Genomic DNA, 144,179 nt, shown 5'->3' on the forward strand with positions numbered 1-144,179 from the left:
GAGGTATTGGATAGCAGTAAGCCTGGTGGGAGTGAGGTGCAATACACCAGCAGACAGGCAATGTCCAAGGAAAATAACAGTGGGCTTAGGGCGGATTTACACGAACGTGCTATACGTCCGTGCAACCCGCATGGTTTTCACGCGGGTCACACAGACCTATGCTAGTCTATGGGGCAGTGCAGCGTGTGTCCGCTGCGTAAAACTCATGAAATGTTCTATATTTCGGCGTTTTTCGCGCATCACGCACCCATTCAAGTCAATGGGTGCGTGAAAATCACGCGCACCCCACGGAAGCACTTCCGTGGGACGCGCATTATTTGCGCAACCGCAGTAAAATAATGGATGTAAACAGAAAAGCACCACGTGCTTTTCTGTTTCCAAACATCCAAACGGAGTGTCATAATGATGGCGGCTGCGTGAAAAGCACGCAGCCGCGCATCCATATGAACATGACACACAGAGCTGTCAAGTGCATTTTGCGCACGCAAAACGCAGCGGATTTTGCGTGCGCAAAACGCACAGGCTCATGTAAATCCGCCCTTACAAAGTTGTAATTTGTTCCTGGACACTTTGCAACCTGTATGGGACAGATACAACAATAATGAGACTGTTTCCTGAGCACATATGTCAGAGACACAACACAAAAGCAACTCATGAACATATTGCAATAGACAAGAGGTGGATTGTTTGGGGGACCACTTATCCAGCAGCTCTTTCATTGTACGGGTGACAATATTAGGGGAATTTGCTGCACCCTGGGGAAGCACCATCCAGGCATTCTGTGTGTGAAGGCAAAATATTGGTAACAATTATCAGTTTCCTTTCTAATAAATTAGCAGTCATTCATGCAGACCGTGCTTGTAATATTTCACTTGAGGGACAGAGAAAGAGGCAGCAATATACTTCCTTCTAACATTCTCACACACTGCAAACAGCTGCTGCCCCCTCCCGCGCCTTTTACAACTTTATTTTTTTGTAGAACTATATGCCCCAGCAAGCCAAAATGCTGAAAAGCAACGAAGTCTCTGCTATATTTGTAACAGCTAACTTTAATTATTTAAACCTTATATATAAGGTAAATTAAAACGTCAGTCTATTTACACTACCTTGTACTTAAGTTCAATGTTCTAGGACTTTTTTTAGACAATATTTTCAAATATAATAACAATAATTTAAAGTTCAATAAATTCAGTTCTCAATCTGGATTGAGAAAAACATCTCACATTAAACTGTGCACATTTTCATTTGCTCCAGTCGCTCCTAACACTAGTCCGCGACACACACACTGTATACATGGACACACACACTGTATACACGGACACACACACTGTATACATGTCTATATCATACTTCTCGTCATAATCCACATTACTAACTGCAATGTACCTAGCTGTATTAATCGTTACATCACTAGTACAGTCACTCTAATAAAAAGCCATGCTTTTATACAAATACTCATATCAACATCATTGACACACACTTCTATAGTTCTGATTTTCTGATCAGTTAGTCTTACATATTGAACTATGTAAACAACCTACTTTATCTAACATACCATTACTTCCTACCTTCATTTGTTTAAACACTCTTTTACAGCTTCTGACTGCTTCTTCACCTTTCAACTGTTTAATTATATCAACTGCTGACACCCATGGTTCCACAGACCCACTTTCGGGTTCACGGTCTCTGAACCCCATGTCGAGAGTTTATAAGGAGGTTCCCAGGTCAGCTGTATCAGACCTCGAAGGACTACTCTCCTTTGTCTGACTGTGTCAAACCTTTCTATATCCAAACAATCAGGATATAGTGATATACCGTTCCCAGGCCTAGAGCACTCGAAAGGAATTGGTATATCGTCACCCTCTGTTGAAATCTGACTATATTAGATTCAATTATATCCTTACAATTAGGACACCGTGTAGTTTCCAAAGTGTGGTCACTTTTGGGGGGTTTCCACTGTTTTGGTACCACAAGACCTCTTCAAACCTGACATGGTACCTAAAATATATTCTAAAAAAAGGAGGCCCCAAAATCCTCTAGGTGCTTCTTTGCTTTTGAGGCCTGTGTTTCAGTCCATTAGGACACCAGGGCATAGTTACATAGTTACATATAGTTACATACATAGTTACATAGTTACATAGTTAGTACGGCTGAAAAAAGACACATGTCCATCAAGTTCAACCAAGGGACGGGAAAAGGGAAGGAAAAATTTCTACACATAGGAGCTAATATTTTTTTTGTTCTAGGAAATTATCTAACCCTTTTTTAAAGCCATCTACTGTCCCTGCTGTGACCAGCTCCTGCGGTAGGCTATTCCATAGATTCACAGTTCTCACGGTAAAGAAGGCTTGTCGCCTCTGCAGCTTGAACCTTTTTTTCTCCAGACGGAGGGAGTGCCCCCTTGTTTTTTGAGGGGGTTTTACAAGGAACAGGATTTCACCATATTTTTTGTATGTGCCATTAATATATTTATATAAGTTAATCATCTCCCCCCATAGTCGTCTTTTTTCAAGGCTAAATAGGTTTAAATCTTTCAATCTTTCCTCATAACTTAAATTCTCCATGCCCCTAATTAGCTTCGTTGCTCTTCTTTGTATTTTTTCCAACTCCAGGGCATCCTTTCTATGAACTGGAGCCCAGAACTGAACTGCATATTCTAGATGAGGCCTCACTAATGCTTTGTAAAGTGGCAATATTACATCCCTGTCCCGTGAGTCCATGCCTCTTTTAATACACGACAATATCCTGCTGGCCATTGAAGCAGCTGATTGACACTGCATGCTGTTATTGATTTTATGATTTACAAGTACACCCAGATCCTTCTCAACAAGTGAATCCGCCAGTGTAGCTCCACCTAGGACATATGATGCATGCAGGTTGTTGGTACCCAGATGCATAACTTTACATTTATCTACATTAAACTTCATCTGCCAAGTGGACGCCCAAACACTTAGTTTGTTTAAATCTGCCTGCAATTCATGAACATCTTCCATAGACTGAACTATATTACATAGCTTGGTGTCATCTGCAAAAATAGAAATAGTGCTATTAATCCCATCTTCTATATCATTAATAAATAAGTTGAATAATAGTGGTCCCAGCACTGAACCCTGGGGTACACCACTTATGACCGGGGACCATTCAGAGTAGGAATCATTGACCACAACTCTCTGGATACGGTCCTTGAGCCAATTCTCAATCCAATTACAAACTATATTTTCTAAACCTATAGTCCTTAATTTACCCATTAGGCGTCTATGGGGGACAGTGTCAAATGCCTTTGCAAAGTCCAAAAACACTAAATCCACAGCGGCCCCTCTGTCTAGACTTCTGCTCACCTCTTCATAAAAACAGATTAGGTTAGTTTGACAACTTCTGTCCTTAGTAAAACCGTGCTGGCTGTCACTTATAATGCTATTTATTGTCACATAATCCTGTATATAGTCCCTCAATAGCCCCTCAAACATTTTCCCCACGATGGATGTTAAGCTTACTGGTCTATAATTACCCGGGGAAGACCTATAGCCCTTTTTGAAAATAAGCACCACATTTGCGCTGCGCCAGTCCCTTGGCACTATACCAGTCGCTAGAGATTCTCTGAATATTATGAAAAGGGGGACAGAAATAACTGAACTAAGCTCTTTAAGAATTCTAGGGTGTAACCCATCTGGTCCCGGGGCCTTGTGCACATTTATTTAATTTAATTTATCTTGGACCATATCTACATTCATCCAATTCAGTATATCAACTGATATATTAACAGCACTGGCACCGGCTACATCAGCTGCTCTTTCTTCTGTTGTATATACAGAGCTAAAGAACCCATTTAGTAACTCTGCCTTCTCTTGATCCCCTGTGATCAACTCCCCATTACCATTATCATTATCATTAGGGCAACATGTGAGATATTTCTAAAAACGGCAGAATCTGGGCAATAAATATTGAGTTGCGTTTTTCTGGTAAAACCTTCTGTGTTACAGATTTTTTTTTATTGCAAATGAATTTCGGAAAAAAAATGTAATTTGTAAACTTCATCTCCACTTTGCTTTATTTCTTGTGAAATTCCTAAAGGGTTAAGAAACTTTGTGAATGCTGTTTTGAATACTTTGAGGGGTGCAGTTTTTAAAATGGGGTGATTTATGGGGACTTTCTAATATAGAAGGCCCTTAAAGCCACTTCAGAACTGAACCGATCCCTGAAAAATAGCTGTGATGGCGTGGTATGGAGACAGACAGGTGAGCCCTAATCTACCCGCAACCCAGTCCCTGCCTACTTGCACAGCCCGTCCTAGGCGACGGCGTACAACTGGGCGATGGTCCCTACACTCAATATGTGCATGACAGACAACACAGGGCAAGGGTACACTGAAGCAGGGTAGTGGGGCAGTTGCCCACGGCAACACCGTGAGCAACAGGAGAGTGAACGAGCCGAGTCAAACCAGGAGAGTGCGTGGTAACAAAAGCAGAGCAGAAGAATAGTAGTCAGTCAAGCCAGGGTCGATATGAAGCAGAGGTCAATAATATATAGCAGGAACAGCAGAGCCAGGAAACAGGAGAAGCACAGGCAAAGGACAAGCAGCAAATGAAGGTATACATAGACCAAGGGTGGGAGCTAGAACCGTCTGGCAAGGCTGTAATAGGTTCTCCCACTTCTCAACCTACCAGACTGAGTGGTAGCAGATCGAGTCACTCCAGCAGACCTAGGCACAGATGCAGACTGATCAACCACGGACGTCGACACAGAAGCTGTGTCTGGCAAATCCTTTACAATAGCCTTTTGACATTTTCTTGAAAATGTGAAGTACAGTAAAAAATAGTGTAGTATCGTGTTAGCCAGAGACAATATGAAATGTCACCCCTATAGCCTCAGTTTTATTGCGCCGGCTTATCTTAATGATATATCACCTCATGTATTAATTGTCTTTGTGTAACATATAAATGTTGTGCTTTTTTCTAAGTCATTCATTAGTTAACTTGCCTGAAGAAGGAGCCTGTGTCCTCTGAAAGCTTGCATATAGAACTTTTATGGTTAGCCAATAAAGGTATCATACCTATTATACTTTTGTCTTTTTTGACACAAAAGTATTTGACACTTGAAAATGTGAGAAATTGTTGCTAAAGTTAGAAGCCTTGTAACGTCCTAGAAAAATAATAGGATGTTTCAAAAACTATGCCAATCTAGACATATCGGGGATGTTAATTAGCAACTATTTTGTGTGGTATAAGCCTTGTTCACACAGCGTGTATTCAACGTGTTTTTCTTCTGGCATTGCGATTTTTTTCTGCGTAAATGCTGCGATTACGCCGCAAAAGTCACAACTAGAGATGAGCGAACTTATGAAAAGTTTGGTTCGGCTAGTTCGCCGAATTTCACAAAAAAGTTCGATTCGGACCGAACTAGTTCTGACCGAACCTGTAATTTCCGTGCGCCGAGCATTACCATGCTCGGCGCGCGGAAAATGCAATTTTAATGTAATAAAAAAATAAGATAAAAAAATGTCATACTTACTTTCCTCCTGTCCGGCCTCCAGCGATGACGTTTCATCCATGTCGCCGCTGCAGCCAATCACAGGCTGTAGTGGCGGTCACGCACGTCAGGATGACGTCAGAAGGCCGGCCTTCAGGGATGACGCTTCATCCCACGTGACCGCCTCTGCAGCCAATCACAGGCTGAAGCGGCCTCTGCAGCCAATCACAGGCTGCAGCGGCCTCTGCAGCTAATCACACGCTCCTCTCCTGAAATACTCTGTGCTGCCTTAAACTCTGTGGACAGGTCAGGATCCTGTTTCTTTTAAATGCTGCTGGGGAACCCGCTAGATCCACTATATAAGGCTGCGCTACAGTGCAGCATTTAAAAGAAACAGGATCCTGACCTGTCCACAGAGTTTAAGGCAGCACAGAGTATTTCAGGAGATGAGCGTGCTGATCTTGTGCGGGTGGTGACTTGCCAATCATGTGAAGGTGTTATTGAGGACAGGAGTGGAGGAGAGGTAACAGACTGAGCTACGTAATGGTAAGAGCAAAGTTTACAGCAGCACAGAATATTTCAGGAGAGGAGCGTGCAGATTCTGTGCTGCTGTGAACTCTGCTTTTACCATTACGTAGCTCAGTCTGTTACCTCTCCTCCACTCCTGCCCTCAATAACACCTTCACATGATTGGCAAGTCACCACCCCGCACAAGATCCGCACGCTCATCTCCTGAAATACTCTGTGCTGCTGTGAACTCTGCTCTTACCATTTCGTGGTGACTTGCCAATCATGTGAAGGTGTTATTGAGGACAGGAGTGGAGGAGAGGTAACAGACTGAGAGCTACGTAATGGTACGATTGCAACGATACCAAATTTGTATAGATTTTGTATGTTTTACTACTTTTACACAGTAAAAACGCTTTTTTTTCAAAATGATTTGTTTTTGTGTCTCCATATTTGAAGAGCGATAACTTTTTTATTTTTTCGCCAATCCAGTTGTATGAGGGCTTTTTTTTGCAGGACGACTTGTAGTTTCTATTGGTACCATTTTGGAGTAGATGCGACTTTTTGATCACTTTTTATCACATTTCTTTTAAGGCAGGACTCACAGGAAAAAGCTATTTTTCCATTGTTTGTTACATTATTTTTTACGGCGTAAACCGTGCGGGTTAAAAATTGTAATAGCTTTATAGTCGGGGTCATTACGGACCCGGCTGAAATAAAATATGTGTAACTTTTTTACTTCATTTTGGTTTTTTTAATAGTAAAGCATTTTGTAAGGGGAAAAAGTGGGTTTTTCATTTTTTTTTAATTAACTTTATTAAACTTTTTTTTTAACTTTTTTACTAGTCCCACTAGGGGACTTTTATATGCGATTCTCCAATCGCTTTTATAATACACTGCAATACTTTTGTATTGCAGTGTATTACTGCCTGTCCGTTTAAAACGGACAGGCATCTGCTAGGCCATGCCTCTGGCATGACCTAGCAGGCATTCACTACTGGCAGACCTGGGGGCCTTTACTTGGAGACACAGACACGCGGCGATCTTATCGCCTGGTGTCAGTGGGATGAGAGGGAGAGACTCCCTCTCTCCTGAACAACTCAGATGCGGCGCTCGCTATTGAACGCCGCATCTGAGGGGTTAAACGGGTGAGATCGATACTTATATACATCTCACCTGTTCGAGCAGGGATGCCCCCAGCCAAATCTGGCAGCTGAGAGCAGGGAGATTTAACGGCTCCCTGCTCTGTTTATTTATTCTGATTCAGTGCAGTGAAAAAGGCATATGCATCAGAATAAAGCCAATTAGTGGCCGCTGTGAAAAGGTGTATTGGCGGTCACTAACGGGTTAAAGGGGTATACCAGTCCCTAAAAATTGATGGTCTATCCTCAGGATAGGCCATCAATAACTAATCGCTCGGAGTCCAACTGCCAGGAGCCTCGCCGATCAGCTGTTTTGAAGGGGCCGCAGGGCTCGTACGAGCGCTGCTTTGCCTTCATCCCGGTCACTGCTCGTACTGTGAATCGACAACAAAGCAATAGCAGCGGTTTACAGTATTACAATTTTCTCTTATTCACTTCAATAGGAGAAGGTTGAAATACTGTGAATCGCCGCTACTGCTGTGTCGGCGATTCACAATACAAGCAGTGACCGTATAAAACAGCTGATTGGCGTGGGGAGTCGGACCCAGAGCGATTAGCTACTGATGACCTTTCCTTAATATAGGCCATCAATTTTTAGGGACTGGAAAACACCTTTAACCCCTTAAGGACACGGCCAATTTTGGCCTTGAGGACAGCGCAATTTTTTTACATTTCCCTCTTTGCATCCCGACGCTCATAACTCTTTTATTTTTTGTACAACGTAGTTGTCTGAGACTTTGTTTTTTTGCGTGACGAGTTGTACTTTATGTAGGTACCATTTTTTGGTACAAATACATTATCGTTTAATTTCTATAAATTGTTATTTTGGCGAAAATGCAGAAAAAAAGCAGTTCCGCTGCAGTTTTAATATTTTTTTTTTTACACCATACACCGATCATTATAAATAATGTTATACATTTGTTGTACAGGTTGTTACGGTCGTGGCGATACCAAATAGGTCTATTTATTTCATGTTTTGGGACTTATATTTTAAAAAGTTTATTTATTGTAAAAAATGTGTGTTTCTGTGTATTTTTTTTACTTTTTATTTATTTATTTATTATAAAAAAAAATTTACATTCATTTAACTTTTTTTTTTAATCCCATAAAGGGATTTATCATTTTGATTTTTATTTTGTAACTGTAATGTACTGGCATAGATCTGTATGCCAGTACATTAGCCTGTTACTGATTGTACACAGGAAATATGTTCAGACAGCCCTGGGGTCCTTCAATGGACCCTGGGCTGTCTGCCCATATGAGTTGTGGGCTTTGATTGTGTCACAGTTATTCTCTGTGACGCGATCAATGTGCAGTCCCCGCTTCATCGTGGCGTTCAAAGGGTAAACAGCGGAGAGAAGATGTTTATCTTCTCTCCGCTGTCAGAGCGGGGCCGTGGCTGTGTATTACAGCCGTTGCCCCTCTCTCGATCGCGCGCATAGACGGCTGTCACACAGGACGAGTATGCTCGTCCTAACGCGTGAAGTGCTCGCCGCTCAGGACGAGCATACTCGTCCTGTGTCGGAAACCAGTTAAGGCAACATTCACACGACAGTGAAAAATGGGCATTACAAACTGTTTGTAACAGCCGTGGTCACGAACCACTGCCGTTCCTTACCTGCAGTGCTCATATAGTCCCAGAGTGCCCATGTAGATAGTACCACACAGTGCCCATGTAGATAGCACCATATTGTCCCCTGTAGATAGTGCCACACCCCCATATAGTGCCACATCCCCTTATAGTGCCACACACCCCCTAGATAGGGCACAATCCAACCCCTGTAGATAGCAACACCCCTCCTGTAGATAGTACCACCCGCCTGTAGATAGCACCACCTCCCCTGTAGACAGCAGCCCACCTGTAGATAGCACCACCCCCTGTAGATAGCACCCCCCCTGTAGATAGTACCACCCCCCTGTATATAGCATCACTGTAGCTCCCTCTAGGAGCAAAATCGCCGGCTATAGTGTTGCCGAATCTCTGGCCGGGGATTACACTCCTAGAGGGAGCCCCTGACGTCTCTGTCCATATATAGACAGTGACGTCAGGGGCTCCCTCTAGGAGCAGAGTCCATGGCCAGAGCATTGCCGACGCTCTGGCCGGGGTTACCGCTCCTGGAGGAAAATCTAATGTCACTGTCCATATATAGACAGTGAAGTCTGGGGCTCCCTCTAAGAGCAGAATCCCCGGCCAGAGCTTTGGCAACCTCTAGCCATATATGGATAGTGATGCCGGGGGCTTCTCCAGTAGCGGAATCCATGACCAGAGCGCCAGCAACACTCTAACCGGGGATTCCGCTCCAGGATGAGCCCCTGACGTCACTGTCCATATATGGACAGTGACGTCAAGGGCTTTCCCAAGACAGGAGTCCCATGACAGAGATCTTGCGATGCTCTGGCCGGGGACTCCACTTCTAGAAAGAGCCTTTGAAGCCGAGAGCCATTGATTCACGCACCAGTTCCTTGAAATACAGAGATAAAAATAAAGAAATGTGCACCAACGCTGACATCAACAACTGATGCCGCATGGAAGAAACACTGATGGCACACGGAACTGCAATGCATGAAAAATGTGCCAGTTTTTTGCGGACGCAAAACGGAAATGCTCGTGTGAATCTAGCTGTTGAGTGTATTAAGACGTTGAGGTTGAGATGCAATTAAAACTGCATAAAAATAAAAAAACTGCATGCAGTATTACTGCAACCGTATGAAAAACGTTTTTTTAGTGATTCTTTTTTTATGTGGATTGAATGCACCTCAACATTTGAATACACCCGAAGGGTATGTTCAGACGCAGTGTTTCCAGGCGTATTTTGTGGCGTAAAAGGGTCGAAATACGCCTTGAAAAACGCTACTGATATGACGACATACACCTTCCCATTGAAATCAATGGATAAAACTGCTTTTAGTTCGGACATGGCGTTTTTTTTACGCCGCTGTTTTAAAAAACGGCAGATAAAAAACCGCTGCGTAAAAAGAAAAAGCATGTCACTTCTTCAGCCGTTTTTGAAGCTGTTTTTCATAGAGTCAATTGAAAAACAGCTCCAAGAACGGCAAAAAAAAAAAAAAAGCCTCAAAAAACTTTTTCTGATTCAAAAATGGCTGATATTCAGCCATTTTTTAATCAGAAAACATTTTTTGAGGCTTTTTTCCCACTATGTATTGCTGGACGTGAGGCAGTCTGTCTGCACTGTCATTGCGCCTGTCTTTGCTGTGCCGCACAGACCAGAGGAGCAGACGGATCTCATTTACTAGTGATTGGCACGGGGTTAGGTGAGTATGTATATTATTAATTTTATCAAGCACTATTGGGGGCAGCTGTGGGGGCATTATACAGCAGGAGGCAGCTATGGGAGACATATTGTAAAGGATCTGCCAGGCACAGCTTCGGGGTTAACGCCCCTAGATAATCAGTCTGCACCTGCTTCTATGTCTGTGAGACTGACTCCATCTTCCACCACTCAGGGTGGCAGGCTTAGGAGTGGGAGAACCTATCACAACTTGGCCAGACGGAGCTAGCTCCCGCCCTCTGTCTATTTATACCTGCCTTTCCTGTTCCTCCTTTGCTTTTGATTCTTCTCGTTTGGTTTCCTGGCCCTGCTGCAGCTTCTTGTACCATTGTCCTTGCTTCATATTGACCCCGGCTTGCTGACTACTCTTCTGCTCTGCGTTTGGTACCTCGTACACTCCTGGTTTGACTCGGCTTGTTTACTACTCTTCTGCTCTGCGCTTGGCACCTCGTACTCTCCTGGTTTGACTCGGCTTGTTCACTTCTCTTGTTGCTCACGGTGTTGCCGTGGGCAACTGCCCCTTTCTCCCCCTAGCTCTGTGTACCCTTGTCTGTTTGTCTGTCGTGCACTTATTGAGTGTAGGGACCGTCGCCCAGTTGTACCCCGTCGCCTAGGGCGGGTCGTTGCAAGTAGGCAGGGACTGAGTGGTGGGTAGATTAGGGCTCACTTGTCTGTCTCTCCACCCCCGTCATTACACATATATGGGGCAGTTATGGGGCATTATACTGTGTGAGGGCAGCTATAGGGGCATTATACTGTGTGGAAGTCAGTTCTAGGGGTATTATACTATGTAGAGGCAGCTATTGGGGCATTTTACTGTGTGGAGGGCAGTTATGGGGGCATTATACTCTGTGGGGGCAGCTATGGGTTCATTATACTCTGTGGATGGCAGATATAGGGGCATTATACTGTGTGAAGGCAGTTATAGGGGCATTATAATGTGTTGGGGCAGCTATGGGGCATTATACTGTGTAGGAAACACTATGGGGGCAACATACTGTGTGGGGGCAGTGTCAAGGGGTATATTATATACAGTAGTATACAGCAGGCTCAGGAGATAAATATGAATTTGATGGCGTAGCATGCAAATAGGGGGAGTAGCATGCAAAAAGGGGTGTGCCCTAAATAATCGTAATCGAGGTTACATGTTCAATTATTCGTGGACTGGCCGCAGCGGAATTCCAGAGCAATTCCGCCATGTCTGGCCATGCTCTAAATGGAGGTACAGGGAGCCAATGGCTTTTCAAGAGCGGGTGGCACCCCGGAGCCATGGGCCCCTCCAGAGCCCTGGGACCCGGGCGGTCACCTTATCCGCCCTTCTGGTAATCCGCCACTGGTTTCACACCGTGGATCTTTGTTGTGTTTTTAGCATGTGATTTTTAAAAAATTTTGGTATATAAAATCCTATGTCTCTCAATGAAAATTCATCAACCAAAACAAAAAACAACATGCTAAAACCTCAAAAAAAAAAAAAAAAACACGCCTTGCAAAATGCATTTCAAGCATTTTTTTTATAATAGCTTGTTTGTCATGTTGTTTTGGTAACTTTTTTTGTTTTGTACATGTGTTTTTTCCAGGCCTCCTATAGAAAAGCGCATAGGAAAAAAAAATGGCCAATAATACCCAATGTTGTATTTAAAAAAATTTAAAAAACTTGCCCTAAAAACAACACAAATCAAATGCTGTGCATATAGGCATTCTCATATTTGACTATAAACTTCCGGGTGTATATTACACGCAGGTTTTGTTCAGGTTCTTATGCAGTTTTTTAATAGAAACCCAGGAGTGATTTAAAATATGAGAAGTAGTGTCTGTTCTTTAGGATTCATTCACACGTCCTAGTCAAAATTCGTTATTTTTTTGTACCGTAAGCACAGCAATTTGCCGCAATTTAGCTAAAAAATTGGGTTTTCGTAGCACAACACCAGTTTTGCTGCGGTGGCGGAAAATAACAAATTTTTACTGCGATGCGTTAACCCAGTCTTAAAGTTTCTCTCCCTTTATGATCCACACCTGGTTTTGATTTCAAAAACTGCACAAAAACAGCTGAATTAAACCCGATCAAAATCTACCCGTGTTATTACACCCTACCTGACCACAGATTTTTTGGAAGAAAAAAAAAAACCTCAAAAGAAACCAGAGAAAAATTATTTCGAAAGCGTACAATAGCCTGCGTTTACAGGGGTAGGCGAGAAAACCAATGAGAAGATGACAATTCTCGCAGCTCTGTTGGTTATCATTGGAATTGTTCTAACATATTAGGGAGTTGTTGTCTACAGTTTCCTAATGTTTTGATCTATTTTCTTGAATAATACTTCTGACATCATATCCAGGAAACATGCATTTTAGTCACTGTTCAGATATGTAGTATTTCTCGTCTTCCGCAACTTCAACTGAAAGTTCAAAATTGCTCAATTGATGATCAAGCCTGGCAATCCGGTCTGTGCTGCAAAGTTCTCATAATCCATGTTGTAATGCTCAATTTCTCCACTGGGTGTCATTATTGTAAAAGAGGGATGTCGGCCAATGCATTGATGAGAAGTAAAATAAGGAGAGAAGAATACAAGAAACAGCAAACAAAGTAAAAGAAGGAAGAGAAGGACGAAGGTGAACGGGGAATGATGACAGAAGACACCAGAAGTGGCCCCTATACCTCTGGGCCTATGTGGGGCAGCCTGTCTGCAGGTACATGTATAGCTTTCCTGTGCACGTGCAGTGAACATTTGCTCCTCCAGATCCAGGGCAAACTGAGAAATGAATGGAGTTACCAGACCCCATGATGCTGCTGGAGCTCTGGGACTACCACATACTGTATGGCAGGTACAGCCCAAGTCTCATTGATGGTCACAACCAGGGGATAGAAATGTAAGAATACAAGTGGCTTTACTGACCTGGGGTCACGGCTAGGATTTACTGACCTGGAGTGACGGCTAGGATTTGCTGACCTGGAGTGACGGCTAGGATTTGCTGACCTGGAGTGACGGCTAGGATTTACTGACCTGGAGTGACGGCTAGGATTTACTGACCTGGAGTGACGGCTAGGATTTACTGACCTGGAGTGACTGCTAGGACTTGCGGACCTGCAGTGACTGCTAGGACTTGCTGACCTGGAGTGACTGCTAGGATTTACTGACCTGGAGTGACTGCTAGGACTTGCTGACCTGGAGTGACGGCTAGGATTTACTGACCTGGAGTGACGGCTAGGATTTACTGACCTGGAGTGACGGCTAGGATTTACTGACCTGGAGTGACGGCTAGGATTTACTGACCTGGAGTGACGGCTAGTATTTACTGACCTGGAGTGACGGCTAGGATTTACTGACCTGGAGTGACTGCTAGGACTTGCTGACCTGGGGTCACGGCTAGGATTTGCTGACCTGGGGTCACGGCTAGGATTTGCTGACCTGGAGTGACGGCTAGGATTTGCTGACCTGGGGTCACGGCTAAGATTTGCTGACCTGGGGTCACGGCTAAGATTTGCTGACCTGGGGTCACGGCTAGGATTTGCTGACCTGGGGTCACGGCTAGGATTTGCTGACCTGGGGTCACGGCTAGGATTTGCTGACCTGGGGTCACGGCTAGGATTTGCTGACCTGGGGTCACGGCTAGGATTTGCTGACCTGGGATCACGGCTAGGATTTACTGACGTTTTATGCAAAAAGTGCGTCCAGATTTTGCAACTGTATTACCTGTGGTTTATTTATAATATTATATACATTTTCCTGCTGTCAACCACTTTTACGCAGGGCAATGTTAGTGGAGATTTATGATTTTTCATTTACATATTGCATCAGTGACTACTGCAGTTTTCAGGTGCGTCTACAGCATTAAATGGCTGGTTGCTATGTTTAGTGTTTTTTTATTGCATTTTTTCCCCCTCAAATACTGACTTAAATATCTTCAAATCATGAAAATATCTCACCTGCAATTTTTTTGTGTTTTAATGTAACCTGTTCATGCCACTGATCATGTAGGCAGCAGAAGTGGGCAAGCATTGGTTCCAGCAGTTCTGTGGTTTTATAGCATACTAGGAGGAACATGCCCCTCGCTTCTCATTAGAAGCGCCACATATGTAAAGTATTTCTTTCGGAGGCATATGCTGAATGAGCCCCTGGAGTAATATAAAATCTGCTGTGAAAGTACTGGCATTTTACTTCTCCAGTTTTTTCAGTGTATCGCTGCCTAGGTCGCAAAGCCTTGCCAGTCAAAGCAGAACCAAAAAAGAGGGTAAAATGCAGGCAATGAGAGGTTTGGTTCACTGTCAAAGACACAGCTTGTCATAAATATCAGTAGATTTAACGCACATAACATCCATATTTATTGTTCGAGCCTAATCCGACACCAGCACCTCTGCGTTTTTGTTTTTCATTTGAATTTTTTTCTATTAACAAAATTGTTGTTCCAAGTAGCATAACATCCAAAGGGTTTGTTTTAACATGCTTGTTACAAGGGGTTACTGGATGTAGTTCCCCTTTAAGAAAAGACAATTGCAGACCAAGTGAAGTTTGAATAACTTCACTTAACCCTTGTGGACGGTGTTGATTTTTTTCAAATCCGACATGTTACTTTATGTGGAAATAACTTTGGAATGCTTTTACCTATCCAAGCGTTTTCTCGTGACATATTTTACTTTATGTTAGTGGAAAATTTTGGTCGATTAACTTCAGTATTTATTTGTGAAAAACACCAAAATGAAGAGAAAATGTGAAAAACATAGAATTTTTCTCAATTTTAGGCCTCATTTACACGAGCGTGTGCGTTTTGCGCACAAAAAAATGCGGCGTTTTGCGTGCGCAAAAGGCACATAACAGCTCCGTGTGTCATCAGCGTATGATGCGCGGCTGCGTGATTTTCGCCATCATTATGGCACTCCGTTTAGATGTTTGTAAACAGAAAAGCACATGGTGCTTTTCTGTTTACATTCAGAGTTTGACAGCTGTTGCGTGAATCACGTGCATCCCACGGAAGTGCTTCCGTGCGGCATGCGTGGTTTTCACGCACCCATTGACTTCAATGGGTGCGTGATGCGCGAACAGCGCACAAAGATAGGAAATGTCGTGAGTTTTTTTCAGCGCACTCACGCTGAGCAAAACTCACGGACTGTCTGCATGCCCCCATAGACTAATATAGGTGCGTACGACACGCGTGAAAAGCACACGCGTCGCACGCACGTATTTCACGCTCATGTAAATGAGGCCTAAATGTATCTGCTTGTAATGCCACGCAAAATAGTTACTAGTTAACGCCTACTTTATGTTGGCTCCGTTTTTTAACATCCTTTTATTTTTCCAGGACGATACAAGGCTAAGAACTTTAGCAGCAATTTCTCACATATTCAAGAACATCTCCAAAACCTATTCTTTTGGGGGCCAAAACAGTGGAAACACCCCCAAAAGAGACCACTTTACAAACTACACCCCTCAAAGAATTTATCGATGGGTATAGTGGGCATTTTGACCCCACCGTTTTTTTTTTTTTGCTGAATTTAGTGAAATTAGACCATGAAAGTGAAAATCTAATTTTTTTCCCAATAAAACCTAGAAATTATACATTTTTACAAGGCATAAAGGAGAAAAAGGACCCCAACATTTGAAAACCAATTTCTCCTGATTCTGGAAATACCCAATATGTGGTCATAAACTGCTGTTCGGACACACGGCAGGGCTCAGAAGGGAAAGAGCACCATTTGGCTTTTGGAGCTCAAGTTTTCCTGGAATTGTTTTCAGGTGTCATGCCTCATTTGCAAAGCCCCTAAGGACCAAAACTGTGAAAACCCCACCCAAAAGTGATCCCATTTTGAAAACTACAGCCCTCAAGGAATGTTTTGAGGGATATAGTGAGCATTTTGATCCCACAGCTTTTTTGCTGAATTTAGTGGAATTCGGCAGTAAAAATGAAAATGAAAATTTTTTTTCCACTAAAATTTGTTTTGTTTTTTTCATTTTTACAAAGGATAAGGGAGAAAGGAGAAAAAGCCGTCCAACATTTGTAAAGCAATTTCTCCAGAATATGGCAATACCCCACATGTCGTCATAAATGTTTTTTCATTAGAAATTAGGAACACGACAGGGGCAGGAGCGCTATTTTACATGCAGATTTTGCTGGATTGGTTTTTGGGTGCCATGTCGCATTTGCAAAACTCCTGAGGTACCAATGTACAGTGGATCCCCCATGAATTCACCCCATTTTAGAAACTACAAACCTGAAGGCATTTATCATTTGCCTGGACATATGACAGGGCTCAGAAGTGAAGAGCATGAGGTGGCATAAAGGAGAGAAAAAAAATATCTAGCATCCCTAGCAAGTTGTGCCAAATTTATCATTCGACAATTTGATAAACTGGGCGCAATTTGCTCCATGTTTACCATCTTCTAAATGTATGCATCCTACAACAGTACTGATAAATCCCTCTTTTGTTTTTAAGGTGTTTTTTTTATTATGCCGCACTATAACGGGCCCATGTGTAAATGCCTTTAGGTAAAATAATTTCCCGGGGGAGGATCCATATACTATATTGCTGACAGGACTAAAAAGAATTCAAGTCAAAATCACATTTTCCTACAGAGTTTCATTAGTTAAAAAATAAATATTAAGGCTTTTCAACCTTGCAAAAATAATTGTAGGTACATGCCCATTCCTGTTTCTGCCTAGAGGTGCTTGTGAAGTTCCTCATTCCTAGTATTTCAATTGTTAAAACATATAGAATATGACACAAGCGCAAATGTTACTGTAACTAAAGGGAAACTGTCATCAGGACAGACTTAAAGAGAACCTTTCACCTGCCCATACATGTGCAGCTGAGTGCAGCATGTAATGGGCAGGGCTGCACAAACCCTGTCTCACTTTAAAATAATTTCCTATCTTTCTCCGTTATTTAGATATTGGTGCCGTTATATTTGGCTCCCGATATTTAAATAACCCCCTGAACTGTCATTTGGGTGTGTAATTGGCAAGGGGGCGTGCAACATCGCTGTGACATTGTCCAATCAGCTACGGACAGTGTCACAGCAAGAGCTGGAGAGAGGAGAGCGAGACCGTGTGTGAGCGCGCAGCTCCGCCGCCACTACGGAACAGAAGAGGAGAATAAGAATGTGAATTCTCCCTTCTTCTTCTGTTCCATGGCGGTGGGAGTATCTTCAGCAGCGGCATCGGAGTTGTGGGCGCTTGTCACCCTTGTCTGCCGAGAGCTGAAGAGTGAGAGCGTGCGCATGCATGCTCACACACTCATTCCAGCTTTTTCTGTGACACTGTCCATAGATGATTGGACAGTGTCACAGCGACGTTACACGCCCCCTTGCCGATTACACCACGACACAACTGTACTTCCTGGTGGCCAGCCTCTTAGTGCAGTTAGGGTGCAGTTAGGGTATGTTCACACGGCCTATTTTCGGACGTTTTTCGGGCTGTAAACGCCCGAAAACGGCCGAAAAATCGGAAGCAGAACGCCTCTAAACATCTGCCCATAGATTTCAATGGGAAAACGGCATTCTGTTCAGACGGAGCGTTTTTCGCTGCGTTTTTTCCCGCGTAAAAAAACGGCAACGAAAAAGAAGTGCAGGACACTTCTTGGGACGTTTTTGGAGCCGTTTTCCATAGACTCTATTGAAAAAACCTCCAAAAACGGCCGTAAAAACGGCGCAAAAAATGCAGCGAAGATCGCGAGTGGCACAAAAAAACGTCTGAAAATCAGGAGCTGTTTTCTCTTGAAAACAGTTCTGTATTTTGAGACGTTTTCGACTCTGTGTGTCTGGTGCCTGGTGCGCGGTTCCCGGTGCACACTGTTTGTGACAGTGTGCACCGGGAACTGGGAGGTCAGCTGTCCCCGACAGCTGACACTCCACTGTTGCCGATCAGTTGCTCATTGCCGCTCATCAATCCCTTAAATGCGATAATCGATTGCAATCGCCGTATTTTACGGGTTTCTAGCACACCGGCAGATCCCACAATGAAATCGCGAGGTTTGCCTATGGCTGGCATGGCACTCAGAGGGCAAACAATGGCCTCCCTGACTGCCATGTACGGAAGCCTATCAGGACCAGCCTCGTGATAGGCTTCCTGTCAGAGTGACAGGAAGTCACTGTGTCGTTCCCAATGCACAATGTCAGTGACTGTGTGCATCGGGAACCGGTAGGTCAGCTGTACCCAACAGCTCACACTCCACTGTTGACAATCAGCGGCTCATCGCCGCTGATTTTGGCAATTAACCCCTTAAATGCGGCGATCGATTGCGATGGCCGCATTTTGGGGGTTTGTAGCAAATCGGCAGCCGCCATTCAATTGTGGGGGTTGCTGATGGTTGTCATGGCATCCGGAGGCCAGACCGCAGCCTCCGGGTCAGCCTCTGGCTGGTCCTCATAGGCTTACTGTCAGAGTGACTGCGACGTCACACTGACAGTTGGAAAACATTACACTACTAGGTAGTGTAAAGTATTCTAGCAGCGAAGAGCGCTGCAAGTAAAAAAAAAAAAAGTGTAAAAAGAAGTTAATAAAAATGTTTTATAAAAGTGTAAAAATAAAACTTCTTTTTTTTCCTATAATAAGTCTTTTACTATAGGAAAAAAAATTAAAACATTAAAAAAAGTACACATATTTGGTATCAACGCGTTTGTAACGACCCAAACTATAAAACTATAATGTTATTTTTGCCGCACGGTAAACACCGCAAAAAAAATAAATGAAGAACAATGCCAGAATCACTATTTTTTGGTCACCACCCCTCCCAAAATATAAAATAAAATGTGATCAAAAGGTGGCATTTACCCTAAAATAGTACCAATAAAAACTACAACCCGTCCCGCAAAAGAAAAGGCCTTACACAGATTTTTTGACTGAAAAATAAAAAAGTTATGGCTCTCAGAATATGGTGACACAAAAAATAAATGTATTTTATAAAAAAGTGATTTTATTGCGCAAACGCTGCAAAACATAAAAAAACTATATACATATGGTATCGCCGTAATCGTACCGACCCAAAAATTTTTAATTTATAGTGCACGGTGAACGCCGTAAGAATTAAAGAATTTAAAACACCAAAATCACAGTTTTTTGGTCACCTTAGCTCTAAATACATTGTAATAAAAAGTGATCGAAAAGTTGCATGTACCAAAAAATGGTAGCAATAAAAGCTACAGCTCGTCCTGCTAAAAATAAGCCCTCACACCCTCAATCAAACTAAAAAAATAAAAAAGTCATGGCTCTCAGAATGTGGTGATACCAAACAATTTTTTTTTTTAACAAATTAGTTTTTTCTTTGTAAAATATAAAAAAAACACGAGATACGTTTGGTATCACCGTAATCGTATTGAGGCGCAAAATAAAGTTAAGTTGTCTTTTTTACCGCACGGTGAAAGCAGTAAAAAGGAAACCCAAAAAAGAATGGAGGAATCAGTTTTTTCCAATTTCATCCCACAAAGAATTTTATTTTCAGTTTCCCAGTACATTATATAGTACGTTAAATTGTGTCAATAGAAACTACAACTCCTCCCGCAAAAAAATAAGCCCTCACATCACTCTATTGATGGAAAACTAAAAAAGTTATGGCCTTTGGAAGCCGGGGAGTGAAAAACTAAAAAGGAAAAAGAAATGAAGTTTCAGTTCTGAAAAGGTTAATTCATTTCTAATAAAAAAAACAAAAACATTTATGACCACATGTGGGGTGTTGCCGTATTCAAAGAGATTGTTTTACTAATGGTGGGTGGCTTTTTCTCCTTTATCCCTTTTGAAAATGAAAAAATTCAACATATTAGTGGACAAAAATGTTGATAGTAATTTTCACAGCCTAATTCCACTAAATTCTGCAAAAAAACCTGTGGGGTCAAAAAGGTAACTATACCCCTAGAACAATTCCTTGAGGGGTGTAGTTTCCAAAATGGGGTTGCTTTTTTACTGTTTTGCCCCCCCCCCCAGTGCATTGCAAACGCGACATGGCACCGAAAACCATTCCAGCAAAATCTGCGCTCCAAAATCCAAATAGCGCTCCTTCCCTTTTGAGCCCTGCCATGGGTCCAAACAACAATTTATTATTACATATGGGGTATTTCCGTAATCTGGAGAAGATGCTTTACAAATGTTGTGGTGCATTTTCTACCTTATTCCTTGTAAATATTAAAAATTTCGATTGTTTTTTCAGAAAAAAAGTAGATTTTCATTTTCACAGACTAACTCAAATAAATATAGCAAAATACCTGTGGGGTCAAAATGATAACTATACCCGTAGATAAATTCCTTGAGGGGTCAAGTTTCCAAAATGGGGTCACTTTTGGGGGGTTTCCTCTGTTTTGGCACCACACGACCTCTTCAAACCTGATATGGCACCTGAAATATAATCTAAAAAAAAGGAGGCCCCAAAATCCTCTAGGTGCTCCTTTGCTTCTGAGGCCTGTATTTCAGTCCATTGGCACTCTAGGGCCACATCTAGCATATTTCTAAAAACTGCAGAATCTGGGCAATAAATATTGAGCTGCGTTTCTCTGGTAAAACCGTCTGTGTTACAGAAAAAAATGTATTACAAATGAATTTCGGCAAAAAAAACGAAATTTTTAAATTTCCTCTCTACTTTGCTTTTATTTCCTGTGAAACACCTAAAGGGTTAGAAACTTTCTGAATGCTGTTTTGAATACTTGGAGGGGTGCAGTTTTTAAAATTGGGTGATTTATTGGGGCTTTCTAATATATAAGGCCCTCAAAACCACTTCAGAACTAAACTGGTACCTGTAAAAATAGCCTTTTGACATTTTCTTGGAAATGTGAGAAATTGCTGCTAAAGTTCTAAACCTTGTAACATCTTAGAAAAACAAAAGGATGTTCAAAAAGTGATGCAAACATAAAGTAGACATATGGGAGATGTTAACTAGTAACTATTTTGTGTGGTATTACAATCTGTTTTACAAACTTATCCATTTAAATTGAGAAAAATGCACATTTTTGCTACATTTTGGTGGTTTTCACTAATAAATATTGAATTTATCGACCACATTTTTCCACTAACATAAAATACAGTATGTCATGAGAAAACAATCTCAGAATCGCTTGGATAGGTAAAAGCATTCACAAGTTATTACCACATAAAGTAACACATCAGATTGAAAAAAATCAACTGTGCCACAAGGCCAAAACATGCTGCGTCCTGAAGGGGATAAAAAAACTAAATTAGTCACAGTACTTGCACCCACTAAATAATACCTTGGACATCCAGTTGTGGGGTATAATAATAATGCCCTAATGTAAAGCCAGGATTCACCTGTTCTACACGTAGTAGCCACTTTATTAGGTAATGCATTCAGGCACTGGATAGGGTCATGCTCATGAAACCAGCTTTAGATGGCATATCATTCATTACATCCTGCTTGAAGTCACCATCATAGGGTTTGTTCACACACGGCAGATTTGTTGCAGAAATGTCGGTGACTGTTCCATACTGTACATCTAAATGGGCTTTGTAAAAGTAACACACATCATGTTGCAGAAACAATCCAGCCCAGATGTATGGAAAAGAGAGAATTCATGTCAAAATCACATTTTCTTACAGAGTTGCATTAGTTGAAATACAATTGATCAGCAATAATGCTCAGGGAGGATGCAGCGTTTTTATATCACTTTTCTGTTATTAACTACTGCCTGCTAAATTATGTCATCGGCAGGAGGTAATTCCCTGATGATGCTGTACGTGTACATCATCGAGGTCACATGGGCACAACTGATGTGCCCACGCAATCAACAGCCGGAGCGTGTCTGAGATTGACAATCGCACTCCCACACTAAGAGCTGGCCGAATAAACCCCTAATGCAGCTGGATCTGTACTGATGGTGGTGCAGACAGAGGGAAATTGGCTCCCTTTATCCCATGCCCATCGACCATGGCATCGCAATCACTGGGACTGACAGTTAAAAGTCCTGTGCCTAATAGAAGTCTCCAGGGCTGTCCAGTATTAGTACCTGTTAGGAGCTTACTCCGATATTGGCTGTTACCTTGGCTGTCATACCCACGGGTGGCTCAGTGATGCCTACTGTGCATTTTGATGTACATTTGCGTCCAATTGTCCCACATGGTTAAACATGGCACTGCCATAGGATCCTACCTTTGCCTCACGTCAGTTAGTGAAATGTATGATCTGATCTGGCCAACTGTAAGGGTATGTTCACAGAGAGTTTTTTTTTGCAGGCAGAGAAATTTTGAGGCAGATCTTGACCTGCCTGCAGTTTCTGGTGGCGTTTTCGGCCGTGGGCGAAAAATGCTTTCTCTGCCTCCTATTGATATCAATGGGAGGTTCAGAGACAGAAACACGAGAAGAAAGACCATGATGCGTTTTTTCCCGACGAGCATTTTTACTGCTCGTGGGAAAAATCTGCCTCCCATTGAAATAAATGGGAGGCGATTTCGGACGTTTTTGGCGTGGATTCCAGGTCAAACCGCGCCAAAAAACACTATGCAAACTAGCCCTAAGTGCTATTATTGTGAAGTGGAATCGTCTAGGCATAACAGCCACACTCAAAATCACGTAGCGGTGCTGCAGAGTGCGGAAACCTGTGGCGCATAAGAAATTGCCTATAACCTGTTGCATCACTCACTACAGAGTTCTAAATTGCCTCTGGAAGTGACAAAAGCATAATAACTGTGCATCTGGAGCTTTATAAACTTGGTTTTCGTGGCTCCAGACAAGCCTAAGATCACCATGCGCAATGCCAAGCGTTAGCTGCAGTGGTGTAAAGCATGCCGCCACTGGACTCTGGAGCAGTGTAAACATGTTCTCTGGAATAATGATTTACGTTTTCATTATCTGGCAGTCTGTCTCTATAAAGATTACTATGGTTTTGGAATAGGATGTCCAACAATCTCACATAGGTGTAATGGTCCGCAATGTTCCCTCTATGTCTTGGCAGCTCCTGAGTGGAGCAGTTAGGGAGCAGGTTAAGTCTCCATCAATGGTGGGCGATCTGATGACCAAAAGTAATAACCCCAGTAAACGCTAATATAGCGACTAAATAAGATAATAAGAAATCTTATTTTAAATTAGTTTTAAAGTACTTTTTTAAATACTATAATATTCAAGTACACCAATAAAATAGACAGTTATAAACTCCAATTATAGGCATCAATGAAAGAATCCCTCATTACACTACTGTCCCTGTAGATAGCGCCACACAGTCCCTGTAGATAGCGTCACACACATCCCCCTGTAGATAGCATCACCCCCCCTGTAGAAAGCCACACACGCAGCCCCCCTGTAGATAGCATCACACACATCCCCCTGTAGATAGCGTCACCCCCTGTAAATAGCAACGCACACACACACACGCACACATCCTGTAGATAGTGCCACAGACCCCCTGTAGAGCACTCCACACAGCCCCTGTAGATAGCGCCACATACATCCCCCTGTAGACAGCTTCACTCCCCCCTGTAGATAGCGACACACATAGCCGCTCCCTGTAGATAGCGTAACACACATCCCCCTGTAGATAGCGTCACCCCCCTGTAGATAGCGTCACACGCAGCCCCTGTAGATAGCGACGCACACACACACCCTGTAGATAGTGCTACAGACCCCCTGTAGGGCCTGCCACACAGCCCCCGTATATAGTGCCACACAGACCCCCCTGTAGATAATGCCACACAGACCCCCCCGTAGATAGTGCCACACAGACCCCCTGTAGATAGCGACACACATAGCCGCTCCCTGTAGATAGCGTAACACACATCCCCCTGTAGATAGCGTCACCCCCCCTGTAGATAGCGTCACACGCAGCCCCTTGCAGATAGCGTCACACGCAGCCCCTGTAGATAGCGACGCGCACACACACCCTGTAGATAGTGCTACAGACCCCCTGTAGGGAACGCCACACAGCCCCCGTATATAGTGTCACACAGCCCCCGTATATAGTGGCACACAGACCCCCCTATAGATAGTGCCACACAGACCCCCCTGTAGATAATGCCACACAGACCCCCCCGTAGATAGTTCCACACAGATCCCCCATAGATTGTGCCACACAGACCCCCCTGTAGATAGTGCCACACAGACCCCCTGTATATAGTGCTACACAGCAATTCCCCCTCTATATAGTGCTACACAGTTCCCCTTTTCCCCTTGTGTATATAGTGCTACACAGCTTCCCTTGTATATAGTGCTACACAGCCCCACTCTTCCCCTTGTGTATATAGTGCTACACAGCTCCCTTCCCCTTTTATATAGTGCTTCCCAGCAATTCCCGCCTGTATATAGTGCTACACAGCCTCACTCTTTATATAGTTCTGCATAGCAATACCCCGCCCTGTATATAGCGCTACACAGCCCCCTCTCCCATTGTATATAGCGCTACACAGCCCCCTCTCCCCTTGTATATAGCACTATACAGCGCCCCTCCTTCCCTTGTATATAGCGCTACACAGCCCCCCTCCCCTGTATATAGCTCTAGACAGCCCTGCCGGTGTGGCAGTCCACATGTTTTTTCCAATTTAATAAGCTTGTAGCCACTGTAGACTCAGTTTTCTGCTTATAGCTGAACTTGGTGTTGTGTTCTACAAATGTAGACCATCCTTTTAAATTTTATCAAACATACAGGCAATCCGCTCAGAAATGTTTGTTGAATAATGTGACAGATTTATTTTTTTCCTTGATTGAAAGAACCAGAAACCAAATGCGACAACTTCCATTCACACCTTTCTCTCAGAAGACACACTGTTTGTGTCACGATCTGTGGGTTTGTGGACCCACTATGCCGCACCGCCATAAGGGAGTAGCAGCTGGCCAAACAACAGTATACAAAGTCTAGGCAAAGTCCTAGCACTAGAATACCTGTAAGAGTCCAGGCAGTAGCAGAGGCTTAAGCACAGATGGAACTTGACAGTAGATAACACCAAACGTGGCGGATGATATCAGGTGTGGCAGATGACACCAGACGTGGTGTATGACAGCAGGAGTGGCAGATGACACAACATGACTCCAACACTAGAAAGGGCACAGGAACAAATATAGCACGAGATACAGGACACGGGTCGCAGGGCATGGGAACACTGGGACTTCTAAGACTAACATGGGAATACACAACAACACTCAGGCAAGTAGTGAAAGGGCAGAGCCCTTTTTAAAGTCCAGGGTGATCAGGGGCTAATTTGTAATAAACTTCATGTGTCCCTTTAATGCTGGGAACGAGCACGCAATCACCCTAGAGGACACTGCAGAGCGCAGCGGAAATGTGTGCTGGCATCTCCTTGGAGGGAGGTGCCGCAGCCGTGGAAATTACAGTCTGCTTGAACCAGTCGCACCCTTCTCTTTTGACCTCATTACAAATTCATTTTTGCCCATAAAACTTGTGCTCAATGTATGTCTTTTGTACGATACACTATTCTAGGCAAATTCTAGAGTTTGTGTTTAAAAATCTCAGGGTCAAAAATCAAAGTTTTGGCCCATTCTGCTGTTTGGACAAAATGGTAATTAAAGCTCTGACCAATCTCTGCTTGCTTTTATGTATTGAGTTGCTGCCACGTGATTTGTTGATTAGATATTTGAATTGACAAGCTACGTGGCTACTGAGCAGGAGTATTCAGAAAATATGGAGATCAGATAGTGGAAACTGAAATTTTGGAGTTTAGAGATGATCAAGTTTCTGGTCCGGTGCGGTCAAATCTGCAGTTCAATTCGGTCCGAATAAATTCACCGTGAATCGAAAGTACACTGACTTCCTTGAAAACCGGTGTCTGACTTTCTGATGTTTTCAAAGACTGTATCCATATTAATTCCTAACCCTTTCAAGCTATTTAACGCCAAGCCAGCATGTAATGTCAAAGTGACCGCAACCGGGAAGAATAACTGCAGTGCATTTTGGGAAGGTTGCCTGCAAGGCATTCTAAAGCGAAGCTTGCCTGAGGTCATGTGATTCTTTTTCTAATCTGTAAAATAGCAGCTTATTTAGATTAAAAAATCGTGTTCATTATAGCTTCAATGAGATCTGTTGCTTTTGTTTTTTTTGTCACTGAATCAGAAAAGCATTTGAAAAAAAGATGAAATAAAAAAATATAAAAACATAACAAAATGAACAATGTGGGAATGTTTCTCTTATTCAGTCTTCTGGAATACATTCCTGGATGCGGAGTTCTACAGAACTCTTCTATAGCTCAATTTTAACCCCTTAAGGACGCAGCCTAGTTTTGGCCTTAAGGCTCAGAGCCCATTTTTCAAATCTGACATATTTCACTTTATGTGGTAATAACGTCGGAATGCTTAAACCTATCCAAGCGATTCTGAGATTGTTTTCTCGTGAGATATTGGGCTTTATGTTAGTGGTAAAATTTGGTCGATATATTCAGTGTTTATTTGTGAAAACTTGCAAAATTTAGAGAAAAATGTGAAAAAATAGCATTTTTCCGAATTTAAATGCATGTGCTTGTAAAACAAATGGTTATACCAGCCAAAATAGTTACTAGTTCACATTTCCCATATGTCTACTTTAGATCTGCATAGTTTTTAGAGCATTATTTTATTTTTATTGGACGTTACAAGGCTTAGAACATAAACAGCAATTTCTCATATTTTTAAGAAAATTTCAAAAGCCTTTTTTTAAGGTACCTGTTCAGTTCTGAAGAGGCTTTGAGGGGCCTATGTATTAGAAACCCCCATAAAACACCCCATTTTAAAAACTAGACCCCTCAAAGTATTCAAAACAGCATTTAGAAAGTTTGTTAACCCTTCAGGCATTTCACAGGAATTAAAGCAAAGTGGAGGTGAAATTTGCAAATTTCATTTTTCTTGCTGAATTTCAATTTTATTCAATTTTTTTTCTGTAGCAAAGAAGGTTTTACCAGAGAAACACTACTAAATATGTATTGTCCAGATTCTGCAGTTTTTAGAAATGTCCCACATGTGGCTCTAGTGCGCTCGTGGACTAAAACACAAGCCCCAGAATCAAAGAAGCACCTAGTGCATTTTGGTGCTTCTTTTTTATTAGCATATATTTTAGGCAGCATGCCAGGTTTGAAGAGGTGTTGAGGTACCAAAACAGTAGGAATTCCACAAAACTGACCCCATTTTGGAAACTGCACCCCTCAAGGAATTCATTTATGGTTATTGTTACCATTTTGACCCCGTAGTTTTTTCACAGCGCGTATTTGAATTGGGCTGTGAAATTAAAAGAATGACAATTTTTCCAATAAGATGTCATTTTTGATCAGAATTTCTTATTTTCACAGGGAACAAAATGCCCCATTTTGTTGCCCAATTTTTCCTGAGTGCGGCAATACCCTATTTGTGGCGATAAACTGCCGTTTGGGCCCATGGGAGGGCTCAGAAGGAAAGGAGCGCTATGTGTTCTTTGGAGCCCAGATTTTGCTGGATTGGTTTTCGGGTGCCATGTTGCATTTGCAGAGCCCCAGAGGTATCAAAGCAATGGAAACCCACCAGAAGTCACCCCAGTTTGGAAACTACACCCCTCAAAGAATTTATTTATGGGTGTTGTGACCATTTAGACCCCACCGTTTTTTCACAGAATTTATTTGAATTGGGCTGTGAATTAAAAAATTTTTTATTTTTTCCAATAAGAGGTAGTTTTGGCTCAAAATTTCTTATTTTCACAAGGAATAAAATACCGCATTTTGTTGCCCAATTTGTCCTGAGTGTGGCAATACCCTATTTGTGGTGATAAACTGCCGTTTGGGCCCATGGGAGGGCTCAGAAGGAAAGGACCACCATGTGGCCTACTGGGAATTTTCTGGTGCTAAGTCATGTGTGCAGAAGCCCCTGAGGTATCAGTACAGTTGAAACCGCCGAGAAGTGACCCCGTTTTAAAAACGACACCCCTTAAGGAATTCATCTAGAGGTGTAGTGAGCATTTTGACCCCACAGGTATTGTGTAAAAGATAAATCGCAGCAGATGGTGCAGAGTGAGATTTGCAATTTTCTATATATATGCCATGTCAGTGTCCGATATATTGTGCCCAGCATGTGCCACCGGAGACATACACCCCATAAACTGTAATGTGGGCTCTCCCGGGTACGGCAATACCCTACATGTGGCTGTTATTAGCTGCCTGGGCACACGGCAGGGCTCAGAAGGAAAGGACCACCATTTGGCCTACTGGAGCTTTTCTGGTGCTAAGTCTTGTACGCAGAAGCCCCTAAGGTACCAGTACAGTTGAAACCCCCGAGAAGTGACCCTGTTTTAAAATCTACACCCCTTAAGGCATTCATCTAGAGGTGTAGTGAGCATTTTGACCCCACAGGTATTGTGTAAAAGATAATGTGCAGCAGTTGGTGCAGAGTGAAATTTGCAATTTTCTATACATATATGCCAATTCAGTGTCCGAAATATTGTGCCCAGCATGCGCCACCGGAGATATACACCTCATAAACTGTAATGTTGGTTCTCCTGGGTACGGCAATACCCTACATGTGGCTGTTATCAGCTGCCTGGGCACGCAGCAGGGCTCAGAGGGGAAAGATGAGGAGGGGTAAGCTGTGCGAAGTGGATCAGAGCGAATAAAACTGGGGTAAATTAAAAATAAAGGGATGGATGATAAATTTTAAAACACTCTTTCATACAGAGCTCTGGTTTTTCGGGACACGCGTCACATTGATATATTGTGTCCTTCCTTATCCCCCTCTTATAGCAGACTCTGCACCTCTTTTGACTTTTTCCCTTCTTGCCAGTTTGGGGAACTTCTCCTGGAAAGTGTTGCCCTGGTACGATGCCTGTGGCCCCGCTTCCAGAAGTACTGTAAGGCTTCAGGACTTGATCTGACAAGTCCACCCGTCCCATGTACCTATTGTAGTCCAGGATGCAGTCTGGTTTGGGGGTCTCTGTACTGGTACCTCGTACAGGTACATGGGTACTGGTGGGACATCTCTCTTGACCTTGTACTTGACACACAATATGTTGCTGCTAGATTGTGCCCTGCGCTCACCCCTTCTGAGCTTTGCCCTGCAGAGTCTTAGGGAGGCCTCTCAGATTACTTCTAGCAGTGCCGCATGCCGCAGGACTTCTGGAAGCGAGGCAGTTGAAGAGTGGGACGCTGGTATAAAAATTATCCAGGTTGAGGTGGTAACCCTGGACCAGCAGTGGGTGCACTAAATCCCACACAATTTTTATATTAACTCCCAGTAAGGGGGGGCATTCTGGGGGCTGAATACTGGTGTCCTTCCCTTTATATATCCTAAATTTGTAGGTATACCCTGATGCACTCTCGCACAGCTTATACATCTTCACGCCATACCTTGCCCTCCTACCCGGCAGGTACTGGCGGAATTGAAGTCTCCCTTTAAAATGTACCAGGGATTCATCTATAGAAATACACTTCTCGGGGGTGAATGCTGGGAAAACCGGGCACTGAAACGGTCTAATAGGGGTCTCCGTTTATACAAACGGTCAAAACTGGGGTCATCTCGGGGTGGGCGCGGCTTATTATGAGTATAATGTAAGAAGCGAAGTATTGCCTCATTTATATTTTATTTTTGAATTTCCAGCTCAGTTCTGAAGTTGCTTTGAGGGGCCCATATATTAGACACCCTTATCAAACACCCCATTTTAGAAACGAGACCCCTCAAAGTATTCACAACAGCATTTAGAAAGTTTATTAACCCTTTAGGTGTTTCACAGGAATTTAGAGCAAAGTAGAGGTGACATTTAATTAATTTAATTTAATTTATTAGTCACCATGTCCGGTTTGAAGAGGTCTTGTGGTGCTAAAACAGTGGAAACCCCCCAAAAGTGACCCCTTTTTGGAAACTAGAGACCTTGAGGAATCCATTGTAGTTTTCTTGGGGTGCATGCAGCTTTTTGATCAGTTTTTATTCTAATTTTAGGTGGCGTGGTGACTAAAAAAACAGCAATTTTACTATTGTTTTTTTATTCTATTTTTTTTACTGCGTGCACCGTGCGCTATAAATGACATATTCACTTTATTCTGCGGGGCGATACGATTACGGCGATACCAGATGTTTATAGTTTTATTTTATGTCTTATGGCGTTTGCACAATAAAATACGTTTTGTAAACAATCATTAACTTTTTGTGTTACCTTATTCTAAGAGCCAGAACTGTTTTATTTTTCCATCAATAAAGCCGTGCAAGGACTTATTTTTTGCGTAACGAACTGTAGTTTCGATCAGTACCATTTTTAGGTACATGCGACTTTTTGGTCTATTTTTATTCCATTTTTTGGGAGGTGAAGTGACCAAACAATTGTGATTGTGGTACGGTTTATTATTATCTTCTTTTACGGCGTTCACTGCGCGGGATAAATAACGACATCGTTTTGTAGTTCAGGCCGTTACGGACGCGGCGATACCAATTCTGTATAGTTTATTTGTTAATTTTTATATATTTTTATTAATAATAAAGGACTGATAAGGGAAAAAGGGGGATTTTGACTTTTATTACTTTTAAAACTTTTATTTTCTTATTTTTACACAACTTTTTTTTACTTTTTCACACTTTTTTTACTTTGTCCCACTAGGGGACATGAGGGCAGGAGGCTCTGATCGCTATTCTAATACACTGCACTACATACCGTACGTAGTGCAGTGTATTAGAGCTGTCAGCTGACAGCAAGCATAGTGGGTCCTGACTTTGTCGGGACCCACTAGGCTTCCGTCGATGGCGTAGCCAGAGTCCATTGTTAGGATTCTGGTTGCCATAGTAGCCATCGCGGCCCGCTATCGTGTAGCAGGCCGGCGATGGCAGCTTAACCCCTAAGAAGCCGCGATCGCTATTGAACGCGGCTTCTAAGGGGTTAATCGGCGGGGACCACCGCGATCGGTCCCTGCACACTAAGCTGTGATAGCCTGCTGTCGGAAATAGCAGGTATCACAGCTCAGACACGCGCCGGGGAAAGATGGCGCCGTGTTTACTCAGGTCAGTACTATTACTGACCTGAGCGCGAACAATGTACTTAGCGCGACGTAATAGTACTGACCTGAGCGCGAAGGGGTTAAAGTATGCCACTCCTGACTAAACTAGAAAAAATTATTGCAGCAGTACAGTCAGAATGTGAATGTGAATGACTAGATATTTCTCCAATTGGTGTTCTGGAAGTTAAGCAGCAAAAAAAACAAACCCTATTACTAAAATAACTCGTAATTACGAGCACGGCCGGCCACGGGCAGCCGGACGCTTTTCCGAGCCGTGCTCCCATTATAAAGTATAGCAGCACGGCCTGTAAAATAAAGAAATAGAACATGTTCTATTTTTTTAACGGCATGGGCACCTTCCCTTGAGAAAACGGGAAGGTACCCGTGGCTAACAGAAGTCTATGGGCCCGTTATTGCGGGTCGTAATTACGACCCACAATAACGGGTGTTTTTACGGTCGTGTGCATGAGGCCGAGGGTTGTGAGATGTGGTGAATTACCTGCTTTTTTTTCATGAACTATTTTATGGGTTTACCACATTTATATCCTTAATTCTTTTTGAAAATCTGTTTAACTTTATTTCTGTTTAGAAATGTCTTCAAGTCATTATGACGCACAAAAGTATTGAGCCGCCTTCTACTCTACCATTAAAACATGCATTCCTGTTCCAGTCAGCTTTAGGCTATTCTGTGAATCTTTTGTAGGTGACCTTCTCTTTAAAACAAGAATGATGGACTTTATGAAGTAAAAAAAATAAGCTGCAGTGGGTCTTCCTTATCTTCATTGTGTCACACACAGGAGAGGGTCTTCCGCAGACTATTGTCACATTTTAGCTTGTGTCCCTCCCAGTCTGGTTTAACCTGTTCTGTACTTTTTTATTTTTTGATCTGCACCAGCAGAAAACTTGTCAGAGGTGCTAGCAATGATCTCGTGTTGAGTGTGATACTGCCTGTAACTTTAGTACTGTTCAATTTTTTTATTTTTTTTTATCATACTAAACCATTAACCTTTTATTTTTTCCTCTGACAGCTACAATGTCTCAGCACAGTTGCTGCTCATCGTGCACTCTTTGCTTAACGTGCTTTTATAGTTGCTCAAGTAAAAGAGTCAAGAGGGAAATTCCAAGTACGGTAAGTCCATACAATCGAATGTTCTGATTTATAAAAATGCATTTTAATTTCTGGAACCTTTTTAATTGTCATTAATAAGACTTTATAATAGGCACATGGACATTTATGTGTTAATTATGTGTTTTACTTCATTTGATACTTATGTAGATGGTTTTTTATTTTTAGATGATATTCTCAACTGCTTTTTGCATGAGGGTCTATTCACATGGTCCTAGCGTATATGTTGAACGGGTCCCTAGACCTCTCTGGAACAAAGGGATGGTATATGGGGCGAAATACCTTTTTGTTTTGTTATATAAGAAAGGGCAAAAAAAGGTATATTGTGTGGTAAACTTTTTTTGTAACAATGGTGGTCTGCATGCAAGTGTACGGCATGCAGTTGCATATGTCAGAGGGGTGTACATCCAACAGATGCCCTAAATGCAGCGTGAATGGACACTGACTGGTAATGAACGTTTTATTATACAAATGCATTCTGTACCTTGTTTTAAAAACCTAACAAACTATTAACTTGAACAAAGGCAACAAAAAGTTTGTTACAAATGTATCAGAGCTGACTATCTGCAGTCCTAAATCCACAGATACACAACCATACTAGGGTTTTTGTATTTGTGGACAACCTAGCCAAAAAACGGTCAGACAATATTTTTATGAAGAAATTGTGAAGCCAAGAATGAATAGTATTTAGAAGTGATATATTGATCTCTCTTTCTCTGTCTTTCACTTTTTCTCTCTCAAGGAAGGGTAGGGGATATAAGTTGTACAAATGCATATCTACTGGTAAGAAGAAGAATATTATAAAGCCACAGGTCCATCCTTTGCATTAATTTGTCAAGCCCTAGTCGTACACTGTATTAATACTAGTCCCGCACCAAATCTGTATTTAAAATAGTTATACAATAATAAATAACAAGTGTAGACAATCGGTCAGGGAGTCGTAAAGGCGTTACCTTGGACAGGGACTACATTGACCGTCTTTACTAAATGATGAAATAGACCAAAGATGCCGTTGTTTGTGAAAGCAAGAGAGATTGCTAAATCTAAAGGCCAGAGCCTTTTACATTTGATATGCAAAATCCATTAGGGAACTTAGTTCCGCAATGGGTAGTGGGTTCCTTGTCTTTCAGGAGTCTGGCCGCCAACAGAAGGTAGCCCAAAATTGTTCTGCCAGAACATGGGAGTTGGTCCATACCCATAAAACATAGCGTTTGCCGGATTCCAGGATAATTTGTACACCATTAATAATTTCAAATGTATTAAATGTTGCAGTACAGAACGGCTTGACGAAGGGACGTTCACGCCAAGTATCAATATATGTACCCCAGTGCTCAGTCACAACCTCTCCAACATAAATCTGAAGGAGTAGGACTCATTTTTGCAATACGTACACAGGTTAGGTACCAGCGAAGAGCAATTTTCTTAGACATATCCCAGTGTGTAGTACTTTTAGACATTCTCTGTACCCAGTGTAAAGCTTTATACCACTGGTGGAGAGTAAATATTTTGACCAAGATAACCTCTCATCTAATTATGTAGGAAGGCTTATTGAGGAGGATTGCTGATGTAAAAGAAATGATAGAACATAGCAATCCCTTTATGTTGTGTAGTTCCGTTGGTGAAGAATTTTACAATTTGTCGAGGGATATAGAGCTCTGCGGTAGTAACAGAAACTAGGGAATCCTGAATACAGAGATATTTATGAAAGTCCCTACCCATATTCTGTGGATGGTTCCTGAAAGGTGTGCATCTTCCCATCCTGATAGAGCTCTGCAATGGTAGAGATACCTGCTCCAGACCAGTTTCAATATTACTATTCTCCGCGATAGAATAGGCAGTGCCGTTAGGGGCATGGAATTCTAGGCCACAGAATGTCTAAGAAAGTGCTTCCGTGCATAGAGAGAAGATTTCATATTAAGGAGGGAAGGTACTGGAGAATAATAAGCAGGGGAAATTAAGGGGCAACCCATGTAATAGCATTCAATATCTACCCATCACTTGTCACCTATCAGGAACCACCAGTACTTACGTTGTTCTAAAACTGATGATACAAAATATTTGAACATATCAGTTACTCCCATGCCACCCGCTGTCCAGGGCCTTACCATAGTGGAGAAGTGAACCCGAATGATGATTCTATGCCAAAAAAAAGAGGATTTTTTTTCGCAATTTGGGGAAGAAAGAAGGGGGGAGAGGTATTAAGAATGTGTGAAAGACATAATGTTATGTAATTGCAAGTTGAGTAATTCCCCTAAGGCTGCTGGAGACTGCCGGGAGAGAGCGTGCAAATAAATCCGCAAACCTCAAATCCATCACAACTCTGATCGACAGAATCTAAGGCTACTCTAAGGTTTTCACCAGAACCGACTGCAAGGTGGGATGGTCTTTGCTGCATAGAACCCAGGTTGTCTTAGCAGAGTTCAGTGTTGGATAAGAGGTACAATGCAGTCAACACCTGAACAGGATTACCAGACTGCCAGAAGGTAAACAAAGGCCAAAACAGTTCAAGTGGATATCAGGTAAAGCAGAGGTCAGAACCAGCCGGGAGCAGATAATCAAAATCGGTAAACAAAGGGTTATCCAAATACACGCCGAGGTCAATGTCCAAGAAGTCCAGAAGTCAAAAGGTGAAGGGTATAGATAAGTAGCTCGATCAAAATGCCTGCAGACAGGAAATTCACAAGCAAAGACCAGGTGGAGGAAGCTAGGTATAAATACAACCCTACACCTGATAGGCAGAAGGAAAGAGAAAAGAGACGACCTCAAAGAAAAACAGAAACGCCCAGAAGCCAGAACCGTAGTCATGGTGATCTTAAGGGAACAGGCACTTTCCTAACACATAAATTACATCTGGCAAAACCATCATGTTCACAATGGCTATTCGGCCAGCATAGGAAAATTTGGGGGTTTGAAGGACGCTAGCATTTGAGAAGCTTTAGATAGTAGGGTCTCATAATTATGGGTGTGTCGCATCTAAAATTTGTATGCGTTTTTCTATGAAAGACTACAGTTTGACACAAAATTGCATGAAGGTGCTTGTATGTATAAAGTGCTGAGTGTCATTTTGACAATGTGCCAGGTGTCTATTTTTGGAAAATATATGGGTATGGGGGTTTAGTGTAATGTATTTATTTTTGTACATGTCAAAAGTCTAAAAATGGTCCTGGTTACCGGAGGTACCCCTGGCAGCAAATGTGTTAAAGAGCATTTAACACTAACAATTACAAATAAAGAAGATTCAAAGTTGACTTTCTCATTTAAGTCACCCTAACCTATCTCGTGAGACCATAATTCTTAGGTTTAATACTACTTTTCTCACAAATTTTCAGACCCCTCTCCTATTCTTTTGCTAAAGACCCAGGGAAAACTGAAATAACTTCAGATCAAATTTATCAAAATATCAGTGTCATGCCGTAGCTCCATATTACAGAGAACTTCAGAAAATATCATCAAAGTGAGTAAAAACGCCATTAACCAGTGACAACCATTTCAAGAACTAGGGAAGCCAAATGTACATTCATGGGAAGCTTCTTCAGAGACATCTGCACATTCTAATTGAGCAATGTAGCCCCAGGAAGAAGGTGTCATTTCTACTTTAGAAACTTAACTACTGTTTGGAACCTAAAACCATTTTGCAATATACTGTAATTATTACTCTGGTACTGGAAAAAAAGTCAAATTTTCTAAGAAGAATCCATCAGCAAGTACAATGGTAGAGAGAGTGTTAAAGAAGGAAAGATAAGAGAATTTCCCATCTGCATGCTCGTAATGCTATATAACCATAACTCATAAAGGTCTAGAAGAAATGTACTTTAAACAGACTTTACATGAAATGTAGTGGATAGTTATATTCAGCCATGACATTTTATTTCTTCGCTAGCACAATTGCAACAGTAGTCATGGCAATGGGTTGTCACCATGTCTTTAGACTGACGCTTACCTGCATGAGACATACTAGTCCCTGCATGTGACTTGTTAGTCGAAACCGCCTCCGTCCTCAGGACACTGCTTGTGCCTAATCCTAGACATTAGCACAGTCTTCTCTATTGAGTTTAAGGGCGAGGGCTGGTGACATCATTTACCAGCATCTGCTTGCTATCTCCAGTTTGAAGCTGTAGGAAGGAAGATGAGTGCCAGGTGAGACTTACGGAACTATGTTTTTTTTAATTTCGGTGAATGATTTTATTTTATATAGTGTATATATTTTATATAGTGACAGAAAAACTGGGCAGTAGTTTTAACGGGATTGTCCGGTTTCAGCAAAGGAATATTATTTTGTTTGTATGTTTACAGTGTATGAGTGTGAGTACAGATAGCTGTCAATCAGTGATTAGCACCTCCCACTGGACTCCTATTCCCAGAATGAGATGTAAATGAATAAATTATACTAAATCTTTTTGCACACAATTATATATCAATCTGCTCAGCTCCTTCTGCTCTGTAACATGCTCCCTGCAGCAATTTTTACGCAGCAAATACAGTAGCAGCAAAGTGGATGGGATAAAACAAATCTCATCCACACGCTGTGTAAATACGGAGCTGGAAAAATGCTCAGAAATTGACTTGCGGTGCAGAATTTTATTCTGCAGCATGTCAATTCTATTTGTGTAAACTCTGCTTATTTGTTGCAGGTTTTCCCCATTGAATTCAATAGAGAGGTAAAACCCACAACAAATAGCAGTTGCTGCTTTTTTTGTGGAGGGTTCGCATCGATTCTGGCGCAAATAACGCAGCTCATAAAAAAATAATTATCTTATACTTACCCAGGAGTCTGTGTTTCTTCATCCAGGCCGGCTTCCTGGGATGACGTTTCATCCCATGTCACCGCTGCAGCCAATTACAGGCTGTAGCGAGGTTTACATGGGATGAAACATCATACCAGGAGGCCGGTCTGGAGGTCGTCAGAGGGCTGACCTCCTGGGATGACGCTTCCTCCCATTTGACCGCCGCTGCAGCCAATCACAGGCTGCAGTGGTCTCCTGGGAGGAAACGTCATTTCAGAAGGCTGTCCTGCTAACAGGCCAGCTAATTTCTGCAGTTTTCCGCAGCGGACATTCCGGGCTAAAAACTGCACCACAGTTTGGTGCGGTTTTTCACCCAGAATTCCCTGCAGTGCACAGTGCAGATACGCCTAGTGTGAACTCAGTCTTAACCCCTCCCTGCACCTTGACGTAACTGCACATCCAGGCGAGCAGTTAGTTTGTGCATCTCGACGCACAATTGCGATCTGCAATTTAACAGTTAACTGTCGCGCGACGCTACACCGCAGCGGTGGTTAACTGTGCAGGGTGTCTGTCCTGGTCTCCCCTGTTGCCGGTCAGTGGTCATTTGCTGCTGATTTCGGAAAAATAAAAGTTATGTTACAAAAACAAAACAGCTTTTTTCCTGTAATAAATCTATTATCATAAGAAAAAAAATGAAAACGTTAACATAAAAAGTACTCATATTTGGTGTATAATGTTGTTTTTCCGCAAGGTGAACACCGCAAAAAAATAAAAATAAACCACCCCTCCCAAAATATAGATCAAAAAGTCGCATGTACCCCAAAATAGTACCAAATAAAAACTACAGCTTGTCCCGCAAAAAAAAAAGCCCTTACACAGCTTTTTTGACTGAAAAATTAAAGTTATGGCTCTCAGAATATGGTGATACAAAAAATTATTTATTTTATAAAAAAGTGATTTTATTGTGCAAACGCTGCAAAACATAAAAAACGATATACATATAGTATTGCTGTAATCATATCGACCCGCAGAATATAGTAAAATTGTCATTTATAGCCCAGGGTGAACGCCGTAAAAAATAAAAAGCATTGTCACAATTTATGGTTTTTGGTCACCTTGGATGCCAAAAAAAAAGAATAAACTGTGCCAAAAAAAAAAAAAACGCACGTACCCCAAAATGGTACCAATGAAAACGACAGATTGTACCGCAACAAATAAGCCCTCACACAGCTCTGTTGGAGAAAAAATATAGTTCTGGCTCTCAGAATATGGCGATGCAACATGTGCAGGGTGTACTAAAAGTGGATAAGATTGGGCACCGTTTATCAGTGCGACTCTGGCCACACATATGAATTATTATTTATTTAACACATTATTATACCCTCTTATTATGCCCTGATGTACTCTGCATAGATTACATACAACCCCACATTATAAACTGAAATACCAGTAAAACCCCAAACAGAACTATTTCCAAGCTAAATCTACACTCCAAAAGTCAAATGGCGCTCCCTCCCTTCTGAGCCCTACAAACAGCAGTTTACATCCACATATATGGATGTATATACAGTTTATACAGCTTAACAGTTTATAATATAGTTCTCTTTAGTGGCACAAACTTGCAACAACATTTGCACTATATATATATATATATATATATATATATATATATATATATATATATATATATATATATATATATTTTGCACTAAAATGGCATATCAGTGGGAAATTCCAATTTTCACTTCGCACCTTCCACTGTGCATTAACCCCCTCACGCAACATGACATAATAGCAAAAAATAATTTACGGTAAAAAAAAAACCCAAAACTTTTTCCCATTTTTCCTCTAAAGTAATCTAAAAAATAAACACAATTAATATCGTTGCGTCCGTAAAAGTCCGAACTAGTACAATATACTATTATTTAACTCGCACAGTAAAGGCCATAAAAAATAAAAAATTTAAAATGCCAAAAATCGTTTTTTTTTTATGGTCACCTTAGCTCTTAGTTGTATTTACCAAAAAATGTTACCAACAAAAATGATAACTTGGCCCGCAAAAAATAAGCCCTCAAACCGCTCAATCTTCCAAAAAAAAAAAGTTATGGCTCTTGGAATGTGGTGAAACAAAACAATTTTTTTCTTTGTAAAAGTAGTAAAATATAAAAAAAACTATATATATATTTGCTATCACCATAATCATATTGATCTGCAAAATACATTTAGTTGTCATTTTTACCACACGGTGAAAGCAGTAAAAACCAAACCCAAACAAAAATGGAGGAATCGCAGTTATTTCCAATTTCTGCCAGCAAATATTTTTTTTTCAGTTTACCAGTACATTATATGGTACTTTAAATGGTGTCAATCGAATCTGCAACTCCTGCAAAAAATAAGCTCTCACACCGCTCTATTGACAGAAAAATAAAAAAAGTTATTGCTCTTGGAAGGCAGGGAGTGAATAACTATAATGGAAAAGCCAAAATTGATCAGTCCTGAAATGGTTAATTCATTTCTAATGAAAAAAAATTTTTGGGGTATTTCCGTACTCTGGAGAAAATGCTTTTGGGTGGCTTTTTCTCCTTTATCCTTTGTAAAAATGAAAAAAATGAAAAATTTTATTGGAAAAAATGTTGATATTCATTTTCTTGGCCTAATTCCACTAAATTCAGCAAAAAAAACTATAAGGTCAAAATGCTCACTATACCCCTAGAAAATTTATAGAGGGGTGTAGTTTCCAAAATTGGGTTACTTTTGGGGTGTTTCCACTGTTTTGGTCCCTCCAGGGCGTTGCAAACGTGACATGGCACCGAAAACCATTCCAGCAAAATCTGCGCTCCAAAATCCAAATGGCGCTCCTTCCCTTCTGAGCCCTGCCGTGGGTCTAAACGGCAGTTTTTTTTACCACATATGGGGTAATGCCGTAATCGGGAGAAATTGCTTTACAAATAATGTGGGACTTTATCTCCATTATTCCTTGTAAAAATTAAAGATGTTTTGCCAGAAAAAAAGTGGAATTTCATTTTCACAGATTTATTCCAATAAATTTAGCTAAAAACCTGTGGGGTTAAGATGCTAACTATGCCCCTAGATAAATTCCTTTGGGTATAGTTTCCAAAATGGCGTCACTTTTGGGGGGTTTCCACTGTTTTGTCACCACAAGACCTCTTCAAACCTGACATGGTGCCTAAAATATACAAGTCCTTCTCAATGAATTAGAATATCATTAAAAAGTTAATTTATTTCAGTAATTCAATTCAAAAAGTGTAACTCCTATATTATATAGATTCATGATCTATTTCCAGCATTTTTATTTTTCTGTTTGGCTAACACCTAATGAAAACCCAAAATTTTGTGTCTCAGAAATTTAGAATATTATATAAGCCCAATGTCAAAAATGATTTTTAATACCGAAATGTTGGCCTACTAAAAAGTATATACAGTATATGTGTCGTGCCCATGGCCTCGGGCCGCCAGGTTTGCATACCTCCTGACAGCCGCAGCCATGGCTCAGCGAGCGCTGGTCCCTGTCTCCTCCATGCTCGTGCCCGCTTTTAAAGGGCCAGCGTGCGTATCTGAATTAAAGACCAAATTAGCCCATGAGCACCCTGGACTATAAGAAGGGCTCTGCCCCTTCCTGCATTGCCTGAGCGTTGTTGTCGTTACCCTAGTTTGTCTCTGCAAATTTTCTCCTAAGTGTCTTCCAGTTCCCAGTGTTCCCGTTCCTGCTACCTGTAACCTGTATCCAGAGTTATCCTGGTTCAAGTGCCGTATTGAGTTTGAGTGGTGCTGTGCTGAGTACTACGCCTGTCCTGCTACACCACGCCTGGTGTCTGCCTGCTGCCTAAGTCCCATCCGAGCCTGTCTTGCTACTGTCTGAAACTACCACAGATATGAACTATAGACTTTGACATGTGTCCTGTTGGCCAGCTGCCATACCGTTAAGGCGGTATGGCCTAGTGGGCCCACGCACCCAACGTGACAATATGCACTCAATACTTGGTCGGGGCTCCGACTCTGCATGAATTACTGCATCAATGTGGCGTGGCATGGAGGCGATCAGCCTGTGGCACTGCTGAGGTGTTATGGAAGCCCAGGTTGCATTGATAGCGGCCTTCAGCTCGTCTGCATTGTTGGGTCTGGTGTCTCTCATCTTCCTCTTGACAATACCCCATAGATTCTCTATGGGGTGTGGGTCAGGCGGGTTTGCTGTTCATTTTAAGCGCAGGGTTACTGTGGTTATTAAACCAGGCCTTGGTACTTTTGACAGTGTGGGCAGGTGCCAAGTCCTGCTGGAAAATGAAATCAGCATCTCCATAAAGCTTGTCAGTAGAGGGAAGCATGAAGTGCTCTAAAATTTCCTGCTAGACGGCTGTTTTGACTCTGGACTTTCCAAATACTGTTTTGAATACTTTGAGGGGTGCAGTTTTTTAAAATGGTGTGATTTATGGGGACTCTCTAAAATCTAAGGCCCTCAAAGCCACTTCAGAACTGAACTGGTCCATTAAAAAATAGCCTTTGAAATTTTCTTGAATATGTGAGAAACTGCTGCTAAAGTTCTAAGCCTTGTAACGTCCTGGAAAAATAAAAGGACTTTAAAAAAACGATGCAAACATAAAGTAGACATATGGGAAATGTCAACTAGTAACTATTTTGTGTGGTATTACTATCTGTTTTACAAGCAGATACATTTAAATTTCGAAAAATGCAAATTTTTGCAAATTTTCTGTAAATGTAGGTGTTTGTTTTTTTTTCAAATAAATACTGAATTCATTTTTCCTCTAACATAAAGTACAATATGTCCCGAGAAAACAATCTCCGAATCACTTGGATAGGCAAAAACATTCCCAGGTTATTACCACATAAAGTAACACGTCAGATTTGAACAAATCGGCTTCGTCCTCAAGGCCAGAACAGGCTGTGTCCTGAAGGGGTTAAAGTGTATGCTTCGCTGTTGTTTCTGAGTGCGCATTTAGTGTGGTCAATGCACGTCTAGTGTGGTTTGGTCTGTATATTTCAGTTTTTTCTTCAATATGATGCTGGTTGGGAAGCTCATCTTAGTGCATATGAATGATCAGTTCACAATTGGTAAGGGTTTCGTCTCGGATTGTGTTTACATACTTGCCTTTTATGCAGTACAGTCCCACTTCATGCACCTATGCACTTTATTACTGCTATTCATATACTTGCCTACCTTTTCATATATTATGTAGTTCATCTGTACAGTATTTAGATGTACAAAAATAAAAAAATGATCGTATAGTGTACCTATTGCAGCTCGGACAGTAGCAAGGCAGGTTCGGCTGGGACTAGACAGCAGGTAGACATCAGGCGTGGAAAAGTAGGACAGGCGGGGAATACAGCACAGCTTGACTACAGCACAGCACTTGGCCAGGATAGCACGGGATAAAGGATACAGGTACGGGGAACACTGGGAACTGGAAAACACTAGGAGACCATTTGCATAGACATACGACAAACAACGCTCAGGCATGGAAGAAAGGGGTTGGGCCCTTCTTATAGTAAAGGGTACTCATGGGCGAATTATACATTAAAGTCCGGTGCACGCGCTGCAACTTTAAGAGCGGGCACAAGCGTGCGCGCGCACTCTACGGGATCCGGCCGAGGTGAGCGGAAGTGACGCTGGCGTTTCCTGAGGTGGAGACAGGCCAGCGATCGCAGACCCATGGCTGCGGCAATCAGGAGGTTAGTGAGCCTGACGTCCCACGGCCATGGACATGACAGTATCCCCCCCTCTTACGCCCCCTCTTCTTGGGGCCAGAGCGAGAGAGAAATGTCTTCAGAAGGGTAGGAGCATTGAGGTTCTCTTCTCCTTGTGTCCGCTTTCCGTTTTATGCGGTCGACCACCAGCAGGATGGAGGATCGCGTCTGCTGCCAGATCTGAAGAAAGTCCCCAAAAGCAGTATCAGCAGCTGGTACCTCGGACATATCAGGCATCGGGAGAGGAATTCGTGGGTGTTGGCCATAGACAATAAAGAACGGTGTATTCCTTGTGGACTTGCTGGTGTGATTATTGTATGAGAATTCAGTCCACTGCACCCAGTCATCCTGCTGCTTGGAGATGAAATGGTGTAGGTAGTTCTCCAAGATCTGATTGATCCTCTCGACCTGACCATTGGATTGAGGATGGTAGGCCGAGGAAAAGTCCAACTTTACACTTAGGAGTCCGCAGAGGGCTCTCCAGAACTTCGAGGTGAACTGAACGCCCCGATCAGACACAATATCCTGCGGCAAGCCGTGCAGGCAGAAGATGTGTTGGATGAAAAGCTTGGCCAGTTGAGGAGCAGAAGGGAGACCGGTCAGAGGAACGAAGTGGGCCATTTTCGAAAATCGATCCACCACCACCCAGACAGTTCTGCATCCAACAGAGAGAGGCAGGTCAGTGATAAAGTCCATAGCTATATGCTGTCAGGGAGCATCGGGCACTGGCTGGAGCAGGCCAGCAGGTCTGGAGTGAGCGACCTTGTTAGCTGCACACACTGAGCAGGAAGAAACAAAGTCCATAATGTCTTTAGGCAGCGTGGGCCACCAGAAATGATGGGCAATCAGATCTCGGGTCTTACGGGACCCCGCATGACCTGCCAGTCTAGAGGAGTGTCCCCAGCGGAGGGTTCTCCCTCTGTCAGCCACGCGCACAAATCTCCTCCCTGGAGGAATGTCTCCAACTCGCAGGGGGTTGACAGAGACAATGCAAGACGGATCAATAATGTTCTGTGGAATTTCCATGGTGTCTTCTGTCTCGAAAGACCTGGACAAGGCATCGGCCCTCACATTCTTGTCGGTCAGGCGATAATGGAGCTCAAACTGGAACCTGGTAAAGAACAGCAACCACCTGGCCTGACGAGGGTTCAGCCATTGGGCCGTCTGAAGATAGGTGAGATTCTTGTGGTCCGTAAAAATCAGGATGGGATAAGCTGCGCCCTCTAGTAGATGTCTCCACTCTTCCAGGGCCAATTTGATTGCCAATAACTCCCGATCCTCAATCGAGTAGTTGCGTTCTGCGGAAGAGAAGAGCTTAGAGAAATATCCACATACCATTGACTTGCCCTTGGAACCTCTCTGGAACAGGAGTTCACCAGCACCAACAGAGGATGCATCCACCTCCAAACGAGAACTGTAGGGAAACATCTGGATGATGGAGGATAGAGGCTGACGTGAAGGCACTCTTCAGGCTATTGAATGCGGAATCTGCCTCAGGAGTCCACACCTTGGCATTCATGCCCTTCTTAGTGAGGTTAGAGATAGGAGATGTCAGTGAGGAGAGGTTTGGAATGAACTGTCTGTAAAAATTGGCAAATCCCAGAAAGCGCTGTATGGCCCTCAAGCCTTGAGGACGTGGCTATTCCAGGACAGACTTTACCTTCTCAGGATCCATCTTGAGACCTCTATTCAAGACAATGTAGCCCAGGAAAGGTAGAGCATCTTTTTCAAACACGCACTTCTCCAACTTGGCGTACAGACGAGTCTCCCTTAACCGCAGCAAAACTTGACGGACATGTCTCTGATGCGTCATAGGATCTGGAGAAAAAAATCAAGATGTCATCAAGATAGACAACAACACAAACATAGAGGAGGTCACGGAAAATGTCATTAACGAACTCCTGGAAGACTGCGGGAGTATTACACAGGCCGAAGGGCATTACTAGTGTCCATCACGGGTGTTAAATGCAGTCTTCCATTTGTCAACACGGCAAATCCGGATAAGGTTGTAATCCCCACGCAGGTCTAGTTTGGAAAAACTCTTGGCATCATGTATACGATCAAACAGTTCTGAGATCAGTGGCAATGGATACTTATTTTTCACCATGATCTGGTTGAGACCCCGGTAGTCAATACAAGGACGCAGGGAGCCATCCTTCTTCTTGAGGAAGAAGAACCCGGCTCTTGCCGGGGAGGAATACTTCCGTATGAAGCCCCTCTACAAGTTCTCTTTAACATAGGCGGACATGGACAGAGTCGCTGGCAAGGAGAGATGATATACCCTACCACGGGGAAGGGATGCACCAGGAATCCGCTCGATAGGACAGTCATACGCCCGGTGTGGGGGCAGTGTCTCCGCCTCCCTTTTGCTGAAGACGTCCAAAAATGCAGCATAATGACCAGGCAATCCTGCCAATGACCGAGGCAGAGGAGGCTGAACCAAACTAATCTGCACCAGGCAATGGCTGTGGCACTCGGGCCCCACTGGAGAACCTCTCCAGAGTCCCAGTCCAGGACTGGGGCATGGAGTCGGAGCCAAGGCAGGCCCAGCAGCACGGGGTTAACGGCCTTGCATAAGACATAGAACGATAGAAGCTCGGAGTGGAGAGCCCCTACTTGGAGCCTCAGCGGCTTGGTCACAGCTATAACTGGGTCTGGCAGAGGTAGTCCATTTACCAATGCAACCATGTCTCTACAGGGGGGTAGTGGGTAATTGAAGAAAGTCCACCAGGTCTCTACAAATGAAATTAGCAGCGGATCCAGAGTGCAGATACACAGAGACCTGATGCGTTTTCTCTCCGGACACTATGGTCATGGGTATGGACAATTTAGACGGGAGTCCCTCTTTGCCCAAGGTTGTCTCTCCTAGCAACCCTAGGCTTTGGGGCTTCTGGGGACACAGACGCACAAGATGGCCTCCGAGGCCGCAATATAGACAGAGTCCCGAAGTGCGTCTGCGAGTCTCGTCCAGGCTCCACAAGAACCGTGTGAAATGTCCGGAGGAGCCCCTGGAAGTCACTGGTCTCTCCCAGATAGCGTTCGCCCATACAAGGGCCTTGCCAGTGAAAAGAAAGAGGATGAAAGCGACCCTTGCGCCATCAGACGAAAATGCCCTTGAATACAGGCTGAAGTGGATCTGGCACTGGTTCAAAAATCCATGACAGGTACCTGCGTCTCCATCATACCATCATAGCGGTCAGGAAGTGGCAAAGAAAAACGAGGATCAATACTGCTAGGAGGTGTAGTCTGAGGATCAGTACTGCCAGGAGGTGTAGTAGGAGGAACGGCTGCTTGTGCCTCCTGCCGACGTGCGAGAATGTTCAAAGCCTTTGAGGAGTTGGTCCTGTCGAGACCAGAGGTCTAGCATATCCGTCCGCATCTTTTGCGATGTTATCTTGGTCTTGGATCGACCAGCGGGGTCCATGGCCAGGATACAGGTACGGGGAACTGGAAAACACTAGGAGACCATTTGCATAGACAAACTAGGATACGACAAACAACGCTCAGGCATGGAAGAAAGGGGCTGGGCCCTTCTTATAGTCCAGGGTACTCATGGGCTAATTATACAGGGTGGGCCATTTATATGGATACACCTAAATAAAATGGGAATGGTTGGTGATATTAACTTCATGTTTGTGGCACATTAGTATATGAAAGGGGGGAAACTTTTCAAGCTGGGTGTTGACCATGGCGGCCATTTTGAAGTCGGCCATTTTGTATCCAACTTTCGTTTTTTCAATGGGAAGAGGGTAATGTGACACATCAAACTTATCGAGAATTTCACAAGAAAAACAATGGTGTGCTTGGTTTTAACGTTACTTTATTCTTTCATGAGTTATTTACAAGCTTCTCTTTGTTTACAGCCATTGACATATCGCAGAGGTTAACACGTGAGGAGCAGATAGAAATTGTGTTGATGTCTGGTGAACGCAGTACCCGGGTCATTGCAGCAGATTTCAATGCAAGACACCCTACGAGACCACCTATCTCCCATGCTACAGTTTGCAAACTGCTTGCAAAGTTTCGTGAAACTGGTTCAGTGTTGGATTTGCCCAAATGTGGACGCATGAAAACTGTCACTAATGAAGAAACATCAGTGGCTGTCCTAGCTTCATTCAGCAAGAGCCCACAGCGTAGCACTCGCCGCATGTCACTGGAGAGTGGCATCAGTCGAACATCCCTTCGGCGGATATTAGCTACTCACAAATGGCACCCTTACAAACTCCAGCTGCTGCAGCATCTCAACGAGGATGACCCAGATTGGCACACTGAATTTGCAGAATGGGCAAAACAAAAACTGGAACAGGACCCTCAGTCTACACAGAAAATTTTGTTCAGTGATGAGGCAAACTTTTATGTGAATGGTGAAGTTAACAAACAAAACCACCGCTATTGGTCTGACTCTAACCCACATTGGATAGATCTCTCCAAGACTGCTGGAACACAAAAATGTGGTGTGGTATATGGGGTACAAAGATAGTGGGGCCATTCTTCATCAAGATGTGCAGCAACTGAAACTACGGATACTGGAAGCCTGTGCTGGCATTTCTTCTGCGGTGTTGCTATCAGTGTGTGAAGAGTGGGAGAAGAGGGTTGCATTGACAATCCAACACAATGGGCAGCACTTTGAACACATCTTATAAGTGGTCAGAAACTTGTAAATAACTAATGAAAGAATAAAGTAACGTTAAAACCAAGCACACCATTGTTTTTCTTGTGAAATTCTCGATAAGATTGATGTGTCACATGACCCTCTTCCCATTGAAAAAACTAAAGTTGGATACAAAATGGCCGACTTAAAAATGGCCGCCATGGTCAACACCCAGCTTGAAAAGTTTCCCCCCTCCCATATACTAATGTGCCACAAACAGGAAGTTAATATCACCAACCATTCCCATTTTATTTAGGTGTATCCATATAAATGGCCCACACTGTACATTAAAGTCTGGTGCGCGCGCTGCCCCTTTAAGAGCGGGCACGAGCGTGTGCGCGCACCCTGAGGGACCCAGCCGAGGTGAGCGGAAGTGAGCGCTGGCGTCTCCTGAGGAGGAGACTGGGGCCAGCGCTCGCAGATCCATGGCTACGGCCGTCAGGAGGTGAGTGAGCCTAACGGCCCGTGGCCATGGACATAACAATGCAATATTGTCATATCAAGCGGTAGAACCCAAAACTCTTCAGTATAAATGTATTGCTAGATTCAAGTATTTTAATCACTTTAAACCAACAAAAATCTAAGTTTAAACAGTATTAAAATGTCATTTCAAATTGGCACATTTAAATGCACATTATTGAATGAAAGATAACCACATAAACTTTGCGCTCATTATGCTTGTGTGCACCTGTCTGTCCTATAAATCTTTATGGGAAAGTCTTGTTTCCTTAAGAAAACCTATTTCCGTTGTAAACTTCAAACTTGGTAATTAAAAGCATACTCTAGTTAGGACTCCGCCAGTGAAGAACAAGACTGGAAAGTTCAATACGGAGTGTACTTTCCAGATATTGTAGTTAGAAATCTCATTAATCCAAAAGCAGTGAATTATTATGTGTGCATATATAACAATAATATAAATTGCTGATATTATGAGATCCAACATAGAATATTTTTTATCTTGATTAAATAAGTGTGCCAGTGACTGATCTATCAGTAGATATTGTCAGTACAAAACCGCTTTAGGCTGGATTCACACGAGCGTGGCATTTTTGCGCACGCAAAATCGCAGCGTTTTGCGTGCGCAAAAGCCACTTAACAGCTCCGTGTGGCAGCAGCATATGATGCGTGGCTGCGTGCTTTTCGCGCAGCCGCCATCATTATGACACTCCATTTGGATGTTTGTAAACATAAAAGCACGTGGTGCTTTTCTGTTTACATTCAGAGTTTGACAGCTGTTGCGCGAATCACGCTGTTCGCACGGAAATGCTTCCGTGCGACATGCGTGGTTTTCACGCACCCATTGACTTCAATGTGTGCGTGATTCGCGCAAAACGGCCAAAGAACAGACATGTCGTGACTTTTTTTCAGCGGACTCACGCACATGTCTGCACGGCCCCATAGACTAATATAGGTCCGTGCAACGCGCGTGAAAAACACGCGCGTTGCACGGACGTAATTCCCGTTCGTCTGAATAAAGACTTACATATACACAAAATCAATCTGTGTATACTAGCTTTATGCTCATGTATTTCCTCAAATTAACATTTAGGCTACATGCACACGTTGCGTATTTTGCTGCGGAAAATACGCAGTAAAACCGCAAGAAATTGGCAGGAGAAAACAAACTTGAAGGTGCGTTTTTTATGTCTTTTTTTCAGTGCAGTTTTTACAATTTGCTGCGTAAATCGCAGCGATTTCATGCTATAGGTTTTGCTGAGTATTTCTGTAGAACTACAAGGATAGAATTCGCAAGCAGATTCCCGGGATAAATTGACATGCTGCGGTTTCGAAAATATGCACTGCGGGTCAATTTACCTGAAATATACTACAGCGTGAGCATGAGATTCCCTGGAATCTCATTGTCTATGATGGTACTGTATTACGCAAATACGCGTGGCAAAACCGCACATAATACGCATCTTGTGCATTGACCCATAGGATTCGTTCACATCTGCGTCGGGACTCCGTTCATGGGTTCCGTCAGAGCTTCCCGTCAGGGGAACCCATGAACGGAATCCAAACTTAAACGGAAATCATAGGTTTCCATTTGCATCACCATTGATTTCAATGGTGATGGATTTGGTGCAAATGTTTTTTCTTTGCCACAGTTGTGTATGGGTTCCATAGTTTTGACGGACTGAATAGCGCAGTAGACTATGGTATTGATTTTGTCAAAACGGCGAAACCCTTACACAACGGTGACAAACTGAACCCATTTGCACCGGATCCGTCACCATTGAAATCAATGGTGATGCAAAGGAACACCTATGGTTTCCGGATTCCGTTCATGGGTTCCCCTGACGGAAAGTCTAATGGAACCCATGAACGGAGTCCCGGGGCACATGTGAACGAAGCCTTAGATTAATATTTAAATCTTACACATTAAAGGGGTTTTCTAACTTGTGAACATTTTTTTTAACAAACAGCTACAAATGTGACCAAACAAAAATAGAATCAATACTCACCTTTCTCTTTTTGCCTGGTGATCCAGCACTGACCCACCAGCGGTTCTCCTAGTCTGTTTACAAGCGCCCAGCATGTTACCGCTACAGCCAATCAGAGGGCTCAGCATCACGTGCCACATTTCTGGCATCGTGGTTCCCATTGCTTAGCGGTAGTAAACTGATAAATACAAAACACACCACCTGGTCAGGTTTGATAGGATTTACATAAATTCAATTCCCCTTAGAGTATGTAGATAGATCATTTTCTTCCCTCCCCTATGCATGAAACCTACATAAAATGAAACATATCAACATGCAAAAATTCCCTTAAAGGGAACCTGTCACCAACATTTCACCTCTTAAACCAGCAATACCAGGTGGTGGTGAGTGAAAAATCATTTCTATATAACCTATAATTGTCTTCTTAGTCGGCTCTGTAGCTTTAGTATTCAGTTTTTTCGTGTTCCTACACCGTATGCTAATGAGCAGAAAAGAGGCATATCTTTGTTTGAAAAGAGTCAAATCTTCTTTTGAAAAGAGTCAGATCTTTATTCCTCAAGTCTTTCCGAGTTTACCCCGACTCCTTACTTTTGATTGACAGCTCCTCGCCTTCCCTCAGCACACAAAATCCAGCGCTTGTCCATTGATGTCTTATTCTGGTGTGTGCGTACAAAGGGACACCGGATTATTACGATAAAAGGCGCAAAATGTTTGCAGACCGTTATTTACAGTCGGAGGAGGAGTTTAGGAGAGGGGATAACGGCAATGAACTTTTGATAGCAGCGGCCAGTGAGGGATAAGTAAAGTTCAATAGGTGAAATGCTGGTGACAGGTTCCCTTTAATAATTGGTCCCTATAATAGGTTTTAAGGGGTTACATAGAGGAAAAAGGGGAAGTGAAGTAAAGTTGACCAAAGTCCTCTTTTATCAAAAAACGTTTGGCTTTATACACACTTGCTGCGATATAAGTCCTTTATCAGCATAGTCTCCGTTGAAAGAGGTAGTAATATATGGAATTCTAACTAATTGCAAATGTTCATTTTATACTCATCTGTTCATAGATTCTGGTTTTCAGAGTGCACACGCCATGGCTATAAGCGCTTTTGGTTATTCCTATGTCTGATCCTATTTTTCAACGTTAAGGAGCAGGGAAAGAGTTCTCACGAAATAAAGGATAACCATTCTGGTCTTGACCTGGCCCGGTCTAAGCCATCACATCCTCGCTCACATATAAGGGGTTTTATCGCAAGGATTCACGTGTTCCTCAGTCCAGTCTCCGCGGTTATTCTCATCTGCATCTGGATTTCATTTCAAGATATATAAGATGATTACCATAGGGAAAAAACTACCCTTCATAGTATACAGAAGTCCACGCAATATATGGCCAGGGAAGAAAGTTCAAAGAACGTATTGTGCTATTCCTCATATGGCATTAGGCATCAACTGAGTTTACACGGCAGGATGGACGTCACTACCTGTTGTTAGCACCTTAATGACTTCATCTGACGCGTTTCATCCCTGTCAGGGATTTCCTCATAGATATTCAATCAGTGCAAGTCAATGCGGCATCTTTATAGGAACATGACCCAAAATTGAAACTCTACAGCAAACCTAAGATAAGTCATTACAAATGTTTTTTCACATTGAAAATAATTCCATTTTCCAAATAGGAACATATATATTTCTCTTTCTAAACAACAGATACAACTAATGGTGTCATGTAATTCCAAAGTAAAGGAAGTATATTTATATAAACAAAAATATATACACATAATAGACTGCAGAGTATCGTCTTCTCTGTAATTTATAGACAATCCGCAGTGTCCCTTTCTGAAAAACACAACAAAAATAAATATTTAAATTGATATAAAAAAAATAATAATAATAAAAAAAAAATATAATAATAAAACATAATAAATAGCCCACCATAAGAGCCTGCTTCAGGGAGGTAAAAAGATGCTGTTTGAGGCATAAGGACTGTGTCCCCACCACCTGAAGCAGGTGGAAGTCTGCTTCAGGGTGGTAGGGAGTTAGTCCAATATCATTTAAGGCATAATGACCAGGTCCCCACCAGCCCAAAGCAGAGTCCACAGTTCAGCTCAGAGAAAACCAAAGACAATATAATGTCCAATGCATCAAGTAAATATGGTTATCCCAATTAAATGGGTAGTATATAGCATCAATAAAGAGGGTGGCAAGGGATGCTGGCCCAGCAAGTATCCACGCATCCATTGTCAAAAAACTTCCAAGGCAGAAGAAACATGTTAAACTTTATTTCAGTATTGAAACCCTCTGGACTTAGAGTTGCTAATGTGTAAATCCACATAGTTTCTATCTGGAAAAGCATGTCAATTTATGCTGTGGAATCGCTGCTTTTTTGTTGTGGATTTTCCCCACTGAATTCAATGAGGAGGTAGAATTTATTTGTTGCGTGGAGAGAGAGAGAGGGAGACAGAGAAAGAGAGAGTAAAGACTAGATCTCTCAGAGGACCAACAGGTCTCATAATACAAACACATAGACAAGAACCAAGTCACTAACAAGAATCTAATAAGAGTTTAGCACTTACCAGAAACAGTATAACCAGCACCAGAGTGATCCAGGCCTGAAGTATATATGAGCCCAAGAAAGTACTCCACCATAACTAACCAGGCAAAGCTAAATGATGACCAAATCCAAACTCAGACAAAAGACATTGCCTAGCAACGCTCAAACACAGAGATAACAGAAGTAATTGATTAGCAGCAGTCCAGCTGCTAATCGTAACATTTCTGAAAATTTACACATGCCCCATTTTTTATCAGGGTATGTTCACACGGCAACGCCAAGTACGTCTGAAATTACGGAGCTGTTTTCAGGCAAAAACAGCTCCTGAATTTCAGATGTTTTGACAAGTACTCGCGTTTTTCGCGGCGTCCATTACGAACGTAATTGGAGCTGTTTTTCAATGGAGTCAATGAAAAACGGCTCCAATTACGTCCCAAGAAGTGACATGCACTTCTTTGAGGCAAGCGTCTTTTTACGCTCCATCTTTTGACAGCGGCGCGTAAAAATACACCTTGTCTGCACAGAACACCGTAAGACCCATTGAATTCAAAGGGCAGATGTTTGCAGACGGTTTGGAGCCGTTTTTTCAGGCGTAATTCGAGGCGTAAAACGCCTGAATTACGTCCGTAAATAGGGAGTGTGAACATACCCTCATAAGTAATAGAGGAGCCCAATACAAGGGAGAATATAAATATTTCCTTAGGGAATGTTTCCCTTCTCTCTTGTGCTGGGGTCCGTGCCTAGTTGCCTCAAAAAAAGTACAGCGGAGCAGATATTTGGCATGCAGTGTGTTGAGTGGGGGTGGGAGGCATATTTGTATGTCCACCCTGTTAGCTACATTCTCTTGAAATGGCCCTGCTTTGTATAGTTACTGATAAATAATATAAATAATTTTTTCAGATTAACTCTACATATGTATTTTAACCCGTTAGTGACCGCCCCAGTGTGTTTTTACGGCGGCCACTAACGGGCTTTATTCTGATGCAATAGCCTTTTTACGGCACTGCATCGGAATAAATAAACAGAGCAGGGAGCCGTTAAATCTCCCTGCTCTCAGCTGCCAGAGGTAGCTGAGGGTTAGGGGCATCCCTGCTCGAACGGGTGAGATCGATATTAGTATCGATCTCACCCGTTTAACCCCTCAGATGCGGCGCTCAATAGCGAGCGCCGCATCTGAGTAGTTTTTGAGAGAGGGAGGGAGCTCCCTCTCATCCCACTGACACCCGGCGATAAGATCGCCGAGTGTCTGTGTCTCCGATGGCAGCCGGGAGCCTAATAAAGGATCCCAGGTCTGCCTGTAGTATATGCCTGCTAGGTCATGCCTCTGGCATGACTTAGCAGATGCCTGTCCGTTTTACATGGACAGGCATAATACACTGCAATACAGAAGTATTGCAGTGTATTATAAATGCGATCGGATAATAGCATAGTGAAGTCCCCTAGTGGGACTAGTAAAAAAAAACAGTTTAACAAAATGTAAAAAAAATAAAGGAAAACCCACTTTTCCCCCTTACAAACTTCTTTATTATTAACAAACAAAATAAAGTAATATTACGCATATTTGGTATCGCCGCATCCGAAACGACCCCAACTATAAACTTATTACATCATTTAACCCGCACGGTGAACGTCGTAAAGAAAAGAAATTAAAAAAAATTAAAAAATTGCTGTTTTCTTTGAATCCAGCCTTAAAAAAAAATGTGATAAAAAGTGATCAAAAAGTCTTCCCACAAAAAAAAAAGCCCTCATACAACTGCATCAGCGAAATAATAAAAGAGTTATGTCTCTTCAAATATGGAGACACAAAAACAAATAATTTTGAAAAAGTGTTTTCACTGTGTAAAAGTAGTAAAACATACAAAAACGATACAAATTTGGTATCGTTGCAATCGCAACATCCCACTGAATAAAGTTAGTGTTATTTATACCACACGGTAAATGGCGTAAATTTAGGACGCAAAAAAGTGTGGCAAAATTGCAGGTTTTTTTCTATTCCCCCCCCCCCAAAAAGTTAATAAAAGTAAATCAATAAATTCTATGTACCCCAAAATGGTGCTATTAAAAATTACAACTTGTCCCGTAAAAAAACATTAAGGTCTAAAATAGGCTGGTCATTAAGGGGTTAATAAAGTCACACAAAAAAACACAACTTTCATGCAAAGAAGACAATAATGCACCAGGCATTTTTTGCCTTTAGGCTTCTGAGGTGCAAGACTAGTATTATGAATGAGGATGTTTTTTGCTGAATGTAAACGAAGCATCTTCACGTTAGTTGTTTTTTTCTGTTTGTTTTTTTGTTTGTTGTTTTATAATGAAAGATTGCCTGGTAAAGTGAAGCACCACTTAGGACAACCGAGCAGAATTCTGTGGAGCATGAAAAATTAAACCAAAGTCCTGTGCATGTTTAATACTAAGCCGAGTTTTTCTTGGAAGAATGCCATACTACCCAATTAATACAGCTTTATACAAATCAGTCTTGCAAAGATGCACAAAAGTGGAGCATCACTTTTACTGAGTTTTAGGGGCATTCAAGTATTTAAAGACAACCTTTCACCTCCCCAAACATGTGCAGCTGAGTGCAGCATGTTATAGGAAAGGCTTCACAAACAGGGTCCCACGTAAAATTATTTTTCTAACTCCCTCCGTTATTTACATATCGGTGCCGTTATATTTGGCGCCCGATATGTAAATAAGCCCCTGAACTGTCAATGGGGCGTTTCTATCTAACTAAAAGGCAAGGGGGCATGATGTCTTCGCTCTGACACGGTCCAATCAGCTGCGGACAGAGTCAGGGCGACTTGCGCTGTGTTCCCTCCCGCGAGTACACACACAGACTTGGTAGTTGTGCTGTAGATAGCGTACGCACGCCCGCATGCGCGCATGGCAGTTCGCTCTCACATCGACATCACCACTCCCGCCGCCACAGAACGAGAAGAGACGAGGAGGAGAAGCACAGATGAGGAGAAGTAGATCTACTTACATACATTGATGTGCGCTTGAACGGCCGTGCGAGCGCGCGCCCACGCTATCTGCAGCCCAACCACAAAGTCTGTGTGTGTTCTCGCGGGAGAGAACACAGCGCACGCCACCCTGACACTGACCGCAGCTGATTGATCAGAGTCAGAGCGAAGAGATCACGACCCCTTGCCTTTTAGTTTGTTAGAAAAGCCCTATTGACTGTTCAGGGGCTTATTTACATATCGGGCGCCAAATATAACAGCACCGATATGTAAATAACGGAGGGAGTTAGAAAAATAATTTTACGTGAGACCGTGTTTGTGAAGCCTTTCCTATAACATGCTGCACTCAGCAGGGGAAAGGTTCTCTTTAAGTCCTGTTTCACTGTGATAGTGGACTTTATACAAGGGTTCCCCAAAACTAATCTGAATGTACCCCCAGAGATCACCTGTAATCTGTGGGGGAACCTGGCAGCAAGCATTCATTTCACCTGCAGCACCACAACAGCGAAAAATAAACCTCTAATATCAATTTGTTGTCAATGTATTGTGCCGGGTCCTCCACAGAGGCAGAGAGACTCTTTGTATCGGCTCCTCTCCACTGCGGCTAATTAATCAAAGTCTTAAATGGGTTCTCCCCACTATTTACTCATTGTTCTAATAGGGTGTTTAAAAAGCCCTTTTAAGTTTGTTTTTTCAATGTGGCAGAGAATAATTTTCAACCTATATTATGTGGGCATCTTTCCAGGTGCACTTATTTATGTATTTATTTATACATTACCAATAAAATGTAAAACTTTCAAGTATTTAAAAATGTCATACATACATAGTCTACATGCATATATTAGTTTAAAGGCCTTATGAAACTGGTAAGTTCTATATAGCCAATTACAAAATCATAGATGCTCGGTCCCAAAACCTACAAAATGTAAAATAAAGTTCTTGACCTGCACTGCTTTTCCAAACAAAAGGATGACAGCTTTTTCATTAAAGGGTTGTATGGATTTAAAAACCTTGCCTGCTTTCTTCTAAAAACAGTGCCACACCTGTCCCACAGGTTGTGTGTGGTATTGCTACTCAGCCCCATATGCTTCAAGAGAGAAGAGCAGCAATACTAGTCACAACTGACGGACCAATGTGGTGCTATTTTTGGAAGACTGCAGACTTATTTTTCTAATCCTGTATGAACCCTTTAATAACTTGAAATTAAGGGAATTTGTTTTGTTGAATATTCCCTTTTAATCATCAGAAATGAAAATCAAAGCCAGAACAAAAAGATGCAGATCATCCGGGCAAAAAACTAAATTCTCATCCTGTCTCCATAACTTTGTGTATCTAGAGTGGATTCAGATGCACCAGAAAGAATTAATAATCAAGTGGATCCAAACATCACTGATCGTTGTGGGTTGTAGCGTGCAAAGAAGTAGTACACGTCAAATGAGGACCACTGGTTCACTACAAACAGATTAGAACTTGTATGATTTAAAGAGGCTCTGTCACCAGATTTTCAAACCCCTATCTCCTATTGCAGCAGATCGGCGCTGCAATGTAGATAACAGTAACGTTTTGTTTTTTTCAAAAACGAGCATTTTTGGCCAAGTTATGACCATTTTTATATTTATCCAAATGAGCCTTTCTTATGTACAACTGGGCGTGTTTAAAGTTATGTCCAACTGGGCGTGTATTGTGTGTGTACATCTGGGCGTTTTTACTTGTTTTACTAGCTGGGCGTTGTGAATGGAAGTGTATGATGCTGACGAATCAGCATCATCCACTTCTCTTCGTTACCACCCAGCTTCTGGCAGTGTACAGACACACAGCGTGTCCTCGCGAGATCACGCTGTGACGTCACTCACTTCCTCCCACAGGAACTTCATTGCGTCGGATGAGCGAGGACACGGTGTGTGTCTGTGAACTGCCAGAAGCTGGGTGGTAACGAAGAGAAGTGGATGATGCTGATTCGTCAGCATCATACACTTCTATTCACAACGCCCAGCTAGTAAAACAAGTAAAAACGCCCAGATGTAACGAACACAATACACGCCCAGTTGGACATAACTTTAAACACGCCCAGTTGTACATAAGAAAGGCTCATTTGCATAAATATAAAAATGGTCATAACTTGGCCAAAAATGCTCGTTTTTGAAAAAAAACAAAAAACTTTACTGTTATCTACATTGCAGCGCCGATCTGCTGCAATAGGAGATAGGGGTTTGAAAATCTGGTGACCGAGCCTCTTTAAAGAGGCTCTGTCACCAGATTTTGCAACCCCTATCTGCTATTGCAGCAGATAGGCGCTGCAATGTAGATTACAGTAACGTTTTTATTTTTAAAAAACGAGCATTTTTGGCCAAGTTATGACCATTTTCGTATTTATGCAAATGAGGCTTGCAAAAGTACAACTGGGCGTGTTGAAAAGTAAAAGTACATCGGGGCGTGTATTATGTGCGTACATCGGGGCGTGTTTACTACTTTTACTAGCTGGGCGTTGTGTATAGAAGTATCATCCACTTCTCTTCACAACGCCCAGCTTCTGGCAGTGCAGACACAGCCGTGTTCTCCAGAGATCACGCTGTGACGTCACTCACAGGTCCTGCATCGTGTCGGCACCAGAGGCTACAGATGATTCTGCAGCAGCATCGTCGTTTGCAGGTAAGTCGATGTAGCTACTTACCTGCTGATGCTGCTGCAGAATCAACTGTAGCCTCTGGTGCCGACACGATGCAGGACCTGTGAGTGACGTCACAGATCTGCACTGCCAGAAGCTGGGCGTTCTGAAGAGAAGTGGATGATACTTCTTGTCAGAACGCCCAGCTAGTAAAAGTAGTAAACACGCCCCGATGTACACACATAATACACGCCCAGTTGTACTTTTACTTTTCAACACGCCCAGTTGTACTTTTGCAAGCCTCATTTGCATAAATACAAAAATGGCCATAACTTGGCCAAAAATGCTCGTTTTTTAAAAATAAAAACGTTACTGTAATCTACATTGCAGCGCCGATCTGCTGCAATAGCAGATAGGGGCTGCAAAATCTGGTGACAGAGCCTCTTTAAGTTTTAAGAAGGCTTGAAGATGCTGAGATAATACTGACTGTTACTAAAGTCTTGATCATTGTTTTCCAGTGTGGTTGTGTCTGGGTTCTCCTGCTTTTCAGTGTGTTCCTTTTTACCTTGATATGGTTGTATGTCACCTTGATCCTGAAAAATGATATACACAACTTTAATGAGTAAGTAGCGTTCTAGTTTCTTTATTTCATAGAATAAATTATTGTCATTTCTGATGTCCACAACTCTTTCTGATTTTTTAAAATTTATTTTCAATAGGGAAATCTTCCGGCTCATAGGTTTTTGGCAAGACTGGTCTGTTGTCCTGATAACAGTGGCTGCTGTGCTGGCCTCATACTGCCTTGTCCTTCTCGTATGTGTGGTTTGTTAATTCTAACAGATGAGTATTGACAGTTTTTTTAGTTGCAAATCGGGAGGCACACAAATTAAAAGCATTTTTCCACCACAATGTTTTATCCTATGTAAGGGCCTAACCGCTTTAAGTACTGTTTTGTAGGGTAGAGCAGACTATGCATAGGACCTAAAGAAACAAGTAAAAGCATTCGGCTATTTTCTAACTCACATTCATTTCAAGGGAGAGAGACTACGCGTAGCCTGTTCTTGGAAGACTACTAGACAGTTTTCATAAATATCCTGCAATTTAAATGTTAGAAATGTGTTTCCTTCACATTATAGTATTTTTCTTAAGAGGGAGGAGTATTGCAGTCATCTATAATTCTTCGATACCTCCCAACCATCCCGTTTTTTTTACCGAATTGTCCTTTGAACGGGTCACAAAATGGGTGAAAATAACATAAAAGTGAGCGTTCCCAGGCGGTTTTGTGGGCGTTCCCGAGGCGGATCAGGGTGGGGCTTACAATTGTCCTGCAAATGTTAGGTGGTATGTTCTTCTTTCTCCAAGCACAGAGTGTGGAATGCTAAAACGAGGTACATTGTAAAACTTTTAAAGGCTTTGTGCACTTTCGCAACCAATTTATATTTTTTTTTATTATTGCTCCAGGGCATCTAAAATGAAAAATAAAGCAACTTACAAAATAGCGTTTATCAATATTTCCTGCCATTATGAGTCTATATCTACTAAGCAAACCCTATATAGTCTGATCCTGCAGTCCCATCCATCTGCCACCTTCTTCCTAACATAAATTGAGTTGATTAGCAAGAAGTTGGAGGAAATGGAAAGAATTATGACTGCAGAAGCAGGCTATACAGAGTTTAATGTCTGATACCATGGAGAACCATAGATCTGCATATCGGCTGCACACAAAATGGTAGGACATTTTTAATGAAGACTTTATTTCTTCATCATTTTTTATCCTATTTTAGATGTATTGGAGAAGTGACAAAAAATGGTTGCAAAGGTGGACATAGGATAGCTCCTGACTACCAAACTTGCTGCAAAGTGTTGAGCAGAAAATAATATTGAACTTTTTTTTTCACACAAAGAACATTCATTCCTCTGATGTTGGGATAACTGTTCATCTGCTGTTAGTTAAGTTAGAATACAGAAAAATGAACTTGCCATGGTGTTCTCCTTTTACCTGTCCCTATTCTGGCCAATCTCGCAGTACAATGTCCGGCATAACTAAAATACTCTACTACATGAGGTGGTGGCTGAGATAATTTACATCAAGGTCTAGTGCTAGGAGCAGTGGTAGAGACTATCCACGCATCACCAGTTCCTTTATGCGAGCCTTTACAATTGAAATTGTGCTGACGGTGGTCTAAAAGTAACCGCTGTTGTAATAAATTCAGTACAATCTACAAATGCTGTCAAAGTGCAGTAGAGGTTCTATTTAGAGAGGCATCATACATTTACTAGTGCTAAACGAAGACCAAATCTAGTGCTCCTGTTTTACAATATATACATTGTGATTTTAAATCCACCTGCCTAATATTTTGTAGATCCCCCTAGTACCGCAAAAACTACTGTGACTACCTGTCAAGGCATGTACTCCACAAGGCCTCTAAAGGTCTGCAAAAAAAACAAGCCCCCATAAAGCTATGTCAATGGAAAAAAGGGTTCTAGCCATTCTCAAAATGCGGCAATACAAAAAAAATAAAAAATCATTGCTGGGTCCTGAAGGCTTAAAATAGGCCTAGGCCATGTTCTTAAAGAGGCTCTGTCACCAGATTTTGCAACCCCTATCTGCTATTGCAGCAGATAGGCGCTGCAATGTAGATTACAGTAACGTTTTTATTTTTAAAAAACGAGCATTTTTGGCCAAGTTATGACCATTTTTGTAATTATGCAAATGAGGCTTGCAAAAGTCCAAGTGGGTGTGTTTAAAAGTAAAAGTCCAAGTGGGCGTGTATTATGTGCGTACATCGGGGCGTTTTTAATACTTTTACTAGCTGGGCGCTGTGAAGAGAAGTAACATCCTCTTCTCTTCAGAACGCCCAGCTTCTGACAGTGCAGATCTGTGACGTCACTCACAGGTCCTGCATCGTGACGGCCACATCGGCAGCAGAGGCTACAGTTGATTCTGCAGCAGCATCAGCGTTTGCAGGTAAGATCGACTTACCTGCAAACGCTGATGCTGCTGCAGAATCAACTGTAGCCTCTGGTGCCGATGTGGCCGTCACGATGCAGGACCTGTGATTGACGTCACAGATCTGCACTGTCACAAGCTGGGCGTTCTGAAGAGAAGAGGATGCTACTTCTCATCAGAGCGCCCAGCTAGTGAAAGTATTAAAAACGCCCCGATGTACGCACATAATACACGCCCACTTGGACTTTTACTTTTAAACACACCCACTTGGACTTTTGCAAGCCTCATTTGCATAACTACAAAAATGGTCATAACTTGGCCAAAAATGCTCGTTTTTTTAAAATAAAAACGTTACTGTAATCTACATTGCAGCGCCGATCTGCTGCAATAGCAGATAGGGGTTGCAAAATCTGGTGACAGAGCCTCTTTAAAGGGGTTATCCCACTATCAAAATAAAAAAATGTAAAAACTGTTCTCTAGAAATTAAACTTTAGAATTTTTTTTTAAATTATACCTACATTAATTGGTGCCCCCTGGTGTCGAAATCCTTACTGAATGAGCATGACCCCCTCGCATGCTTAGTTTTTTGTTTTCTTTTACCAGCCGGATCCTCATTATGTATACTGGCAAATCGATCCCGGTAATGCAAGTGTGCTCCGGTGACCAACTAAAACTGTAGTGCAGGCATACTGACACGGTAGGGGAAGGAGGCAGACTGCATCGCTGTAATGCAGTCTGTGTGGTGGGGGGTGGATTACAGGAGAAGCACATGGGATTTGTAGCAAACCGCACCTACAGTGAAATCACATGTGTCTGTTCTGCAGCCCACCCATAATAGTGCGCATGCTCCACGGAGATAAGGAGAAAGACAAAACCTCAGGAAAAAGTAAAGAAAATTCTTGTACAGCAATTTTATTATGATTTGTAACTCATTTTGAGAAAAGGAGTTGAGAGGCAACCTCTTTTAATGGGTTAAATACCTGATATATTGCAAAACAAGAATAGTATAGCTGAAATTTGCTTACCGAAATGTTCATTTCCTGGAGTCCGGAGGCAGCACACAAATGAGATTTGTAAAGCAATGTTTATAGGGTGAGAGATCCAGTCGCTTTATTTAACACCATTTTGCCAAAGGCTGAACCCTCAGAAGCAGAAACGTCCAACCTATAGTGACGGATGAAGGTTGAAGGTGATGCCCAAGTTGCTGCTTTGCAGATCTGCTCCAAGGGCATACGACCAAATTCTGCCCATGGGGTTGCAGTAGAACGAGTGGAGTGAGCTTTTACATGGATCAGAGCAGTCTGCCCGCACAGAGAATAACATAGACTGATGGTGTCTTTTATCTATCTAGCCAGGGTAGCTTTACTGTTTTTTGGCCTTTGGCATTGCCATGAAATTGTAATAAGGATTCTGAATGGTTGAATTGTCTGAAGGTATGAGAGCACTGCTCTTTTTACATCCAGAGTATGTAGAGAGGTTTGATGGATGATGCAGTCATGTAATATGCGAAGATATGGCTCTTTGCATGACAGGGCCTGCAGTTCTCCTACTCTCTTTGCCGAAGTGATTGCCACTAAGAATAGAGTTTTGTAGGATGTGTTTCAGGCTAGCTTGAAGAATAGGTTCAAACGGAGGACCTGTTAATGTTTGGAGGCCCAAGGACAAATCCCACGAAGGAACAGGATTATGAACCTCAGGTTTTAGATTTCTTATAGCTTTGAAGAATCTACGTATCAGAGCCGAATTAGAAAATTTTTATTCTAATTGAGCATTTATGGCTGTGAAGTGCACTTTCAGCGTGTTGTATTTAAGGCCTTTGTTGAAACCTTCTTGGGGAAATTAAAGAAGGGATGCGAGAACGTCCATAGAGACTGAGTTTGAGAAAGCCAGTTTTTATAGATATTCCAGACTCTATTGTACACAGAAATGGTGGCTGGTTTTCTAGCCGCAAGTAGTGTTTTAATGACCACTTCTGACAGGCCTGATTGAGCGAGAGTCCCTAAAACAGTCTCCAAACCGTCAGATGTAAGTTGCGGACCTGTTGGTGAAAGTAACCTTTCTGGATGAGGAGGTCTTGATGGGCTGGCAGTTTCCAGAATCTGCCTCTTGTAAGATATAATGCAAGAGAAACCAAGCCCGGCGTGGCCAGAAGGGTATCACTGCGATGGCTTCTGCTTTCTCGTCTAAGATTTTCCTGAGGACTTTCTGAATTAGAGGAAGAGGCGGGAAGACATAGATCAACTTGTTGGACCAACTGATCGACAGTCCGTCTATGGCTACTGTGTGACCTATTGGGGACAGAGAAGAAACTTTTTTTTTTTTTCGTGTTGTCCCATGATGCCATCACGTCTAGATCTGGTACTCCCATCCTCATGGTGATCTGTCTGAATATCTCTGGATTCTGGCTCAATTCTCCTGAATGTAAGGTGTTCCGACTTAGCCAGACTGCTCGGTGGTTGAGAGAAACCCGGATATGAACTGCCGAATATTCAGAAGATTGGATTCGGACCATGTCATTATAGCTCTGCACTCTTTGGAAAGTTGATGACTCCTCGTGCCGCCCTATTTGTTTATATAGTAGACTGATGCCAGGTTGTCTGTCTGGACCAGGACATTGCGATTGTGAAGGACAGAGTGAAAATGATGAAGTGCTAGCTTGACCGCTTTCAATTCTCTTAGGTTGGATGAAAGAGACTTCTCCTAAGGTGACCATAACTGCTGGCTCCAATGATTTTCTACATGAGCACCCCAGCCCAAAGAGGATGCATCTGTTGTGAGAGTCACCTAAAGATGATGAGTCAGAGTTCTGCCTGAGGAAAGTCTGAGGGGATTTAGCCACCATTGTAGATATCTTATGGTGTGAGTGGAGAGAGAGATGACTGTCTAGACTTGTCAGGTTCTTGTTCCATAGGGCCAGTATGTTTGATTGTAAACTTCTTATGTGGGCTCTGGCCCAGGAAACTCCGTCTATGGATGATGTTAATAGCCCCAGTACCCTCATGGATGAGCAGACAGAGACTCTGAGGTCTGAGATTAAGTCAGTCACTTCTGTCACAATTGTCCTTCTCCTTTCTACAGATAATCTTAGGGACATAAATTGGGAGTTGATCAGGAACCCTAAGAACTTTATCTCCTGGACCGGAGTGAGTTGAGATTTCTCCTGATTTATCAGGAACCCATGATCTTTCAGAGCTGTCAGTCACTTGAAGATGGAGAATTAGATATTCTTTGGAGGGGGAGACAATCAGCCAGTCGTCTAGATATGGAATCACTGTTACCCCTTGGAGACGAAGAGCTGCAGTGAGAACTACCACAATTTTGGTGAACACCTGAGGTGCTGAGGTGATGCCGAATGGGCGACACTTGAATTGGTAGTGAAGAGTTTGTGACTTGTTCTGGATGGCTATCCTGAGATATTTCCAGTGGCTTTGTAAGATGGGAACATGTAGATATGCATCTGTCAGATCTATGGATGCCATAAACTGTCTTTTTGAAGAATGGCAAGGACAGATCGAATAGTTTCCATCTTGAATTTTTTTTTGTTGTCAAGAACTTGTTTAGATATGTAATGTGTATCTATAATTAGGCGCCATTTTTATTCTGGTTTTGGGACTAGAAAACTCTTGAACAAGAATTTGTCCGGTGGGAAGCGTTTGAATTCTAGTGTGTACCCCCTTTGAATTGTGGTAGGACACCTACTCATCTGAGGAGGTGTTTGACCAAATGGACAAAAAAAGGTGTAGTATTCCTCCCACCTGCGCTTTTACAGCTCTGGCGTCATAAATCATTGGGTTTTGGGTTCTGCTTCTTTTTGAAGTTACCCAGGTTTGTTTTGGCGAGGTCTGGACCGCCACTGCTTATTCTGGAATCTGGAATTCTTTCTGAATTTTGGGGACCTCTTTCTTTGAAAACGAAAATGACCTAAAACTGGGATTAGGTCTTTTCGTTTGAGGAAAGGAGTGACCATTCCCATCCGCAAGAGCTTTCAGCTGTGGACCAAACAGATTACCTGACTGAAAAGGCAAATTACAACAATTTGTCTTGGCACGAATATCCCCATTCCAGAGTTTTAGCAATATGGTTCTTCTGGCTGAATTAGCGGCAGACATAGCTTTAGATAAATTTTTAATAATATCAAGTGGAGCATCACAAAGAAATTCAGACACATTTTTAATGAGAGATAGTGACTCCAAAATGTCATCTCTAGGCACCCCATCTTCTAAATCTTGGGTTAACTGGCTTAACCACACATGTACGGCTCTAGCCACTGGAACTGCAGAGAAAGCCACTTTACATGAAGCAGCTGCAGATAAATAGGATTTTTTTTTATTTATTTTTTAATAACCCATCAGCCTTCCTTTCCATAGGGTCTGGAAGCAGGCTAGAATCTGCTGATGGGAATATGGATTCTTTAGAGCGCTTGGCATCTATTTTTGGTACAGAGTCCCACTGATCCACATAATGAGAAGCCATTTTATAGGTGGATTTAAACCTTGCACTTTGTTCAAATCTTTTTCCTGGCTTAGTCCACTCTCTCTGCAAACACTCCTTTATCTTTAATGATAGGAAAGTAAAGGAGCGGGTCTTTATTACACTTATCCTTTGTTTTTTTTTTACACTTATCCTTTGGGTCTTTTACACTCCATAGTGGCTTTTACCGCTTTAATGAGAGGGGGAAAATTCTCTTTCTTGAGAAGAAAAAGATCCTCAGGATCATCAGAGTCATCAATATAAATGTATTCCCCTTCAGATGATGGGGATACACTAGAGGATGATGGGGAAGTTGCTCTGGCTGGGTTATGCTTACTCTTTTTATGAGAAGATTTAATCACTTTAAATGTGGAGGAAAGTTTCTCTTTAAACCAAGACAAGAATGATTGTGCTTCAGCCCTCTGAGGATCCTGTTCCTCTGTGTCACAGCATATAGAACATATATTTAATGCTGCATCTTCAAACAGGGACTGGCTGCATTTTTCACACATTCTATGTCTAGATTTTCTCTTTTTCCACTGACATGTCTGGAGGAGGACATCTAGCAGAAAACAGAGAGAGAGCCATTAGGACACCTGCTATGAACATGCAACATAGAAGTGGAAATAGAGGCCAGAAAACCAAACTCAGTAAGTATAAACTGAGGGTATGTGCACACAACCTATTTTCAGACATAATGGAGGCGTTTTACGCCTTGAATTACGCCTGAAAAACGCCCCTAATACGCCTACAAACATCTGCCCATTACTTTCAATGAGAATTATGATGTTCTGTTCCCACGAGCCTTTATTTTACGCTTCGCTGTCAAAAAACGGAGCGTAAAAAGACGCTCCGTAAAAAGAAGTAGCATGTCACTTCTTGAGGCATTTTTTGGAGCTGATTTTCCATTGAACACTATGAAAAACGCCTCAAAAAACGCATCAAAAAACGTCTGAAAAGAAGCCTCAAAAGAAGCTCCAAATTTCATTCTCCGCTTCAAAAACACCTGAAAATCAGAGGCTGTTTTCTCTGAAATCAGCTCCGTATTTTTCAGACGTTTTTTGTTAAGCGTGTGAACATACCCTAAGGCTGGATTCACACGACCATGTTACGTCCGTAATGGACGGAACGTATTTCGGCTGGAAGACCCGGACCGAACACACTGCAGGGAGCCAGGCTCCTAGCATCATAGTTGTGTACGACGCTAAGGCTATGTTCACACGGAGTATTTTGGGGGAGGAATATCTGCCTCAAAGCTCCAAACGGAATTTTGAGGCAGATATTCCTCCCCCAAAATACTCCGTGTGAATAGCAATTATCGCGCCGTTTTTCGCCCGCGGCCATTGAGCGCCGCGGGCAGAAAACACGCTTTCTCCTGCCTCCCATTGAAGTCAATGGGAGGTCGGAGGCGGAAGCGCCCGAAGATAGGGCATGTCGCTTCTTTTTCCCGCGAGGCAGTTTTACTGCTCGCGGGAAAAAGACGCCGACGCCTCCCATTGAAATCAATGGGAGGCTTTCTGGGGCCGTTTCTGCCGAGTTTTGCGACGCGGTTTCCGCGTCAAAAAACTCGGCAAAAGACCCCGTGTGAACATAGCCTAAGAGTCCCTGCCTCGCTGCCGGACAACTGTCCCGTACTGAAAACATGATTACAGTACGGGACAGTTGTCCGGCAGCGAGGCAGGGACTCCTAGCATCGCACATAACTATGATGCTAGGAGCCCGGCTTCTTGCAGTGTGTTCGGTCCGGGACTTCCGGCCGAAATATGTTCCGTCCATTACGGATGTAACATGGTCGTGTGAATCCAGCCTAAGAGTTTTGGTAACAAAAGAGCAACAGCCGCTGTTTATAATGTATAGTACCCACAGTCATGGCCGGCCTTAGCTATGTGCGACACGTGCGGTTGCACAGGGCGCCGGCCGCCATGCTGTAAGGGGGGCGCCAGTGGGTACGAGCCGAAGAGAGGAGAAATGTTCCTTCCTCTCCACAGCTGTGTGAAGTGAGCGCTGATTGGAGGAGCAGCAGGTGCTTCTGTCTGCTCCACCAATCGGCACAGCCTGTACTGCAGTGTCACAGACACTCAGCACCTCACGCAGCTCCTTCCTGCTGTGCTGCTGCCACAGTGAAGACTCCTCCACGGAGCTCCGGAGTCAGGTAAGGCAGCAGCTTTAGCTTAATCTATGTTTATTTATGTGCAGTGTGAGGGAGGGGGAGAGAGGGGGCTTTATGTGATGTGTAACAGGATGTTTTTTTTTGTTTGTTTTTTTGCAAAGATCGATTTTGTGGGGGAGGGGAGACTAGGTTATAGGTGATTTGTGTGTGTATTTTTTACAGATCGATTTTGAAGGTGAGGGGACACTGCCCTAAATGCTATAGGAGTGTGGGGGGGGGGGTTCTTTATACATGTATTTTGTGGGAGGGGGACTTCTGTATAGTTTATTTTGTGGTGTAGGAGCTTATTATGAATCATGGGGGAGGGGAACTTAGCGTTATGTATGGGGGAGAAAGGATTCTTTAGGTTAAGGCCACACGGAGCGGCCCTCACACTGTCGCAACGCGGCCAACAACCGCGCTGGCACTATGTAGGAGCGGCTGTCAAATACCTCGTTGAGGGGTATTCCGGTTACATTCGCACGCGCACTGCCGCTCCATTCATTCTCTATGGGAGCGCCGGAGATAGCTGAGTGCAGTGTTCTGCTTCTTCCGGCGCTCCCATAGAGAATGGATAGGGGGTAAGTTGTTGCAATTTGCAAAATCGTGCGGCCATAAAGGGTGTATTAATTCATGGCCGCACGTTAACGCGGGTAAACCGTCCCTTTATCTGCAAAATCGTGCGGCCATGAATTAATACACCCTTTATGGCCGCACGATTTTCAAATTACAACAACTTACCCCCTATTTATTCTCTATGGGAGCGCCGGAAAAAGCCGAACACTGCACTCGGCTATCTCCGGCGCTCCCATAGAGAATGAATGGAGCGGCAGTGCGCATGCGAATGTAACTGGAATACATGCGGCCACTAACAGGCTGTTTGACAGCCGCACTGAACATGGTGCCGGCGTGGTTGTTAGCTGCGTTATGACTGTGTCAGGGCCGCTCTGTGTGGCCTTACCCTTCGGCTGGATTCACACGAGCGCGTGCCTTTTGCGCACGCAATAAACGCGGCATTTTGCCTGCGCAAAATGCACTTGACAGCTCCGTGTGTTATCACCATATGATGCGCGGCTGCCTGCTTTTTGCGCAGCCGCCATCATTATGACACTCCATTTGGATGTTTGTAAACAGAAAAGCACGTGGTGCATTTCTGTTTTCATTCATACTTTTCACTGCTGTAGCGCGAATCACGCTGTTTGCACGGAAGTGCTTCCGTGCAGAATGCGTGGTTTTCACGCACCCATTGACTTCAACGGGTGAGTGATGCGCGGAAAACGCTCAAAGAACTGACATGTTGTGATTTTTACGCAGCGGACTAACGCTGCGTAAAAATCACGCACATGTCTGCACGGCCCCATAGACTAATATAGGTCCGTGTGACGCGAGTGAAAATCACGCGCGTTGCACGGGCGTATATCCCATTCGTCTGAATAAGCCCTTAGAGATAATATTTGTGGGGAGAGCAACTTGTTTATAAGGGTAGGAACACACAGGGCGGATACGTAAAACGACACAGTGTAAACGTCCTGAGAACCGCAGGGAATTTCACCAGAAAAACAGCACCAAATTTTGGTGCAGTTTTTTTGGTGGAAAGACTGCAGAAATAAATTTAAAGAGGCTCTGTCACCAGATTCTCAAATCCCTATCTCCTATTGCATGTGATCGGCGCTGCAATGTAGATAACAGTAACTTTTTTTTTTTTTTTTTTTTTAAACGTTCATTTTTGGCCAAGTTATGAGCAATTTTATGTATATGCAAATGAGGTTTTAAATGGACAACTGTGCGTGTTTTTTTTTCGTATGTCCAACTGGGCGTGTATTGTGTTTTTAACTGGGCGTGTTCACTTGTTTTACTTTCTGGGCGTTGTGAATAGAAGTGTATTATGCTGACGAATCAGTGACCAATCAGCATCATGCACTCCTCTCCATTCATTTACACAGCAGCACAGCGTTCTTACTAGAACACGATGTGCAGCCACATACACAGACATTAACGTTAATCAAGTGTCCTGATAATGAATACACATGACCTCCAGCCTGGACGTCATGTGTACTCAGAATCCTGACACTTCTGAATCTTTTCTGTGAGATTTCCAGCAAGCCACGCGTAATCTCGCGAGATTACGAGGTAAACGAGATTTTGTTTCCCTTGCTGGAAATCTCACAGAAAAGATTCAGAAGTGTCAGGATTCTGAATACACATGACGTCCAGGCTGGAGGTCACGTGTATTCATTATCAGGACACGTGTATGTGGCTGCACATCGTTCTAGTAAGAACACTATGTGCTGTGTAAACGAATGGAGAGGAGTGCATGATGCTGATTGGTCACTTATTCGTCAGCATCATACACTTCTATTCACAACGCCCAGTTAGTAAAACAAGTAAACACGCCCAGTTAAAATCACAATACACGCCCAGTTGGACATAGGGAAAAAAACACGCCCAGTTGTCCATTTCAAAGCTCATTTGCATATATATAAAATAGCTCATAACTTGGCCAAAAATGAACGTTTTCAAAATAAATAAAACGTTACTGTTATCTACATTGCAGCGCCGATCACATGCAATAGGGGTTTGAGAATCTGGTGACAGAGCATCTTTAAAAAAAAAGCTAATACTCCCAGCCGTAGTCCCTCTCTCTCTCTGAGCGTAGCCCGGCCTCCTGCGATGACGCTGTAGTCCATGTGACCGCTGCAGCCTTTGATTGGCTGCAGCTGTCACATGGGATGCATCGTCATCCCTGGAGGCCGGGCTACGCTCAGAACAGAATACAAATCGCTATGACTACGGACGGGTGTATTACCTTTTTTTTTTCTCATTTGAGATTAACGATAAGTTTTTATCATTGATCTTCCCCTTTGTTAACTCTGACCAAATATCATTATAATTGGTCAGAAACTAGCGAATCATGATGATAATTGGCTAAACGAAATAGGCCTTTAATGGGGGTATATTCAGGCTTAGTGCCTAGAGCAGCGTGAGTTGTAAATACGGCCCTGCTAAAGACGCAGATACAATTGAACACTATAGCAGAGCAGGGAGGTATCTCCCTGCTCTGCGATCTACTAGGCTGGTGGTTCCCAACATGAGGTTCCCATGAGAACCCTCCAGGGGTGCCGCGACACTCCTCTGGAGAACTGCCAGGACGTGCTTTCTCTCCTCCTCCTCCTCATAGCGCGAAGTGGATGTGAGGAGGAGGAGGAGATTTTTTTGCAGAACCTCTGTAGATAGCCCCCCCGACTAAATGGACAGAGACGTCAGGGGCTTCTCCTGGAGTGGAATCCCCGGTCACAGCGTCGGCAACGCTGTGGACAGGGATTCCGCTTCAGCAGTTAGTTGCCCCTGATGTCACTGTTCATATATGGACAGAGACATCAAGCACTCCGTTAAGGAGCGGAATCCCCAGCCACAGGGAGCTACAGTGGCGCTATCTACAGGAAGGGAGTGCTACCTACATGGGGGCTGTGTGGCACTACCTACAAGGGTGTGTGTGGCATTACAAGGGATCTGTGTGGCACTACCTACAAGGGGGCTGTGCGGCAAGGGGGGGATTTGTGGCACTACTTACTAGGGATGCACAATGCATCGAAACTTCGATACTGTGCATCCCCAAATGGTTCGAGCCACACAGCTAAGTGTAGTAATACATGATGAATGAGAGTGGGGCTGCGGCTGTGTAATACAGCCATTGCCCCGCTCCTGAGTCCTGACAAGTGCGCGCCGTCAGGATGATGCGATGCTGCCAGTGCTACATTAATGAGCGGCGGCACTGAAAACAGAACATGGCGGCCGCACTGCAAAACACCCCCGTATTCTGTCTTTGGTGTCTGCGCCGCCACTCATTAGTGCAGCGCCGGCCGCATTACCTCATGCTGACCGCGCGTGCACTTAATGTCAGGAGCGGGGCAATGACTGTATTACACAGCCGCAGCCCCGCTCTATAACGGCGGAGATCAGAGAAACCGCTCATCTCCGCCGCTATTCCCCCGAATGCTGCGATCAAAGCTGACTGCAGCATTCAGGGGAAAGTGAGGAGGGGGGATGCCGCTGGATCGCGTCACAGGGAATTCCTGTGACGCGATCGAGGGCCATACCATATATGGGCAGACAGCCCAGGGTCTATTGAAGGACCCCCAGGGCTGTCTTACCATATTTCCTGTTGTTAGGGCATACTGAGGTATGTCCTAACAACTGCCTGTGTACTATCCGCACACAGGCTAATGTACTGGAATATAGATATATGCCAATATATTAAAGTTTAAAAATAAAGTAAAAACAAAGTAATGTTAAATTTAAAAAGATACGCATACGCCTTTTTTTTACACTAAACATTAAAATAAGTCTCAATATATAAAATATACACATTCGGTATTGGCGCGGCCCCAATAACCTGTGCAACAATGTTTTTGCGTCATTTATGATGTGTGCGCTGTAAAAAAAAACAAAAAAAAAAACGTTTCACTTATTAATGTAAGGCCCGAGGTTTGATGAATTTAACCTCCATGTGCCTCAAATTAATAGCAATTAACCCCATCATGTACCTCACACATTAACCCATTATGACTGAGAAACATTGCAGAAAGGGGGCATTTGTGGCACGACCTACAAGAGGGCTGTGTGGCACGACCTACAAGGGGGCTGTGCAGAAAGGGGGCATTTGTGGCACGACCTACAAGGGGGCATTTGTGGCACGACCTACAAGGGGGCATTTGTGGCACGACCTACAAGGGGGCATTTGTGGCACGACCTACAAGGGGGCTGTGTGGCACGACCTACAAGGGGGCTGTGTGACACTATCTACAGGGGGCATCTGTGAGTGGTGGGCTGATGGCGCGTAAGTGGGGGGCTGATGGTGGTTTTACTGTGAGTGGGGGGCTAATGGTCATTTTACTTTGAGTTGACGGGCTGATGGTCATTTTAGGGTATGTTCACACGGCAGCCTCCGTTACGGCTGAAATTACGGAGCTGTTTTCAGGAGAAAACAGCTCCGGAATTCCAGCCGTAATGGCATGTGCAGGCGTTTTTCGCTGCGTCCATTACGGACGTAATTGGAGCTGTTTTTCCATGGAGTCAAGGGAAAACGGCTCCAATTACGTCTCAAGAAGTGACAGGCACTTCTTTGACGCGGGTGTCTTTTTTACGCGCCGTCTTTTGACAGCGGCACGTAAAGAAAATGACCGTCGGCACAGTACATCGTAAAACCCATTCAAATGAATGGGCAGATGTTTGCCGACGCTTTTGAGCCGAATTTTCGGACGTAATTCGGGGCTAAAACGCCCGAATTACGTCCGTAAATAGTGTGTGTGAACCCAGCCTTACTGTGAGTGGGGGGGGGGGGGCTGATGGTAATTTTACTATGAGTGGAGGGGCTGATGGTTATTTCACTGTGAGTGGGGGGGGGGGGCTGATGGTCTTCAAGTGGTTTCCACCTCTAGCCTACAATTGAAATTAATAGTAGGAAGAAAATAGCTGTGGCGCTCGTTTGGAGCTTTTTTTGCTGCATCTTTTGCATTCGCTTCAACGGCTTAAAAAAAAAAACGCAAAAAAAACCCCATCAAATAACGCTGTCAATTCAAAAGCAGATTTTTTCTGCCTTACAAAAAACGCTGTGTGAACATACCCTAAGAATGTAGTGATTATTTTTAGCTATTTTCTGTCTTTCTCTAAACTATTTTTGGTAGGGGGGCCCTGAGGAATTATTTTTTTTCCAGGGGTGGCTCAAGTCCGAAAAGGTTGGGAAACTCTGTAGCAGGCTACAGAGGTGCCTGCAGCCTATGAGGCGCAGGGACAGGAACCCTGCGCAGTCGGCGTGATGACATCTCTGGATCAAGCCGGCCTACGCAAGGATCCTGTCAGGTGGAGGTGGGGGGCAGTATGGCACTGTCTACAAGGGCGATGTGGGGGCTGTATGTCACTTTCTACAATGGGGAGGTGGGTGCTGTATGACACTGTCTACAAGGGGGCGGTGGGGGGCACTGTGTACAAGAGGGAGTTGGGGCTGTATGACACTACAAGGGGCAGATGGGGGCTGTATGGCACTGTCTACAAGGAGGAGGTGGGGGATTATGGCACTGTCTACAGGGAGGCTGTACGGCACAATCTACAGGGGGCACTTTCTACTAGGGGGGCTGTGGGGGCATTATACTCTGTGGAGGCCACTAAGCGGACATCATACTGTGTAGGGGCACTACAGGGGGCAATATAATGTGTGTGGCACTTAGGGGGCATAACACTGTGTGGGCACAATTAGAGGACAAAATACTGTGTCCTTGAAGGCGTTATAATATATTACATTATTAAATATTATTATTATACTGTGTGTGGGGCACTAAAGGGGCATTACACTGTGTGGGGGCACTATATAGGGCATTATACTGTGGGGAGGAATTATGCTTTTTTATGGGGCATTTTTTATAATGGCGTGGGGCGCCGAAAGATAATTTCGCACGGGGCGCCATCTACCCTAAGGCCGGCCCTGCCCACAGTAAATACATCAAACTATTTCCACAGATGACCATCAGACTCCTATAGGGACACTACTCACGTGGCAGGAACCGAGGATTCTGCTGCTTAGGCAATGGTATAATTAATCACTTAGCGCCAAAGTTTAAATATCCTCCGAAATCCCACGTATGCGCGCGTCCTAGCCCAGACTGCGACTACATCCCGCACATGCGATACGGATACAAGCAAGGGATCACCTTAGATGGCGTAATCTCACGGCAAGCGAGATCGTGCACGCGACGTCTTTGCCCGGAGTTAGATGGTAAAACACTGGCACCTTCTTTGCACGATTCCCAGGAAGTGCATAGAGAAGGGAAAACCATGTACGACTGCCTAAGCAGGACACTGGTATATTTGTGTGTCCAATATGCCAGTTGGACACACACAGGTGCAGCAGATGCATGCACAGCCATAGACTTTACATTAAATCAAAGAAATAAAAAAACAAGGGGGCATAATGGCTCTTCGGGCCGAGGGACCTGAAACTCTTCTGGTATACAGCCCGGCATGATAGATAAAGAAGGAAGGAAGAAAGAAAGAACTAAATAAGGACTCCAAAGAATCCTACCTGTAATCTTCTAAACATGAAGAGAAATAAAAATACAAGGAGGTGGGGTTTCTCTGGGCCTTATATAGGAGCAGGGCCGCCATCAGGGGGGTATTACTGGTACTCCCGTCAGGGGCCCGGCCACACGGATGTAGAAAAGGGGCCCGCCGGGCTGCCGTCGCCCCCCCCCTCGGACTGTTGCCCCCCACCCTCGCAATGCTCACGGGCCCCCCCTCGCAAAGCTCACGGGCCCCCCCTCGCAACGCCCGCGGCACCCCCCTAGCGACCCCCCCTAGCAACACTCGCGGCAGCCCCTGCATACCTGTTGTAGCTTCACTGGAGGGGAAGATGCAGCATGTGCTGAAGCTGCGTGTGGAGATCCCGCCCCCCAGCCAGCTCCTCTACACTGCCGACCGGACCTGCAGGCTGGTGAGTATTTTCCCCTATCCTTCCTGCTTCCCATCCGCCTGACCCCATTTGTAGATTGTATAAAGTTGGTTAAAAAGTTTTTTGGTATTTTTTCGTTTTCCTAGCGTTTTTTGCCGCGATTTTCGTAATCGCGGCAAAAATGGCGCAGTTTTGCCGCGATTATATAAAAATCGCGGCAAAACCGCGTGATTTGTGCCGCAATTACGAAAATTGCATAAAAAAAAGATATAAAACATGAAAAGTGCTGTTAGGATATATTCTCACAGTGCGGTCAAGTCACGTTTTTGCAAAAATTGTGGCAAAAAAATGGGATTTCACCGCACTGTGTAACTAGACTAAGGCCTTATTCAGACGGCCGCATTCGGTCCGTGACATACGGAGCGTGTATCGGCTGTATCTCACAGGCTGACCACAATTCATGGAGCCGGACTCCTAGCATCATAGTTATCAGTGTCGCAAAACTCTGCAAAAACGGCCCGAGAACGCCTCCCATTGATTTCAATGGGAGGCGTTGGCGTCTTTTTCCCGCGAGCAGTAAAACTGCCTCGCGGGAAAAATAAGCGACATGCCCTATCTTCGTGCGCTTCCGCCTCTGACCTCCCATTGACTTCAATGGTAGGCAGAGAAAGCGTATTTCGCGCTGTTTTATGCCCGCGGCACTCAATGGCCGCGGGCGAAAAACGGCGCGAAAATCTGCCTCAAAGTTCCAAACGGAATTTTGAGGCAGATATTCCTCCCCCAAAATACTCCGTGTGAACATAGCCTAATGATGCTTTCAGTACGGGACCAGGGACAGTATTCCCACGGGAAGGGAGGGACTATGATCATAGATAACTGTGATGCTAGAAACCCGGCTCCCTGAACTGTGGTCGGTCCGGGAAATATGGCCGATACACGCTCCGTATATCACAGACCGAACATGGACATCTGAATAAGCCACTTACTTGTAGGGATGTCACAATACCAGAATTTGGACTTCGATACCGATACTTCGTTTAGTATTGCAATTTCGATACTTTTGGCAACAGTAATAAAAAAAAAATTCTTCAGTTTTCTAATGTGAGGCGCGACGTGTGATGAATTTTGAACGCGCCTCACATTAATAGTAATCCCATCATGTTTCTCAGTCATAATGGGTTAATGTGTGAGGTACATGATGGGGTTAATTACTATTAATGTGAGGAACATGGAGGGTAAATTCATCGCACCTCGCGCCTCACATTAATAAGTGAATGAAAGCAGTGTTTATTTCATTTTTTTACAGCGTAAACATCATAAATGATGCAAAAAAATTGTTGTGCGTTCCATTACTGAATGTGTATATTTTATGTATTGAGACTTATTTTAATGTTTATTGTAAAAAAGGTGAATGTGTATTTTTTTTAAAATTTTAACAATACTTTGTTTTTACTTTCTTTTTAAACTTTAATGTACTGACATAGATCAGATATACGCCAGTACATTAGCCTGTGGACGGATAGTACACAGGCAGTTGTTAGGACATACTTGGGTATGTCCTAACAACATGAAATATGGTAAGACAGCCCTGGGGTCCGTCAATAGACCCTGAGCTGTCTGCCCATATATGGTATGGCCCTCGATCGCGTCACAGGAATTCCCTGTGACGCGATCCAGGGGCATCCCCCAGCTCATTTTCTCCTGAATGCTGCAGTCAGCTTTGATCGCAGCATTCAGGGGAATAACGGCGGAGATGAGAGGTTTCTCTGATCTCCGCCGTTATAGAGCGGGGCTGCGGCTGTGTAATACAGCCATTGCCCCGCTCCTGACAGGAAGTGCGCGCGCAAAACGGACACGTTCGTGTGAATAAGGCCTAAGGCGATATTCAGACCAATGTGTGTGAAATCAGACGTGAAGAACGGCCGTTTTTTGTGGCCGATTTGCAGCCGTGCGGGACCCGTTTTCACAGACTTGAGTCTATTGAGGGATCCGTGAAAACGCACAAAAATAGGACATGTCCTATTTTTTTACAGGCCCTTCACACGATCCGTTAGAACAACAACCGTGTGAATAGCCCCATAGAAATACATGCAGCCGTGTGACGGCCATTAAAAAAACGTCCTTCACGATTAACACGTTAGTCTGAATAAGCCCCAACTCATGTGAATGGGGTTTGTCAGAACGTCATGCACGTGCAGCATTTCACCCCACAAATAATTTTTTTTCAGCTTCCCACTACATTATGCGGTACAATAAATGGTGCCATGAAAAACTACAACTTGTACCGCAAAAAACAAGCCCTCAAGTAAAAAAAATTATAGCTTTTGGAAGGTGGAGAGGAAAAAACAAAAGTTAAAATCCAAAAAATGGCTGAGGAGGGAAGGGGTTAAATAAGCTGCATGCCTATTAGCCCTTATTCACACGACAGGGTTTCCCGGCCGGGTGACGGCCGTTCATAAATCAGCCGTCATCCGGCTGCAGTAGGAACAATAGACCCCTAAAGGGCTATTCACACGACCGATTTTTTGACGGGCCGGGAAAACCGGCCGTCAAAAAATGGGACATGCCCTATTTTCGGCCGTTTACCCGGCCGCCCGGCTCCCATAGAAGTCTATGGGGCCGGGTAATACACGGCCATCACCGGAATGTGTCCCGAGTGATGGCCGTGTCTACCGTCGCTCGCTCTCTCCTCACAGCGTAGAGTGCATGTGAGGAGGAGGAGTGTATCTCATTCAGAAGAAGCGCTCTATGCTGGAGGTAACACTGTGGGGGTACTGCTGTAGCGACGTCCCTGCTCTGCTATGTGCAGGGGTACTGTGTGGCAGGGCTGAGGTGTACAGCAGGTGGAAGGGGGCGCTGTGCTGGCTCCCTTCCCAAATCGCCCTGGCCCGGCGAATCAGCCTCCTTTCCGCCCTGTTGCTTCTTCAGGCATCGCTACAGCTATAGCAGCCATAGCGGCTGCTAGCAGCAACACCTACCATGGCCGATGGCGCCGCTAGCAGCTGCTGCGGCTGCTACTGCTGTAGCTTCGTCCCTGCTCTGCTATGTGCTAGCCCCACTTTAGCTCCCTGTGTGTTCGGGGATTCCGCTCCTGGACAGAGCGCTTGATGTCTCTGTCCATATCTGGGCAGTGACATCAGGGGAAACTCCTGAAGCGGAATCCCCGAACACTCTGTGACCGGGGATTCCACACCAAGAGAAGCCAGTAACGTTCAGTGTCCATAAATGGACACAGACGACGGGGGCTTTTCCTGAAGTGGAATCACCGGCCACATGGGGATTCCCCTTCAGGAGTTGCCCCTGATGTCACTGTCCAGATATGCCCGGCCCGGAACGGATGCAAAACGAATGCAAACCGGCCGGGAAGAACGGCGGGACACTGTCGTGTGAATAAGGCCTTAGGGTATGTTCACACAATTAGCAAAAACAGTCTGAAAATACAGAGATATTCAAGGGAAAACAGCTCCTGATTTTCAGAAGTTTTTTAAGCAAACTCGTGTTTGCTCATCCACTTCTCTTCGTTACCACCCAGCTTCTGGCAGTGCACAGACACACAGAGTGTCCTCGCGAGATCACGCTGTGACGTCACTCACTTCCTCCCACAGGAACTTCATCGCGTCGGATGAGCTAGGACACGCTGTGTGTCTGTGAATTGCCAGAAGCTGGGTGGTAACGAAGAGAAGTGGATGATGCTGATTCGTCCGCATCATACACTTCCATTCACAACGCCCAGCTAGTAAAACAAGTAAAAACGCCCAGATGTACACACACAATACACGCCCAGATGGACATAACTTTAAACACGCCCAGTTGTACTTAAGAAAGGCTCATTTGCATAAATATAAAAATGCTCATAACTTGGCCAAAAATGCTCGTTTTTGAAAAAAACAAAACGTTACTGTAATCTACATTGCAGCGCCGATCTGCTGCAATAGGAGATAGGGGTTTGAAAATCTGGTGACAGAGCCTCTTTAAGGCCCCTTCACATCGTATTGTTGCCCTAAGTTTATCGTGTAGTCAGGAAATCTCCTACCTTACAGTATAAACAACGTAGATGATAATTCACAGGGCTCCATTATGTCCTTTTAGCCTCCGTGCCGGCGGACGTCGGTTTACCTTCTTTTTGAAGGATGAAATGGCGTAGTAAACTTTGTTATTCCGGAGTCCCCAGGCAGCATCACAAGTGCTCTACCCGTGGATTTTGTCCCTGGGAGCTCCTGACATCACTGTCCATATATGTAAAGTGACATCAGGGGATTCTCCAGGGCCGGAATCCCTGGCCAGAATGTTGCCGACGCTCCGGCCGTGTACTCAGGCTTTGTGCAGCTTCGGACGTCACTTTATGTATATGGACATCAGGAGCAGCGCCATAGTCCCTGGGCAAATCGCTAGTAGAAGGCTCCAGCCCTGTTAATGGACAGTGACTTCAGTAGTTTCCCCTGGGCCATTCCCCAGGCGACGTATCCCACTATATGCCATACAGTCGTATACGTTTTAGCTAAATAGATCAAAATCCGGAGCATGAACCGGTCACTGCCGGCTCCATGGTTTCCTTCACTGTAATTGACATCTGCACCAAAATCATTTAATGCGAATAACGTACAAACGTGAGCGCCACACTTTCCTTTGCCCACCCCTGGTAATGGAGGGGCCCAGACATCATGGCTGTATGGGGCCCAGAAATTCCTGATGGCGGCCCTGTATAGGAGGTCCTTGCATTACAAGTTAATTGGTTATTGCTTGTTAACCTGTTCTCTTCTAATTACACCCAGGGAGATAATATCTCATTTCTGTGCTTCCGATGGACGATCAGGAAATATAGTATTATTTGAGCGCTAGTTAATAAAATGTTCAGTACTTTTTTGATGTGGCTCTTTTATGGTATATTCACATGCTGCATATTTGTTGCAGAAATTTTTGCAACTGTCCTATTTATCTGAATGGGGCCTGCAGAAACAACCTCATATAAAGATGTATAGAATTGATTTGAATTCACAGAAATTTATTTTACAAATCTGCCGTGTGAGATTATGCACTTTCACGTGTGTGTGTGTGTGTGTGTGTGTGTGTGTGTGTGTGTGTGTATAATCTCTCTCATTATACTGTGTATGGAAGGGAGGGGGGGGGCATTATACTGTGTATGGGAGGGAAGGGGATCATTATACTGTGTATGGGAGGGAGGGGGGCATTATACGGTGTATGGGAGGGAAGGGGCATTATACTTTGTATGGGAGGGAGGGGGCATTATACTGTGTATGGAAGGGAGGGGCGGAATTATACTGTGTATGGGAGGGAGGGGGGGGGGGGCATTATACTGTGTATGGGAGGGGGGGCATTATAGCTATGCCACTAATCACTCATATCTCCTTCCTCAGTCTTCTGGCTATGGGCGGAGCTAACTGGCAATTGGGCTGTGGGCGGAGTTCTATGTTGGCGGAGCACTATGTGAGCTTCGGACACCACGTCCTCGGTTATATAATAAATATATATATATATATATGCACTGTATATATTATTATTATTATTATCATATATATTTTTTTAACACTTCAATTCCGAGAGCTAACTATTTTTACGTTTCCAGCAACCTTTTTGTATGTGGAAACAAGTTGTATTTTTCAGTGGTACCATTTTGGGGTAACTATAACTCATTGATGAACTTTTATTTATTTTGGGGGCGGGGTGAAAAAGTCAGCAATTGCACTATTGTATTCTATTTTTTCACTATGTTTATCGCATGATTTAATGAACAATTTTACTTTATTTGTTACCTTTACACCAATACCCAAAAAGTTTTTTTGTTTTTTTTACATTTTACTACTTTTGCATAATAAAAGCATTCTTCATAGAAAGAATTGTTTTTGCATCGCCACATTTCGAGAGCAATAACTTTATTTCCATCGACTAAACTTTATAAAGACTTGTGTTTTACGGAATGAGTTATATTTTTCAGTGGTACAATATTTGGGATACATAAGATTCGTAACTTTTACTAATTCTTTTAGGAGGGGGTTTTGATGGGTAAAAAAACGGTATTTGGCCACTGTTTTGGGGGATTTTTTTTTTTTTAGTCATTCCGCTTGCGGTATAAATAATATTTTAACCTTATTAAGTAGGTCATTACAATGCAGCGATACCAAATATGTATGCTTATTTCTTTTCACACTTTGTACCCTAAAACCATAGGAAACTGTATGTAAATGATTTAAAAGATGATGAAAATAAATCTGACAAATGAAATGTGAGACACAATGGGGCAATTTATTAAGACTGGCATTTCATACATATGTGTAAGAAGAAAGTGCGTTAGAGTGAATTCCGCCAAGCTGCAAGCTTTGTCGAATTTAGGACTTCTTTAAATTCATAAAATAAAATCAATTTATGTTAAGAGCAGACGTAAATTTACGCCCTAAGCTAATTGACCTAGTAAACTCTCCAAAAACAGCAACTGCCGCAGCTCATGAATATTTAGTATTAATAAACGGGGATGGATGTGTGATGACCATCTTTGTACAGCGTAGTGGAATATGCTGGAGCCATATAAATAAAATAAATAAAAAAGCTGGAGTCCTTGCCCACTCCTGGTAAATCCCACCCACTTTTCTTTATATTTTTTAAAACTAGCAAGTGCCGAGAAAAGTATTTTACATTTTTGCGCAAATATGGCATGTACCATGATTTGCTACCTATTAAAGCCAAACAACTGGCACAAATCTATTGAGGTGAAAATCTTTCCTGTATCATTGGATCATTGCGACAAGACAAATAGTTTTATGAAGCCAAACTTCTATGGGAACAATCCTCCGATCTTAGGAACTAGATCTCCTGACAACATCCACACAATTGTCTAAACAACTGACATTCCAAACAATATGTTGCGCCACCGCCATCTGGTGGTCATTCAGGAGATAACGTTTGTAATAAATACTTTTTAATTCCCATTTCCTCTGTTTCTGCAGTTGCTCTCCATGTGCCTGCTAGTGAGCGCTCAACCTCTCAATCTGCACTGGCTGCATAAGGTGAGATTTCATTGTCCACACATTTGTTCTTTTCTTGCACTCTGTTACATTTTATCACTTCCCTAACATGTTACTTTTGTACACATTAGATCATCATCTGTTTCTGTGTTCTTTTGGTTTCCCTTGGGATTATTGGCCTTTATTTGAAGTGGGGAATAGAGTGGAAAGCAGTTGCTATCTCTTTGCAGGTAAGTTTGCAGCCTCTTTTGCTCATAGTATGTCCCAGGCTTTGAGAATATAAAAACTGTAGTAACGCACTTCGATCTGGCTCTGTCCACAGAGAATTAAGTGCTGCAAATATCTTTAAACCACTGTGGCAGAAATGTTTTTTTTATTGATATTATTGTGTTTGGTACTGCAGGTTACCTGGATAATCTGCCTGCTGAATATCTATATTTATTCAGAATATGACAACGGACATTACTAGACGAGGGTTTCAAGGCTATGAACACCTTTTAATGGGCATTTTTTTTTAAATAAACGGTCATTCAGTGTGTTTGGTGCCACTTTTTAATTAGTCTTTATTAAAAATGTGTTTTGCATTTTTAGATACAGCTGCTCTGAATTATCTATACAGAACAGCTGTATTTAGCACTAAATCCTGTTCCTGTCCGCGGGACTGACGCGTTCAGGGATAGCGGGTCCTGGGTGTCTCTGACACGCAGGATGCACATGTTATCCATCACATCTAAGTTCATAACTTAGATACGATAGATTACAGGTGGATTTTGCTTGTCAGAGACACCCATGATCCGTTGACACTGAACCCATCAGTCCCGCGGAACTGACGGATTCAGGTCTTAGCGCATGATACAGCTGCTCTGTATAGAGAATACAGAACAGCTGTATCTAAAAAAAGTTTAAATAATTTTTAATAAAAAGTAATGATAAAAGTTAAACCAAACACACTGTCTATTGAAGAAAAAAAAATGCCCATCAAAGGTTTGCATAGCCTTTAATTCTCGCCCCTACTCCGCTTTATATTTGCTATATAAACATTTTGCATGCGTCCTTTGTGGAGTTGCTATACCTCACCAGTTGGATTAGTAATGGAGCGGATAATATATTTTTATTGTTCTACTGGCGTTTCTCCGTCATGTAGAAATCTCCTAGTCCTATATGAGTAGATGGACACAAAATGTTCTCCTCATCCTAATATACAAATGCTATGATCTAGAATGTGAATGTCTGACGTTACCCATAGTCTTTTACCTATTCGCCTCTCTCCGAACAGTAGTGCTCTGTTCTCTCATAGAGAAGATTGTATGACTGCTCTAGCGTTAAACACATAAAGCTGCACATAACACACACCAGGTTATTTTCACAAGCTCTGGAATGCTTTTTTGGGATAATAAACTCACTGTGCTCTTTGTGACCTTTTCATTTTCCACTTCTTAAATCTTGCGGTAACTGAATGCCGACTTGTCTACATGGTCAGCACTTCTATTTCACCCTCCAGTCCTCTCTGACCTGGTAAGAAATGACAGGTATCCTGTAAGTCATGCGCATTATATCATTAATCACCATTTTATATTTGATTTTTTGCATGATACGTTTTACTATAAGTGAATGTCCACCCATTTTGTTTGTATCTAAATAGGTTCAAAGTTATCTTCTGATTTAATTTTTTAATATATCACAGAGCCTTGTTTATCCGATCCAGAGCTCCAAATCCAAAGCGTATTCAAAAATGATGGCTGCCTGCAGCCATTACTAGGCGCTATCTGCATATAGTTTACACCAGCGGTCCCCAACCTTTTTTGCACTAAGGACCAGTTTTATTTTTTCAGGGACAGGCGGAGGGGGGTGGGGGCTGTTGCGGTTGGGGAGTTTAGGGTCAGTTCACACTTTGCGTAAATACAGCAGATTTTCCGCAATGGAATTAGTTGTGGAAAGTCCCCAGCATAATACAGTAGCAGCAAAGTGGATGAGATAGAACAAATCTCATCCACACGCTGCGTAAATAGTGAACGGAAGAACCGCTGAGAAATTGACATGCGGTGCAGAGATTTATTGAGAAGCATGTCAATTGTATTTGCGTAAACGCTGCTTATTTGTTGCGGGGCTTCCCCATTGATTTCAATGGGAGGTAAAACTCACAACAAATAGCAGTGGTTGCGTTTATTGCGGTTGCAAAAATGCAACTCAGAAAAAAAAAATGTATACTTACCCAAAAGTCTGTGTTCTTCTTCCAGGCCGGCCTCCTGGGATGACGTTTCATCCATCCCATGTGACCGCTGCAGAGGCGGTCATATGGGATGAAACATGATCCCTTGAGGCTGGCCAGGGTGACTATTCATCTCATGTGACCGCCGCCATTCACAGGCTGCAGCGGTCTCCTGGGATAAAATGTCTGAAGTTTTCCGCATTGGACATTCTGGGCGAAAATGTGCACCACAGTTTGGTGCGGTTTTCACCTGAAATTCCCTGCGGCCACCAGGATGGATAACATAACAGGTACCGCGGCCCAGCACCAAATGAATTTACACAATGAATTTGATAATAAATCCATCTGAAGTAAGCTCCCTCTAATGGTGGCTGCAGGCAGCAAGAACTCTGCCACCTTACTGTTTGGGTAAGAATTATATGATTTGCGTCTGTTTCCTGGCAGAAAAAAGTAGTCAGTTCTTTGCATGGCTGTTTTGCACAAAAATGTTGTGGTTGTTATTTTCTCCACAAAGTGGGTGGGCCTTAGAGAGGGGGAGGGGGCAGAGCCACCCACAGCCCAACAAATTTGCAGTACTTAACACCAGAAATTGGCGTAAATTATGGCGTAAATCTACACATCTCATAGCTTCCGAAGATTTTACAGACAGCCCAAGATGCGCCAATTTTTTTGAGCGCATTAAATGCCATCACAATTTTGTTTAAGACTGGCATATGGAACGCCATCTTCGTAAATTCCCCTTCGTGCAGGGGATTTGGAGCTCTGTGTTATGTATACTACCCTCCTAAAAAATTATACAGAACAAGCAAGTTTACCTCTTGTGTCACCCCCTATTTCCTCAAAGATTGTAAGCTCTTGTGAGCAGGGCCCTCACTCCTCTTATTTTAACTATTTATAAGTTGTGTCACTATATAATGTCTGATATTGTCTGTACATGTTCCCTCTGAATTGTAAAGTGCTGCGGAATATGTTGGCGCTATGTAAATAAAGACGTTTTATTTACCATTCCCAATCAATTTATCCTACTGACTTATTACTGTTGTATTTTTAGTCTACTAGTATTAAAAAAAAATATATGAAAGATCCTCCCAATAAGCAAAGAGTTCACCCATAGTGATAGCGATTGATGTGTATGTGGACAACAGAAAGTTAGCAAAGGGACTGGCAGCACAGGAATGGTAATAGATGGGTGAAGTGAACATATTGAAAAACTTCTTTTAAGCGCATGCAGCCTAATTTTTAGAACTTGGAAAAACTATTTTTAAGTCTTTGCTTGTACATACCCATTGTTTTTACATATATATGTATATATATATATGTGTGTGTGTGTTAAGCTTTTTCTTATTTAGTTTTCTGCTACAGCAGAGCTCTTGTTTGAATAGTATTGTTCATTTATGCATTTTATAAAATACAGTCGCAGAGAAGTCATGCTGATTGTTTGGGCCTAAAAATATGTATTTTTATTCTCCTATATTATTTTAGGCAACTAGTCCCTTTCTGCATATTGGTGCTGTGATTGGCGTGTCTGCACTGGCCTGGGTGCTTGCTGGTTATTTTTGGGAAACAAAAAATAAAGGTAATGCGTTTAAACTTTTAATTTGCTGTTGAATGGAAGGGGAACAAATATATATTTTAAGAAAATCCTGTTGCTTTCATTCACTATTTAAATATTCATCAGCTCTGCCAACATATAAAAAAAATCCCCAACAGTGGGTGGTGCACGCAGCTCAATAATTCCAAGTCCATATCCAAAATAAAAGAGAACAACTGCAGCACTCCAAATGAAAAAGATCCGTTCTTATTTATTCACCAAACATAACCATGCAATGTTTCAACCCAAGTAGAATCTTTTCTCAAGCAATAATCTTTTTCAATTGGAGTGCTGCAGTCGTTCCCTTTTTTTTAATTTTCATATTTAAACAATTTAGTTCAGATTTGAAGACTGGAGTGGGAAATAGAGAAAGATGTTGATATATTTTGTGTATGTACCGGTTTATATTTATATAATTCTCATCTTTTTATTCACATAGTGTTAAAATGTCTGCTTCCAATGGTATACATCATTCTTGTTTGCGCTCTCTTTGTGAGTCCTCTCTTCATTTCCTCACCCTGTATCATGAAGGCATCAGAACTTCCTCCAAAACCAGGGCTCATAGGTCATCGTGGGGCACCAATGGTAAGGTTTCTGGGCAGTGTAGCACAAGATTCTTCTAAGTTTGGAGTGGCTGCTGATGTCAATCACTGGGATTTCTTTTCCAGCTGGCTCCAGAAAATACAATAATGTCATTTGGGAAGATGGTGGATTCTGGAGGAAAGGTGTTTGAAACGGATGTCTCAGTGAGGTAAGGGAACATTATTTTTCCCCACTAACAACCCACTAGTGCTGCAATTACCAATAGTTTTTTTTCTTTACCAATTCAGTTGGGATGGAATCCCCTTCCTAATGCATGATGAAACTCTACTGAGGACAACCAATGTGAAACAAGTTTTTCCATTTCGTTCACGTCAAAGCTGCACTAACTTCACCTGGTCTGAACTCCAGGGGCTGAACGCTGGTGAATGGTTTCTTCAGGTAATAAAAACGATCTGGTGACTGTTTTTAAAACAGTTGATGGTTAATTTTTTAACCCTTATTTTTTTTTTTTAGAGAAACCCTTTTGGAGCATACAGTTCACTGACAGATACTCAACGTGAAGAGGTTTTGCAACAAAAAATTCCTTCTCTTGAGGAAGTTTTGATTGCATGCAAGGACCACAACATCTCTATTATGTTTGACCTGCGCCAGCCACCTGCCGGGCACCCATTTAATGAGAGCTTTGTAAATGTTACACTTAATGCAATTCTGAAAGTTTCTATAAGTCAGGAACTGGTAAGATGTTTTTTTTTTTTTTTGTGGACTTCAATATATTGGTGACCATAAGCATGATTCTCTGTATTTCATTTAGACACATTTGAGTCCCTGGTTGCCATTTTTGCAAACATTGATTCAAATCCACAGAGTGGGATTTTGTAATCTTGTAATTGGCTCCCTTTAGATCCTCTGGCTCCCAGATGACCAGCGGGAGGAAGTTATGAATACAGCGCCTGGTTTCAAGCAGATTTATGGTAGAAAGAGAGAAAAAAATGACACTGAAACCTTGGATGCTGTGAATCTCTCATATACAAATATAAGTGTGAATGAAATCAGGTAAGGGGCATTAAAATTCTCATGTGAAAGATTTATCTTTTTTACAGATGCTTTTCATTTCATGTTTTTTTTTTGCCTTTTTTACATAATAATGGGGGTGAGCTTATTTGATGCATTTTCAGGTATATTATTGAGCCTGTAAAATGACTTTCTGGTATTGACATATGAATGTAAGCATGCTTCACTTCTTGTCTCACCCAGGTCTTATCTTCAAGATAATATTTCGGTGAATCTATTTGTGGTTAACAAACCCTGGTTGTTTTCCCATGTATGGTGTGCTGGAGCCACGTCTATTACCACTAATGCATTGCATCTTCTCAAGGATCTAAAACAACCAATATGGCTAATGGTGAGTGCATTTACGGTTAACCATCTTCTAAGATATTTACATTCTCTCAGCCGATTCTTTCCTAATTACCATAGCATTTAGATCAGATTTTAATCCAAAACAAAAAAATGGCTACATGCTAGTAAATCTATAAGTTAGCCAAAGTTTGCTTTGCAGTCATGTTGGTTGAAACACTCTGATTAATTTCTCAAAAACCAACAACAAACATTTTGTCAGCATGTTCTACCAGAAAACGGAATAATGCCAATATTTGTAAAAAACAAACCAAAAATGACATGATTAATGTATCTACTGTGGTGATCTGGCCACAGTGGTGATATCTAGAAGCCTTTAACCCCTTAATGACCGGGCCATTTTGCACGTTAATGACCAAGGATTATTTTTTGTTTTTTCACGGTCGCATTCCAAGAGTCGTAACTTTTTTTTTATTCCGTCGACATAGCTGTATAAGGGCTTGTTTTTTGCGGGACGAGTTGTATTTTGTAATTGTACCATTTTTAGATGCTTATAACATATTGATTAACTTTTATTAACTTTATTTTAGGAGAGAATTGAAAATAAGCAGCTATTCCAGGATTAATTTTCACGTTATAAATTTACGCCGTTTACTATGCAGCGTAAATAACATGCTAACTTTATTCTATGGGTCGGCACGATTACGGGGATACCAAATATGTAAAGGTTTTATATGTTTTTCCTACGTTTGCACAATAAAAACCCTTTTAGAAAAAAATTACTTGTTTTTGCATCGCCGCGTTCCAAGAGACGTAACGTTTTTATTTTTCCGTCGATGTGGTCGTATGTGGGCTTGATTTTTGCAGGTCAATGTGTAGTTTTCATTAGTACTATTTTGGAGTACATAGGACTTATAGATTAACTTTTATTTTATTTTTTTATGGGGGGAATGGGAGAAAAGAGAGAATTTTGCCGTTGTTTTTTGCGTTTTCTTTGGACGCCGTTCATCCGGCGGTTTAATTAATGTGTTCATTTTATTGGTCAAGTTGTTACGATCGTGGGGATACCATATATGTGTATGTGTGATTTGTTTTGACAGTTTTACAAAATAAAACCACTTTTTGGACCAAAAAAGTAGTTTTATTTGACTTTGACTCTAATTTTATTTATTTTTTTTTCACAAACTTTATTTAACTGATTGTAATTTTTTTTTTAAGTCCCATCAGGACACTTCACTATGCGATCTGTTGATCGCATATATAATGCTTTGGTATACTTAGTATACCAAAGCATTATTGCCTGTCAGTGTAAAACTGACAGGCAACCTATTAGGTCATGCCTCTGGCATCGCCTAACAGGCAGATGCTGAAGACAGACCTGGGGGTCTTTGTTAGACCCCCGGCTGTCATGGAAACCCGACGGCGACCCGCGATTTGTTTGCGGGGGCGCCGATCGGGTGACAGAGGGAGCTCCCTCCCTCTGTCAAACACATTAGATGCCGCTGTCACTATTGACAGCAGCATTTAATGGGTTAAACTGCCGGAATCGGAGCGCACTTTGATTCCGGCAGTTGCAGCAGGAGCCAGGCTGTGTATAACAGCCGTGCTCCTGCCGCTGATCGCATGGGTACGCTGTCAGTACCCGCGCGATCACAGGACGGATATATCCGTCCTCCTGCGCGAACTAGCAGCTGCTGAGGACGGATATATCCGTCCTTCGGCGTTAAGGAGTTAAAAGGGTACTTAATGAAAAACAACAACAACAACTAAAGACATGTCATAGAGACATATCAATGTTTTCAATTGGTGGGGCTCCAGGTGCTGAATTCCCAAGTGACAGCTAGAAAGACATGTCACAAGTTTTAAAGGGGTTCTCCACGACCGGACGACTGATGACCTATCCACAGGATAGGTCATCAGTATATGATTGGTGTGGGTCTGCCACGTTGTGTTTATGTTGCGTTTTTAAACCGCAGAAAGTCATTTTTCAATAGAAGTCAATGGTGAAATTTTTGTTATGGACAGACTGCTGCTATTATATTACAATGTATTTTTTGTGCGGTTGACCGCATCTTTATAATGTCCGACCGCATGCGGTTAACCCCTTGCGTACCTTCGCCGTAATAGTACGTCGCTGGCCGCTTATTGCAGCGTACCTTCGCCGTACTATTGTGGAGAAGGAATAAACTGTCACTATGTGAAATCACATAGTGACATAACAGCGGCGGCAGCTGTCATTGACAGCTAACCGTCTCTGCTGCCGGCCTGGGGACCAATTAGCAGTCCCCAATGCCGGCGATTGCTGTGATTGGTCAGTCTCTGAAGACTGACCAATCACAGCCGTCTGTGACGTCGTCTGCAGGAGAAAGCTCCTGTCACTTTCTCTGAACTCCTCATTTCTGTGAGATCCGTGAGGAGATCAGAGAAAGCGGTGTAAAAAAAAACAAAAAACACTATTTTTATTAACCCCTTCCCGAAAATGGGCGTATAGTAACGCCCTGAGGATGAAGCGGGCACAGGAGCTGTGCTCGCTCCATCTTCATCGGATGTCGGCTGTAATATACAGCCGACATCTCACTGCAACTACAGCGATCACTGTCCTCTCAGATCGCGTAGTTTAACCCCTTAAATGCCGCTGTCAATAGCGACAGCGGCATTTAAGTGATTGATACAGAGGGAGGGGGCTCCCTCTGCACCCCATTGCCCATTGCCCCCCCCCCCGCGAAAAATCGCGGGGTTCTGATGGTTGCAATGGCAACCAGGAAGCCTATCAACGGCTTCCTGGTTGCCAGGTACGGCAGCCTATTAGGTCCTGCCCGAGGCAGGACGTAATAGGCTCAACTGTCAGTTGTAAAGTGACAGTTACAATACACTGCTCTACATCAGTACATACAGAAGTAGTGCAGTGCATTGTACAGGGGATCAGAAGATCAGATCTTCCAGTCTCCTAGTAAGTGTAAAATAAAAAGTGAAAAAAACATTTTAGATAAATAAATAAATAAAAGTTTTACGTAATAAAAACAATAATCGCCTTGTTTCCCTGATCAAGCCCTTTATAATTAGAAAAAAAATTGGCCTGACCTAAAAAAATATCATATTATTTATCCCGCACGGTGAACACCGTAAAAAAAATACCATAAAAAACAATGGCAGAATTTCCTTTTTTGGTCACGTTGTTTCCAAAAAAATGGAATAAAAAGTGATCAAAAAGTCGCTCGTAGCCAAACATGGTACCAATAAAAACTACAGTGTGTCACGCAAAAAACAAGCCCTCACACGGCTCCGTCGACAAAAAAATAAAAAAGTTATGGCTCTCAGGATATGGGGACACTAAAACATTTTATTTAGAAAAAAGTGTTTTTATTTTGTAAAAGTAGTAAAACATATAAAAACTATATAAATTTGGTATTGCCATAATCGTATCAAACCGCAGAATAAAGCAAACATGTTGTTTATACTGCACAGAGAACGGCGGTAAAAAATTATAAAAAAAATAGTGAAAGAATTTCTGTTTTTTGGTCTCCTCACCTCACAAAAAATGGAATAAAAACTGATCAAATTATCGCATGTACCCCAAAATGATACTAATAAAAACGACAGCTCGTCCCATGAAAACCAAGCACTCACACAGCTCGACAAATAAAAAGTTATGACTCTTGGAACGCAATAATGCAAAACGACGGCCCAGACTAATTTATATGTGCAGCAGTTCTTCACCTAAAACCCAGGTCATCATTTGCAGACCCCACTGGTAGACCCTGTAAATGCAGCGGAAACTATGACATTTTGGGGTCTGTGCTACATGTGGGGCTAGTGAAGAAGTCAAAGATTAGGCAATGCTGGAGTGCGGATGTTTTGTACAACACCACAGACACCCTTTAGAAGTGTGACTCCTGCACCCAATAATCCGGCCTGTGCATAAAGGATTGGTTCAAAGCGTAAGTCACTATCCATGGATCATTTTATTATTCATTTTCCCCATTATTACATCATCCTATTATGACCTGTTGCACTCCGCCCAGCTTACATATACCCTGATGCACTCCGCCCAGCTTACATTTACCCTGATGTACTCCGCCCAGCTTACATATACCCTGATACACTCCGCCCAGCTTACATTTACCCTGATGTACTCCGCCCAGCTTACATATACCCTGATGTACTCCGCACAGCTTACATATACCCTGATGAACTCCGCCCAGCTAACATATACCCTGATGTACTCTGCCCAGTGTACATATACCCTGATGCACTCCGCCCAGCTTACATTTACCCTGATGCACTCCACATAGCTTACATATACCCTGATGTACTCAGCCCAGCTTACATATACCCTGATGTACTCCGCCCAGCTAACATATACCCTGATGAACTCCGCCCAGCTTACATATACCCTGATACACTCCGCCCAGCTTACATATACCCTGATGTACTCCGCACAGCTTACATATACCCTGATGTACTCCGCACAGATTACATATACCCTGATGTACCCGCACAGATTACATATACCCTGATGTACCCGCACAGCTTACATATACCCTGATGTACTCCGCACAGTTTACATATACCCTGATGTACTCCGCACAGATTACATATACCCTGATGTACCCGCACAGCTTACATATACCCTGATGTACTCCGCACAGATTACATATACCCTGATGTACCCGCACAGATTACATATACCCTGATGTACCCGCACAGCTTACATATACCCTGATGTACTCCGCACAGATTACATATACCCTGATGTACTCCGCACAGTTTACATATACCCTGATACACTCCGCCCAGCTTACATATACCCTGATGTACTCCGCACAGCTAACATATACCCTGATGTTCTCCGCACAGATTACATATACCCTGATGTACCCGCACAGCTTACATATACCCTGATGTACTCCGCACAGATTACATATACCCTGATGTACCCGCACAGCTTACATATACCCTGATGTACTCCGCACAGATTACATATACCCTGATGTACCCACACAGCTTACATATACCCTGATGTACTCCGCACAGCTTACATATACCCTGATGTACTCCGCCCAGCTTACATATACCCTGATGTACTCCGCACAGCTTACATATACCCTGATGTTCTCCGCACAGCTTACATATACCCTGATACACTCCGCCCAGCTTACATATACCCCCACATTATAAACTGAAACACCAGTAAAATACTAAACAAAGCTACTACCAAGCAAAATCTGCGCTCCAAAAGCCAAATGGCGCTCCTTCTGGGCCTGGCAGTGTGCCCAAACAGCAGTTTATGACCACATATGGGGTATTACCCTACTCTGGAGAACCGCTTAACAAGTTATGGGGCGTATGTCTCCAGTGGTACAAGCTGGGCCCAACACATTGGGCACTGAAATAGCATATCTGTGGAAAATGTCAATTTTCAATCTGCAACATCCACTGTGCACTAATTTCTGCAAAACCTTTGGGGGTCAAAATGCTCACTACACTTCTAGATGAATTCCTTGAGGGGTGTAGTTTCCTAAATGGGGTCACTTCTCGGGAGTTTTCACTGTACTGGTACCGCAGCGCAATGCAACATGGCGTTAAAAACAAATTTTGTAAAATCTCCACTCCAAAAACGAAATTGCACTTTTTCCGTTTAGACCCTTGCCGTATGTCCAAATAGCCGTTTACAATCAAATATGGGGTATTTCCGTAATCGGGAGAAATTGTGTAACACATTTTGGGGTGTCTTTTCTCCTGTATTCCTTGTGGAAATGAAAAATTCTGTGCTAAATCTACAGGTTATTGGAAAAAAAAATTTTTTTCATTTTCACGGACCAATTCTAATAAAATCTATAAAACACCTGAGGGCTCAAAATGCTCACTACACCTCTAATTTAATTCTTTCAGGGGTATAGTCTCCAAAATGGGTTCACACCTGGGGAATTTCTACTGTACTGGTACTTCAGGGACTCTGCAAATGCGACATGGCCCCCAGAAACCAATTCAGCAAAATCTGAGCTGCAAAATCTAAATGGTGCTCCGTCCCTTCTGAGCCCTGCCGTGGGTCCAAACAGCCGTTTATTACCACATATGGGGTATTACCGTAATCAGGAGAAATTACTTTACAAATTTTGAGGTGCTTTTTCTCCTTTATTCCTTATAAAAATTAGAAAATTCAGTTTTTTTTCCAAAAAAAAGGCTCTTTTCATCTTCACAGACTAATTCCAATAAATTCAGCAAAAAACCTGTGGGGTCAAAATGCTAACTATACCACTAGAAAAATTCCTTGAGGGGTATAGTTTCCAAAATGGGGTCACTTTTGGGGGGATTCCACTGTTTAGGTCCCTCCAGGGCGTTGCAAACGTGACACGGCACCGAAAACCATTCCAGTAAAATCAGAGCTCCAAAATCCAAATGAGCCCTGCTGTGGGTCCAAACAGCAGTTTATTACCACATATGGGGTATTTCCGTAATCGGGAGAAATTGCTTTACAAATGTTGGGGTGCTTTCTATCCTTTATTTCTTGCAAAAATTAGACATTTTTACGTTTTTCCAGAAAAAAAGTAGATTTTCATTTTCACAGACTAACTCCAGAAAATATAGCAAAATACCTGTGGGGTCAAAATTCTAACTATACCCCTAGATAAATTCCCTGAGGGGTGTAGTTGAAAAAATGGGGGTCACTTTTGGGGGTTTCCACTGTTTTGGCACCACAGGACCTCTTCAAACCTGACATGGTGCCTAAAATATATTCTGAAAAAAGGAGGCCCCAAAATCCAAGAGGTGCTCTTTTGCTTCTGAGGCCTGTGTTTCAGTTCATTAGCGCACTAGGGCCACATGTGGGATATTTCCTAAAACTGCAGAACCTGGGCAATAAATATTGAGTTGCGTTTCTCAGGTAAAACCTTTTGTGGTATAGAAAAAAATGTATTACATATGAATTTTGGTAAAAAAAATGAAATTTTAAAATTTCAGCTCTACTTTCCTTCAATTCCTGTAAAACGCCAAAAGGGTTGAAACACTTTCTGAAGGCTGTTTTGAATACTTTGAGGGGTGTAGTTTTCAAAATGGGGTGTTTTATGGGGGTTTCTAATATATAGGGCACTCAAAACCACTTCAGAACTGAACTCGTCCCTGAAAAAATAGCTTTTTGACATTTTCTTAAAAATTTGAGAAATTGCTGCTAAAGTTCTAAGCCTTGTAACGTCCTAGAAAAATAAAAGGATGTTCAAAAAACGATGCAAACATAAAGTAGACATGTGGGGGATGTTAACTAGTAACTATTTTGTGTGGTATTACTATCTGTCTTATAAGCAGATACATTTAAAATTGGAAAAATCATAATTTCTTCATATTTTCTCTAAATTTTGGTGTTTTTCACAAATAAGCAATGAATTTATCGACCAAATTTTTGCATTAACCTAAAGTACAATATGTCACGAGAAAACAATCTCAGAATCACTTGGATAGGTAAAAGTATTCCAGAGTTATTACCACATAAAGTGACACATGTCAGATTTGAAAAAATGGGTCTGGTCCTCAAGGCCAAAATGAGCTGGGTACTCAAGGGGTTAATGCCCGCGCTGCCAAAGTTGTTGCTGAACTGCTTGTGTTTTTGCTAACAGTTCTACAATGCATTGTAATAAACTATATACAGGACGGGTGAAAACTATGTCCATCAATTATTTCCTTTAAAAACGTAACAGAACTGCAGCATTACAGAGACAAAAAACGCATGCAGTTGACCACATGCGGTTTTCAAACGAAACAAAACTGCAACAAAACTGCGTCAACGACGCACCGTGTGGCCTTACCCTTACAAAGGTCATAAGAAGTATGTATGTACTACATTATTACATTGGTCTCTTAAAGGGATGCTGAGCTGACTATCGCAATCCAAACTGTTATGAAATATTTAAATGAAAAAAATAGAAAGGATAACATTTATACATTTTAAAGTGTTGGGGAATACATCAAATGTTCAAGGTTTTACTAAGTGTTGAAAATCTATCACTGTAGTAGGAGTCTCATCCCTGCATTGTCTTTTATAGGATCCTGACAACTGTTTAATAATCTGGATAGTAGTGGATGTTATAGCTCTTATTCATATCATTTGGGCATTTCTTGTGCAGAGGTAAGTAGTGTGCAAGATATATGTGGGAATAATTACTCACCCGAGACAAGCGTGCACGTGTATGGGAAAGTCGGGAGGAATAGCTGTCGGCCGACTGTGATCTAAAATGTATGGCCCGCCTTAGTGTGCCTCTGTTACTTAGTGTGGTCATGTTGGAGATCTGGTGGATTCTTTTCCAAATAATATATCTTTTTTTTTTTTTATTAGAACATGTTTCAGAAAAAGTGAAGAAAAAGGTATGATATATTCATCTATGGTGATATGAATGACAAAATACATACGACACAAATCGTACTTGTTTTTGCACAACGACGTGCTTTTACTCTATGGACTTCAAAAATATCTTCTGTGTATGTTGAAAGATGTAATGTGGGAAAACCATGTAAACATTGATGCACCCAACATAACCTAATTGACTTCTTATATAATGACATCCCATACAATCAAACTTTGTCACCAGAGGCGTAGCTTGAGGCTCACGTGCCCTGGTGCAAAAGTTCAGCTTGTCCCCCAAAAATCCCCCTTATCCACTACCACCACTTACAACAAAACAATATTTTATGTTTCACATATACAGTATAGAGCATGTGTGTGTATGTATATGTAATGACTGTCCAATATGACATATAAGAAGGTCTGTGGCCGCATCCATATGGCAAAATATCAAGTGTTTATTAGCACAGTCCCAAAAACGCATGCAACGTTTAGACTCACGCAGGAGTCTTTGGCAAGCATGCTGTCACAAATCTTCTTATATTGGACATGATGGTCTGAAATTTGGTATTTTTTGGACATAGGTACAATTTTTTGCAACTTGGGACATTTTATATTTAGCGGGTGCTGTAGGCAACCAAACCTTTTATTGTCACGTTTGGAATGTCATTGCTGCTGCAATGTAAGCATACTTTGGCAGGGTACCGCAGGACTATAAGTTCTTGAGCAACTGAAGATTTAACAGATAAATATTGTCTTTTTTTCTGTAGCCATATTTTATTTTATTTTTGTTTTAACAGCTGGACCATAGACCCCTATAGAGTGTCAATATATTTTTTTATTTAATGTATAGGAAAGCGTAGCCTGCAGTGGTTTCCTATGCGGTCGGCCACTGCAAATAAACGTATACTGCGCAGTGTGCATCTTTTTGACAAGCAGACCTATGAATAATGTGTACCACTGTTTGGGTCGGGACATTTCCCTGGCATATACAACGAACATTGACCTTGATGTGTACGGAGCCTTATATATGTATTTAGGTGTCTGTATATGTGTGTGTGTATATGGATCAAGGAGCAACAGGAGCCAAACTCTATTCTTACCAGTCCACACCGTTCCAGAGTTCTATGGTGGTCTTCAGACAGGTGGCCTTCGCCATGACTGCCTGAGCAGGTCCCAAGTAGCGGTTGTCCTGAGCTGTCCAGGAACCTGTACAGGAAATAATGTGTGTGTGTGTGTGAGAAGAGAGTTTGCTACTAACTAAAGATTCACTCCCATTCCCCCATTTTGGGGGCCCCTGGGGGTCCATGTTATAGACCCATATAGAAATCCATGTTCTGTAGAATACTTCAGTGTACCCCACATGGTCATGAGGCCCCTTTTCGTACATTATATACATATTCATAACTGTTTGTATCCAGTATATGAGCAGATTTTGTTTGGACTGACCACTTGTGCTGAATTTGACACTATATACCTCTCTGCTTTACAGAGTCTGAAGCTGTGTTACTGATGAAGATTGAGAATTTGGTTGCGTAACCACACTGGATGCCTCTTTCGTAGCAACTACACTTGACTGTGACTTCTACATCATCTTAGACTGTTGGTTGGAACTTGAGGAGACTAAACTGGACTTATTCTAGATGCTTGTATTGGCTTATCTCTAGACAAATGTTAACTACTTATTCCTAGGAAGCACTTGAGACTGCTGCCTGCAGAAGCGCTTCATGAAGTACTGGCCTCTTTGGGTCAGTTTTGAATCTTTTTGTTTAGTATATGTGCATTGGTTTAGTTATAAAACTACAGAGAAATATTTTTACTGATTAAAACTAGCAATATTTTGACCAGGGTAAAATTCTTAGAAATATTTAACATTTTGACATTCAATAATATTAGTTGTATATTTTCTTAATTTAATTGTAACTTCTGCTGTGGCATACTCAAAGAAAATGCTGGGACAAAAAACAACAAAAAACTATGGGGCAGATATATTAATGTATAACCACATACATTGAAAAATATGGAGCTTGTGTCAAACCCCCTATGTATGAAGGCCCTGCTCCACTTTTTCTGACACATGCGTGTTGCGCTGAGCGTGACTTATTTGTATGCATTTTCTTCTAACGAGAGTGTTCCGACCTGCCATTGTTCTAAGCCTATGGCAGACTTTGACTCGTTGATGAATCTGACACATGCTGCATAGGGGAGAGATACTGGCACACTGCTTGCACAGTGCACCAGTATTAATCTCCCCATATATATATTTTTTAATTTGTGCAATCGTTTTTTCATGTTTATATGTGTGTATTACACTTGTAAATAGAGAGACTGTTACACACAAAAAGTGCACTAACTCCAAACAACAACCTTCTCTAATAGGGGGTAATCTGTTCTACGGAATTTTCTGTGAAAAAAAAATAGGCTTGTCCTAGAAGTCACGTGGTTCTGTCCACATAGTATGTGGGATTTAAAGAAATCCAATTCGCACTGTTACAGATTATCTGGCTGCTGATGTAGAAAAGTTTTAAAAATTGTTTACTTTCTCTCCCTTGTTCTTGATTACAATGAATTACAGTAATAAGTGATATTTCCTCTGGGTCTGTCTGTTTTGTATTAATAAACTGCTGGTGAGGTTTAGTTTACATTTATGTTTTGTGGTGTTTTCGAGCTTTTATTTTTTTTGCCCTCTACTAAACCGATGAAAATGTAAGATGGAACGAAAATAGTTTTTTACACTGTCCCAAAAACCAAAAGGATTTACCTGAAAATGTATTTTCCAAGGAAACAGTGGGGTACTCATATAAAGTGGCGAATTTACACCTGCCTTATAAAAACGTCCCACAGATAAATGTAAACATGCTATAAAATAGTTCAATACGCTGCAAATACATTTACTGGGAGGTGGAAGTGGAAGTATATATTGTACAATGGGAATAGTGTCCCATAGGAAGAGATACATCTTGCAATAGAGTTGATGGATGATAAGATATTCTGCAGGTAGTTAGTTCAAGGTGAAATATTAAATGGTTTTTATTTTAGTAAAGCTTAAAGGTTATGTATACTTTTGAAGGCAATTTTTTTTAAATAAATCAATGTTTTATTTCATTTTAAACAACTTTTTTTAAATTGTTTTTTATATAAAAAAAAAATGTAATAACCATTGGTTGAACTTTTTGGACACATGTCTTTTATTGACCGTACTAACTATGTAACGCTGGTCCTGCATGTCTTTGACACGGAGGATCAATGGTTCCCCTAAGGGTATGTTCACACGCAGTATTTTAAGGCGAAAAACACCTGAAAAAACGGAAGCTGAACGCCTACAAACATCTGCCCATTGAAATCAATGGGAAAAACAGCATTTAGTTCATACGGGGCGTCTTTTTATGCCTCTGTTTTGAGGCATTTTTTGGAGCTGATTTTCCATTGAAGGCCCTGTTCACACAGAGTTTTTTTTATGAGTTTTTTCGCGCGAAAACCGCTCCGCAAAACTAGTCAAAAACCGCCCGAAAATGCCTTTAATTGATTTCAATGGGAGGTCTACGAGTTTTTTTTACCGCGAGCGCAAAAACCGCATCACATTAGGCTATGTTCACACAGTTTTTTGTAGGAGGAAAATTCCTCCTGCAAAAACTGCTCCAGACGTTTTTTGCACAGTGGTTTGACAAAAACTCGTCAAAACACTCGTCGAGGCATTTTTTTCCTCTTTCTGACTGATTGAAATGGGGTTTTGGAGGCGGAAACCGCCTCAAGATGGGTCATGACGCTTCTTTTTACCGTGACGAGTTTTTTTTACTCGGGTAAAAAAACTCGTCCAACTCCCATTGAATTCAATCTCCAATTTCGGGGCGTTTTTTGAGGAGTTTTGCGGCACGGTTTCGGCGTCAAAAAACTCGTCAAAAAAAACTCTGTGTGAACAGGGCCAAAAGAAGCGACATGACCTATCTTGAGGCGAGTTTTTGTCAAACCACTGTGCAAAAAACGTCTGGAGCAGTTTTTGCAGGAGGAATGTTCCTCCTGCAAAAAACTGTGTGAACACAAAAACGCCTCAAAAACGCCTGAAAAGAAGCCTCAAAAGAAGCTCCAAATTAAAAGAAGCTTCATTTTCAGCTTCAAAAACACCTGAAAATCAGAGGCTGTTTTCTCTGAAAACAGCTCCGTATTTTCAGGCGTTTTTGAGTTTGTGTGTGCACATACCCTAAGGGTATGTTCACACGTGCACGTCCGTTACGGCTGAAACTACGGAGCTGTTTTCAAGAGAATTTCAGACGTAATGGCATGTGCAAGCGTTTTTCGCAGTGTCCATTACGGACGTAAGTGGAGCTGTATTTCTATGGAGTCAATGGAAAACGGCTCCAATTACGTCCCAAGAAGTGACATGCACTTCTTTGACGCGGGCATCTTTTTTACACGCCGTCTTTTGACAGGGGCGAGTAAAAAAAAATTACCGTCTGCACAGTACATCGTAAAACCCATTCAGATGTTTGCCGACGCTTTCAAGCAGTATTTTCGGCCGTAATTCCAGGCGTAAAACGCCTGAATTACGTCCGTAAATAGTGCGTGTGAACATACCCTTAGTCTTGTCAGCTCCTGAGCGGGACAGGGTAAGTCTCCATCAATGGTGGACGATCTGATTACCAAAAGTAATACCCCCAGTAAACGCTAAGATAGCGACTAAATAAGAGAATAAGAAAACTTATTTTAAATTAGTTTTAATTACTTTTTTAAATACTATAATATTACAAGTCCACCAGTAAAATAGAACGTTATAAACACCAATTATAGGCATCAATGAAAGAATCCCACATTACACCACTGTCCTTATAGATCGCGCCACACAGACCCCCTGTAGATAGCGCCACACAGACCTCCTGTAGATAGCGCCACACAGTCCCTGTAGATAGCGTCTTCCCCCCTGTAGATAGCGCCACACAGTCCCCTATAGATAGCGTTTTCCCCCCTGTAGATAGCGCCAAACAGACCCCCTGTAAATAGTGCCACCCAGACCCCCTGTAGATAGCATCTTCCCCCCTGTAGATAGCGCCACACACAGCCACCCTCCTGTAGATAGCATCAGTATGTGGACCCACTAGGCCGCACCGTCGTAGCGGGGAGGCAGCTAGCCAAACAACAGAGTACCCCAGCAATACAAAGTCCCGCACTAGGGTACATGAATAGTCCATGCAGTGGGCGAGGCATTGGCACGGATGGAGAAGGATGCAGCAGGTTACGCCAGACGTGGCGGATTACACAGGACGTGGCAGATGACACTGGACGTGGAAGACGACAGCAGGTGCAGAGGGACACGACTCTAACACTAACAGACTCTGGAACAAGAACACAGCACGGGATACAGGGCACAGGTAACAACAGGAACAGGATAACACTAAGGGACCAGTTGCAAGACTGACATGGGAACACTAACAACGCTCAGGCAAGGATCAGAAGGGCAGGGCCCTTTTTATAGTCCATGGAATCATGGGAAGTTGATAATGATGATTCCATTTGTGCGCGCGCTGGCCCTTTAAGACCGGGCACAAGCGTGCGCACGCACCCTACGGGACACAGTGGTCCGGAAGTGAGCGCTGGCGTCTCTTAGGAAGGAGATGTGAGCCAGCGCTCACAGATTCATGGCTGTGGCCGCCGGGGGGTTAGTAAACCCGGCGGTCCGCGGCCATGGACGCTACAGCAACCAACTTTTCTTACCTCAAGATACAAAACAAAATTAAAGAAGAGGGACTGACAGTCTGAGCAGCAGAAGCAATAAAAGGCCACAATATATCTGGGGTATCTCTGGTTAGCGAATCATTGTGAAACCCCATCCTTTTTCAGAACAGAGGCATGGACCAGCAATGTCATAATCTGGCAATGGCCCTAATATAGGCTACAGGATTGCCATATTACTACCTCAAGGATTATTAAATGTGAACCCCTAAACCGTGTGGACAGTTTCCATAACTCCCATAGGAATCAATTGAGAGAGTCGTGCTCCATTTATTAACTTTTATTTTTTTTTTTATATAAGTCTCTTTTCATTAAACAAGAAAGGGTACAAACAGATAGCACATGACAGATAGAAAACATAATATACATTATTTAGGTACACTGTGACAAGTTGAAATAAATCGCCTTCTCGGCGATGCTTAGGCTACAACATCCTATCAAAAACAAGAGGTACCAAAATGAAGACTTCACAGGAGCATCTTTATTGAATATAATACACAATAACACACTACGGAATAAAAAGGATGAGCCATTGATTATCCTTGATGACAATTACCAGTACATTGTTCTGGCCTGTTTGTGTCAGGATTTCTCATGATCACCCTTGTGTATTATACACGCATTTAGGTAGCACATTATAATATGTGGGCATGGTAATTCTATGCGCACGTTTTAGTCATCTCTCCCTGTGGGTTATGGTTGGTTGACTCGGTTTGCCTATGGTCTTCTACATCTGACCTTACTGTCTGTATTTCCGTATATGGTTCATCCTTTTTATTCCGTAGTATGTTATTGTGTATTATATTCAATAAAGATTTTCTATTTTTGGCATATACTTTTGCATATAATTTCTTTAGGGGCTATGTTCCCTTGTGGTTCGCGTTTATGTTGTCTACTTGTATAGAAGGGACCCCTGTTTACGCCATTGGTTTGGTTGGAGGTTTTTGTAGGTTGTTCACAGGAGCATCTGTCAGAGGCAGTAATGTATACCAAGAAAGAAACAATACATACTGCCAAATAGAATAATACAACAAAAGAAAACACAGAAATGGGCTTAGCTCAGTATTTTAGCACATATATAACATAAACATCATAGCTTAACACTCCTATAGATGTTAGTCGTTAGGTACAATGTGAAGGTTCAAGGTGTATCGTAATAAACCCATCCCGTAAAGGGATACCATAATTCCAACATAAGAAAGATAGTAGCACGTATAGATACAACAACATTGCAATGAACAAGGAAGGCAATTACTAGACATGTTACAAAGCTATATCAAGAATTATATCAATTCAGAAGTCAACCTCATATTAGTAGAACAAATGGTGTTGATGTATCGTTCAACATTTTTCCAAAATTTAAGTATTCTGGGGCATGACCACCAAATGTGCAAGAAGGAACCCACCTCTTCCTGGCATCCCCAGCAGGAGCCATCTGATACCAGTCCTATTGAGTAGAGGAATTCTGGAGTACGATACCAACGTGTAACTAGCTTATAGGAATTCTCCTCTATACGTACACAATTGGAGAAACCATGGGCATGCTTCAAGACAAAGTCTAATTACGGTTGCGAAAAGGGCCTCTGGAGGTCTTTTTCCCAACACCGCATATAGTGGGGTTACTGTGTTGATACACCTAAAAAAAAAAGGTCCTCATATAGCTTAGACAATATCTTATTAGGGGGAGCAGGCAGCAGTATATACATAGTTTTCCAGCCAGGACGGATCAACTGGTGATGCTGGGGAAGTACCCTTGAAAGCGTTGGAAGTAGCTTTAAAATCTGCCAATTCCTGGAATACAGATAAAAGGGTAGAAGGAGCCTGTGACCCGAGAAGTGCAGAGACCTGCACAGAGCACAGAGCACAATTTTTTCCAGAAATCAGCAGTTCGACTCGGTTGTCTACCAAGGAAGGAGGGCAAAACACTCAGTGGGGCCAATGGAGAATTAGAATACCTAGACATATTAAGAGCTTTCGTGCTCTGACATACCCTAATCATACCTCTGGTAATAAGGCTACAAACATGGTAATCTAGCACGTACCCAGAGTAGATGATGCTGGTCCGATCCTAAAAGGGCCCTTTCCATTGTAACAGACAAGGAAGTATATTTTGTATCTGGATAATTGGTTGGCTATGAAGTACGTCCCCAGATCCGGTAGGGAAATGCCCCCCTGCTCTCTTTTTTGTATAAGATATGAATATGCCAATCTAGGACGTTTGGAGTTCCAGAGAAAAGAGATAAACACGCTTTTAAAATTCCGAAAGTAACTTTTCGGGATATCTACAGGTAATGGAAGTAAGAGATACAAAATCTGCAGGATATAAGTAGCTAGGAGGTTTTTCCTACTAAACCACGAAAGAGACGGAAATCTAAGGGATAATAGTTGTGTTCGAATTTTAGTAAATAGAGGTTTATAAATAAGCAAAAAATAGGTCTTCAGGGTAAGCTGGGAGCATTATCCCAAGGAATTTAATTGCTTTGGGTGGCTATTTGAAAGGAGTGCATCTTTGCAGTTGGATAATTACATGAGGTGGGGTATTGACATTCAAAGCTTCCGATTTTCCCAAGTTAATTTTGAAAATTCGAAATATAGCCAATTCTGTCAAATAGTGTAAGTATGTTAGGTAAAGCTTTCAGCGGGTTTGTGATGAGCAAGAGGAGGTCGTCTGCAAACGCAGCTATTTTATGTTCCACAGTGTTAACAGTGAGGCTTCTGATATCATCATGTTGTCTAATATGTACCAATTGGGGTTCTAGTGTGAGTATGAAAAGGGCCGGGGAAATAGGGCATCCCTGTCGTGTGGATTTCCGTACCTGGATTTCCGCCTTAACCGGTGCATGATCGGATACTGTAATATGTCCAATAGATTCGGCTTGCGAGTTAGGGAGGTGCAAAGTGGACAGAAGAATATAATCTAGTCTGCAATATACATTATGTCGATGCGAGTAGAAGGTATAATCCCTGTCCTAAGGGTGAGATAGTCTCCACGTATCAGTTAGTTGGCATTGAGATAGCATTCATTTAAATTTACGTAAAGCATAATAGAAGGACAAATGAGTGGATGAGTTTGAGTCAAAGATTTGATTCTAAAACTACATTAAGATCACCCAAAAACAGCAAGCATTCCCTCCCCGAAGTTCTTAAACAACTGCAAAACCCTCAATAACTAAGGAAATAAGTTAGCTAAAGTCATTTATGTATTAAATATTGAACCTTTTAGAAAAACATAATGGCCCTCTGGGTCAATTTGCGAGATTTCCACCTTAAATGGAAATACCTTATGAATACCTACAGGCAGGGATGGCTCTAGGATAGATGGCGGACTGTGCGAAATTATCTTTCGGCGCCCCACCCCATCATTAAAAAAAATGCCCCATAAATAAATTATAATGCCCCTTTAGTGTAATATAATATAATACAACCCCTTCAAGGACACAGTATTTTGTCCTCTAATTGTGGCCACAGTATTATGCCACCTGTAGTACCCCTACACAGTATAATGTCCGCTTAGTGGCCCCCACACAGTATAGTGCCCCCTGTAGATTTTGCCATACAGCCTCCCTGTAGACAGTGCCATAATCCCCCACCTCCTTTTTGTAGATCATGCCATACAGCCCCCCACACCTCCCCCTTGTAGACAGTGCCATACAGTCCCCCACCTCCCCCTTGTAGATCGTGCCATACAGTCCCGCACCTCCCCCTTGTAGATAGTGCCCCCAAACAAAAACAAAAATTGTACTCACCTAGGCCGTTCCCACGACGAACTGAGCTGCTGCATGACGGGACCCTGTAGCCTAGTACAGAGTTTCCCAACCATTTCGGACTCGAGGCAGCAGTGGAAAAACAATATTTCCTCAGGGCCCCCCTACCAAAAATTGTTTTGAGAAAGACAGAAAATGGCTAAGAACAAGCACTCTACTCGTAGGGCATGTTCACACACGTTTTTTGTAAGGCAAAAAAAAATCTGCCTCAAAATTCCTTCAGCAACTGACAGCATTGTGTGACCTTTTTTTGGTGTTTTTTCTTAAGCTGTTGAAGCAAATGCAAAAGACGCAGGAAAAAAGCTCCAAACTGACGCCGCAGGTATTTTCTGCCTCCGTGGTTAGCACCACACAGCCCCTTGTAGGTAGCGCCAGACAGCCCCCTTGTAGGTAGTGCCACACAGCCCCTTGTGGGTAGCTCCACACAGCCCCCTTGTGGGTAGCACCACACAGCCCCTTGTAGGTAGCACCACACAGTCCCCTTGTGGGTAGCGCCAGACAGCCCCCTTGTAGGTAGCGCCACACAGCCCCCTAGTAGATAGTGCCACACAGCCCCCTTGTAGGTAGCGCCAGACGGCCCCCTTGTAGGTAGCGCCACACAGCCCCCTTGTAGATAGCGCCACACAGCCCCCTTGTAGATAGCGCCGCACAGCCCCCTGTAGAGTGCGCTGCACAACCCCCTGTAGGGAGTGCCGCACAGCCCCCTGTAGGGAGTGCCGTACAGCCCCCTGTAGGGAGTGCCGCAAAGCCCCCTGGTAGGAAGTGTCACAAGGACCCCTGGTAGGGAGTGCCACACAGCCCACAGCCCCCTGGTAGGGAGTGCCACACTGCCCACAGCTCCCTTGTAGGTAGTTCAAGGACTACGAAATGACCCTGATAGCTGGCGGGCAATAGACATTCAAAAAAGGATAACTGTGCAGGAGCACACAAAATACCCAGCTTTACCAGCTATCAAATAAATGTGTGGAAATAAACTAAGATATAACTTTTATTTAGTCTGAGTAAAGGATTACTCCCTTTAGCTATATTAAATAAAAGTTATATCTTAGTTTATTTCCACACTTTTTTTGATACCCGGGAAAGCTGGGTATTTTGTGTGCTCCTGCACAGTTGTCCTTTTTTGTAGGTAGTGCCACACAGCCCAAAGCCCCCTGTAGATAGCAACCCCCCCCCCCCTTCCAGTATAGATAGCGCCACTGTAGCTCCCTGAAGAAGCGGAATTCCGCTCCTGGAGCGCTGCTTGATGTCACTGTCCATATATGGACAGAGGCATCAAGCAGCGCTCCAGAGCGGAATCCCCGGCCACACGGGTATTCCGCTCCTTCAGGGAGCTACAGTGGCGCTAGTAGACAGCAGAGCAGGGAGATACCTCCCTGCTCTGCTATAGTGCCATCGCTACTGCTATAGCAGCCGCAGCAGCTGCTAGCAGCGCCACCGCCCTCATGCCCGGTTTCACCGCTAGCAGCCGCTATGGCTGCTACAGCGGTAATGACGGCCACCAAGTGAAGAAGCGCCCGGGTGGAAAGGCGACTGTAGTTAGTGTGTGTATCCCCGCTGGTAGTTGCAACGGCGCGGGGATATACACACTCGCTGGCGCCCCTCTTGCAGTGTGGCAGCTGGCGCCCTGTGCGACCGCACTGGTCGAACATATCTAAGGCCGGCCATGCCTACAGGTATTCCTCTAGAAGCAGACGTATGTGTACTATGGAACCATTGATTGTATGCAAACGTAGAAAGGTACTGTGTGTCTAAACTGCGTCTCCTGTAGCACCAGAATCCCTGGTGTCTCCTGCCCCAACAGTGAGGAAACCTGGGAACGTTTTTGAGGCATTTTTAACCCATTCACATTGAACGTTAAGAAGTTGATTAGAGCCATAATACAATATAAGCGCTATAGGATAACTGTCGTAGCGTGTGTGAAAGTCCCGGACTAAGTGTAAACAATATAGAACTATGTACAAATGATGAGCATGAAGGAAAAACAGGTAACTGCATACAGATCAAATTCAGTTGTAAAAAAAGTGCCTATCCCATGGAGAGCAGGAAATGCAGGCACCAAAATGTAGGGTTGTGGGGGGGGTTTTTGGGGGTTGGATGAGGAAACTTGCCACATTGAGCAAAGGGAGAGAAGACAGACTTCTAATAGTGTCTGAACATGTGAGAAATATATGGAGGGTATTGAGGACTCTGCCCGGCTACTGCGGTCTTAAAATCAAGTAAACGTGCGCAGGGGTGTTAAGCGTGGAGCAAACAGAACAAAATAGCACAAAACTATTACAGGCATCATACAAGAACAGAGTGTGTCACTAGAGTAGAGGTAATATGGACAGATATGGTATCAGAGACGCTAAATACACGCAAAGACATCGTTGAGGAATTAAAGTGTGATAACCCCAGAAAAGGGGACAAAGAAAGTCCTCTTTCAAACGCCCATCTGCTGGTCCTGTCTTTTCTTACTGCGTGGCATCTTGAACTTCTGCTATCCTTGCCAGGCATGTAGATCAGATAGTTTAGGCTGATGGGTGTCTTGTTATATTGGCATCCTGTAATGGCAGGAAGGAGGTGAAGGGAACAAGTGAGCCCTAATCTACCCACCGCCCTGTCCCTGCCTACTTGCAACGACCCGCCCTAGGCGACGGGGTACAACTTGGCGGCGGTCCCTACGCTGTCTAAGTGCAAGGGAGTACAAACAGGGAACACGCAAGGGAATACAGTAGCCCACGGAACGCCGTGAGGAAACGGAGCAGTGAATGAGACAGTCAGGATCAGGAAGTAGTGGAGTATACAAACGGGAGCACGGAGCAGAAGCAAGCCAGGGGCAGAGCAACGCAGGATAAACGGAACTGCAGCAAGGCAGAAGCACGGCAGAAGCAGGCTGGAGCAAGGCAGCAGTGGGGCCAGGAATCCAAGAAGAATAACAAGCAAGGAGGAAGAGAAAACGGCAGGTATAAATGGACAGGGGGCGGAGCTAACTCTGACTGACCAGGCCGCGATAGGCTCTCCCACTCCTGAGCCTGCCACCCTGATTGGTGGGAGCAGGTGTCAGTCTCAGAGGTCTGGCCTCAGGTGTCGACTGATTAATCCTGGGAGTATACCCAGACGTAGTGCCTGGCAGATCCTGTACACATCCAGTTTGTTAATCGATTTTTGCAATACCCAGTTTACACCAGGCCCTAGACAGGTCATCTGGTGTTCTGATGGTGATCTGCCTACCCTCTTTCAAAATGGCCAGGCCAAACGGTAAAAGCCAGCGTATGGGTATTTTATTTGCCCGTAGAGCATCAGTCAATGGTCTCATTATCCGTCTTTTGCTAGCGTACGCGCAGCTAGATCTTGAAAGAACATGATCGTGGGATCTTCAAACTGCAGGTTTGAAGCCGTCCCCTCAGCTGTTAAAATGGCAGCTGTGTCGAGGTAGTTAAGCAGGCCGCAGATCACATCCCTGGGGGGGGGGTTCATCTTGTGCTGGTTTTGGTCGCAGTGCTCGATGAGCACGTTCAATAACAACTTATGTGGCTCTGTCCTGGCCCAAGAGAGAGGCAAAAATATGTCTGACGGTAGCTAGGATCTCCACAGCAGATATCCATTCAGGTATGCCTCGCAGCCTAATGTTTTTATGCCTGTTGCCGTTTTCTTGGTCTCCAATTTGAAGGTATTATTCAAATGTGTATATTGAGATTTCACAACAGCTTGCAAAGCGTCCGCATGGATTATAATGGCGGACTGAGTATCTTCTAGTGTTCCCACCCTCTGACCTACATGACGTATGTCCACTTTAATGGAGGATAATTCCCTTAGCACCGGAGTCATAGCCTGTGCTAAAGTCTTTTTTATTATGGCTCTGGTGATAGGCAGAGGTTCAGACCCACCTATGGCATTTGAATGATTGCAGGAGCTTTCATCGTCTGAGTCCTCTACCCAGCAAACCTCGTGTGGATTCAGCGTCTGTGCCGCCATCTTGCTTTTCCCAGCCGGGGAAGCGTGTTTCTTTTGTAGGAATTTCATCATCTCAGACTGGGATTTACCGATCCTTGGTGTCCCTTGGGAGTCACTGGATTTATTCCTATTCGTACGGACCATTATTAGCAAGAAATCAGCCCTCCAGCTGTACAAGTCCAGTTCTCTGTGCGGAGCACCGGGATCAAGCTATCATCACACATTAAGGCAAGCTCCGCCCCTCTTTTCTTGTAAGATCCAGCCGTGCTCCATTTATTTTGCACCTGCAGCGACTGCTTCACAAGCTGGGACGGGTTTGAATGATCCCCGTTTTTGACATAGGTGCGGGGTTCCCGCATATCCCATAGATATGCCATAAATATCTCAGAAGTAAATAACCCTTCAATAACAAGTACTGAATGCATCTGGTGTTGGCGGTAAGGCAGGTGGCCAACAGGGAGCAGATGATTGTCTATAGTTCTGTAGGTACCTGTGGCAGCTCAGACAGCAGCAGGGCAGGCTTGGCTGGGACTTAGGTTGCAGGTGGACGTTAGGCGAGGTGAAGCAGGTCAGACGTGGATGCAGCACGGCACAACTTTGGCACAGCTCCGTACTAGACCAGGAAGGTATGGATTGCTAGGAACAGGAACTGGAAACAAGTATAGGTACAGGGACTGGAACAGGGACTGGAACAAGAAACACACTAGGAGGCCATCACATAGACAAACTATAGGGAACACAGCAACGCTCAGGCATAGAACTAGGGGGCTGAACCCCTCATAGTCCAGGGTACTCACGGGTCAAAGTTTGTCCATGAGGTCCAGTGCGCGTGCTGCCCCTTTAAGAGCGGGCACGAGCGTGCGCGCGCACCCTACGGGATCAGGCAGAGGTGAGTGGACGCGAGCGCTGGCGTCTCCTGAGGAGGAGGCTGGGGCCAGCGCTGGCCGACTCGTGGCTGCGGCTGTCAGGGGGAGGTTGGATCTGACAGCCCGCAGCCACAGACATTACAATATCCCCCCTCTTACACCCCCTCTTCTTGGGACCAGAGCGAGAGAGAAACTTCTTCAGAAGAGTAGGGACATTGAGGTTCTCCTCTGGCTCCCAGGACCTCTATTCAGGTCCAAACCCCCTCCAATCCACCAAATAAAAAGTCTTTCCCCTTACTCTCTTGGTGTCCAAGATCTCCTTGACCTCAAAGATGTCCGAGGGGCCACTGGAGGCCACCACAGGGCTGGGAGTCTTGGAATAGCGGTTCAGGATCACAGGTTTCAGGAGGGAGACATGGAAGGAGTTGGGAATCCTGAGGGTAGGAAGCAGCCGAAGCTTGTAGGTGACATAGTTGATCTGCTGCAGAACCTCGAATGATCCGAGGAACCTGGGGGCAAATTTACATGATGGCACCCTCAGTCGGATGTTCCTGGATGACAGCCAGACCTTAGTGCCAGCAACGAACCGAGGAGGCTCTCTTCTCCTTGTGTCAGCCTTCCGTTTCATGCGGTCCACTGCCATTAGGATGGAGGATCGAGTCTGCTGCCAGATCTTCAAAAAGTCTCTAAACGTGGAGTCAGCTGCAGGTACCTTGGAAGTATCAGGCACCGGGAGAGCAATTTGTGGGTGCTGGCCTTAGACCATACAGAACGGTGTATTCCTAGTAGACTCGCTGGTGTGATTATTGTAGGAGAACTCCACCCATGGGAACAGCTGCACCCAGTCAACATGCTGTTTGGAGATAAAGTGGCGTAGGTAGTTCACCAAAATCTGGTTGATCCTCTTGACCCTGACCATTAGACTGAGGATGGTAGGCAGAAGAAAAATCCAACTTCACGCCAAGAAGTCCGCAGAGGGCTCTCCAGAACCTCGAGGTAAACTGAACCCCCCGATCAGACACAATATGCTGCGGCAAGCCGTACAGGCGGAAGATATGTTGGATAAATAACTTGGCCAACTGAGGAGCAGAAGGAAGACCGGACAGAGGAACGAAGTGAGCCATCTTCGAAAATCCACCACCACCCAAAGAGCACTGCATCCAGCAGAGAGAGGCAGGTCCGTGATAAAGTCCATCGCTATATGCTGCCAGGGAGCATTGGGCACAGGCAATGGCTGGAGGAGACTAGCAGGTCTGGAGTGGGTGGCCTTGTTAGCTGCACACACAGCACAGGAAGAAACTAAGTCCACAATATCCTTGGGCAGAGTGGGCCACCAGAAATGACGAGCAATCAAATCGTAACCCCGCGTGACCTGCCAGTCTAGAGGAGTGACCCCAGCGGAGGATTCTTCCATGATCAGCCAGGCACACAAAAGTCCTCCCTGCAGGAACGTCCCCAATTTCCAAGGGATTGACCGAACCAATGAAAGATGTATCGATAATGTTCTGTGGACTCTCCATGGTGTCTTCTGTCTCGAAAGAGCTGGACAAGGCATCGGTCCTCACATTCTTGTCGGTCGGGCAATAATGAAGCTCAAACTGGAAGCTTGCAAGGAACAGTGACCACCTGGCCTGACGAGGGTTCAGCCGCTGGGCTGTCTGGAGGTAGGTCAGATTCTTGTGGTCCATAAAAATCAAGATCGGATAAGCTGTGCCATCTAGTAGATGTCTCCACTCCTCCAGAGCCAATTTGATGGCCAGTAACTCCCGATCCCCAATCGAGTAGCTGCATTCTGCAGAAGAGAAGAGCTTGGAAAAGTATCCATGTACCATTGACTTGCACTTGGGACCTCTCTGGAACAGGAGTGCACCAGCACCGACAAGGATGCGTCCCCCTCCAACGAGAACTGCAGAGAGACTTCCGGATGATGGAGGATAGAGGCTGACGTGAAGGCACTCTTCAGGCAATTGAATGCGGACTCTGCCTCGGGAGTCCACACCTTGGCGTTCATACCCTTCTTAGTAAGGTTAGAGATGGGAGAAGTCAGTGAGAAGTTTGGAATAAACTGCCTGTAGATATTAGCAAATCCCAAAAAACGCTGTATGGCCCTCAAGCCTTGAGGGCGTGGCCACTCCAGGATAGACTTTACCTTTTCAGGGTCCACCTCAAGACCACAATTCGAGACGATGTTGCCCAGGAAGGGTAGAGCATTTTTGTCAAATACGCACTTCTCCAACTTGGCGTACAGACGATTCTCCCTTAACCGTAGCAGAACCTGACGGACATGTCTCTGATGCGTCATAGGATCTGGGGAGAAAATCAAGATGTCATCAAGGTAGACTACGACACAAACATAGAGGAGGTCACGGAAAATGTCATTCACAAGCTCCTGGAAGACCGTGGGGGCATTGCACAGGCTGAAGGGCATTACTAGATACTCATAGTGTCCATTATGGGTGTTAAATGCAGTCTTCCATTCATCACCCTGGCGAATCCAGACAAGGTTGTAAGCCCCACGCAGGTCTAGTTTAGAAAAAATGTTTGCACCACGTATACGATTAAACAGTTCGGAGATCAGTGGCACCGGATATTTATTCTTCACCGTGATCTGGTTGAGACCACGGTAGTCGATGCAAGGACGAAGAGAGACATCTTTCTTTTTGACAAAGAAGAACCCAGCTCATGCCGGGGAGGAAGACTTTCATATGAAGCCCCTTTCTAAGTTCTCTTTCACATAGGAGGACATGGACAGAGTCTCTGGCAAGGAGAGAGGATACACCCTACCACGGGAAAGGGATGCACCAGGGATCAGTTCAATAGGGCAGTCATACGCCCGATGTGGGGGCAATGTCTCCGCCTCCCTCTTGCTGAAGACGTCCGAAAAGGCAGCATAATGACCCAGCAATCCTGCCAATGACCGAGGCAGCGAAGGCTGAGCTGAACGAATCCACACCAGGCATCGACCTTGACACTCAGGGCCCCACTGGAGAATCTCACCAGAATTCCAGTCCAGAACTGGGGCATGCTGTCAGAGCCAAGGCAGAAACACAGGGTTAACAGCTTTGGGCAGGACATAGAATGACAGAAGTTCGGAGTGAAGGGCTCCCACCTGGAGCCTCAGCGGCTTGGTCACGGCTATAACTAGGTCTGGCAGAGGTAGTCTATTTACTGAAGCGACTGTCAACGGGCTCTCCAGAGGGGTGGTGGGCAATTGCAGAAGGTCCACCAGATCTCTGCGGATGAAATTAGCAGCGGATCCAGAGTCCAGATACGCAGAGACCTGATGCGTTTTCTCGCTGGACACTGTGGTCACAGGTATGGACAATTTAGACGGAAGTCCATCTTTACCCAAGGTCTTCACTCCAAGCAACCCTAGGTTTTGGGATTTTTGGGGGCACAGGCGCACAAGATGACCATCGAAACCGCAATAAAGACAGAGTCTAGATGTGCGTCTGCGTTGTCTCTCTTGAGTACATAACATACACTGGTCCGTTATTACCGACTTCTTACGAGGAACGACATCTGAGGACAGCAGGGGTTGCTGCAAAGTAGGGACCAGACTAGGAAGGGCTCTCTCCCGTTGAACCTCTTGGAGGCATTCACGGATCCATATATCAATCCGGGCGGACAGAAGGATGAGGTCATCCAGGGTAGACGGCAGATCCCAGGCGGCAAGTTCGTCTTTAATTCTGGAAGATAGTCCATGCCAGAATGCAGTCACCAAAGCCTCATTGTTCCATAAGAGCTCTCCCGCCAGGGTGCGGAAGTGGATGGTACTCACTCACGGAGGTGTCTCCTTGGCGCAGGTTAATCAAAGAGGCCGCTGCAGATGAGGCCCGTTCAGGCTCCTCAAACACCATGCGAAAACTCCGGAGGAAGGCAGGGAAGTCACGGGTCTCTGGTCCTTGTCTCTCCCAGATAGGGTTTGGCCCATGAAAGAGCCTTGCCGGTGAGGAGAGAAATGACGAAAGCGACCCTGGCACCATCAGATGAAAAAGTCCTAGCATACAGGCTGAAATGGATCTGGCATTGATTAAGAAAACCATGACAGGTACTTGCTTCTCCATCATAGTGGTCAAGAAGTGGCAAAGAAACACGTGGGTCAATACTGCCAAGAGGTGTAGACTGAGGATCCATATTGAAAGGAGGTGTAGTAGGAGGAACGGCAGCTTGTGCCTCCTGCCGACATGCAAGAATGTTCAATGCCTGGAGGAGTTGGTCCTGTCGAGACTGGAGGTCCAGCATATCCGCTCGCATCTCCTGTGACGTCGTCATAGTCTTGAATCGACCAGCGAGGTCCATGGCCTGAACATACTGTCACGAAGGGTCTGTGGACCCCCTGGGCCGTACCGCCTTGGCGGTAAGGTAGCTGGCCAACAGGGAGCAGGTGATTGTCTATAGTTCTATAAGTACCTGTGGCAGCTCAGACAGCAGCAGGGCAGGCTCGGCTGGAACTTAGGTAGCAGGCGGACGTCAGGCGAGGTGAAGCATGTCAGACGGGGATGCAGCACGGCACGACTTCGGCACAGCTCCGTGCTAGACGAGGAAGGTATGGATTGCTAGGAACAGGAACTGGAAACAAGTATAGGTACAGGGACAGGGACTGGAACAGGAAACACACTAGGAGGCCATAACATAGACAAACTATGTGGAACTTAACAACGCTCAGGCATAGAACTAGGGGGCTGGACCCCTCTTATAGTCCAGGGTACTCACGGGTCAAAATTCATCCATGAGGTCCGGTGCGCACGCTGCCTCTTTAAGAGCGGGCACTATCGTGTGCGCATACCCTACGGGATCCGGCAGAGGTGAGTGGATGCGAGCCGCTGGCGTCTCCTGAGGAGGAGGCTGGGGCTAGCGCATGCCGACTCGTGGCTGCGGCTGTCAGGGGGAGGTTGGAGCTGACAGCCCACAGCCACGGACATTACAGTTACTCAGTCATGCTGGTACAGGAAAGAACCTTCCCTAATATGTTGCCACAAAGCTAGTCCCCGATGAGTTTGGTTAGAGGAAGCAAGGGATATAAAATGGTGCTGGCCGCATGGCCAATGGCACCTGCATGGCTGGAGGGGGAGGGTGAACTCATTGTTCACTGTGAGATAAATGTAGAAAGGGGAGTGATAGTGGAAAGAACTATAGGAGGCATAGGTAATGAGGTTAGGGAAGCAGGATAAGGGTTTATAAGTCCAGAAAGCAGGGGGAGGTAAGGCAGTACTTACCAGGAGAAGCAAAGACCCACCCAACCCTCCCTTGTTAGAAATAATGTTATGTTATGTTAGGTTATGCTATGTATGGTAGGCCAGGCTAGGGTATGTTATGCTATGTTATGCTATGTGATGCGATGTGATGTAAAGCCAGGGCGGATCGTGGCACTGCACTCCTGCTAAGAGCGGTTTCGGTGGTGGACCACGGCGAGTTCCACTAGTTATACGGCGGGGTGAACTCGCACGTGGCGGGACACTAGTTATACGGCAGGTCCCCAGGATGTTTTGGGCCTGGGCAGTCACGAAAGCCGGATAACGGTCCGGCGGCTGCCTGGGGGGACAGCCGTGGCAGGGGGCACGGCTGGCCTTTGTTACAGGATGCGAGCTGAGGGCAGGCGGGCCCCAGCTCAGGGAGTGCCGTGTCGCGATTGAGGTCAGGCTCCTCTTGCGCTGTATTGCCTATGGTTAATGTGTTTTAATAAATCGTGGCGCATGCCACAATTTACTTGCCAATTTAAGAATGATGTGTTTTTAATGTTTAAAGTTGTTACTAAGGGGTTTAGCACGTGCACACCTTATTAGTCCATCAGACTGCCAGATAGTGAAACGTGAATCTTTACTGCAGAAAACAAGTTTCCACTGCTCCAGTGTAGTAGCAATGTACACTAATCCAGGCGATGCTTGGCATTGCACATGGTGATCTATTTCATGAAGTTCCTGCCGACAGTTCTTGTGCTGCTGTCACTTCCAGAGGCAGATAGGAACTCTGTAGTGAGTGATTTGAACAAAATGTGCACCAAGAACCTCACTTTTGTAAGTACACGTAGCAGTAATGCATTTTAATTTATATACTAGTATAGTGTATTAGGTAGTCTTAGGCCGGCTTCCTACATAGCGTAAACACTGCGGAAATTCCGCAATGGAATTGTGTGCGGAAATTCAGCAGCATTTACAGTAGCAGCAAAGTGGATAAGATTTTGTAAATCTCATGCCCATGATTCGGAAAAAAATGCAGCGTAAACGTTAATAACTTGACCTGTGGTGCGGAATTTAATTCCGTAGCATGTCCATTTATGCTGTAGTTTTGTTGATTTTCTGTTGCAGGACTTCCTTATTGAATTCAATCGGGATGCAAAACACGCAACAGAAAGCCAGTGTTGCAAATTTTGCAGCGAAATAGCAGCGTTTACGCCGCAAAAATCGCAACTCCGGACAAAAAAAAAAACATACCTACCCAGAACGCTCTCCTTCTTCCTTCAGTCTGGCCTCCTGGGATGACAATCACAGGCTGCAGCGTCACATGGCCTGCAAAGTCATTGAGGGAGGCCAGAGTGGACGCCCGTGGAGTGAGGCAGTGTCATAACTACCAATGAAGCCATGGGCCGGACGTCACAGGCACCATCATGCCCAGGCTTACAACACTTCTGGATGCGCTAGAAATCAACAATGCAGTTCTCTGCACACCGCCTTCTGAATTGACTGCATTATTGATACAGTAAGGGTTTCCATCGACTGCGCTATGGTTTCTGCCCAAAAAAAATGGAAACCTTATGGAACGGAGACAAACGGAAACCATTTGCAACAGAAACATTACCATTGAAATCAATGATGATGCAAACGGAAAGCTATGGTTTCTATTTGGTTTCCATTCATGGGTTTCCGTGACAGAAAGGTCTGACGGAAGTCATCAAGGGAACCTTGACACAGATTTGAACAGACCTTAATTCAGCATTTGGCGCACTACTTTAAATTAAGGACTATAGGTTTATAAAGTATAGTTTGTAATTGGATTGAGAATTGGCTCAAGGACCGTATCCAGAGAGTTGTGGTCAATGATTCCTACTCCGAATAGTCCCCGATTATAAGTGGTGTACCCCAGGGTTCCGCGCTTGGACCACTATAATTCAACTTATTTATTAATTGTATAGAGGATGGGATTAATAGTACTATTTATATTTTTGCAGATGACACCAAGTTATGTAGTATTGTTCAGTCTATAGAAGATGTTCGTAAATTGCAAGCTGATTTGGACACACTAAGTGTTTGGGTATCCTCTTGGCAAATGAGGTTTAATGTAGATAAAAAGTAAAGTTATGCATCTGGGTACCAACAATCTGCATGCATCAAATGTCCTAGGGGAGCTATACAGGGAGAGTCACTTGTTGAGAAGGATCTGGGTGTACTTGTAGATCATAGACTAAATAACAGCGATGCAATGTCAATCAGCTGCTTCTAAAGCCAGCAAGATATTGTCGTGCATTAAAAGAGGCATGGACTCGCGGGACAGGGATATAATATTACCATTTTACAAAGCATTAGTGAGGCCTCATCTAGAATATGCAGTTCAGTTCTGGTCTCCAGTTTATATAAAAGATGCCCTGGAGTTGGCAAAAATACAAAGAAGAGCAACGAAGCTAATAAGCAGGGTTGCCAACCACCAATTTATTTTTAGAAATTTTTCCCTTCCCTTTTCCCGTCCCTTGGTTGAATTTGATGGACATGTTTCTTTTTTTAACCGTACTAACTATGTAACATTGTAACTTTTAACTTTTGTCTATAACCGGCCCTGGCTACAGGCCACGTTTGGTCTGCAGCTTAACAGGCAAGGACGGGATCCCAGCGCAGGCCGATGTGATGAAGTCACTGGATCACGCCGGCCTATGCAAGGATCCCATCAGCGTTGATTCTCTATCTACAAGGGGGGCTGCATGGCACTATCTACAGGGGAACTGTATCGCGCTAATTACATGGGGAAGTAGGGCACTATCTACAGGGAAGGCTGTATAGCACTGTCTACAGGGCGACTGTATGGCGCAATCTACAGGGGGACTGTATGGCACAATCTACATGGGGGCACTATCTACAGGGGGCCCTATCTTCAAGGTGGGCTGTGTGTGGCACCGAGAGGAGGACGGGCCCAGTCAAAAGTTTTGACCCATGTCCCAGTCTTTCCTAGTTACGCCCCTGGAGGGAGGGGGTAAGTATGAGCGCTTTTTTTACGCAGCGGAATTTCCATCCGAAAACTTTCACCCCAATGTGGTGTGATTTTTCGGACGGGATGTGATTTTTACACAGCATATCCGCCCCGTGGGAACCCGGCCTTACCGTTCGCAGAGTGCTGTTGCAATGTAATGTTTGCAGTCACAGCGTACTTGCGCCTGCACATTTTTCATTTTGTTAGGATGTGCTGAACAATCTTTTTACAAGATGGGAATATCCCTTTAAGAAGTTAACAAGTTCCTTGCTGAATGCAATCTGGGGGCAAAACAACAACTCCCAGCAGGTCCTGAAGGTCTACATCTGTCAGTGCATGCTGAAAGTTATAGTTCCCCATGGAGGAGAAAGGGATGATAGTAATTTGTAAATGTTTTTTGCTTTAATTACCTAGCAGTGGAGGCAAAACAGTGGACAAACTTTCTTTTCAGACCCCTGCTTTCGCCTTAGGTCTTAGTAGTTCTGACTGTCCTCAGCGGTGTAAGCCTATCTCGCAGCAACGCTGTCTCCCAGGATGGGGTCAGGTGGTGGTAGGGCCAGATTAATGGTGAGGCCCTCTTCAACCAAATACTGGGGGACAGTTGGAATTTGCAGAATATCGTGCACCATATCACCTAACAAGGCACATAGATGAAGAATATGTAATAGGCTAAGGAATAACGCCAGGTTGTGCATACCTAGTATAATTCATCTCCATTTTAACATAAAAGTGATGACAAAATTTCATATTTTACCATTCATATTAGTTGAAATACAGCACACAAAAAAATGGCAACAGCATTACTGCTAAATCTACAAACATTTTGATCAAATTGTGTTTGCCCACCTGCCACGACAAGGCATCCTCCATAGGTTAAACCTACTCTGCACATACACCCAGAACTGGGACCAAGCCTACATATATCTGGGGATGGTAGGAACCAGCATTAAACTAATTAAAATCACCTAGGGCAGAATGGGAGGAGTGCAGGATCAAATACATACATTGAAATACATATACACTGCCTGGCAAAGGTATGTTTTTTTTCCTCGTTTTGTTGCATTGATCTAAAATAGATTTTTGGGGGGTTTGTACCATTTGATTTACACAACATGTCTACCACATTGAAGGTGCAAAATATTTTTTACTGTGAAACAAACAATAATTAAGACAAAAAAGAGTGGACTAACCAATGGGGGTGGTAGTGTAAAAGGGGTGCTTTCAGTCTCTCGGATATAGCGTATTGAAAATAAGCACTAATTCAGACAAGTGTCAAAATTTAGAAAACTGTATTAAATATTTTTCCATGTCAATTGACAGAAAACAAAGGCATAACAATTGGCAAATGTGCACAAAAGATTTTTTCACCGATTAGAAGGTTAGAGTCCTGGAAGTGTTAGAATTCCGTCTTAGTCTTCCCAGTTAGATTCAGGGCTTTCGCCGATAGCAGAAACAACACATGTGGAGGGTCGGCATATGACAACATCTGTTCGACGTTTCGGGGGACTGCCCCCTTTCTCAAGCATACCTGTCAGACGTTCAGTGCTCATTTAAATAGTGATCGACTAAGGTAGGTGTAATAAAGAACTTTTTACAATAGAGCGCATATTTAAAAATATATATGTAATTAAAAACAAGCATTGAGTTTCACAATTAATATTTAGGAAATGGATTATTTGAAAGAAAGAATTCTTTCATAGTACTTTGTTGCATTTCATTAATGAAAAATTAAGTTTTATATTTATTTTTTAAAGCAGGAAAAAATATCCTTTAAGAGATATAGCTATATCTAAATAGTCAGTATATAGAATATAAATACAGAACGATGTCTAAATATTGAAGTATATAGTATTATTTCACCTAGAATTGTTTCACCTTTAAGTTATTCAATATTTTGATAATTTCTAGCTTATACAATAACATTACAACAATAACTATTTTTACTTAATTTAAAGACTATGCAATAGTCCAGAGGAAATATAAGGCACAGAATATTATACGATTTTGTTATAAGATTTTATGTTATAAATATAAGAGAGAATTAAATGTATACTCCAAAATTGCATGTTTCATTCATGCCTGTTGGATTAATGATTTTCATGGTATGTATCCAATATACTTCTCTTTGTAGGAGATTTCTTCTTATGGATTCATTATCTTTGCCTGTTATTTCCTCTAAGATGCATCATTTTAGGTCATAGACCTTATGTTTTGCCTCAAAGAAATGTTTTGCAACTTTTGTTTCTCCATGTTTTCTTTTTACTATTGTAGTGGAGGTACTTTGATCTTTGTTTTTTTTTTCTCCAAAAGTTTTAATTTCTGAACGATGTTCGTTTATGCGTGTTTTTATAAGTCGTATGGTCTGACCTATGTATACTTTGCCACAGGGACATTTTAGAAGACAAATGACATTTCTACAGTTACAATTAAAATACCCTTTAATCTTAATTGGATGGCCTTGGGTTGGACGGCAAATAGAGTCGACTTTAATAATTGAACTACAGTTTTGACAGAAAAGGCATGGAAAATGTGCCATTTTTCAGTGTATTAAGAAATGTTTGTTTGGATATAGCTTTTTATTTAATATCTGCTCTTATAAGTTGGTTTGAAATAGATTTACCCTTACAATAGCCTAAGTGGAAATAAAGCGGTGTTTATTTTCCTCTTTTTTATTAACATCTTTCCTTTTTCGGTAAATCTATTTTATATTCTTCAATTTCTGATCCTATTTTTCTATCTCATTTTTACAATAGCCCCTCTCAACAAATTTATCAGTAATTATGGTTTTATGTTTTCGATATTCTGTGTCTTCACTACAGATACGTCTGGCACAGATGAATTGGCCTTTTGGTATACCTTTAAATGTTTGGGTGGCATGAGCTCTATCTCTTCCTAATAGGTTATTCCTGTCTGTTGGTTTGTAAAACAAAGTTGTCGTCAAACAATTGTTTGTTGTTTTGTTAATTTTAACATCAAAGTAGTGTATACTTTCAAGATTATATTCAATAGAAAATTGGATCAGATTATGGCAATTATTAATGTATTACATAAATGGATCTAAGTTTTCTTTACTACCTTCCCATAATAGGAAAACGTCATCCACATATCTTAGCCATAATTTGATGCATTCGCTGAAGGGGAAATTTTTGTACAAATGAGGTTTCAAAAGAGGCGATAAAGATATTAGCATATCCTGGAGCTGTAGAAAAGCCCATCGAAGTGCCTTGCAATTGCAAATAGTAGTCGCTATTGAACTTAAAATTATTTTTATTAAGTATTAGATATAAAAGACACATAATAAACTTAATCGTTTCATTATTTAAAGTAGAATCTTCACTAACTTTGTGTCTGACTGCAGACATTCCTTTATTATATGGGATGTTAGTATATAGTCTTTTAATATCCAATGTGCAAAGAAGTGTTTCTTTAGACACAGTTTTTCAATTCTTCTCAAAAAATCAGTAGTATCTTTTAAACAATCAGGCAATTTTCGTACAATTTTTTGCAAGGAGTCGTAATGGTAATGCTAATGGTTGTAATATAGAATTTATGCCGGAGACTATAGGTCGTTCTGGGGGCTTATTTAAATTTTTGCGCACTTTTGTCAAAAGTTATAGTACTGGAATACCAAGTTTTTTTTTAGTTAAAGTGTCAGCTAAATCTTGATCGACAGATTTCTTTCTTGAAATTACAGGTAGGATCACCGCTTAATATTCTGTAAATTTGCATATCAGATAATTGTAATATTGCTTCATCGCTATATGCGTTGCTGTCCATAACAATTGTTTATCTGCCTTTACCTGCTCTTTTTCTAGTAATAGATTTATCTTTTTTTTAAATTATTCATAGCTGTTATTTCTTTTTGATTCAGATTGTGAATATTTTTATTTTAATTCTCTTTCCATTTACTGGTAACTTCACTGAGTACTGCCTCCTGAAAGGTCTAGAGAAAATGACTATTTATTTCAGGATCAAACTGGCTTTGGGTTCGTAGAGAAGGGGAAATTCTATTAGTTGTTATTTTATCTGTTTTCGGTTTATTCATGTAGAATATTAGCAACATATTGCGACAGAAGCGGAAAAAATCTATAGTAAAGTCGAATTCTTTTATATCTTGTGTGGGCACAAAACCCAAGCCTTCGTCTAAAAGATCTAATTCTGATTTTGTCATATTCTTTGAAAAGATGTTAATAGTTAATTTGTGTCTTTCTTCCTGCTGTTTCTGGTTTTTGGTGAATGTCTTTGTTTTGGGCACAATTGCGCGATTCCTTTGTTCGATGAATCCGTTTCTTCTTGCGTTTTTTCCATTGATTTTTTTCCTAAAAAAGGTTCCTGCGATATTTTAGGTCGTAGGTCATCATAGTTGATCCTTTATTACGATTACTTCTCGTTTTGCCATTATCTGTTGATGAGTTGTCTCCACTTGAATTTTTATAATATTTATTATTTTGTCTGTTATGTCTTTTTCCTTCTGCCCATGTGTATACTCGATTATGCTGATAGTCCAATGTATCCCTAGTGTTGGGTTTTCGCCACACATAGATTTTCCCATGATGGCAAAAAAATGTAAGTGTTAACTGACAATAGAACCATCTTCCATGTGTTTGGGGCGCCTGCTACATGCTGTTTGGCAATCTCAAACTGTGTTTCTTAGGTTTAAATTTAAGCAATATTTTTTTTCTGGCCACTTTTCCATAAAGCCCCATTATCTGGAGTGTACAACTTATGGTGATCCTATGGACAGATACTTTCATCTCTGCTGTGGTTCTTTGGAACTCCTTCAGTGTTATTGTTAGTGTCTTTGTTGTAATCTCTGACAAAACAGGAAAAATACCAAGGGAATTAATACTTTAGCAAAGCACTGTAGCTATGCTATGCTGACAGCTCTATTTGATACATATTCATCTCACTTTACCATACCTTCCAAGTGCCTTAGAGAAGAAAAAGTAACAGCAACATGTGGTGCTGGGGTGGACATACCATGTGTGCAACCTGCTCAGCTGCACAGAGAGATCAGTAGGTAAAGGGGCCACTGCTACCTCTAAAATCAGCTTTCGACTGCCTGTTACATTGCATGTAATAAATCTCATCCACATGCTACATAACGTTTTCCACACGGAAATCAAAACATGCTGGGGGTTTTCAAATCTGCAACATGCTCATTCTGCTGTGGATGTTCACAGTGGATTTCACCCTTTTTGATGTAGAAGGGGTGAAATCTGCAGCACATCAACTGCAAAATCTGCATGTAACAAATCCGCAACAAACAGGTATATTACATATATATAAAGATACAAACAGGTATATTACACATATACAGGTGTGGCATCCGGCCAGTTCACCCCAGTTCGCCCGAACCGGTTGTTAAAATTACAGCCGAAACCAGTCCGCTGAATGCAAATGTATCCACATCCTTTGTAGCGAACCACAGAAAAAAAGTGGGACATATAATAAGATTAAAAACACAAAAAAAGGGCCATACTCACAAATTGGGCAGGTATAATCCCAACAGGACGCAGCCAGGTCAAAAATGCTGCTGAAGGAAAGTGCACAGGTGTGTTTAAATAATAATAGCCACTCCCACTAGCTTTGAGGGGAGTGGCGTGTGGTGCATGGAATATGTAGTAAAAATTAAATGAATAGTGTATAATGTGCAAGTAGTAATAATATGTGTAAAATATAGGGGGCAGTACTGAGTCTAGTGAGTGGTGAACAGTGGCGTAACTACCGCTATAGCAGCCGTAGCGGCTGAAAGTCCCCTGAAGTTCTCCATCACAAACCTTGGACTTCCGGGGTCTGTGTCGGCAGCTCCGTAGAAATGAATGGAGTGCCGATCGCGCTTGTGCGCATGCGTGACCAGCGCTCCTTTCATTTTTATTGAGCTGCGCAGACGCCGGAAGTCAGAGGTTAGTCATGGAGAACTTCAGGGGACTTTCGGTCCCCCATTCTCCCTATCGCTGCCAGCGATCACACATGTATCCCTTATCCTGTGGATAGGGGATACATGTCTTTTGTCTTCTCACACTGTAGGTCGAATTTTTTTGGGGGGTTAGGGACGGTGTATGGCGTTCCCTACAGGGGGTGCTGTATAGCGTTCCCTACAGGGGGGGCTGTATGGCGTTCCCTACAGGGGGGGGGGCTGTATAGCGTTCCCTACAGGGGGGGCTGTATAGCGTTCCCTACAGGGGGGGCTGTATAGCGTTCCCTACAGGGGGGCTGTATGACGCTATCCACAGGGGGGCTGTATGGCATTCCCTACAGGGGGGGCTGTAAGGCGTTCCCTACAGCGGGGGGGGGGCTGTATGGTGTTCCCTACAGGGGGGGGGCTGTATGGCGTTCCCTACAGGGCGGGCTGTATGGCGTTCCCTACAGGGGGGGCTGTATGGCGTTCCCTAGAGGGGGGGGGGCTGTGTGACGCTATCCACAGGGGGGGGGTGTATGGCATTCCCTACAGGGGGGGGCTGTAAGGCGTTCCCTACAGGGGGGGGGCTGTAAGGCGTTCCCTACAGGGGGGGCTGTATGGCATTCCCTACAGGGGGGGCTGTATGGCGCTCCCTACAGACCCCCCTGTAGGGAACGCCATACAGACCCCCTGTAGATAACGGCATACAGACCCCCTGTAGAGAACGCCATACAGACCCCCTGTAGATAACGCCATACAGTCCCCCCTGTAGATTACACCATACAGCCCCCTCTGTAGATAACGCCATACAGCCCCCCTGTAGATAGCGCCATACAGCCCCCTGTAGATAGCGCCATACAGCCCCCCTGTAGATAGCGCCATACAGCCCCCCTGTAGATAGCGCCATACAGCCCCCCTGTAGATAGCGCCATACAGCCACCTCTGTAGATAACGCCATACAGCCCCCCTGTAGATAGCGCCATACAGCCCCCCTGTAGATAGCGCCATACAGCCCCCTCTGTAGATAGCGCCATACAGCCACCCCTGTAGTGAAGGCCATACAGCCCCCCTGTAGATAGCACCATACAGCCCCCTCTGTAGATAACGCCATACAGCCCCCTGTAGATAGCGCCATACAGCCCCCCTGTAGATAGCGCCATACAGCCCACCTGTAGATAGCGCCATACAGCCCCCTCTGTAGATAGCGCCATACAGCCCCCACTGTAGAGAACGCCATACAGCCCCCCTGTAGATAGCGCCATACAGCCCCCTCTGTAGATAACGCCAAGAAGCCCCCTCTGTAGATAGCGCCATACAGCCCCCTCTGTAGATAACGCCATACAGTCCCCCTGTGGCTAGCGCCATACAGCCCCCTGTAGATAACGCCATACAGCCCCCCTGTAGATAACGCCATACAGCCCCCCCTGTAGAGAACGCCATACAGCCCCCCCTGTAGAGAACGCCATACAGCCCCCTCTGTAGAGAACGCCATACAGCCCCCCCTGTAGAGAACGCCATACAGCCCCCTCTGTAGAGAACGCCATACAGCCCCCCCTGTAGATAGCGACATACAGCCCCCTCTGTAGAGAACGCCATACAGCCCCCTCTGTAGATAGCGACATACAGCCCCCACTGTAGAGAACGCCATACAGCCCCCCTGTAGATAGGGCCATACAGCCCCCCTGTAGATAGCGCCATACAGCCCCCTCTGTAGATAGCGCCATACAGCCACCCCTGTAGTGAAGGCCATACAGCCCCCCTGTAGATAGCGCCATACAGCCCCCTCTGTAGATAACGCCATACAGCCCCCCCTGTAGAGAACGCCATACAGCCCCCCCTGTAGAGAACGCCATACAGCCCCCTCTGTAGAGAACGCCATACAGCCCCCCCTGTAGAGAACGCCATACAGCCACCCCTGTAGAGAACGCCATACAGCCCCCCTGTAGATAGCGACATACAGCCCCCTCTGTAGATAGCGACATACAGCCCCCACTGTAGAGAACGCCATACAGCCCCCTCTGTAGATAACGCCATACAGCCCCCTCTGTAGATGGCGCCATACAGCCCCCCCTGTAGATAACGCCATATCTACAGAGGGGGCTGTATGGCGTTATCTACAGGGGGGACTGTATGGCGCTATCTACAGAGGGGGCTGTATGGCGAGATCTTCAGAGGGGGCTGTGTGGCATTATCTACAGGGGGGCTGTAAAAAAGGCACTATTTACAAGGGGGGGTTGTGTGACACCCAGGGGAGGGGGGGCCCCAGTCAAAAGTTTGCTATGGGACCCAGTCTTTCCTAGTTACGCCCCTGGTGGTGAATAAAGTGTAAAATATAGGGGGCAGTACGTCGCTGGAGGATGTTTTTTTTTCTTTTACAGTGGATAGTGTTGGTGGCCCTATCTATAGGGGACTATATAGGGGGCCCTAGCTACGGGGGACAATATAGTGGGCCCAAGCTACTGGAAACTATATTGGGGGCCTTAACTATAGTGGACTATATAGGCGGCCATATATACAGAGAAAAATATAGGCGCCCTATCTACAGGGGGTACTATCTACAGGGAATGCCTCAGGGAGCACTATCTACATGGAACGCTACAGGGGGCACTATCGTCAGGGAATGCCACAGGGGGCACTATCTACAGGGAGTACTATCTACAGGGAATGTCACAGGGGGCACTATCTACAGGGAACGCTACAGGGGGCCCTATCCACAGGGGACACTACAGGAGGCACTATCTACAGGGGATGCTACAGGGAGCACTATCTTCAGGGGGCCCTATCTTCAGGCAATGATACAGGGGCACTATTTACAGGGAATGCTGCAGGGGCCCTATCTACAGGGGACACTACAGGAGCACTATTTACAGGTGACTTTACAGGGGGCACTATCTACATGGGGCCCTATCTTTAGGGGACCCTACAGGAGCACTATCTACAGGGGGCCCTATCTACAGGAGATGCTACAGGGGGCACTATCTACTGATGGACGCTACAGGGGGCACTAACTACAGGGGACACTATATGGAGCCCCATCTACAGGAGATGCTACAGGGGGCCTTATCTACAGGGGACTCTATAGGGGACCTTATCTACAGGGGTCATTATCTAACGGGGACTCTATAGGGGGCCCTAACTACAGGGGCCCTAGCTAAATGGGACTCTATGGGGGCCCTATCTACAGGGCACTCTACGAGGGGCCCCTATCTATAAGGAGCACTATCTACAGAGTGCTCTTTCCGGAGTACTATCTACAGAGGGCTCTATGGGGAGCACTATCTACAGAGGGCTCTATGGGGAGCACTATCTACAGAGGGCTCTATGGGGAGCACCATCTACAGAGGGCTCTATGGGATCACTATCTACAGAGGGCTCTATGGGGAGCACTATCTATAGAGGGCTCCATGGGGGCACTATCTAAAGAGGGCTCTATGAGGGGCACTATCTACAGGGGGCACTGTGTGTGTGTGTGTGTGTGTGTGTGTGTGTGTGTGTGTGTGTGTGTGTGTGTGTGTGTGTGTGTGTGCGCGTGTGTGTGTGTGTGTGTGTGTGTGTGTGTGTGTTGCATTACTTTACAGTCTTTGACACAATTTTATTCATGGGCACAGTGTATGGTACTATTATATTCAGGAGCACAGTCTGTAGCACTATTATATTCAGGGACACACTGTATGATACTATTATATTTAGTGGCATAGAGTGTGGCACCATGAGAATTTTATCTTCATTTATAGGTGCGGAAATGTTTGAAAAGTGAGCTTCCGAAGACTTCTAAGCAGCAAACTCAGAAATGGGTCGTGGCCAGGAGATGTCATTATAGAGGTTTGGACCGGATAGAGAAGAAAAGAGAAAAATAACAACTCTAATCTGAGAAGACGTCACCTGTGAGTCACTAAATGTAAATGTTTATTTTCCATGTGACTGATCAGTACTGTAGTCACTGTATGATCTGCAGCTATATGATGGGTGTATCGTTCTTTTTTGTGAAACAGCAACTCCCAGCATATCCTTACCATTGTTCTGGCTATGTTGAGAGCTGTAGTTGTATACCGTACAAACTTATATGGCAGGGGTTAAAATGAATTTGCAAATGATCTCTGTACTGGACTGTATTTGTGCTTGTGCTGTATTTATGTACTGAGCTTTGTTCTGGTGCTGTATATATGTACTGAGCTTGGTTCTGGAGTTATATACATCATAACAACCAAGCTCAATACATATATACAGCACCAAAGAGAAGCTCAGTACATATATACAACTCTAGAACCAAGCTCAGCATATAAATATAGCACCAGAACCAAGCTCAGTACATATATACAGTATCGGAACCAACCTCAGTACATATATACAATAGCAAAACCAAGATCAGTACATATATACATCATAACAACCAAGCTCAAAACATACATACATGTACTGAGCTTGGTTTTGGTGCTGTATTTATGTACTAAGCTTTGTTGTGATGCCGTATATATGTATTGAGCTTGGTTCTGGAGTTGTATATTTGTATTGAGCTTGTTTCTGATGTTGTATTTATGTTCTGAACTTGGTTCTGTTGCTATATTTATGTACTGAGTTTGGTTCTGCTGCTGTATGTATGTAAGTACCTTGGTTCTGGTGTTGTATTTATTTACTGAGCTTGGTTCTGGTGTTGTATTTATGTACTGAGCTTGGTTCTGGTGTTGTATTTATGTACTGAGCTTGGTTCTGGTGTTGTATTTATGTACTGAGCTTTGTTCTGATGCTGTATTTATGTACTGAGCTTTGTTCCGGTGCTGTATATATGTATTGAGGTTTGTTCTGGTGCTGTATATATGTATTGAGGTTTGTTCTGATGCTGTATTTATGTACTGAGCTGGGTTCTGGTATTGTATGTATGTACTGAGCTTTGTTCTGGTGCAATATTTATGTAATGAGCTTGGTTCTGGGGCTGTATATATGTACTGAGCTTTGTTTTGGTGCTGTGTATATATTTACTGAGCTTGGTTCTGGCGCTATATATATATATGTACTGAGATTTGTTCTGGTGCTGTATTTATGTACTGAGCTTGGTTCTAGTGCTGTATATATGTACTTGGCTTTGTTCTGGTGTTGTATTCATGTACTGAGCTTGGTTCTGGCACTGTATCTGTGCATTAGAGGCGTTTTTTTTTGCGGCTTAATGCGCACGCCGCACTGTGGTCCGCCCATCTCACAGTGCACGGCCTAACTAAATGGGCTAAGCACGCTTAGGATATTGAATGTGCACATATAGGTCTATACTTAATGGGTGAGTTTAATATAATGTGTGGTTAGGTAGGTATGTACGCTAATGTAATTATAAACATAGTGTGGAAATCCAGTTAAACATTCTGGACAGAGAATTTCGTTATTTAGAGTCCACTTTAATATAGGGCATATTAGGAATATCATAATTGTTTTATTTTATTATTAGAATAATTTTCCATGGCGCGATACACCACAAAACACAGCATTATTCATGTGTATAGTATATATAGCATCATTATTCATATATACACTATATATATATATATATATATATATATATATATATATATATATGGTGGCATTATGCAGGTGTACAGTATATGATCCATTATTCATGTGTACATTATATAAGGACATTTTTGTGGCAGTATATATGATGCCTTTATTCATGTGTACACTGTATAGTGTATACAGTATATAAGGCTATTATAAAGAACATGATGAGTTTTGTCAGTAAGGATTACTAAAATATTAATTTCATCCACCTGATAATCCAACTAATTTGCCATTTATACTTACCGCTCAAAATTCATTTAATTAATAAATTAGGGACGCATGTTTTATATCCCGGTGTTTTATGTCATATTAGATCAATTTTACACCTATATTTTTACTATTTCTGTAATATTTTATTTATTACTAAACACATAACAAAAATGTAACAATCTCCATCAGGTCCCCATTCTGGCTGCCTTACTTCTGTGCTGCTCAAGCATCTTACAACGTATAATCAGACATTGTTGAAGTTCATGTATCAAGATACAAAGTACAATGTTTTTGTATAGCTGAGGGGTGGACCAGCAACAGCACAAACATATTGCATGGAGGTGGGCCTGTATGCTTTCAAATGCCATATTACACATATATAAAGATAGAACCAGGCATATTACTCATATATGAAGATACAATATGACCAGGCATATTACACGTATATAAAAGTACAACCATATTTTTATATATATATATATATATATATATATATATATATATATATATATATAAAAAAATATAAAAGTACGGCCAGGCATATTACACACATATGAAGGTAGAACCAGGCATATTACATGTATGAAGGTAATATACAACCAGGCATTTTACACATATATAAAAGGTACGACCAGGCATATTTTATATATATATATATATATATATATATATATATATATATATATATAATATTCAAAAAATAGGCAGCACTCCGCAGTAAATGTGAAAATAGGGTACTTTTATTGCCCCCTGTGCAACGTTTCAGCTCTGTCCTCTAGAGCCTTTCTCAAGCAAATAACATGTGATACATTCCAAGTATATAACATAGTGACAATCAAGTGTGTGAATCAAACATAATCAAAGAAAAAGTATATAACAGCAACAAAAAAATAGCGTAATAAATATATAGTAAAAAGTGACACATCAGAATTAAACATATAGTGTCAAAGTAAGATGGATAAGCAACAGTTAATGTGCATATAACTCACAATACAGTTAAAGTATCCAATTAAGAGTAGTGTTCACATGTGTGTGAATCATGTGTGAAACATAAAAACAAATTAAAATTGAAAATCACCTCAAAGGACGTGCTATCACGGCGCCGCCATAGCGGTAAGCGAAAAAACGCTATTGCGCATGCGTTGGAATATTGCCATGTTCTAAATATTGCGGATATCCGGTATGCATTCGCGCATGCGCAATGAAGCGCAGACGCGATGCGGACATCTTTAAATAGGGAAAAGTCCCATTTGTTTAGGGTTATATCAAAAGGTATGTGTATATATATCTTAAATAACCGAATCATACCATAATGGGGACTATATAGCTCCCAATCTAAGATAAAGCTTTATCAATGGAGAGTGTGAATACATTCAAATGAATGTCCCAACAGGGCATCCAAAGAGGAGAGAGGCATAAGCGCAGCGGTACAGCCCTGTTCACACCAGAGTTTTAAGTATTGTTGTTAGAAATGGAGTTCAAGGTGTGGCCGGTGGCCATTCTATAAATGCCCATCCCCACCTCACTAGTGGGTAAAACAAATGCAATGCAGACATGTCATATGTCCCCTTGCCGTATTGTTTCCCATAACTCCTATATTTGTTCTTTGAGAAGTCAAAATAAATACCGCATCTACGTCCAAACCTCTCAATCCTATAGGTTCTATCGATATGTATATAATACACCCTCTAGAGATATAATGGCATACTACATATACTGATATATATTTTTTTATAGAATATTATAATATGATATCCGCAAAAAATAAAAATTGCAAAAATTCCATGAAAAATATAATAATTTTTAATAATATTGGATAATAATTATACACAGAAAAATCCGTGATATTCTTCGTCTGTCGAGGTAATCTTCAAACAGGTTCAAAAGAACGCTCTAAAGAAAAATAGAGAAAAATAAATATCAATATTTCAAACAGGTAATAAAACCAATAAGTATACATGTTAATAATTACTGATAATAACATCAAGTGTATCAACATAATGGGGCATGATGGAAAGAGGAAGGAAAATCTCTCACATTACTCCACTAAACGCATAATCGACATTGAGCCCATTTGGTTTCAGGGTGTTGAGCCTATTGATCCATTGCAACTCCCTAGTTTTTAATAGTCTGGTCCTGTTGCCACCTCGTCTCAGGGGGGGTATGTGATCCAAGATCCAAAATTTTAGTTGCTGTTCTGTATGGCCCATCTCCGAAAAATGTTTCGAAACAGGTAAATCCAAACGCTTTTTCTCTATTTTTCTTTAGAGCGTTCTTTTGAACCTGTTTGAAGATTACCTCGACAGACGAAGAATATCACGGATTTTTCTGTGTATAATTATTATCCAATATTATTAAAAATTATTATATTTTTCATGGAATTTTTGCAATTTTTATTTTTTGCGGATATCATATTATAATATTCTATAAAAAAATATATATCAGTATATGTAGTATGCCATTATATCTCTAGAGGGTGTATTATATACATATCGATAGAACCTATAGGATTGAGAGGTTTGGACGTAGATGCGGTATTTATTTTGACTTCTCAAAGAACAAATATAGGAGTTATGGGAAACAATACGGCAAGGGGACATATGACATGTCTGCACTGCATTTGTTTTACCCACTAGTGAGGTGGGGATGGGCATTTATAGAATGGCCACCGGCCACACCTTGAACTCCATTTCTAACAACAATACTTAAAACTCTGGTGTGAACAGGGCTGTACCGCTGCGCTTATGCCTCTCTCCTCTTTGGATGCCCTGTTGGGACATTCATTTGAATGTATTCACACTCTCCATTGATAAAGCTTTATCTTAGATTGGGAGCTATATAGTCCCCATTATGGTATGATTCGGTTATTTAAGATATATATACACATACCTTTTGATATAACCCTAAACAAATGGGACTTTTCCCTATTTAAAGATGTCCGCATCGCGTCTGCGCTTCATTGCGCATGCGCGAATGCATACCGGATATCCGCAATATTTAGAACATGGCAATATTCCAACGCATGCGCAATAGCGTTTTTTCGCTTACCGCTATGGCGGCGCCGTGATAGCACGTCCTTTGAGGTGATTTTCAATTTTAATTTGTTTTTATGTTTCACACATGATTCACACACATGTGAACACTACTCTTAATTGGATACTTTAACTGTATTGTGAGTTATATGCACATTAACTGTTGCTTATCCATCTTACTTTGACACTATATGTTTAATTCTGATGTGTCACTTTTTATTATATATTTATTACGCTATTTTTTTGTTGCTGTTATATACTTTTTCTTTGATTATGTTTGATTCACACACTTGATTGTCACTATGTTATATACTTGGAATGTATCACATGTTATTTGCTTGAGAAAGGCTCTAGAGGACAGAGCTGAAACGTTGCACAGGGGGCAATAAAAGTACCCTATTTTCACATTTACTGCGGAGTGCTGCCTATTTTTTGAATATTATCAAGTTTGGAGCGTGGTCTGTTCCTGAGGATTTGCACCCACCATACACCGGTGCTGCTAGATATGTTTGTTTATCTATATATATATATATATATATATATATATATATACACACACACACACACACACACACACTCACTACCGTTCAAAAGTTTGGGGTCACCCAGACAATTTTGTGTTTTCCATGAAAACTCACATTTATATTTATCAAATGAGTTGAAAAATGACTAGAAAATATAGTCAAGACATTGACAAGGTTAGAAATAATGATTTTTATTTGAAATAATAATTTTCTCCTTCAAGCTTTGCTTTCGTCAAAGAATGCTCCATTTGCAGCAATTACAGCATTGCAGACCTTTGGCATTCTAGCTGTTAATTTGCTGAAGTAATCGGGAGAAATTTCACCCCATGCTTCCAGAAGGCCCTCCCACAAGTTGGATTGGCTTGATGGGAACTTCTTGCGTACCATACGGTCAAGCTGCTCCCACAACAGCTCTATGGGGTTGAGATCTGGTGACTGCGCTGGCCACTCCATTACAGATAGAATACCAGCTGTCTGCTTCTTTCCTAAATAGTTCTTGCATAATTTGGAGGTGTGCTATGGGTCATTGTCCTGTTGTAGGATGAAATTGGCTCCAATCAAGCGCTGTCCACAGGGTATGGCATGGCGTTGCAAAATGGAGTGATAGCCTTCCTTATTCAAAATCCCTTTTACCTTGTACAAATCTCCCACTTTACCAGCACCAAAGCAACCCCAGACCATCACATTACCTCCACCATGCTTAACACATGGCGTCAGGCACTCTTCCAGCATCTTTTCAGTTGTTCTGTGTCTCACAAATGTTCTTCTGTGTGATCCAAACACCTCAAACTTCGATTCGTCTGTCTATAACATTTTTTTCCAATCTTCCTCTGTCCAATATCTGTGTGCTTTTGCCCATATTAATCTTTTCCTTTCATTAGCCAGTCTCAGATATGGCGTTTTTTTTGCCACTCTGCCCTGAAGGCCAGCATCCCGGAGTCGCCTCTTCACTGTAGACGTTGACACTGGCGTTTTGCGGGTACTATTTAATGAAGCTGCCAGTTGAGGACCTGTGAGGCGTCTATTTCTCAAACTAGAGACTCTAATGTACTGGTCTTGTTGCTCAGTTGTGCAGCGGGGCCTCCCACTTCTCTTTCTATTCTGGTTAGAGCCTGTTTGTGCTGTTCTCTGAAGGGAATAGTACACACCGTTGTAGGAAATCTTCAGTTTCTTAGCAATTTCTTGCATGGAATAGCCTTCATTTCTAAGAACAAGAATAGACTGTCGAGTTTCACATGAAAGCTCTCTTTTTCTAGCCATTTTGAGAGTTTAATCAAACCCACAAATGTAATGCTCCAGTGTGATGGCAGGAAGGAGGTGAAGGGAAAGTGAGCCCTAATCTACCCACCGCCCTGTCCCTGCCTACTTGCAACGACCCGCCCTAGGCGACGAGGTACAACTGGGCGGCGGTCCCTACGCTGTCTAAGTGCACAGGAAAACAAACAGGGAACACGCAAGGGAAGGGGCAGTAGCCACGGAACGCCACGAGGAAACGGAGCGGCGAACGAACAGTCAGGACCAGGACGAAGTGAGTAACCCGAGCGGGCACGGAGACAGAAGCAAGCCAGGGGCAAAGCAAAGCAAAGCAAGTCAAGTCAAGGAGAACTGCAGCAAGGCAGAAGCACGGCAGAAGCAGGCTGGAGCAAGCAGCAGTGGGGCCAGGAATCCAAAAGAATAACAAGCAATGAGGAAGAGAAAACTGCAGGTATAAATGGACAGGGGGCGGAGCTAACTCTGACTGACCAGGCCGCGATAGGCTCTCCCACTCCTGAGCCTGCCACCCTGATTGGTGGGAGCCGGTGTCAGTCTAAGAGGTCTGGCCTCAGGTGTCGACTGATTAACCCTGGGAGTCTCCACAGACGTAGTGCCTGGCAGATCCTTTACAGTACTCCCCCTTTTATGAGGGGCCACCGGACCCTTACTAAGAGGACCCGGTTTAGTGGGGAAGAGAAGGTGGAACCTCCTGACCAATACCCCAGCGTGAACATCTCGAGCAGGTACCCAAGTCCTCTCCTCCGGCCCGTATCCTCTCCAATGGACCAGGTACTGGAGGGAGCCCTGGATCATCCTACTGTCCACAATCTTGGCCACCTCGAATTCCACCCCCTCAGGGGTGAGAACGGGAACAGGAGGTTTCCCAGAGGGGGACCAGGACGGGGAGCAGCGTTTAAGGAGGGAAGCATGAAAGACGTCGTGTATGCGGAAGGATGGGGGCAGCTCCAGACGGAAGGATACAGGGTTGAGGACTTCAATGACCTTATAAGGCCCAATAAATCGGGGAGCAAACTTCCTGGACGGGACCTTAAGGCGCAAGTTCCTGGACGACAACCAGACCAAATCCCCGACGACAAACCGGGGGTTAGCAGAACGTCTACTATCCGCCTGAATCTTTTGTGCGCTCTGGGACGCCTCTAGGTTCTTCTGAACCTGGGCCCAGACAGTGCACAGTTCCCGATGAACATCCTCTACCTCAGGATTATTGGAACAACCAGGGGAGACGGAGGAGAACCTTGGGTTAAACCCGAAATTACAGAAAAACGGGGAGACCCCTGACGAGTTACTGACCCGGTTATTCAGGGAAAATTCAGCAAGGGGAAGGAATGAGACCCAATCGAATTGACAGTCAGAGATGAAACACCTTAAATATTGTTCCAGGGATTGGTTGGTCCTTTCCGTTTGGCCGTTAGTTTCGGGATGGAAGGCGGAGGAGAAGGACAGATCAATCTCCAACTTTTTACAAAAGGCTCTCCAAAATAAGGAAACAAATTGTACCCCTCTGTCCGAAACGATATTGACTGGGGCCCCATGGAGACGCAGGATGTGTTTCACAAACAAAGAAGCTAACGTCTTGGCGTTAGGTAGCTTCTTAAGGGGCACAAAGTGGCACATCTTGCTGAAGCGGTCGACTACCACCCACACCACCGACTTGCCCTGAGATGGAGGCAAATCGGTGATAAAATCCATGGAGATATGGGTCCAAGGTCTCTGGGGAATGGGCAAGGGACGTAGTAGGCCCGCAGGTCGGGACCTAGGGGTTTTGGACCTAGCGCAAACCTCACAAGCGGCGACGTAAGCCCTAACATCTTTAGGCAACCCAGGCCACCAATAGTTTCTGGTAATGAGGTGTTTGGTGCCCAAGATGCCAGGATGACCAGATAGAGCGGAGTCATGGTTTTCCCTGAGTACCCTCAGCCGGTATTGCAGGGGAACAAACAGTTTGTCCCCAGGGACGTTCCCGGGAGCTGCACCCTGATCAGCCGCGATATCAGAAGCTAAATCAGAATCCGTGGCAGAGACTATTATACCAGGGGGTAAAATACAAGCGGGATCCTTCTCGGAAGGAGGATTGGCCATGAAACTACGTGACAGAGCATCAGCCTTAATATTCTTGGACCCAGCCCTATAGGTAACCAAGAAATTAAATCTGGTAAAGAATAGTGCCCACCGAGCTTGTCTAGGATTAAGCCTCCGGGCCGATTCTAGGAAAACCAGATTCTTGTGATCCGTAAGGACCGTTACCTGGTGTCTGGCCCCCTCCAGGAAGTGCCGCCACTCCTCAAAAGCCCATTTAATGGCTAGAAGTTCGCGGTTGCCAATATCATAGTTACTCTCCGTGGGCGAAAACTTCCTAGAGAAGTAAGCACAGGGGCGGAGATGGGTGAGGGAGCTGGTACCCTGGGACAAGACGGCCCCCACTCCCACCTCGGAAGCGTCAACCTCCACAATAAATGGCTCCTCTTGGTTGGGCTGAATCAGCACGGGGGCCGAGATAAAGCACTTCTTGAGAGTCTCAAAGGCCTGGACGGCCTCAGGGGGCCAATGGAGGACATCAGCACCCTTGCGGGTAAGGTCCGTAAGAGGCTTAGCGACGACCGAGAAGTTGGCAATAAATCTCCTGTAATAGTTGGCGAACCCTAAAAAACACTGTAACGCCTTAAGGGAGGCAGGTTGGACCCATTCCGCCACAGCTTGAACCTTGGCAGGGTCCATGCGGAATTCATGAGGAGTGAGGATTTGCCCTAAAAATGGTATCTCCTGTACCCCAAAGACACATTTTTCAGTCTTAGCAAACAGATTATTCTCCCGAAGGACCTGGAGCACCTTCCTGACATGCTCCACGTGAGAGGACCAGTCCTTGGAAAACACCAGTATGTCATCAAGGTACACAACAAGAAAATTACCCAGGTACTCTCTCAGGATTTCATTAATAAAATTCTGGAAGACAGCAGGGGCGTTACACAACCCAAAGGGCATGACCAGGTATTCGAAATGACCCTCGGGTGTGTTGAACGCAGTTTTCCACTCATCCCCCTCTTTGATGCGGATAAGGTTATATGCCCCCCGTAGATCGAACTTAGAAAACCATTGGGCTCCCTGAACCTGATTAAAAAGATCCGGAATCAAAGGAAGTGGGTACTGGTTCCTTACAGTGACCTTATTCAGGTTACGATAATCAATGCACGGCCTAAGACCACCATCCTTCTTCCCCACGAAGAAGAAGCCAGCACCTACAGGAGAAGTCGAGGGGCGAATGAAACCCTTGGCCAGGCATTCCTGGATATACACCCTCATGGCTTCACGTTCAGGACATGAAAGATTAAATATCCTACCTTTAGGAAGCTTGGCACCAGGCACCAAATCGATAGCGCAATCGTAATCTCTATGGGGGGGCAACACCTCGGAGGCCTCCTTAGAAAACACATCGGCGAAGTCCTGAACGAACTCAGGAAGCGTGTTTACCTCCTCCCGGGGAGAAATAGAGTTAACAGAAAGACATGACATAAGACATTCATTACCCCATTTGGTGAGATCCCCAGTATTCCAATCAAACGTGGGATTATGCAACTGCAACCAGGGAAGGCCTAAAACCAGATCAGACGATAATCCCTGCATTACCAGTACAGAGCACTGCTCCAAATGCATGGAGCCAACCAGGAGTTCAAAAACAGGAGTATGCTGAGTAAAATAACCATTAGCAAGGGGAGTAGAGTCGATTCCTACTACAGGGATAGGATAAGGTAAATCAATACAAGGCATCTTTAGAGACATAGCAAATTCCACAGACATGATATTAGCAGATGAGCCAGAATCCACGAAAGCACTGCCCGTGGCAGACCGGCCAGCAAACGAGACCTGAAAGGGAAGCAAAATTTTATTGCGTTTCACATTAACGGGAAATACCTGTGCGCCCAAGTGACCTCCCCGATGATCACTTAGGCGCGGAAGTTTTCCGGCTTCTTATTCTTGCGCCTGGGACAGGTGTTCAGTAGATGCTTGTCGTCCCCACAGTAGAAGCAGAGACCGTTCATTCTGCGAAACTCCCTACGTTGTCGAGGGGACATGGAGGCCCCGAGTTGCATAGGTACCTCCGAGTCCTCCGTGGAGGGGCGAGGAGGCGGGACCTCGGGGGGGATCGCAGAAAAGTCAGAGGGGAGCACACTGAAGCGTTCTAGCTGACGTTCCCTGAGACGTCGGTCAAGTCGTACTGCTAGGGCCATAACCTGGTCAAGAGAGTCAGACGAGGGGTAGCTAACCAGCAGATCCTTCAGGGCGTCAGATAATCCTAACCTAAACTGGCACCTTAGGGCCGGATCGTTCCACTGAGAAGCTACGCACCACTTCCTAAAATCAGAACAGTATTCCTCAACCGGTCTCCTACCCTGACGTAAGGTCACCAACTGACTCTCGGCTAAAGCAGTCCTGTCAGTCTCGTCGTAAATGAGTCCGAGGGCAGAGAAAAAACGATCAACAGAGGAAAGTTCAGGGGCGTCAGGAGCCAAGGAGAAGGCCCACTCTTGGGGCCCTTCCTGGAGTCGGGATATGATGATACCCACCCGCTGGTTCTCGGAACCTGAGGAGTGGGGCTTAAGGCGGAAATATAGTCTGCAACTCTCCCGGAAGGAGAGAAACGTCTTACGGTCCCCTGAAAACCGGTCAGGTAACTTGAGGTCGGGTTCTAGAGGTGAGGTGGTGCGCCCGGACCTGTAGGGAGAGGCCCTGCATCTGCTGGGTCAGGGTCTCAAGGGGGTCCATGATAGCGACAGCGTAGGAGAAATGGTAGACTAGGTAAGGGCTTGTTATTCTGTGATGGCAGGAAGGAGGTGAAGGGAAAGTGAGCCCTAATCTACCCACCGCCCTGTCCCTGCCTACTTGCAACGACCCGCCCTAGGCGACGAGGTACAACTGGGCGGCGGTCCCTACGCTGTCTAAGTGCACAGGAAAACAAACAGGGAACACGCAAGGGAAGGGGCAGTAGCCACGGAACGCCACGAGGAAACGGAGCGGCGAACGAACAGTCAGGACCAGGACGAAGTGAGTAACCCGAGCGGGCACGGAGACAGAAGCAAGCCAGGGGCAAAGCAAAGCAAAGCAAGTCAAGTCAAGGAGAACTGCAGCAAGGCAGAAGCACGGCAGAAGCAGGCTGGAGCAAGCAGCAGTGGGGCCAGGAATCCAAAAGAATAACAAGCAATGAGGAAGAGAAAACTGCAGGTATAAATGGACAGGGGGCGGAGCTAACTCTGACTGACCAGGCCGCGATAGGCTCTCCCACTCCTGAGCCTGCCACCCTGATTGGTGGGAGCCGGTGTCAGTCTAAGAGGTCTGGCCTCAGGTGTCGACTGATTAACCCTGGGAGTCTCCACAGACGTAGTGCCTGGCAGATCCTTTACATCCAGATTCTCAACTAGCTCAAAGGAAGGTCAGTTTTATAGCTCCTCTAAACAGCAAAACTGTTTACTGCGGTGCTAACATAATTGCACAAGGGTTTTCAAGTGTTTTCTAATCATCCATTAGCCTTCTAACACAGTTAGCAAACACAATGTACCATTAGAACACTGGAGTGATGGTTGCTGGAAATGGGCCTCTATACACCTATGTAGATATTGCATTAAAAACCAGACGTTTGCAGCTAAAATAGCCATTTAGCACATTAACGATGTATAGAGCGTATTTCTGATTAATTTAATGTTATCTTCATTGAAAAAAACTGTGCTTTTCTTTCAAAAATAAGGAAATTTCTAAGTGACCCTAAACTTTTGAACGGTAGTGTATATTTATATATATATATATATATATATATATATATATATATATATATATATATATATATATATATATATATATATATGGTATGACCTGGCATATTGCACTTATATATAGTTATGACCGGACATTCCCAAACTTTGAGGCCGGGACCCACTTTTGGCCGAGACTTTTGTTTGGGAGCCCCCACTGCCGCCCCATTCGGAAAATAAGTCCCAGCAACATCGAAAACAACGATAATCGTCTTCAAAACCAGAGAACGGAATCTAAAAAACTACCATAATAGAAGTATATGGTGCAACAATGACACAAAATATTCAGTTTGGCGCATCTGAACATCTTTCATAGTTAGATAGCACTGGAGTCTTCTGGAGACAATTTAAAAATAAAGTTAAAAAAATTAATATGATATCATTGTCAAGTTCAAGGTGATTTCTTGCTTTTGTTTTGATGGCAGTCATAAATGAGAAAGTTATTTCGCACAAATACAAGGTTGCTAATGGTATAAAAAAAATGTAAGCGCTTCCTCTGCAAGCTTTGGGTATTCTTGCATTCTTTTTATCCAAAACTTGTCTACGTTCTGGGGAAAAAAAATATCTAGTTTTAACAATCTATCAGTACACATTTCAATAAGTTTTTCCTTCATATTTGCTGGAATTTCTGACAGTTGAATGTAACTGTCTAAATACGGATTCAATATCCATCTATGACTGTCATACTTGTTTTGAGTTTCTCCTGGGAAATACTCAAGAAACTGTTGTTTAAAATAGTGCAAACTTATTTGCATGTCCTTATGAACAGACGCAGAATTTGCCGTATCATACGTAGCCAAATCTTCCATGAGTTCTTGATGTCGCCGAGAAATCAAGATTCTTTATAAATCCAGTGATTTTATTCCTGGCTGTTATTGTGTTAAAATCTCGGCCTTGCAAACTACTATTCAAAGTGTTTAAGTGTTGGAAAATTTCAGCAAGGAAAGCCAGTCTAAGAAGCCAAAGAGAATTGGAAAATAGGTTTGCATATTCCGATTTCTTGTCTTGCAAGTACATAAGTTCTTCTCTTAACCCCTTCCAGGCATCCGCCGTATATATACGGCGCTGTTGGGAAGGGGTTCCTGCAAAGCGCAGTACAGTTACGTCACAGTGATAGTGTGGGCTCAGGAACTGAGACCCGCACTATCACCACCGGGTGCCAGCTGACACCCTGCTGTAACAGCCAGGACCAGAGCCAGTCTCCCATCCGACCGATTAGCCCCTCAGATGGTGTGCTCAATAGAGATCGCAACATATGTGGGGTTTTTAGCCACCGGCATCTGAGCTGACCCCCTGGTCTGTCGGCTACGATGGCAAGATGGTGCCAGCTCAGGAGCGGAGCGTCATCAGCGATGGGTGTCAGCTGTATGTTACAGCTGACACCCTGCTGTAACGGCAGGGATGGGTGCTTGCTCCGATCCCTGCAAAATCTGCGCTCCATAAGCAAATGTTGCGCCTTCCCTACTAAGCCCTGCCATGTGCCCAAACAGCAGTTTATGACCACATATGGGGTATTTACATACTCTGGAGAAGTTGATTTACAAATGTTGGGGGGCTTTTTCTTCTTTATTCCTTGTGGAATATTTTATTTTTTATTTTTTTAGCTAAAACGACATCTTATTGGAAAAAATTTTATTTTCACATCCAAATTCTAATAAAATTTATGAAACACCTGTTGGGCCAAAATGCTCACTACACCCCTAGATAAATTCCTTGTGGAGTGTAGTTTCCAAAATGGGGTCTTTTTTGGGGTGTTTCCCAGGTTTTGGCATCACAAGACCTCTTCAAACTGGACATGGTGCCTAAAATATAATCTAATAAAAAGAAGGCCCCAAAATCCTATAGGTGCTCCTTTGTTTCTGAGACCTGTGCTTCAGTCCGTTACCACACTAGGGCAATGTGTGGGATATTTCCAAAAACAGCAGAATCTGGGCAATAAATATTGAGTTGCGTTTCTCTGGTAAATCCTTCTGTGTTACAGAGAAATATGAATTAATAATGAATTTCTGCAAAAAAGTTAAATTTGGAAATTTCACCTCTACTTTGCTTTAATTCTTGTGAAATGCCTAAAGGGTTAAGAAACTTTTTAAATGCTGTTTTGAATACTTTGAGGGGTACAGTTTTTAAAATGGGGTGATTTATAGGGGTTTGTATTGTATGGGCCTCTCAAAGTCACTTCGCAACTGAACTGGTCCCTGAAAAAATAGCCTTTTGAAATTTCCTTGAAAACTTGAGAAATTTCTGCTAAACTTCTAAGTCTTGTAACGTCGTAGAAAAAGAAAAGGATGTTCAAAAAACGTTGCTTAGATGTTCCACCTAAGGAGTCTCTGAAGATGGACCCTCTCAAACTGTCTATCCAGGAGAGACAAAGCAGATGCACTTCAGGACTCTGTCTGTATTGCGGCCTCGGAGGCCATCTTGTGCGTATGTGCCCCCAAAATCCCCAGAACCTAGGGTTGGTTGGAGAGACAACTCTGGGCGAGGAGAGACCTTCTTCCAAATTGTCCATCCCCATGACCATAGTGTCCGGCGAGAAGATGCGCAGTGGGCTCTGCCTGTCTGGACTCTGGATCCGCAGCTAACTTTATTCAAAAGACCTCCGGGGATGACTTTCGTGCATCTGGCACACAGATGAAGAATCCTCCACTGTGGACACAGCTCCAAATTGGCAGGTTACGTTGGTGTCCGTAAGACCCGAGACCTGATTGCCCGTCAGTTCTGGTGGCCCACGCTGCCCAAAGACGTTATGGACTTGGTCTCCTCATGCATGGTGTGCGCATCAAACAAAGTTGCTCACGCCAAACTGGCTGGCCTCCTCCAGCCGCTGCTTGTGCCCTTATGCAGCATATTGCAATGGACTTCATCATGGATCTGCCTCCCTCTGCTGTATGCAGTACGGTCTGGGTGGTGGTGGACCGATTATCAAAAATGCCTCACTTTGTTCCGCTACCAGCCTACCTTCTGATTCTCGACTGGCCAACCTCTTCATCCAACACATCTTTCTCCTACACGGCCTACATCTGCATATCGTGTCTGATCGGGGGAGTTCAGTTCACCTCAAAGTTCTGGAGGGCCCTCTGTAAACTCCTCGATATAAAGTTGGAATTTTCCTCAGCCTACCACCCCCAGTCCAATGGCCAAGTTGAGAGGATCAATCAGATCATGGAGAACTAATTATGACACTTCCTTTCCAGGCAGCTTGATGACTGGGTGCAGCTTCTTCCTTGGGCCGATTTCTCCTATAACAACCACACAAGTGAGTCCACCGCCTACACACCATTCTTTATAGTCTACGGCCAACATCCACGTATTCCTCTCCATGTGTCTGCTTCGTCCCAGGTGCCTGCAGCTGACTCTGCATTTCGGGACTTCCTACGGATCTGGCAGCAA

General features: G+C 43.4%; 1 protein-coding gene across 1 annotated transcript; it reads left to right on the forward strand.

Moving 5' to 3' along the window:
• Positions 1 to 12,942: 12,942 nt before the first annotated feature.
• Positions 12,943 to 98,678, forward strand: GDPD2 (glycerophosphodiester phosphodiesterase domain containing 2). Its single transcript, XM_075835671.1, has 16 exons — positions 12,943 to 13,090; positions 32,272 to 32,372; positions 58,537 to 58,640; positions 58,738 to 58,831; positions 81,988 to 82,047; positions 82,137 to 82,235; positions 85,697 to 85,790; positions 86,245 to 86,390; positions 86,474 to 86,556; positions 86,636 to 86,786; positions 86,862 to 87,083; positions 87,250 to 87,401; positions 87,603 to 87,750; positions 95,741 to 95,823; positions 96,031 to 96,059; positions 97,529 to 98,678. The coding sequence occupies exons 1-16, from the start codon at positions 13,024 to 13,026 to the stop codon at positions 97,573 to 97,575; spliced, it is 1,680 nt and encodes a 559-aa protein (XP_075691786.1). The 5' UTR covers positions 12,943 to 13,023; the 3' UTR covers positions 97,576 to 98,678.
• The last annotated feature ends 45,501 nt before the right edge of the window (positions 98,679 to 144,179 follow it).

This window comes from Rhinoderma darwinii, chromosome 8 (assembly GCF_050947455.1).
Source record: "Rhinoderma darwinii isolate aRhiDar2 chromosome 8, aRhiDar2.hap1, whole genome shotgun sequence".
In the NCBI taxonomy this organism is placed as follows: Eukaryota; Metazoa; Chordata; class Amphibia; order Anura; family Rhinodermatidae; genus Rhinoderma; species Rhinoderma darwinii.

Excerpts from the sequence above, each read along its gene's own strand:
- GDPD2 (XM_075835671.1), top strand. The coding sequence starts at position 13,024 with ATGATGACAGAAGACACCAGAAGTGGCCCCTATACCTCTGGGCCTATG. Across the intron at positions 82,048-82,136 it reads ATCTGCACTGGCTGCATAAG|ATCATCATCTGTTTCTGTGT; the intron begins GTGAGATTTCAT and ends TGTACACATTAG. Across the intron at positions 82,236-85,696 it reads CAGTTGCTATCTCTTTGCAG|GCAACTAGTCCCTTTCTGCA; the intron begins GTAAGTTTGCAG and ends ATATTATTTTAG.